The 121,896-nt window shown below is 39.2% G+C and overlaps 4 protein-coding genes across 6 annotated transcripts in view; 3 read left to right on the forward strand and 1 right to left on the reverse strand.

The window, feature by feature from the left end:
• The window catches only part of rp1l1b (rp1 like 1b), a 19,295-nt gene extending 7,076 nt beyond the window's left edge, over nucleotides 1–12,219 (forward strand). The window contains exon 4 of the mRNA XM_084953901.1: nucleotides 1–12,219. This exon is cut by the window's left edge and continues 1,087 nt beyond it. Coding sequence (XP_084810027.1) covers nucleotides 1–10,900 — 10,900 coding nt within the window. The 3' untranslated portion in view covers nucleotides 10,901–12,219.
• Nucleotides 12,220–21,060: 8,841 nt separating this feature from the next.
• Nucleotides 21,061–32,598, forward strand: blk (BLK proto-oncogene, Src family tyrosine kinase). Of its 2 annotated transcripts, XM_084953480.1 has the most exons (14): nucleotides 21,061–21,146; nucleotides 22,104–22,190; nucleotides 22,364–22,460; nucleotides 22,587–22,617; nucleotides 22,977–23,070; nucleotides 23,168–23,266; nucleotides 23,398–23,501; nucleotides 23,616–23,765; nucleotides 24,263–24,415; nucleotides 24,508–24,687; nucleotides 26,394–26,470; nucleotides 27,229–27,379; nucleotides 28,871–29,002; nucleotides 29,133–32,598. In XM_084953480.1, exons 3-14 carry the CDS (start codon nucleotides 22,365–22,367, stop codon nucleotides 29,333–29,335), a joined length of 1,470 nt encoding a protein of 489 aa, XP_084809606.1. In that variant the 5' UTR covers nucleotides 21,061–21,146; nucleotides 22,104–22,190; nucleotide 22,364; the 3' UTR covers nucleotides 29,336–32,598. The 2 variants fall into 2 exon arrangements, with proteins under 2 accessions (XP_084809606.1, XP_084809604.1); XM_084953478.1 differs by lacking the exon at nucleotides 21,061–21,146 and having other exon boundaries at nucleotides 21,187–22,190.
• A 10,842-nt stretch (nucleotides 32,599–43,440) lies between these two features.
• On the forward strand, nucleotides 43,441–65,552 carry fndc4a (fibronectin type III domain containing 4a). Its single transcript, XM_084953513.1, has 6 exons — nucleotides 43,441–44,354; nucleotides 51,356–51,471; nucleotides 53,587–53,791; nucleotides 60,598–60,687; nucleotides 63,265–63,398; nucleotides 64,685–65,552. Exons 1-6 carry the CDS (start codon nucleotides 44,279–44,281, stop codon nucleotides 64,724–64,726), a joined length of 663 nt encoding a protein of 220 aa, XP_084809639.1. The 5' UTR covers nucleotides 43,441–44,278; the 3' UTR covers nucleotides 64,727–65,552.
• A 6,565-nt stretch (nucleotides 65,553–72,117) lies between these two features.
• Nucleotides 72,118–121,538, reverse strand: LOC146371618 (low density lipoprotein receptor adapter protein 1). 2 transcript variants are annotated; one of them, XM_084954341.1, is made up of 10 exons: nucleotides 120,985–121,524; nucleotides 97,865–98,007; nucleotides 94,334–94,446; nucleotides 85,220–85,334; nucleotides 84,805–84,877; nucleotides 84,565–84,651; nucleotides 82,329–82,456; nucleotides 81,166–81,200; nucleotides 77,457–77,485; nucleotides 72,118–76,338 (listed from the first exon to the last, which is right to left on the reverse strand). In XM_084954341.1, the coding sequence occupies exons 1-10, from the start codon at nucleotides 121,067–121,069 to the stop codon at nucleotides 76,292–76,294; spliced, it is 855 nt and encodes a 284-aa protein (XP_084810467.1). In that variant the 5' UTR covers nucleotides 121,070–121,524; the 3' UTR covers nucleotides 72,118–76,291. The 2 variants fall into 2 exon arrangements, with proteins under 2 accessions (XP_084810467.1, XP_084810468.1); XM_084954342.1 differs by lacking the exon at nucleotides 77,457–77,485 and having other exon boundaries at nucleotides 120,985–121,538.
• Between the last annotated feature and the right edge of the window lie 358 nt (nucleotides 121,539–121,896).

A 121,896-nucleotide genomic window follows, 5' to 3' on the forward strand; every position in this document is an offset into this window, starting at 1 on the left:
TGGAGGATCTCAAGCATGTGATGACAATGGAACACACAAAAGACCACTGAGCAGCATGTCTGTTAAATCCTCCAAATCTGAAAAATCTGTGAAGTCTGAACCTCAACAACATAAATCAGAGGAAGATGTTGAAGAAGAAAAACCAATAAGTCCCATCTCAGCAAAGTCAGAGATGTCTATTAAATCCAGAGGATCGAGGGCATCTTCTTTCCCAGGTGAAAAAGAAACAAAGGAGGAAACTCAGCCGAGGACACCTAGTGTCACATCAGCTGCTTCAGATTCTTCTGTAGAGTCACCTGAGGCATCTGCAGAAGAAAGCATTCAAAAGCCAGCTGAGAATGAAACTGAACTGAGAACACAAAGCACCATGTCTGGGAATTCAAACACTTCAGCAAAATCTACAAAGTCAGACGCATCTGAAGATCCACATACAGGAAATGCAGAGGAAACATCTGAAAGAACAGTAAGTGTAATGTCAGTTAGGTCTGTCAAGTCAAATGAATCTGCAACATCTAGAAAGTTAAACGTTGAGACAGAAGAGACAAGGGAGGCAACTAATGCCATGTCAGCTAACTCTAATTCATCAGCAAGATCTAAAGGATCCAAGAGGCCCGATCCTCCTGATGCAACTGAATGTGTTGGTTCATCAGATGATATAAATACTGAAGAGCAAAGCGGAGAGAGACCACAAAGCATACTGTCAGTCAAATCAGCAAAGTCTGTAAAGTCCAGTATTTCTGCAAAATCCAGCAGATCCAAACACGGAGAACAGGGAGAGGAGAGGGGACCAAGTTCTTTGTCAGTAAAATCAGTTCAGTCCAATGTGTCAGCCAAATCAAAAGGGTCAAACACTTCAGCCAAATCTAATATGTCCGTGCCCACCAATATTGAAGCTGAAGAACAGGCTGCAGTTAATGATGAATATGAAGAAAGACCTCCAAGCAATACATCAACCACATCTGCTAAATCTTTAAAATCAAATGCTTCTGCAGTTACTCCTGAAAGCTGTGGTGATGCTTCTGAAGAAACTAATATTGAAGGTGAGACTGAAGGAGAATCAGTGAGCTCATTGTCAATTACTTCAGATATTTCTGCAACATCGTTTAAATCAAAAGACGAAGGCACTGAGATGCTTCAAGAAGCAAATGATGAAGAGGAAACTGAACAAAGACCACCAAGCTGCTTATCAGCTAAATCACTTCAGTCACATGTTTCTGAAATATCTGCAGAGCGAGTACCAAGTGCTTTGTCAGCTAAATCAGCAAAGTCACATGCTTCTAACACATCTAATAAACCAAAAACCTGTGAAGTTTGTGCTTGCCAAGCCAATGAAAGATATGGCGAAGAGGAAACTCAGGAAAGAGCACAGAGTGAAGTATCAAACAGATCTGGAAAGTCAACTAATTCTGCAAAATCTCCCAAGTCAAAAGATCATGAAGAGGAAAATATATCTGTTCATATGGAAAATGAAGAGAGAGCTCCAAGCAATCTGTCAGTCAGATCAGGAAAATCAGGAAAGTCAAATGCTTCTGCAACATCTAAAAGATCAAAGGTTTCTGAAATTTGCTTGGAAGACTTTGCTGACCATCCCGAGGAAAGAATCGTTGAAGGTGAGAGTGAAGTGAGAGCAGTGAGTGCTATGTCTTCCAAGTCAGCTAAGTCAGACATTTCTGCCAGATCAAACAGAACAAATCATTCTGTTAATGCTCCAGGTAGCGAAAACTCAGAGAACTCTAATGAAGAAAATGACAAAGAGCAAACGGAACAAAGAGCACAAAGTAGCCTATCAGCCAAATCAGGTCAGTCACATATTTCCGACAGATCTAAAAAGTCTGCAGATAGATCACCCAGTGCTTTGTCATCTAAATCAGCAAAGTCACATACTTCAAACAAATCTGTGAAATCAAATATTTCTGAAGTTCTGTGTAGTGATACTGATAAAATAGATGGTGAAGATCAAACTCAAGAGAGACCACAGAGTGCAATTTCATCCAGAACTGAAAAATCAACAGTTTCTGCAAAATCTAGTAGATCAACGATATTGGAAGATAATATAGTTAGGGAACACACAGAGAGAGCTCCAAGCAATCTGTCGATCAGATCAGAAAGATCAGCAAAGTCAAATGTTTCTTCAGCATCAAAGAGATCAAATGTTTCTGTAGCTGTCTTAGAAGACAATGTTGACCCTTCTGACGAAAGAATTATTGAAGGGGAGAGTGAAGATGGCACAATGAGATCAGCATCTGCGCAGTCATATATTTCTGCCAGATCAAATAGGTCAAACCAGTCTGCTGATGCATCAACTAAAGAAAAGTCAGAGAGTGCTGATGAAGAAAACGACAAAGAGCAAACGGAACAAAGAGCACAAAGCAGCTTATCAGCCAAATCACTTAAGTCACATGTTTCTGGTAGATCTAAAAAGTCTGCAGATAGATCACCCAGTGCTTTATCAGCTAAATCAGCAAGGTCACATACTTCAAACAAATCTGTGAAATCAAATATTTCTGAAGTTCTGTGTAGTGGTACTGATGAAATAGATGGCAAAGATCAAACTCAAGAGAGATCACAGAGCGCAATTTCAGCGAGAACTGAAAAATCAACAGTTTCTGGAAAATCTAGTAGATCAACAAGAATGGAAGAAAATAAAGTTGATCATGAGGAACCCACAGAGCGAGCTCCAAGCAATCTGTCAGTTAGATCAAGAAAATCAAATGTCTCTGCAACATCTGGAACATCAGATATATCTGAAACTCTTTTAGGAGACTGCATTGACAATACAGAGGAAGTTAAGGGTGAAACTGAAGAGAGGGCAATGAGCTCATTGTCTGTCCAGTCAAATATTTCTGCAAGATCAAATAAGTCAAAACGATCTGTTGATGCTCCAATTAAAGAGGACAGAAAAATCCATGATGAAAGTGAAGAAAGAGCACAAAGCAGCTTATCAGTCAAGTCAGTTAAGTCACATGTTTCTGAGAGATCTAAAAATTCTGCAGAGAGATCACCCAGCGCTTTGTCAGTTAAATCCACTCAATCGCATGCTTCTGTAATATCGGTCAAATCAAATGCTTCTGAAGATCAGTCTGGCACAGTTGCGCATACTGCTGATGTAGGAGACCCCAAAGATGAAACTGAGGAAAGAGCACCGAGTGCATTGTCAACCAAAACTGAAAAGTCAGCTATTTCTGAAAAATCCTCAGTGTCAAAAGTATTTCATTGTCCAGCTGAAAACGATATTTGTGATCTGGAGGACCATGAAGATCGGTCTCCAAGCAATATGTCTGTCAGCTCAGCAAAATCAGCAAAGTCAAAGACTTCAGAAGTTTCAAAAAAATCAAAATCTTCTGCCATTCAATGTGATCGCATTGCAGAAAAGGAAAATAAAGAGGAGCACACTGAAAGCAGATCAGTGAGTTCAATGTCACTCCATTCGGCCGATTCAAATTTTTCTGAAATATCAGGTATATCAAAATGTTCAGCAGAGCCTCCAGCTGAAGAGAGAGTCACCACACCTAAATCCCATGTATCTACTATATCTCTAAAATCTAAAGCTTCAAAGGTTGCTACAGAGCATAAATCACCAGTGCAAGGAAATGATGAGGATGAACCTCAAAACAGAGCAGAAAGTGCAATGTCAGCAAAGTCCTTTATTTCTGCCAAATCCAATAAGTCAAAATTATTGGCTGCCCCAGTAGAAGAAATATCTCATGATTCTGATCATACTGAAAGACCTGTAAGCAGTAAATCACAGAAATCAGCAAAATCAACCAAGTCAAATGTTTCTGTGAAATCTAAGAAATCAAAAGCTACTACTATCCCTTCTGAACACAGCACTGAGATTGCTGATGCAGAGTCTGAGGGAAGAGCGAGCTCATTGTCAACACATACGATAAGGTCAAATATTTCTTCAAAATCCAAAAAGTCAAAATGTTCTCATGTACCAAACTGTGAGAACTCCAATGAAGATAATGACGAATCACAAACTGAAGAAAGATCACCAAGTGTAATGTCAGTCAAATCAAATATTTCCCATGTTACAGAAAGATCCGATAAGTCACATGCCTCTGATATTACTGAAGACGTTGATGAAGTCACTGATGTGTCTGCTGAAGAGCATGTGGCAGAAGATGTAGTGAGAGCAGCTAGTGTCATTTCAGCTGGATCTGCAAAGTCGCATGTCTCAACACGATCTACAAAATCAAAAGGCACATTTCCAGCTGAAGGAAGTGCTGACGAAGAAAGTGCAAAGACAACAACAAGTTGTACATCAGCTAACAAAGAAAATGTAGAGCGAGCACAAAGTTCTATGTCAGCAAAGTCATGTGGTTCAAAGAGATCTGCAAAAGGATCTCGAGCTTTTGCTGGAAATTCTGCTGAGGAACATGCTGAAGAAGAAACTGAGGAGAGGTCACCAAGCAGCATGTCAGCCAAATTAAACGAATCAAATGTTTCTGTGTCATCAAGGAGCTCGACAACATGTGAAATATCTTCAAAATACAACAATGCCAATGATTTGGATACTGTACAGAGATCTCTAAGCTCCTTGTCAGCAAAATCAGCCCGATCCACCAAATCACTGCAATCCAACATTTCTTCAAAAACTGCTAAGTCAAAACCCTCTGTAGGCAAAGAAAATCATGAAGCGAATGTGGAGAAAGAAACAACTGGTCCCTCCATTATATCTACTGAAAATTGTTTAAATGACACTGATGAAAATACAGCAGAAGACTCAGAGAACAGAGAAATGACCTCAATGTCTACCGAGTCAAATGCAACATCAGTATCTGCAAAAACAAGAACTTCTCAAAAATCAGGGAAATCAAAAGTGCTGGAGCAGGTAGCTGATAAGGCAGATCCAGCACAGAGGAGTCCAAGTGTTTTATCAGTGAAGTCAAACACCTCAGGAAGAACAAAAAAATCAAATATATCTGGAACAACCGCCACTGAAACGGTTGGACATGAAGAAGAAGCTGATGACAGTGCCATGTCAACCAAATCAGTTAGTTCATCAAAGTCAAATAAATTACAAGGTCCAGAAATCACTACTACAAACAGTTCTGGCCATCCTAATGAAGAGAATACTGAAGAGATATCTGAGAGAGCACAGAGTGCTGTGTCAGCAAAATCAAAAAGGTCAGTAAAATCAACAAAATCTGACATATTAAGCAAATCAGATGTCCCCATCGTGACCGTTGGGGAAAATGAAAACAGAGCGCCTACAGCCATGTCAACGAAGTCCAAGGCTTCATCATCTTCAAAAAAGTCCAAAACATCTGAGATCAGTGGAAAGAAAAGTGCCACAACTACAGATGTCTCTTCTGAGCGGACCAGTGTTTCTCCACTAAATTTAGAAGTAATGAAGCCAAAGGAAAAGAGCCGATCTACTGCCAAATCAAACTCTGGAAGACATTCAGCAATGTCAGAAACAAGTCAGAGAGCAAAGCAGCAGAAAGAAAATGAACAACATGTCATATCTCACACACAGTCAAATGAAAGTAACTTGTCACAAACTCTGTCTAGTTCAGATATCATCAAAGAGATGTGTGAGTCTCCAGCACACAGTCAATCAAAACGTAATGTTCCTCACAGGATAAACGGTGACCTGGATACTAAGGAAAGTGGTGGAAGTGTCACTGACAAGAAAACTGACAAAAGCAGCAAATATCTGCACAAGAGCACCGAAGTTGATGATTTTGACCTGGTCCCATCCAGCCTACCCAACGCATCCCCTACTGAGGTTGTAAACGAATGGCTGAAATCACTGCCAGCAGAGGGTGAATTAGAGGACGTAGAGGAATTTAATGAAAACTGTGATGGACCAAAAACTGTCCCCACAACAGAAGAAATTAACACAGCGGATACTGTTAACAACCCAACTGAGAATTCAAAAGGCCCAGTAGAAGGAGAGGCAAAGAAATGTCTTCCTAATAATGACTGCGAAACAAGCAAAGAAACACCAAAGGAAGATAACGCCTCTACTGATGCAGACAATGCCTCAAAAGTATTTAACTCTTCCATACAAGTGATGAAAGTCCTTTTAAATCCGAAGCTAGACAGATGCAACAGTTTACCAGAAATTTCTCCAGCTTATGGACGTAAGCTGAGCTCCTCAGCTAGAGGTTTTTTGGATTGCCTTGTGAAGCTGCAGCTAATAGACCATGATCCAAAAAATGCCAATGAAAAAAATGAAAGGTATCAAGAACTCATGGGTATTCTTCAGTCCCTTTGGCTTTGTGATCCTCCTGAAAATGAACATGCATTACGGAAAGATGATCACCATTTTGCAGATGATGATTTCAATCATACGTCATCATCTGGCGTGGATGTCAACAGTGGCTCCACAGGCTCCGGGAACAGCAGTGATGGTGTAAAGAGTGGCAATGACGTGAATGGTGATGTTTCTGAGCCTCACGCCACTGTGGATATGTTTAAGAAGGTAAAACAAGTGTGTGAAGTTGAAACAGATACAGATGTTCAGAGCACATCAGTAAGAAAGGCAGAAGCAATGTGTGAAGATGAGCAAAAGGAAGATTATCCAGCAAGCAGTGATAGTCCAAGAGAACAATCCGAAACACCACATTCCTCAAACGAGAGTGCAAGAAATTTCAGCGAGGGCCAAAAACTTCCAGAAGCTGAAACCGATTCTTCAGAGAACAGCAACTCTGAGAGCCTTATCCTCATAGAAAGAGAAGAGCTAGCTAAAATGATTTCACAAGATGATCCTGCTTGGGTCTTAACCTTATTAAATAAAATTGAAAAACAGTTCATGACTCATTATATCAAAGCGATGAATGAGTTCAAAGCTCGATGGAACCTGGGAGATAGTGAGCAGCTTGACAGTATGATTAATGAACTTAGAGCTGAGGTTCACAAAAGAATCCAAGCAAGTATTGACAGGGAACTGTGGAAAATTCAAGGCCAAAAAGGCCAACCGAGACCTCCAAGAGAGACAAAATCCCGTGTTTCAACGACACAAGCAGAAGAGAGAAGACGGAAACTGAAGGTCAACCTCAAACCATCGACTGATTCACATGCAGAAAAAAGTGATGATTCAGCAACAGGAACGTCTTACAGTGACCAGCGCAGTGAAAACGACGATGAATGCTGTCAATGCAAATCGTGCATTAAGAAAAAAATGACGTGTAGGGCACCTCTTCAGGGAGATTCGATGACAACTGTACCTGCTGCCACGGCAATCAAGTGTGCATCTCACCCTGGAAATATTCATGAAACTCAAGCGGCAGAAACCCTTGTGGAAAAAGTTATTGTTAAAGCTTTAAGGGAAGTGCGAGAAGTACATCCAGGCCCTGAAGATATCTCTGAATTTGCAGCAGATGAAAAGGAAGAAGATGATATGAGTCAAGATGCAGTTCGTGATGATGTTTCTGAAAAGAATGACGCAAAAGAACATGTTGCCAAAGAAATGCCTGAAAAAACTGTTGCTGAAGAAAATAAGGAGGAGAATGATGCCAATGACATAGGTGATGAACTGCAAAAACAAAAAGATGATAAAACAAGTGAAGATAAGACTCAGAAAGAAATGTCAGTGGAAGAGTCATTTTTGGCATCAACAGCTAAACAGGAATATGACAAAGGAGGAGCAAAGAATGAATGGTTGATAGCAAAGAACATAATGCTGCCATCAATGCAGCTGATCATGCAGAAGATGAGGGCTAATGAAAAGGATGCCACAGCTGATGAATTGTTACATGAACCAAAAGAATCAGGGAAAACTGTGCAAATTGTATCCACAAATGGAGAAGAATTTGCTGAAGCTATCAGGTCAAATGATGAACTCCCAAAACAAGAAGATGCTGTATATTATAATAAGAGTGCTCTAATAAAACATATTGTGGTTACGAGTGAAGATGACCCTAAGGAAGACACAGTAGAGACTTCAACAGAAGAGACTACTCTGACATCTGATCCTAAACATGCACCTGAGGAAGAAGCAGCAAAGAAGGAATGGTTAACGGTAAAGAATACATTGCTGCCATCAATGCAGATGATCATGCAAATGAGAATTCGGAAAGACCAGCTGATGAAAGCAAATGGAAGTGACTCAACAGCTGATGAACCGCTAAATGGACCAACAGAAGAAGCTGAAAGTGAAGACACTGAAGCCTCAAGTGAAGATAAGTCTGAGGAAGATGTTGCTGAAGGTACCATGGTTCAAGATGAAGACACACACGTTGCAGGAGCAACAGCTGAACAAAATCCGATGCCAGAAGAAAGTAAATCAGGGAGGTTTAAGGTAAAGAAGGGAGTGCATATGATGCAGGAGGAAGCAGTGAATGAAGACTTAGCTATAGTTGATGAATTTTTAAAAGAAGAAGAAGAAGCATGGTGTAAAGGTAAACTTACTGCAGAAAATGAGATTGCCAGTTTGAGTGAAGATGAGTCAGATGAGGAGTCTGCTGAAGATACTACTACTGAAGATGAAAATACAGCAGTAGAAGCCACCACAGAAGGAAAAGATGAGGTCTGGGAAGAAAAAATACTCCCTGAAGAAGAGAAAATGTCTACCGTTAGTGAAGACGAGTCTGCAGACGAAAGCACTGACACAGCTACAGGTGACGAATCTACAGAAGAACCAGGTGACCCGGCAACAACTGAGGATGAGACAGCTGCAGAAAAAGAGACTGGTCTCACAGGAAAAGCTGAATCAAAGCATGAAAATGCTGAAGATGAAACTGAAAACAAAGATACTGCTATGGTAACCTCAACTGATCATGAATCAGAGAGTGAGGAAGCTGTGGAATCACTGAAGGTTGATGATGGAGAAGAGACTGATGCTACCAGCGAAGATGACTCTGATGAAGATTTAAATGCCACCACAAATGAAGAAGAAGAGGAAAATGATGTCACAAGTAACGATCTGTCAAATGAACCATCTGAAATAGCAACAACTGAAGATGAGTTTCTTGTAGAAAGAGAGACCGCTGCTACAAGTGAGCATGAACTTACGGAAGGCACTTACGAAGCATCCACAGCTGAAGATGAAAATGTAGCTGTCGAGAGCAGCATGGTGGCCACAAGTGAGCGTGAATCTGAGGAAGATGAGGTTGTGGAAAAAGGAACAGTCACTGATGAAGAGAAGATCCCTGCTATCAGTGCAGAGGAGTCTGAGGGTGAAAACAATCACACGAACAAATTGTCAGAAGAACCAGATCGAGCAGCATCAGCTGAAGACAAGACAGCTGTAAGTGAAGAGATTTCTTCAGCAGGAAAAGGTGACTCAAAGGATGAAACTGCAGTGGAAGAAACTGACAATGAGGAAGCTGTTAAAGCAGAGGATGCTGACAATAGAGAAGAGATTGGTGCTGTCACTGAAAATGATTCAGGAGAGGACCTAGATGCCACCACAAATGAAGATGAGACAACAGAGGAGGATGACACCACAGAACCAGCTGAAGAAACAACCGAAGATGAGCGGGTGATCGAAACAGAGATTGCTGTTTCAACCGAGAATGAACCTAACAGAGGCGCCGCTGCTGATGAAAACGTGGAAGGAACCACAAGTGACAATGAAGCTGAAGATTATGGTGCAGCAGAAGAGGCTGACAGTGCTGCAACAACTGAACATGACTCAGACACAGCAGTGGCTGTGGACACCGCAGGTGCAAGTGAATCTGAGTCAGAAGATGAGGTTTCTGAAGCAAAAGAGAGTGCTGTCACAAGTGAAGATGAGCTGAAGAAAGCTGCTGTTGAGGTCGCTCAGGAAGAGGCAGCAGAAGATGTGACAGATGCCGAGCACGAATTTAACAAAGACACCAGTTCAGATGAGTCAGACGTGAAGGGAACGGATGAAAAACTAAGTGAGGGTGAGATTGCTGAGCAAAAGGAAATTGCTGCCACAAGCGAAGATGAAATGGCAGAGGAAGCAGATGAAACCAGTGATGAGTCAGACAAGACAGAGTCGTCTGAAAAAATCGGAGAAAGCAGTGCTAATGAAGAATGTAAAGAAGAAGAAAATGATGAAGATAACAGTAAGAAGCTAGTAGAAGGTGAAACAACTGGAGATGAATCGGAAGAACCTGGAAAGGAAGAGGTGGAATCTGGTGAAAATGAATTGACTTGTGAAGATTGCACAGAGGCTTTAACAACAGAGGGCGAGACTGAAAAGCATGAAACCACAGAGGAAGACTCAGGACAGCCTGAAGCGGGAGAGAATGAGACTGATGAAAGTGACAGCAAGGAAGAATCTGGAGCAGAAGGTACATCTGCAGGAGAGGAGGCTGAAGAAACTCAAACGGGAAAGGTGGAATCTACAGATGATACAGAAGATGAATCCGAGCAAGATGAAGGACAGAATGCTGTCAGTGCATCAGAGGATAATTCCAACAAACCAGAGAGTGGATGCCCAGAAAGTGATGTCACTTGTCAAGAAGATACTAATGATGTAGTGGAGCTTAAACCAGAAGACGATGAGGAGATGGAGGAAAAATCAGAAACCAAAGAAGAAATCAGAGAAAACAACCCAGAGGATGATGTTACACAATGTGAATGTATTAACATCCCAGATGGAAGTCATGATAATAATGAAGAGGATTCCAATGCTTCTGAAAAGGAGGATGAGGAAACCGAGACACCCAATGAAGACTGGAGTGAAAAACAGGGAGATTCAGCTGATGGAGAAGATGAAGCAGAGGAAGACTCAGATGAACCAGAGGAAGAAAGTGGTGACATACAGCTTCCTTTGGTTACCAGCAAGATAGACAATCAAGATGTAGCTAACATAGTACCTAAGGAAACGCTAAAGCCACTTGATACTTTGATCAAAAAGACCGCAGAATCTGAGGACGGCACTTACGCTGACATTGAAGATTCAGAGCCTGAAATAAACAGCCAAGATGACATTAAAAGCCTTGAGACAAAGAGTGTGAAAAAGAAGTTGTTTTGAATTGACCGGGACTCTGCCAAAGCTGAAGGTGACTGATAGAGAGTGAGACATGGGAGAAAAAAATGAGGGGTATTCTTAATATTTTAGGTTAGGTCTCCTAAATGAAAAAAAAGAAAAAAGGATTGATGTAGATTATCCTAAATCTTAAGTAGCACTGTTAGGCTCTACTTAACAAGTACTAAACATGACAAGCACACAAGATGAGATACTACAGCAAATTCTAGTATCTGCAGAACACAAACTGCTCATGCAACAATATGAAAAACTTGAATGTATATAATGCATATCTAAACTAAATCACAGAGTATTTTATTACATATCACCTGCAATTCTGAGCCTTAGACAGAACACGGCACTGTTTATGAACTATGCTTTCCAAAACTTGACAGTATGGTCCTGTTCCTGTGAACAACTTACAAATGTCACACATGCACACACATACTGCAATTTTTGTCAGAATTGCTGCAGTTCTTTTACATGTTTTGCTGCTTAACATTTTCTGCAGGACTGTGGGTGTTTTGAATCTATCTTATTTAATCAAATAGGTTTTGATTCTACTATAAGCATGCAAAAAAAAATGTAATTTTCCATAACCCCAAAACTGTTTGGGTGCTGTGTATAAAATGTTCTTTAAAAATCAATTGAGATCTTTATTTATTTATCAGATTTTTGAAATATATAATTCTCAGGTTCAATATATTTTGTCTTTGAACCTTTTCTAATCAATTATTATATATTCTACCTGTCTTATACAGCACCCACACTTTTTTGGAAAGAAAGCTTGTAAAATAAGTTTTCTCAGCAACCTGGAAAAAACGAATTATATTTATTTATGTGTTTGGTGTACTGCTGTGTATGTAATATACTCTTGTACTCTAGTGTTGCATATACAAAGCAAAACTTGAAGATGATCGCCATCAGTGTAAGCAGATGGTAATGAAAGCCAGAGCTGGGTTCTATGTATCACAACATCCTGCCCTTATGTATTTTAGATGATTCAGCTGTAATTATATGAAGAATCTATGTGATTTTCTGTGGTACAGGGAATTACCTTTGCTCAGTGTACTGCACATATTGATATTAAACATACTTGAAAGTAATTTTATTGTTCTTTTATAAGCTGAGATTTCACACAACAAACTAAGGCTTCCAAATAAAATGTTTAACTTAAAAAAAAATCTCCACTACATAATAAGCACACTACCTACAATAGATCGCAACTACTTTCAGTTACTCCCTTACCACAAGGGGTCACCACAGTGTGTGGGGCTGCATGTTTAATTTGTCAGAGTTTTATGGTGGATGTCACTCCTGACACATTCCAAAGGGGATTTGTGTCTGGCTGGAATGGAACCAGGAAATTTTCACTTGCCAAGTGATTGTGTTAACCACTATACTATGGAACTACCTATGATAGATTAAAAAATATTTTTTTTTTATATATCTATATACATTGTTTGCTATGACTATTTTTTATAAAGCATGGCACAGTTTGAAATACTTTATACTAATAATTCATCACAATTCACTGTGATTCAATTAAATAAAATTTTATTTACACAGCACAAAATCACAAAAACAGTCATCTCAAGGCACTTTATATTGTAAGGTTAAGACTATTTCTAATGCAGAACCACAACAATCCGATAACTCCCTATCAGCAAACATTTGGTGACAGTGGGAAGGAAAAACGCCCTTTTAACAGGTCCTGCTAGAGCCTGACCTCTAGCAGGACCAGGCTCAGGGAGGGGCAGCCATCTGCTGTGATTAGTTGAGGGGAAAAACAGGACAGAAAACACGCTGTAAAGGAGAGCCAGAGATTAATAATAACTAATGATTAAATGCAAAGTAGTGAGAGTGAAAAAGGTGAGTGAACAAGAAACACTCTGTGTATCATGGGAAGCCCCAGCAGTCTATGCCTACTGCTGAGTAACTAAGGGTTACATGGTCACTTGATCCAGCCCTATATAGTACATTTGCACAATGACTGAAACCAGCCCACTGAAGGAACAATGGGCTAGGAGGTCAGTTCCTTAATCATAATTATGCAAATTCTCATGACCATTCATCAACAACCACTAATCAAAGCCCACTGATCAATGGCCATGAGTACCATTCACAGAGAGTTGGGGAATGGCTCTATGTTAAGATTGGGGAAACTTGCAGCAGCTGAGATTGAAGAAGTCACTTGGATGAGTGACGAAACTTTTCTCCCACTGAAAACGCTACAGCCAGATGAACAGAATAAACTTTTGGTAACTGGCAATAGCTGATAAACAGAGCGGATGGATGTACCTCTCTCTGTGTTTCCATTTGCAGTCTCCTGCAGTCATGCGATGCACATCATTGCTGTCACTTGCAGCACTCTTTTCCGTCTAGCTAATTGAAATAAGAATATAGCTTGTACTCTCTTAAGTCATTCCAGGTGCACGTGCCATCTGTGTGCAAGAGTTCCTTGCTCTACAAAGCAACACTTTAACTCATAAGTGCAGTTATGTGGAGTGCAGTTTGTTTGCTTTTTTTCCCTCTATCTTTGCACAGACACGAGGGCTTCTGTGGTGTAGTGGTTAACACATTCATCTTGCATGCAAAAGATCTCAGATACTACCCCACTCAAGCTAACTACTACTAGTGCTGGTTGCAAGCCCAAATAAATGGGATGACTGCATCAGTAAGGACATTCAGTGTTGAATCTTTGCCAAGTCATGCATATCAATCAGCTATGGTGACCCTTTGGGAAATAACTCAGTATGCAAAAATTGAAAATGGAACTTCATTTTATGGATGTGTGGGTGCAACATACACTCATACAAAACCATGGATGCAACATAAAAGTCCCTCCATGACTAGCTTACACTCTTATAGATAAAACAGCAAGCTAGCTGCTATAAAAATATGCATATAAAATCTTAACAACTTTTTTAAAATTCTTCTGTGTTTGGATGTTTTCACATTCTGGTCTGGAATATGAATATGGACCAGCACAAGTAGTCTGGTTACTGCGTAGGGCTGTTATGAAAATGCATGTCTTACCACATCCTTAGTGAGACAGGCAAGTGTGCAGACAAGTGTGTAGCATGTCGCTAACAAGCTGGCACAGCTTTTGCCTATCCAGGACACTGCTGAGTCATTTAGTTAGTCTAGCAAATTTGACTGTGTCACTGAACCTAAAAGAAGGATTTCATTTTTTGATTGATTAATAAATGATTAATAAAGGATATTGCTTACCCGGTGGTTTACCAGTGTGCCAAATTTATTAAATAGCTAGCTGCTAGGGAGTTAAATATCTATTTAAGATTTTTCTCAGGAAAACTCCCCCTGTTTTAAAAACTCCAGTGGCATGGTAAAGTTGGTCTGTGGATGCATCATGCACAACTAAGCTAAAATTAAACAAGCTAAAACAAAGTCTCAACCTCTGGGGCTGAAAAATGAAGCTAATCTGGATCAGCCAAGAAGGTAACACCTTCAACCTCTGGGTAACCACAGTCAGTCGCAAACTGAAAGGTCAGTGTTTTATCACAATTAATCGCTGAGTATCACAAACAGCTTTCATGTAATTGACAACTTGACTCCATTCAAATGCAATCTGATGGCAGACTGATTGCACACTGATGGTCACTGTTGTATGGGGCGCTGTTTGCAAACTGAAACAAGCTGAAATTAACGGCAACATTTTTCCACATTTAGCTCAAAACCTTACAAAACCATATTTTTCAAGTCACTTTTTACAAAATTTACAAAAATATTTAGCTTTTTATATTTAAAAAACAATTTTGTGTTAAATCTAAATGTTAAATTTAAATCTAAATGTTATGGGAAAATAAATATTTAGCTAACATGCACATTTATTGTATATGTTGGAAATACCAAAATAAAAGCTTTACAAAAACCTCCAGGGCTAAAGTGTGCCGGTAGTGGTCAGGTTGTGTGACTGCTCTTCCCTGTTGGTCACTTCTCAACACCATGAGCTGCTTCACTTCTTGCATACCAGCATGTCCAGCAATTTAGCTGCACATATGCTGCGGCGATTGCGAAGTGGAGACTGCAGCTGCTGAGGGTGAACTACTGCTGAACCTTTGGAAACAGATCCTCCAATGTTTTCGGCTAAATTGTGGAAAAATGTTGCTGTTAATTTCAGCATGTTTCAATTTACAAACAGCGCCCCATACTGTTGGGTATGAAGTGCAACTATAATCACATTTTTATTTTTCAATAATGTGTGTACAGTTAAAATGATGTCACTACTTGGGTTGCAAAGGTTCTTCAGTTTATGGGGATAGAAAGAAAAAAAAACATCAAACGTGTATTCTCTTCTTGCGGGCTTGTTCAACAATCAGAAAATTTCAATTCATGTGTGGAGATGAGAACAATTGCTTAGGGGCCTAATTTTTTTATTTCTATTCAATAAAAGGACAAGAAAGGACAAGAGTGTGATGTTAAATTGCATCAAGGACAGACAGCATGCTAACGCAAAGCTAGCAAAGAACCTAGAGTGAAGTTAAAGCTCAGTGTATGCTGACCCCAGCCCAGCAGCCAGAGCCTCAACTTCAACAGCTAACAAAAGTTGTTGATGAGCAGTCAGGCTTGCAGCCTCAATTTTTAACTGTACATGTTACTACTGTAAAATCACTGTGGCGATCAACTTGATGTGTCTTTGGGGGTAGTTTTCAGCTTTGCTTTGTGTTGTCGACTCTATGTTAAAATTAGTGCTGTCAGCGTTAATCTCGTTAAAATGACGTTAACGCGCTAACCACGGTAGCGTGTTGACACCGTGTAGCCCCACGCACAGGGCGATCCGTGCTAACTCGCTAACAGAGATTTGCGGGGTTAATACGGTTATGGGCGTTAACGTCATTTTAACGAGATTAACGCTGACAGCACTAGTTAAAACTTAAAAACCCTCAAAGAAAGATTGTGCGTGCCCTCATTAGCATAGGGATTTGTGACCGCATGTTAGCTTAAGCTTTATTGTTCTTAATTGATAATTATGTGATAGTTCATTTAAGGTCATGTTACAGAATAACATGAAAGTAATCTAAGGAGTAATGTAACAAATTCGCTCTCCGAGCAATACTGCTTTTGGCAGACTGTTTCAGTCTTACTGACTTTTTCGCAATCTTGATGCACCAGAGATGCTTTGAAGGCGACAATTGTCTGCAAAGTCCCCTTTTCAAACCTTTTCAAAGATCGCACACTCACTTGAATACATCGAGAAAAATGTTTTGTTGTGCTGTGGTCTCTAGCTGTCATTTTCCCTAGCATCCCGAGACACTGTTCCAACGTGGGTGTGTATCAGAGAACATGGAGGTTTTTATTATATGTCAACCATTCAAGTTCAAGTTTCTGTTATTAGAGGTGTGGCCAATCGTGCTGACTAAGCAGCTAGCTATTTGCTAGGCTTCACCTGAGCTTATTTGACTTACTGTGTTTCAACACTTCATTTGTGTTGTTTGGGCCTTTTGGCTGTACCAAACAGCAGAAATAATGCCAACAGTACGAAGCGTGCGATGTCACCACACCAGTCAAAAAAATTAGTCTAGTCCAGCAACCAACAAGTTTTTTTTTGTCCATTTAGGGATGAGAATAGAGATCTTTTACATTATATGTCAATGTGCCCACTAAAAAACTATTTCCTAAAATATGTAGCAAAGTATATTCTTATATAAACGAGCTCATTTAAACCATAGTTATGTGTTTAAACATGCTCCAGATTACAGATGGAAGCTGTCTGCGATAAGGGCAGTCCCAGTTTGTTTACAGAGGAGGAAATGTGATCAACTGTTTTCCAAAATGAGTTTCACTGAAAGGAGAAGCTGCTTTTAATTCAAAATGTCATCAGTATTTAATTCTAATCCTATCGAATAAAAATATTTGTTACTGTCTGGCAAGAATGTTGCAGGAGTGTTTGATTTGCTGAGATGAACTGAATCCTCAAATCTTCTGGAAAAGCAAAGACCTTTTGAGGAAGCACCTGCCCGCTGGCACAGGATAATTTCCACAGTAAACACTGGAAGAGTGAGGAACGTCATCCGGAGCACAATAATAAGGGGTTTTCCCGCAGCCATGTTTACCTCAGAGCAACTTGCCCCTGGAACAGCTGCACAGATTTGCTCCCAAGTACATTAATGCAAAATCCTACTGCATGTGCTTTTTTGAAAGTTTCATAAGCAGCCTTTAATTAAGGGCAGTGCAGCTACTGGTAACTTAGAATCTTATAGTCATGCATTATTTTCACCTTAAATATGCAAAGGAAGAAATAACTGCTAGATAAACATGCTGAATTCAGCAAATTATAGCTGCTATCTTATATACAGTATACTGTCTGATTAAAAGTGCTATTACAGTGAATTTGACAAATGAAGCTACAATACAGCTGAACCAGTTGTGTGTTATGTCTGCAGTACAAAGAGCATAATATGGGAAAATCGTACAAGGAAAACTGAAGCTCAACTAAAACTCATGAACATCCTGGAGGTACAGCAAAAGGTTTTCAATACATCGGGGGAGCTCAATTGTTCCTTGTTTATTGACAATCACTTTGTCTTTTTATGGCAAATGTAGCAGCAAGACCTTCTCTCAGTCGATGTGTGACAGAGGATAAAAAAGGTTCCCACACTGAGAGGAAGTCAAAGAGGGGCCACTTCTGATGCGGAGGGGGATCAAAATTGAGGAAAGTGCGTGCGTGTGAATGTGCGTGATCTAGGTATTACTCATCTTGTGGGGACCACAATCAAAAAGGGACAAAAAGTATGCGTGTGAGTGGATGTGTGTCTGTCTGTGGATCTAAATAAATAAAACCTATGGTAAGATTTGAAACAACACTAGCTTGGTGCACAGAAATTATTGTAGAGCTTTTCTGAAACCCCCCCCCCACTAACACACAATTATAAAACACACACATTTGCAGTCACACGCAGTGCACACTCACATTAATAATGGGAGTTGAAAGTATCTATTGGCAGCATGTATACTTTTGGCACAGAGGTGGTCAGAAGTGCATTTACTAAAGGAGACCCACGCTCCCTTTCTTTCCCACTGTTGTTCAGGTTATCCTGTGGGGCCACTTATGACCCTTCTGCAGGCAGGATGCAATGTCTGGGGACCCCAACAGAGCTGTACACGAGCATCCGCCAAGCCCTGGGAAGAAAACAAGGGCTGATGGAAAACTAGAAGAAAAGAGTATAAAGAGAAACGGCAGTTAGTAACCAGGACGCACTCAATAACACTCACCATGCACCTGCAGCCTGTGTGTGTGTGTGGCTTTGTGTAAATGTGTGTACATGTGTGTACAGTGAAGCAAGGTTGTTCCTTCAGTGAACTACAGCATAGCACAATCCCCACACACAGCACAGGTGGTCCAAACAAAAACCTGTGAAGTGTTGCCCAGAGAGTAATATCCCCACGTTGTGTGTTGTATAAACCCCCCCATAGGAAACAAACACTTCCGGTGTTGCAAGATTTATTGTTCGGTGCACTTATAGGTTACAGTATACTGTGACTGATATCTTCCTTATACGGTTCTTTGATTTATTCTCAATATTTAATAGCAATTTAGCATGCACGGGAGACATGAAAGGGTCATAATTACTGCTAGATAACTCAAGGACATATTGTTTTGTGTTTATTGTCTCACTCTGAAGAAGAGGGGTGAATTCCCTTGGCAGTGCATTGTGTGGTGAAAAAAGGAAAGACCTGGTTAACTGTTTTGTATGGTGTGAAAAACCAAAGCATTGTTGTACTTTGATAGACTGACCGCACACTATCTTGCTAAATTTTTGCCCCAGATAAGTCACGATTTGCATTCGATTTCACATCTGCACACCTGCACCACATACAACACACAGAGGAATCCACAACGGTTCAACACTATGCTTCTATAGGTGATGTCATTGTAAAGGTCATATATACATAGAAACGCCAAGAATTAGTCACAAATGATTCCCCAACTTTGAACTGACCTACTGTAAGGACAACCTGGGATTAGAATAAGTCTGGTTACACCCTCTAGTGTCAACACTGGGGAACATCGGGAAGCAATAAATAAACAGACTTTATATGTATTTCAGAACTGCTTATTAATTCCTTGTATGCCCTTCTATTTGCAGGCAACATTAAAACAAAACCAAAGAAAATGTATACTGCCAAACCTCATTTTAGCTAGTGCTATAAACAACAATAGTATCAGTACCATTAAAAGCAAGGTAACTAACATAAGATTAAATTATGGCCACATTTTTTGCCCTGTAACCATTTTATATACCAGCAGAAAGAGGTCCTAACTTTTTGCTCGACTCACTAACCTAAAGTGTATCTTTATTAAGTATTTGGTGGTATTGGTATTGGTATTTATTAAGGCATTTGTGTATGCACAGCTCTCTTAATATCCTGTAACAGCATTTGAGGTCTGGACTTTGACTGGGTCACTAAAACATTTTGATTTTTTCAGACATACTCTTGTAGGTTTGCTGCTGTGCATTGTCCAGCGATTATTGTACAAGATCCAGTTTCAGCCAAACTTTAGCTGTTGGACAGATGACCTCACATTTGACTCTAAAATACTTTGGTTTAACGCTGAGTTCATGGTGGAGTCGATACCTGCAAGGTACCCTGTGGCTGCAAGCCCAAATTATCAACCTGTCAACCGCCATACTAGACATTGGTATGAGGCGTTTGTGATGACATGCTGTGTTTGGTTTTGGTTTGTTTGGCAAAAGCATCATGGCCAAACATGTTCATGCTGGTCGTGTTGGTTGAAAAGACAGTATTTAAGTAGTCTAGGTTTATTCAGATCCATCTTTGCAAGCCTAAAATGCTAATTTTAGAGAGAAGAGCGTTTCCCCTTTGTGACCTTTTCAAACCGGCCATACTTATTCAGTTGTTTTGTAAACATACTGCACTGAATGAGGCATTTAGAGTCTCAGATGTGGCTCTTGGGTTACCTTTACCTTCTTTATTGCTATGGAAGCCGTATGAGGAGGTTGTTTGTTTTTTACAGTACTGCACAGAGTGCTGGCATAACATTTTCATATGACTATATTTAACTATTTTGGGGTTTCCTGTGTAATAGAACTTATTGCATACAGCCTTAATAATGAAAAAGTATCAGTAAATCAGTAAATGGGAATTGTGAAATCTTGCTCTACTATTACATGGAAACAGACTGAAACTGGGTGCATTTTTTGGGATATACACATTCACACTTTACTGTTTTCTGTGGTCATCAGGCAATATAGGCAAAAGAAGAGCTGCAAGGCCCTCATTTGTTGCTATTGTTACTGCAATAAAAATATTAATTAACACAATAGTAATCAGTTATTGACATTAAAACTTGCATAAAATTTATAAAAGGGGTATATTACCAGGGTGGTTGCACATCCCACTAGTAGCTGAACACTCCCTCTTGTGGCTTGAATTGTGTATTGTTTTACAGTATTACTGTAAACATGTTTCTTGACACTGAAAGGTAAAGATATGAGTAGCAGAGGCCAGCAGAGGAACTGAAATGTGTGTCATGGAAACTATGCCCTGTTTCTTTATCTTGCATCTTATACACTTGAGCAGACAACACTCCACCACACCTACATTTAACACCAATCACCCAGGCACACAATACAACACAGTGCAGACACTTCTTTTTTCCATTGCATTGTTGATTTGATACCAAAGGTCATTTGCATTTTTTTAAAAAAGATCACAGGCACAAATTTTGCAAATCATTGACCGCATCTACACATTCTGAAGTACAACGAGCTCTACTGATAACTAACCTAAAGTCCTTCTTGACCAATAACTTTGAGGACCATACATTTGTGAGTTTAAATACTTAAAGATGAAATACAGTTATCAGTTGTGCTCACTGACTAATTGCAGGACTGGGGCGGAGTAACTACTGCAAGTGAAGTTTAATCAGAAGATTATTTTTGCACTCTGTAGGTAGATCATCTGCCTTAGAATCAAGGGAGAAATGTAAGAGACCAGATAAAAAAGCAAACTGCTGTCTGTTTCCAGTAAACTGAATGTAACCCCCAAGGGGAGGTCCTGGTCTTTACTGTTAGAGAGAGAGAGAGAGCGAGAGCAAGAGAGAGAGAGAGAAATTAGAGCAGAGCAAAAGAGAGAGAGAAACTTTCCAAACCAAAATGAGTGAGTGAGAGTGACACACTGACAAGCACTCAGTTTTCAATGAGGAAATTGAAGACATTTTGCATCTGGAGTACTTCTGAAGACACGAGCCAAAGACAAGCTAAAGGTATTTATCTGCTGAATGAAAATATGACATTATAGAACAGTGACAGGGACTGAGAATTTCTAGATATTGTAAGGTAGTGGTGAACATAATAGTGTAAGTATTATTTTATTTAAATAATGTTGTACAATGTTGGTAAAACACATCACAAATTAAACAAAACATAACGCATAACGTGGATGATAAAATATGTGGGATAGAAAATTGGCAAAAGTATCAAGACTAATTATTATTATTAATTTTCATTTCAATTATCACTTTTTTTTTTCGCGTGAAATCCATAAGTCAACGGTTTGTGTAAAGCCTCCCTACAGTCATGCATTTCTTGACATGACATCTTGTTATTACAACCCACTGAATATTAAAGCACTGCTCTTGCTGTTTTAGGTGTAATTTTCCATTTTAAGACGTAATTAAACCATCGATATTCATAATACGGTACTTACGCTTACAGTATAAAACACACACAGTCCAAATCTGCTACATCATTATTTTATCAGTGTTGTGTATTTGCATGTGCAGTCATTATCTTTAGCTTCTGTAATACACATTACATCAACTATATTTGACTTTGTGATCTAAAAAACACCTTTAACTTTTAACATTAACACCTCATACAACTTGCTTCAGACAAACAACAGTTCTTTTTTAACACCATCACTTAGTTTGGTGACATTTCTACACCAGTGTGTTTTTAGCTATTTTTAGCTGTTTTCTTTTCCTCTATTTTTAACTGGAACATGACAATGAAGCCCCACCGTAAACTGTACATGCTAATGCAATGGTAAAGAGCTGTAAACACATTTTCACTTCCTCTTTTGAGAGCCAGTTTTAGTTTTTTTGTTTTCTTGTTTCAATTTTATTATTTTTCTTGGGTCACCTGTTACCAAGCGATACACCTAAAGAGACGCTCACTAAATACATTTTAGCAATTTTGAGTCATTAGATGTCATTTTCCAGCACCGGGCATGAAGTCAAAGAGCAGGCCCTGCAGTGGGAGGAGTGGAGACTAAAAACAGCAGCAGTAAAGCTCATCTGTTTGATCAGGTAAAAGCAAAGTAATGAGCACATTGTAGCTATGTGAGTCTCTTTCCAGAAACTTATTGGATCATTGTTTACTGATACTACACTAAACAGTGCATTCTGTAATTAGATATGTGATTTTAGTAAATGTTAGCGTCATGTAACGTAGCTAAAAGAGGTTTCCACCAAACATGCAGGATGGGCTGCACTTGCAGTGGCGAGAAACAAGTAAAAGAAGAAGGATTCCGCAAAGGAAAACACAAATCACACGCCTCCCCGTCATCAAACCATATAGTAAGTAAAACACTAAACAGATTTACTCGGATGTGAAACTAATTTTACTCTAATTACCTCAAAAGGTTTACTTGACACACTGGACTTAATCAACGTCTTCTTTTTTTCCCTCCCAATTCTTTCAAGGGACGAAGTGGAAACGCCTATACAAATAATGGTAATCACAAACTTCCTTGCATATATCAACCATCATAGTAACAGGCCTGCATTCACGGACCCAACTGCTGCTGCGTTAAGAGACATTAGTCGCAGTAATAAGAGCTACAGTTTTGTGATCAAAATCTTGGTTGAATTTCCTCTGTTCTCTTCTGGGGATTTGATGAGATTGCAAACACATGAAAGTAATGTTAATGTCACAGATGTAAAATAACACAGCGGTTGCTCGGAGAATGAAAACAATATCGCCACAAAATGCGCATGTTAGAACACAGGATCACGTCAAAATAAAACGTCTAAAGGTAAAAATTTGATTAAAAATACACTTTTAAAGAAACTCTGTGCTCTTCTTTCCTTTAGATGACACTATATTTATTGCACAACACGACTTCAAAGCGACCAACGACAGTGATCTGCCTTTCAGAAAGGGAGACAAACTTAAAGTATTGCAAGAGTAAGTCTCGTTCTATGGTTCCCACAGTAGTGAAAGTGACAATAAAGAAAGCGCACAGAGAAATAAAATGAATTCGGCATGTTTGTCTGGTGTACAGAACCGGAGAATGGTGGCTGGCCCGACTGCTGACGACTGGACAAGAAGGCTTGATACCATCGAATTATGTAGCCAGAGCAGATACACTGGAAGTGGAAAAGTAAGCTTGAAATATTATGAAATGAAATGTAGCACACATCTATTGATTGATTAATGCTGTTATACGGGTTTTTTGTATTATTATATTCAGGAAGAGTGACTTCTGTGGTTTTGTGGTGCTCTCTCTTGCAGATGGTTTTTCAAGGATTTGGGCAGAAGAGAAACCGAGAGGCTACTTTTAGCACCCGGAAATAAACCAGGGTCCTTTCTAATTCGAGAGAGTGAGACCTGTAAAGGTGACCACCATCAGTATCTTTCCGAGATCATGCCACAAATCACATTTTTAGCAGCTACCTGTATTCATTTTCAGTGTGGTCAATAAACCCAAATGTCCTTTTTTCCCCTCTCAGGGTCATTCTCGCTGTCAGTCAAAGATTATGAAGGGGAAAGAGGAGATGTAGTAAAACATTACAAAATCCGTTGTTTGGACAAAGGTGGCTACTACATCTCCCCTTCCAACACGTTCCCGACCCTACAGGAATTGGTTCAATACTATACCCGTAAGTAAAGACTACAAATACAACATCTCCACCCACAAAAAGTTTGTATTTTCAGAGATGTATAATTTAAGAAACCATATCTATGCACAGGATTTTCTGTTTCCGTGTTTCCAATTCAGCATTTATAATTGTAAAACCTGCATCTTGCATTAATTGGACTCACATTAAGCTTGCTGCTTTGAATTCTAAAACATCTGCAGTGACTTTGAATTAAAGGGGGAAGTTCGACCCTTGTGATGTGTTGTGCATTTCCTGAGTGAGAGGAGTGATAGTCTTTCCACTCCTGCGTCTAAACCACAAGATAAGCAGGCCAGATCTTGAGAAAGGTTGTCTCAAAGATCAACTTATGAAAAAGAAATGCACGAACAAACATGCTTTTAGAATTATCTAATGAAAGATGAGATGTATAGTTTCTGTAACTATATTTATCACTTGTGCAAAGAAAGATGGAAAAAAATGTTGTTTGTTATATCTGAATGTATCGTATTTGGGTGCAGACACGGCAGATGGGTTATGTCAGCGACTGTATGCTCCCTGTAAGCCTATGGCCCCTCAGCAGCCATGGGCCCATGATGAATGGGAGATTCCTCGAGAGACATTGAAAATGTTGAAGAAGTTGGGGGCCGGACAGTTTGGGGAAGTGTGGATGGGTAAGGGAAAGCCACCAATCAAACTGTTTGAAGACACCTAATAAACCAAGACGGCAAAGTCAATAAAGCATTCTGTTTGAATTATTTGGCAGGTTACTACAAGAACACCCAGAAGGTTGCTATTAAGACCTTAAAGGAGGGGACAATGGCGCCTGAGGCCTTCCTTCAGGAGGCCAACCTGATGAAGCAGTTGAGGCATGACCGACTGGTACGACTTCATGCTGTTGTCACTAAGGAGCCCATTCTTATTGTCACCGAATTTATGATCAATGGTAAGTGAAACAAAGAAGAGTTTTAAGAGTTGCTGATAATTAAATATTAACTATAATATATATATATATAATGTAGTACAAATTGGCATTTCACCAATAAATTAAAACAGAAGTAATCTGGTACTGATTTTCATGATTTTTTTTTTTTTTTAAATTTACTTGAAAATATTAAAGAACATAGTCGCAGTGGCATTAAGGGCTGTCTTGATTGTCCGAACAACACAAGCGTTTCCAATAAGCAAAAATATATTTTTGGAAGCAGTTCGAAACTGTGGGTAAAGAGTAATTTTTTTGGTTAGTCTTAATTCTATAGGCCAACCAAATATAAGAATTTTAAGATTGATACAAACACCAACATTTGGTGATTTGTAAATCTGATATTCCGACATATCAGCCAATATTGTTTTTCTTCCAGAGACACGAAATACAAACAGATTTGCGTAACATTTGTTATTTGTTTAATCGTTTACACTCTTCACTCTGATTGGATCAGCTTATTGTTGTTTTTTGTCAACAGGGAAGTTGCAGAGTGCTCTCTGCTGAAGGGTGTTTCTCCGCTCTCTTCTTTACATTTTAAATTTTCAGTCGTCATTACAAATTCCAGTACTGATAAACTGGCAACTAACTTGCATCATTCAATAATACAGTAATACCTGACATTTCCCAATTAGTACTAACACAAAAGAGTGTTGATAAAATACAAAATTTAGCAAAAATGCAAACCTTCTGACGATGCAGCTGGTGGTGTACCACAGCGCCTGGAAGGTGGGAGGCGCCCAGTTGATATCACTGATAAAATAAACCATAGCACAAGTTACAGATGTTTGTCACCCAAAGCCTAACTTTACTCATGCAGAAAGCATTTAACTTATGAACTGAATTTTACCCAATTGCCACTGATTAAAAGTTGGTTTCTTTTCTGAAGCGTATCGCTGGTGGGAAACATGCTTTGAAATATATTACTTGCTCTTCCTGACTTTGCTTTTATCATTTGCGGAAATGTGTGCGAACCTGTTGACGTCAACTATGCAACCATTTTTTGGCAAATGTTATAGAGAAGTTCACAGTCATAGCCGCTACGGTAACAACAAGGTGGTAGGGGCGTAAAAAAATATCTGCGCCAGGGCCGATCGCAGAGTTGTTACGCCAAAATATATATAAAAATATATACACGTGGACATTAAGATAACATAAGATGACATGAGATATATGTTACACTTTTTCTTTTTTATATTCATCCCAAAGTTGAGGAATATAATGTATTATATCTAAACACATTAACAACAATATTTGTGACTCTTTTAATATTCGTTTTTTGCAACTGTTTGATTATATGGTTATTGCTTAAGGCCTTAATGTTCGGTGTGTGCTAAATGAGATTCTGTAGTAAAGGCAAGCTAATTTAAATATCATACCTACTGACTTCACCAGGAAATGAATATTAAAATCTTTGGTTTGGGTTTTGATTAGACTGGTGTTTGTTGTACTGACTCACTTTAGACTGAACAGACGGCTCTTATTATGGCTAACGGCTAGACAATTAAACACTCTGCCGTATCCTCATTTTTCAAAATGTGCACCAATCCAAAAGCCCCCAACAACAACTGGAACATTACAGAGCTTTTCTGTTATGAGATATGTAGGTAGAAGTTTCAATTAAACCACAGTAGTTTCAGATAATATGTGCTTCTTTTTTTTATTTGCAGGATGTCTTCTAGACTTTCTAAAAACAGACGAAGGGAAAAAGCTAAAGCTAAATAAGCTGATTGACATGTCAGCACAGGTAGGAAACTTCCAATAAAGAAATTCAGTTACATGATTTCAGTTAACTATCATGTGTGCATGACATTTTCAGTGATAACAGTCACTGATACTGTAATCTTATAAATGCCAAAACGTTTCTTTTTGCTCTGAGTGTTTCCATAATTCTTTCATTTGTGTCTCTTCTGCTGCTTCTAACTGTGGTAGTCAGTGTGACTTTAATCTTTAATTAAAAGATGAATGTATGCTTTGTTAAAAAACAAATACACTAGCCATCTGGCTGACCTCAATGTCTATTTTTACATTCTTGCTGCTCTACAGTAACATTTTGAAAGTACCATATACTATGCGCTTTGGCATCACACACACGGAAACTGTCAGCAGATGCTATGTGGTTTCTGTGGTGGTGCTTTTGCTTGTCTGATTTGAAAGCCTCACCCTACGTCAATTATTAACATCCGGACAGGAAATCATGCTATTTTTCCATCCACAGTGAGCTCCCCCAGAACTCTTTTGGCCCTCCAAAAAACTTTTGACTTCCTGAGAGTTGGCACATCCTGTTAAACCCACTTTACTGTCATTTTTTTTACAATGTGAACATAAGTATTAACACATACAGCTCGCTGTAGAGGCCTCATTGCATGTGCTCGGCTTTTATAAGACATTCAGATTCCTATCAAACTGATGTGCTGTTGTCTTGTGTGTTTTTACGATGGAAAACCAACATTTCTTGAATTGACATTTGATCTAACAAATCTGCTATTTCTTTGGTTATACCAGATAGCTGAAGGCATGGCGTACATTGAGAAGAAGAACTACATCCACCGTGATCTGCGTGCAGCTAACATACTGGTCAGCGAGACGCTGCATTGCAAGATAGCAGACTTTGGCCTGGCCAGAATCATCGAGTCAGAATACACGGCTCAAGAAGGTGCAGTAAGGAGTTTTGACGTAAACACGCCTCCGGTGCCACAAACAGGATTTTAGAAACACTCGCGTCACAAAGAAACGCTGACGTCTTGTCTGCAGACACATTTCCATCTCCTTTAGAAATTTATGACCCAAGTTTTTCTTCTTCTATTAGTAATATAGGTTGTTTTTATATAATGTATTTTTCTGTAGTTTTCAACATTAAGGATGACAATCAATAGTGTCTGATAAATGTCTCAAGAGGGCCTTTAATTAATATACAGCAGAATATAGAATTCAATTCTTAACTTTAAACCAAAGTGCTCAATAATTAACAGATAATTAAATCATATTAAGTAGTGGAAACTTTTAAAATAAAATGTCTGCACAGAAATTTTGACCTTTTTTTTGTTTCTGATACTGATTTTTTTTTTTAATAACTTGATTTGTTTCACAGATTAAGAAACCATCACTTAAAATTGGTAATTTCACATTACGTATTTTTATTGCATTCTTCTCCTAGCCTGCACTTGTGCATTAAGCGTTCGTTTCATTGTGTCGGGCAAGTTCTGGATTTGCAGCAGCATGCATGCTCTATTGCAATGAGTTGGTATGTGTTGATTTTTGGTGGGCAGGTTTCCGTAGCTTATAGTTGCTGAGATTTTGTTATATTTACTTTTGTTTCAAAAAAAGCAAAGCAGTAAAACCATGTTTGAACTGGGTTACAGGGTTTGTGACTATGACTGCGGTGGTACACACAGGAGTGTGCAGCACGGTGCGTCGTTCATTATAAGGAAGATTTTTGAAATTGTTTCAAAGCACTCTTGTTGATGCTCGTCGGGAGCGATATACTGCTTGGTGTGTGCACGTGTGAGGGCGAATGTGTAAAATAGAAAAAAAGTGATTTCATTTAATCATCTGAGCTTAACTTTAATTGAAAAAGGCACATATAGCACATATAGCATTCAATCACCACTTCACATGTAAGCGCAGCTGCCGAAATCCTTTTTTGAGCTGAAGGTCATTTCCTCTGGTAGCAGAAACTCACCCTCCTCCCCTACCAAAATTAGTAAAGAGTGATTGCTTCAATTATTTTTAAAACAGCATATTGTGTTTTTAAAGTATGTTATAAAAGTGTGAGTACAATACCCATAATTTTCAATCAGGTGTATACAAGTGTATATTCTAATATCAATATATATTTGAAATTGTATTTACATTTTGTCTAACTCTGTGAATTAAAAACGTATAAATCTGTCACAGAGATTGAAAATCTTGTAAAAAACAAGAAAATAGAACCCACAGATTTATCAGAGCGACAGAATGATCTGTAAATTCTCTAATGGAAAGCTTTCTTATTATTTCAGAGTATTTCCTGCCCATTAATCATCCCACATTAAAAGGAAAATAAACATTTACACAAATGCGAACACACCTACATATCCTTCACAGTGAACAACAAGTAACACAACTTCCTTCCCTTTTTTTCCTTTTATTTTTGTCTAATAATCAGGTGCTAAGTTTCCCATTAAATGGACGGCTCCAGAGGCCATCAACTTTGGGACGTTCAGCATCAAATCGGATGTCTGGTCCTTTGGGATCCTCCTGACAGAAATAGTCACCTACGGAAGAATACCATACCCAGGTATGGGTTTTTTGAAATAACTTCATATTTACAGAAAACAGCTCAAATATTGCTTTGCTATTTTATGAAAAAAAAAAAAAAAGTTACAAAATATCTGTCAAAGTGCATGCTTTTTTTCTCTCTTCATCAGGTATGACGAACCCAGAGGTGATCAGGAGTCTAGACAGGTCATACAGGATGCCATGTCCAGACGGCTGTCCAGAGGAACTGTATGATATCATGATGGTGTGCTGGAAGCAGAAGCCTGACGACCGACCGACTTTTGAATATCTTCAGAACACTCTCAACGACTTTTTTATTGCCACGGAAGGACAATATGAGATGCAGCCGTGATGACAGAAAAAGAGAATGTTTTTCGTTGTGGACAATGAAATCTCTTAAAAAACCATGACTTGAATGGATAAAGGACCACATAGCTTTCTGATGATACTTTTTTTTTTAAAAATAGAGTGATGGATACGTTTTCACACCTGCCTTCTAAGTGAATGTTAAAGATATTCATGGCTTCTTCTGTCTGTAGTGGATATCAGTCAGATATGCAACGCGGCTTCATGTCAGCGCCTTTTCTCGATGGAGTATAAGGTTGCATTCTTAGAACTGATGTATGATGCGTAATAGGACGATGGATATACAAATACAGTTCACTCATGTTGTAAAGCAACATCTGGACCCAGAGAAATCAGCACAGGTAAAGTTGCAGATTAAACATTTGCATGGTACAGAAACTAGAACCCTGAGATTACATGCACAATACTTTGCACTTTTTTTTCTTTTAAAAAAAATTAGGTAATTCAGCAGATTTTTTTAAGTGCTTAGCAAAGAGACGTTATTCTTGCATTTATGTCTTTTGTAAATAAAAATGAAGAACTCTGGTATTTCTTGTATTTAAATCAAAAATTTGAAATTACAATGCTGTAAAAGCATTTCTCAAGTAGGGCTTTAGTGGTGACTATCACTTTTTACAGTTTGGTGTTTGAGACGAGGATGTGTCTCAGTTCACCGATCATTAGAGAAAATAGCAGTGTTTTGGGTTTTTTTTAAAAAAAAAGATGTTTGACATCTTAAGTGTGAAAGTAAAGCTAACACTCTGGATGAAACAAAAATAAAAACAACTTTAAAGTACATCACCTCCCACGTGAAAACAAATGGCAGCAATGTGTAGACTGAGTTACTAACTCTAGTTTCGATCATGTTAAAATGATGAAAGGGGTGACTGACCCGAACATACCCCCCATTTTGAACGGCAACCCATAGGAAGCCTTTAAAAGCAGCTAACTACTAAATTACAGCAGTCTTCAACTGAGCCTTCCCAGGGGGAGCACAGACAGTTAGTGATAAGAGACTGGAATGGCTGTGTTAGCCAAGGGGTGAAACTCTGCCATTTCCTGAATGGACAGGAAACAGGAAGTGTGCGTCAGCATTCCTAAAATGCCACAAAGCTAGAACAGCCTCGCATACCAAGTTAGTAGTTGTCTTCACATTTTTCCTCCTGAAATACATCCGTTTGAAATTTACTTTTTGTTGTTATTGCTGATTGAGCGCCTCTGAATTGTGAGGGAGAGGGAAATTGTCATTTAACATAATAGTGATGGTAAATAAAAACTAAAACAACTTCAAGTATTCTTAAAATATATAAAATATTATTATTAATCTTATTCAATAGGAGCACATGAGAATAAACATGCATTATATCTAAAAATGTCTGCCATGTCTGTTTAAAAAAAATATGGCAGGTGATTTTATGTTGATATTTGTAATATAAAACTGAATATGTTTTAAAATAGCCTGTAAATCCAGCTGAAATGTTTTTAATATGCCTGACCACTGGGCTTTTTCCTTATAAATATAAATTAATCTTTAACCTCGCAGAAGACCCAAAGACGTTTCAACATTTTTAATCTCTCATATGATCCATGAATTCTGTCCCATGCATACTAATATCAGATATGGCAGGTGCTATGTCAGCATCAGCAACAGTGTATCAGTGTTTTGGATTTTCTTGCTGTTGTTTTTTTTAATGATTGCAAGCATGAATGTGTTAATAGTAGTTTAATTTCAATTCATACTGGTTAATACCAGCAGTGTCTTGGAAATCAATTATATAGATTATTTATTCTCTGTAATTAGATTACTCTTTTCACCTTGTGGACAATGCAAATCAAATATGAAAATGCAAATACATGTGTATTTTTAAAAAATTAAAGTGGGAAGTGAAAAACTGAAAGGCCACAGGGCACAGTGCTGCAGTTTTTTTTATACTCCTATCATCCTGCAGATGTCAGTGTTACACAGTATAGCATTCTGTAATGTATCTACAGTATAATGCATGATAGCTTTGAAAATTCTGGAAATTTTTCATAGAGGTATTTGAGAATAGTCCTGGTGAACTCACCGGAAACAGTACTGTATATCAAAGTACTTAATAACAAAATGTCAACACTGAGTCTTAAGTTGCATTTAAAGTAAAAAGGGTTTATTTGTATACTGCTAGTTTCTCCCAACTTCCCCTAAACTGTTTTCATAAAATAAAAAGAAGGCAACATGCTGCTCTGCCTATGGCCAAAAAATAATATACTCGCAAATGCTGTATGTTCTCCACCTTGTTCACAGCTGTGCTCACAAATTCTTCATAAATCACATATCAGTCTGAGCAATTACACAGAAATCCACACAGCTAACCATTCTGTCACGCACTGATCCTATCACAGTCATCTGTATGTATTTAGTCTCTGTCGCTCTAATTGGCTTTCTTTGCATCTGAAGGCCGTGTTGAAAGACATTTAAACACGGCAACACACACACACATTTATTTAGGCTGTTTTTTATGTTAATTTCGCTCTTTACCGTGAATGAATTATCTATTCAACATCCAAATAAACTCATCAACTGAGGATGAGCGTATTAAGTTATGAGGCACAGCCAAACATAGACACAGCAGTCTGTCAGCCGACCAACTGAAAGGATCGCCATTAATAAAATCTCACACTGGAGAATGATTGATAAGAAACATCGCCCTGAAAAGAGCTTCATGTTAACGCAAGATGACAAGACGCGAGGGGTAGAGGTTTAAAGGCCAAATCATCCTCGCTCCTCCTCCTGTGCATGACTGCTGGCTTAGAGTAATAATGAAGGGAAACAGTGGCTCGCACACAGATTAATGAGTGATCCCCCCAGAAGGCAACACATCATTAGCATTTGATAGTGATAACCCTGCACGGCCCTCTGGGACAAAAACAAAAAAAAAACAAGCACATCACCACAGATGAAAAGAGATGTGCTTTCATCTTCCAATAATGACTTCAGTGGTGTTTAGTTGGCCTTATGCTCCTCATAAACATGTTTTCTCTTGGTCTCTCTCTTGGGCTTTGATGTCATTAAAATAATGGAGTCCATCAATCAAATGTGTTCGCTCTAATAGAATTGAGGGCTCTTGAAACCGTGACAGACGATGTTTCCAGAACATTTTACCAGAATAGATAAGAAAGTGCAGATAAGAAAAGAGGTGAACGGATGTAGTCATGATATTTCACTGAAATTGCTCTCTCACAATAGCAGCTATTTTGTGTTCTCTGATTAAACCTATGAAAAAATAATGACTTGCGTCTCTCTCCTGAAACATTACCTAATTTTATGGGCTGTTTAACAACTAATGTGTAATACTTTGAAAAAGAAGCCCAGCTCTTTTCATGCGTGCGGCACGAAATGAATCTGTAAAAACTTGTTGTGCACGAGGTCAAGAAGTGAGACAAACGGGCCATTTTCTTGTGTACGCAGAAGAAAAATATGTCTAATGTTATACCATATCTCTGCGATGCCATTTACAACACTCAGAAGCTCAATTTCAAGAGCTTATTCACGTAACATCACTCAATGGTGAAGATGCTCGGATTTGTGTTTTCTCACAAATCCAGCTAATTTTTAAATGTTAAATCCATCAAATCGCTGCATGTACAGCAAACACAGTTGCTCGAAGAGCTGTTAACTTAAAAGCCTCTCAGTTCTGGAGAGCACTGTTTGCTTTCACATTAATTTTGCTTTCAGACCCAAAGCAAGAAGATGACCGACTACAACTGCAGCAAACGAGAAGCTTATAAAAGAACTCAACTGTCAGCACAGAGGCAGAAAGACAAAGCCTGGGACTAGCTGTTGAACATAAAGGAACCAGGGTCAGACATTTTCCCTCACAAGTAGGTGAAAATCAGACTAAAGCTTTAAAGGGATTGCAACATTATACAGCAAGACACCCCAGCCAAAAAAGGTTCAAATACAGACAATGTTTCCCCAGTAAAAACTGGGGGTGTTATGACAGCAGACGAGCGCACAGGCCTACAAAGGTTGATGCTGTTTCCATGTACATTGTGATATCGTCGCATTATTACAATAAACAAAACAAATTGTTCAATTCCAACTACTTTGGTAAACTGTTGTAACTAACAGTCATTTAAACATAAGGCAACACATTTGTGCCAGTCATGTATATGTATATGTAAATAATATCGAAGGTGTCTGGGCTGTAACAGCATTTGCTTCTCTGCCCTGATGTTACATTGATAAGTCTGTTTTGCGACCTACGTAGTGTCTATCAGGTATATGTGTGGAAACGTATGATAGTCTATGCTACAGTAACACCACCACCGCTTTAAAAGGAAGTGATGTGTTACACGCTTGCTTCTCTTTCTCCTAATTAAGTTGTGTCTTATGTGCTGTAGAGATATCACCCTAAATTTTCATGTAATCCCAAGTGTTGTGTTAAGACTTTTCTAATTTCTTCCCCCAAATTATTAAATCAATACTTAATCAAAACACTCAAACACTCACCAGCCATTTTGTTAGGACTGGACTGGACTGTTCGACTGGTACCTAATGAGTCAATCATGTGGCAGGAAGTTAAATAATTTAGTCGCTCTAAAGATGACCTGCTGAAGTTCAAAATGATTAAAATCACCTTTCTTCTTCATTCTGTTGGAGAAGAAAGGTGATTTAAATGACTTTGAATGTGGCATGGTTGTTGGTGCTATACGGACAGGTATTTCAGAAACTGCTGACCTACAGGGATTTTCCCATTGCCATGAGTCTACATGGTCTGAGAGTCTTATCTTTTATCATCAGAAAGAAATAACCAGCTCCTAGAGGACAGGTGGAAGAGGACGGGCAGATGATTCCTGGAGCCAACAATTCCTAGCTGTATTTCTCCATCCTGCTCCAGCCATGACAGGTTGTATAAGCAGCTGAAGAGAGCAGGTCACCAGGAAGAAGGTCGATGGTGCTGTCATAGGGGACAAAGATGACACTTTGTCTTTGCTGAATACCTCCTGTAGGTCATGATACTCCACCGGTGTGATGGAGAGATGACAGGTAAGATTCAGGCAGGCAGCAAGTTGGAGTGAATGAGCACTGTCAGAACAAAACCAGGGTTCCTCACTGACCACTTACAGTACTCTGTTTATAGTAACCATTGTCCTTAATATAAATATGTAAGAAAAATTGTGCATGTTCCTGTTCTGTGTCCTGTGTACTGTTTGTTTGTATATGTGTCTTTCTGGCTGCTGTTACAACCAAATTTCCCCTTGTGGGACAATTAAAGGATTATTCTGACCCTGGTCCCACATCTTGGTGGATTTTGTCACCAGTTTACCAGCCTCGAATGCTAAGCAGTCATCTTATTAATCATCAACAGATTCTGTAAAGTAGCACATTTCATTGCTCTCTACTCTTTTTCAGCTTAACAGCAGCAGTAAATCAGCCTCTGTGTTTTTTTGCTTCAGGTGTTTCCCTGCTTAATCTTGTGCTCTTTGTGTCTCCAGTTTCCTTCTATGGTGTGGTTTTCTTCTGACACTGCTCCTTCAAAACTCACTGCCTGCCTGAATCTTACCTTTCCATTATACCTGTGCAGTATCATGACCTACAGGAGGTATTCAGCAAAGACAAAGTGCTATCTTTGACCCCGCATAGGCCCCATGACTGCACCATCGACCTTCGTCCTGGTGACCTGCTCTCTCCAGCTGCTTATACAAACCTGTGATGGCTGGAGCAGGATGGAGAAATACAGCTAGAAATCGTTGGCTGCAGGAATCGTCCACCTGTCCTCTTCTTCCCATCCTCTTCCCCAGTAGGAGCTGTTTTTTTCTTTGTGGTGATAAACAATAAGACTCTCAGACCATGTAGACTTTTGCGGGATCAATGACATCACAGTAAAAAATAAATATCCACTCTAATTAGCTTCACTTTTGAACCCCTCCATGGAGCATTTGGTCCTCATCCAAGAGGGTGATGAATGGAAAACGGTTTTTAATACACCTCTCTGACACTTTGAGTACCTGGTCATGCCTTTTGGACTTACAGATGCTCTTGCGGTATTTCAGGCACTGGTAAATCATTTGTTAAGTCGTCGTATATCTTGACAACATTGTGATTTTTTTCTAAGACCTTGCACCAAGTTCACAACTGCAGTGTACTACAGCAGCTTCTGGAGAATTGACTCTGTGTTAAAGATGAAAAGTGCAAGTTTCACTCACCATCCATCACATTTTCGCTCTATATCTTAGCAGGGGGGCAGATGAAGACAGACACGCAGTCACAGAATGGCTCATGCTGACTTCACAAAAAAAGCTACAATGCTTCCTTGGATTCACCAATTTCTGCTGCTGCATCTGGAACTACAGTCAGGTAGTTTAGTCCCCAGATTCCGAAGCGGCCTTTTACAAATTGAAGGAGCCGTTCACCTCAGCAGGCTTGCTGGTCTCTGTTTTTTCTTCTTTAAAATCTCCTATCGCCCAGGTTCAATATATATCAAGCCAGATGCTCTCTCATGCCAGTTCTCAGAAAATGCAGTCAACTGGATCAGCCTGACAAATCCTGCCGGCATCCTGTACTGTTGGAGCTCTAACCTGGGATTTGGAGGAGACCATCCAGCGTGCCCTGTCAGACAACCCTGACTGACACCCCACCGCTATGTTCCTACCACAGCCTGTTCCACTGTTATCCACTGGGGGCACACTGCTACTTTGCCAGTCACCCTGGGGTAAGTAGAATGTGTTTTCTGGTGAGACACACTCAAGAAAGATGTCGAGAAAGATGTCTCAGGTAGCAGCCTGCACAGTCTGCACCTGAAACGCCAGGAAGAGCAGCACGCAACTGCTTCAGCCTCTAGCAGTTCCTCACTGGCTCTGGTCCCACATCTTGGTGGATTTTGTCACCAGTTTACCAGCCTAAAATGGCAAGCAGTCATCTTATCAATCATGGACAGATTCTATAAAGTAGCACACCTCATTGCTCTCCAAAATCTAGCCACTGAATTTGGTATAAACAAGATGAAACTATGGGTCAATCTTGCCTCTAGTGGTGTAATAGTGTGGTGGATATGACACACTTTGGGCCCTTTAGTACCAACTGGTGATCATTTAAATGCCACAGCCCACTGATGCCTATTGATCCTGTTTATCTCTTTATGCCTTCAGTGCAGACATCTTCAGATGGCTGCTCCATTACGATAAGGCACCATATCATAAAGCTCAAATCATCTCAAAGTGGTAAACATGTCATTACACTCTAATAGCCTCCACAGTCACCAGATCTCAATCCACCAGAGCACCTTTGTGTTGTGTTGTGATGGGATATTCACATCATGAATGCATAGCCAACAAAACTGCAGCACCTGTGCGATTCTCTCATATCAACATGGACCAAAGTCTCTGAGGAATGCTTCTAGCACCTTGTGGAACTGCCATGAAGGATAAAGGCAGTTCTAAATGATTCCTGTTTCATCAGAAACAAGAAAAACTGTCAGAAACTATTATCACAAATAGCTTCTATATCCTGTATCTTTTTTTGGAGCTGTACTTTTCAAAAGAAGATACAGGAAATGTTTGTGGTGTTTACCAAGAAAGCACCTACTTACCAAGAGTGGTGTCAGTTAATATAATTCACAGCTGTTATCTCGTGACAGTGTTCTAAATATAAATATAACTAAATGTATAAATATAACTAGCTTATTAATATAAGCTGAAACTGGATGACTTGCCTGTGTAAATGAAACAGTGATGTATCGCTTCTTGAACTGCACCCACAAAAGAATCTCTTGTATTGACTTTATTGATAAAGTATTATTATCATAAAAGAATTGTCTTCTTAGAATCCAATTTTATATTATTTTCATAGAAAAAATGTTTTTAAAAACAATGATAAGGTTGTATGCTAAAGTAAGAACCATAGCAGTGGCAACTGTGAAACTGCCAAGGAACAGGAAACTCTATGTATTGCAACATCGACATAAATGACTTCTATGCAAGTGATCTAAGTCTTCCACTCATAAATGCACATTATTTCCATTACATTTCAGTCACTCGAGCAGTCTTCTGCACTGTTCATGACCTAGACAATCGATATATTATGTAACAGCTCTGATGAACTCTGCTGAAAGTCCATTTGGCCAGTATAGTTTTTAAAAGTGTCACATTTTTCAGAGTGTCTGAGTGAGTGAGATTGCTTTCATGCACAGTAAAACCATGTGGCATATACGGCTGTTACTGCTGATGTCAGTGTCCTTGAGAAGGACTCTATTCATATTTTCAATGATCTGGAGAAGAAAAATCCACCTTTTCTGTCTAAATTGGAAGCTAGTATCGGGCACCAAAAAACATTTTTATAAAGGGGTTGGGAGAAGAAAAGAGAGCAGCTTGTGCTTTAAAGATCTACACAACAAGCTGACTCAAATAAAGGCTTATGCACAGACCACTGCTGTTAATGGAATTTTCTTTGATGAAGCCAAAAACAAAAGAAATGGGCACACAGGGGGTAAAATTTATGACTGTCTGCTTCCTTTCTTTGGATTGACTGGGACGGATTTAGGAAACTATCTGCTAGATTTATTATTTTTCCTGATATATGAGTCTGTGTCAATTAATTTACTGTAGGAAACAGTAAAACCATGACGCAAAAATATTTCCCCACCCACACAAATGTACAGACGTATTTGGTAACTGTGCGCTGAGGACGTGTTCAAGGGCACCAGTAACTACAGGGAAATGTAATTATATGTGCACTGGTGCAATAAAAAGTAGTAAAGGATCATGTTGGATAATGTTGGCCTGAAATGTAACCACTGAATGTTCTCACAGACTTTCTGCCTATACAGGAGCATTATTCTAGAGACCGATCACCTCTGAAGGTATGACTGGGAGCATCGATAGAATAATTAACTCCATATAAGCACATACACATTTTACTGGAACGTAAAACACTCACATTGCTGTCAACTTACAGTATGTAATGTGATGCATGGCATCTTAATTTATTCAAAATACAGTGCAATGCCAGTGTTCATCTTTAAACCCCTGCTGTCACCATATCTGTTCTCTTTAAGGATTGTATGGTTTTTATTTATGTATATACACAGCTCAAAAAATAAAATGAAACAAAGAAACGTCTTGATGCATTCTCAATCATCCAGGAAAGTAAATCTCCAAAAAGTTGATTCTGTTCATCTGGACGTAGCGTTTTCTCCCACAAAACGCTACGTCCAGATGAACAGAACCAACTTTTTGGAGAAATAAAGAAACACTTAGAAAGTGTTGGATGGACTGAAACATAATGTCCTTCTATTAGACTTAGGTCAGGTGAGCATTGGGGCCAATCAGTGGTATCAGTTCCATCCTCCAGGAACTGCCTGCATAATCTCGTCACATGATGCCAGGTATTGTCACTCACCAGGAGGAACCCAGGACCCACTGCACTAGTGCACTAGGGTCTGACAATGAGTCAGCCCAAGGATTTCCCCAACCTAATGGCAGTTGGGGTGCCATTGCCTGTGGAGGTCAGTGTGTCCCTCCGTGGACATGCCTACCCACACCATCACTGACCCACTACCAAAAAGGTCATGTTAAATGATGTTGCAGACATCTTCTTCCAGACCCTTTCATGTCTGTCACATGTGCTCAGGGTGAACCTGCTGTCATCATGTCGTCTGTGAAAAGCATATGGTGCCAGTGGAGGACCTGCCAAGTCTGGTATTCTAGGGCCAATTGGGCTCCACAGTCCCTACAAGGCCGACGAGAGGTTGTTGGGTCCTCAGGCCATCATTATGAAGTCTGTTTCTGATTGTTTTGTCTGAGACATTCAAATCTGTGGCCTGCTGGAAGCCATTCTGTAGAACTCTGGCAGGACTCATCCTGTTCCTCCTTGCACAAAGAAGCAGGTACCAGTCCTCTTGATTGGTTAGGGACCTTCCACTGCCCCGTGCAGCTTTCCTACAGAAACTGATGTCCCATCCTGGAGGAGTTGAACTACCTGTGCAACCTCTGTAGGGTTCAGGTATCGGCTCATGCTACCACTAGCCACACTGACACTAGCCAAATGCAAAACTAATGACAAAACAGAAAAGATGCAGAGGGAAAAAATGTCAGCAGCCTCCACCTGTAAAACCATTCGTGTTTTGGAGGTTGTCTCATTGTTGCCACTCTAGTCCTTGTGTTCATTTCATAAACACTAAAACAGCTGAAACTGATCAACCCATAGGTTTAACAGACATGCTATACTCTGATTATAGTGTTCCTTTGGTTTATTTTATTTTATTTTAGCGGCGTAATTGGTTTTGACTGGCGTCCCAAAGAGCATACTCTAATAATGTGAAGAAAAAAAACAACAAGAAGGAAATTGCATGCAATATTTATGGGTTGTGTTACTATTAAGTATTATTAATAGCATTCAGCAATTTACTAACACAGCTACATAGAGTGTTTTATAATGTCCTTTTACTAAATAACCATTAACTTTAGAACTGCTTCATACCCAAGCCAAAAAACTTTTAATGCATAGCAATATTTCTAATATTACACTTCAAGTATCTGAAAATAACCTGGCGGAGCAATAAAGAGTCTATGTCTGCTGTCATTTGTTAAGTCCCTGACATCTCATTACTCATAAAGTCCTTTTACTGGCCACTGAACACCAAGCAATTAACACTTTAAGTCTTCCTCGTGTCAAGTGATGCTTTCCTTTAGGGACTTTAAACCCCGGGATGCTAAAGAGATGCTGCCTGAAAGTTTTATTCAACTAAATGTAGACCTAGTAGCACAGAGAAGAATTCAAAGTAAAGAGGAGGAGAGAGAGATAAATAGGTTTCAAAAGGGAGCCAAGGTGTGAAGTGACCTTCTACCTTTAAAAGGTTCTCTGCATTTCATGCATTTATTAAAATGAGCCTTTTAAGATACCACCTGCATAAAAAGATGTTTTGGTTACGTGAAGGTACAAAAATACTGCCAGAGGTTTGTAAAAGCCATTTTTTTCTTTCTTCAGAGTATAAGGAATGAATCTCAGTGAGTTTACCACAAGTTCGGAGAGTAGACAGAAAACAGTCAACAGTTCATAATGAGTTTGAAAATATACACTAAGAAGCAGTCAGTGTGAATGACGATTAACAAGACAAATGAACTGTGAAGTTAGTTATTAAAGCTCAAATAGTATTAAAATGGTTGCCTGGGTCTGATTTTGTAGGGTTTTTTTTAATCTTCATTGTAACCTATAAGCAAAAGAATCATCACTACAAAGTACGGTTTCATTGTACAGCACATACATTCCACCAACTGAGTTGCCAAAACTGATCTTCACCTCATAATGTAATCATTCACAGTATACTGTAAATTCTAATTTACATTGGAAATGTGTACAATGCACTCACAGTGAATTTTTCAAGTTTAAGCAAGAAGATAAAAACAGTTTAGAGCATTTAATATATTAAGTCCAACATTAGTGAAGCCTAGTCAGAAGTGCAATTTTAAACAACTAATTTGAAAGTTATTTTTAAAAATATATATGATTTTGTGGTTGTATTTACTTAACAAGAGTCTCATTTACTTGTTAAACCATGACGACTGACTGCCTGGAAAATGGCAAGTCAAACTCATACTTGCGCATTTCAGAAATCCACAGAGATTAATGAAAACAGTTTCATTTTCACCTTTCTGACTGATGCTGCTCATCTGAAAAATGAATTTACACCAGTGGAGGTATCAGTGAAAGGATAGTATGACAGTGAAGTGTGAACATTTTTGGTGGCATAATTTGTAGATGGGGCCCAAGTCACACAAAAACAGGCTTAGTTTGCACAAGTTGGCACTGGTTACATAAAACAAGTCACAAAGCGTGATTTAATTTCACCTGTGATGGGTTAAAGTCACGACAGGAGACAGTAACATTTTTTAAAGGCAGGAAGCTACTGCCATAGATTAAATAAAATCCAAATCACCAAGTATTAAACATTCAACCGTTTGGGATCTAATTCCTTTTATTCATTGTCTCCTATTTTCAGATGGGGTTTTTTTTGTTTTGTTTTGTTTTTTGCCTGTCCCATTTGGATCTTTAGCCATCAGAATTGTTGTCTGAAGGCCAAGAAAGATGCCAAGCGGCTATTTTTAGATGTTTAAAAGTGAATCTAAGTGAAGCTTGTGCTGGAATGTCACTCTGGATTTTATAATTTTATTTGAGATCCATTTTAGTGGACTCGAGCAGTGGCTCGAGATTGATCTTGGGATAATCTTTGATCAATCTCTGTCTTTTGACTCTCATATTAAATCTGTGACCCGCTCCTGCTTCTTTCATTTAAGAAATATTGCCAAATTTAGGACTATTGTCTCCAAAGCTGAACTGGAGATGTTTGTCCACGCCTTCATCTCCCCCTGGTTAGACTATTGTAACACACTCTTTTCCTGTCTGTCTAAGGCTTCCTTAAATCGCCTCCAAGCGGTCCAAAATGCTGCAGCAAGGCTTTTAACCCACATTAATAAATTCTCCCATATCACTCCCATGTTAAAATCCTTGCACTGGCTTCCGGTCGGGTACAGATATAAGTTTAAAATCCTCACTTTTGCATTTATGTCTTTACAAGGTGAGGCCCCCACCTATATCACTGCTTCTCCAACACTCTCCAAAGTGGATTCTTTGATCCACTAATAGTGGTCTTCTATCTTTTCCACAGACCCATTTGAAAACGAAGGGGGATCGCGCTTTTCAAACCCTAGCTCCAATACTGTGGAACAGTTTACTTCCCCCGCTATGCACCATCAACTCTGTGGCTTCTTTTTTTAAAAAAAAAGCTTAAAACACATCTGATTAGACAGGCATTTGGGTAATGTTCGTGTGTAATATGTAGTTTTATTTGATATGCTTTAATACTTCCTTTATATTGTTATATTGTGTGTTTGATATGATTTTACATTCTCATGTGAAGCACTTTGTAATAGCTTCTTGTCTTAAAAAGTGCTATATAAGTAAACCTCCTTACTTACTTACTAGATAAAGGCTGCAGGGGGGATTTTGGGGGATAAAGAATAGAAATTCCCAGCATAGCACAGTAAGACACAGCTTGGTGTGAGGCAGCATCTCTGTCTTCTCTGAAAATTATGTAAAAGACTCTAAAGGAGGTTTAGTACATTGTTTACAAATCACTGCAAAACTATCCTGACTTCCAGTCTTACACTGAAGCTGTAACGTGGATAGAACTGGTCTGAATAAACTAATCTTTACATCTATAAAAAAAATCTTTTTTATTACACTATAGAGAAAGGAAGTTAAGCTTGATGCAGAAGCTGAAAAAGAAAAACAACAGCACACGTCTGCCTCATCACAGAGTCCTAAATTTTACCATCAAACATCTGTATTTATATTGACTTTCATGCTGAGGGAACATTCACAAAAAAATACAGTCAATACAGTGAGTGCTAACCACAATAGACCCACTTTTCTGAGCTCTCATGAAGATAAATGCCATAGAAATGTCGGCCACAAATAGACAGCTGTCATGGCAACTCCAATATCTAATATCTAAAACGTCGCATCCGTCTGCTCAGACTCACAGAAAACTGGACACTAAAAGGTTAGGAGTGCTAATTTAGTTGGCAGAGTTATGAAAAAGAATTAAACGCACGATTAAGTTTCGAGAGGGTACGTGAGTAAGTGTTATTTTACTTCTTTATTGAAAGATTTGCCACCCGTCCCCTGCTTTACAGTAACAAGAACCCAAATATTTGATGACTTCTTTCCTCTTGTCTGAATAAAGACCGCAGTAGCCCTGCGTGCGGCTGGCAGATTCCCCGTAGATAAGCAATCTGGCTTGAAACGCTCGTCCCATGAGGCAATGCACTCAGCTTATCAACGTGATTCATCTTCCTGATTGTTTGGCGTGTCTTAGGGCGCTGTGCAGTGTGCGGTGGGTGAGAGGCACATCGACCTTCTGCAGCTGGATGGTGGAACGACTGTCTGTCCCATTGTACTGCCATTCACTCACTCCCCTGTTGCTTCCCTCACAGCGCAGGCCAGCCTATTGCGGTAAACATTAGCCCCTGGCACTGCTGCTGAAATATTAAAGCATCTGGAGGAGGGTGTGCGCGCACAGGTAGGCGTGCAGCTGCTGCTCTCCTCTGATGACACGTGGAGGATTAATCAGTGCAATGCGCGCGCTTCGGCAGAAGAACTAAGTGTTAGGAACATCGCTGGTCTCATTGGCTACTTGGAGAGAGCGAGAGGTGGGGGGAGGGCTATTTAAAAAAATAAATAAATAAAAAATAAAAAAAAGGTCCGCAGGATGACCAGCCCCGCGTGCCGTGCGTGAATAAACACATACAGGTCCGAAGCTGTAAACAGTTAAACAAAAAAAGAAGAAGAAGAAGAAGAAGAAAGAAAAGAAAAAGAAAAGAAAAGAAAGGAAAAAAGAAAAAGAAGAAAAGGGGAAAAAAACCTTAGAGCGTGAGGGCTCGGCGGAAACTGGAAAACTTAGGCGCTGTCCATGGTGCTGAATTTGAATAGCCCCTCGCCGTCCCCTTGGGCCGTGGGGGGACCGGCGACCCCGCTGTGAAGCATCACATTGTTCGGCAACCTGCTCGTACCTGAGCTCACCGGATGATCGATGATCCGGAGGTCGGTGGTGATGGTGTACGATTTCAACCGGCAGGTTTAGAAGGACAGCAGACTCGGTCTCGGTTCGCACGGGAACATGGATGAAGGACTTGTGGGATTAAAAGCCCGAATGAAGACAACATGTCTCTGAGGAGGCGGCTCGCTACGTACTTTCACAGGTTATCTGTTTACTGACCAGATCGAGCCCGATTCAGCCAGAAGCAGCAGGAGGAGCAGGAGCTCATTCACTCATCCCTCCATTCATGAGAGGAATTCCAACACGTTGCAAAAAAGATGAACTGCTGTAATTTAGTAACCCTTCAATAATAGGAGATTTGCATTAAAAAATATTAACATTAATCTAAGAAGAGCAAATACATCCACCAAGGCATGGCTCGTCTTCTTGTTTTTGTCAACTCCGTGGTCCTGTTGCTTTTTGGCAGCGATGTGTTCTTGGTCGGAGCAAGTAAGTATGAGCCTCTCAAGCAGACTCAAATTAATTATTGTGCCTTTTTGTAGCCTTGTAAAATGCGCCATTACTCAAACTATTACAGCCCTTTGGAAGGGTTTACGCACCTCAATCCCACAACTCATTCATATACATCAAATACGTGCTAAAATACGATTATGCCGTTGCATCCAGCTTATAACACCTGTTTAACCTGCTGTGTGATCTGGGCCTTACATTATCACTATTCTTACCTTATTTACTATCTCTAAATCACTAATAAAACCAGATGTAGTGTTTGCAGTGTTTTAAATATACCTTTGGTGTTTTGAATAGCCTGATTACAGATGAACAAAAATCAAACCAAAAACTATTTTAACAAGTCTGTCAAAAGAGCACATTCTTGTTTCCCCTCTACTCAATTTAAAGGTAATATTATGTGCAATTCTACTGAAGACAATTCAGTTTAAGCCTGTTTTAGTTAGACATCCAAATCCATACATTTAATTTCACTACAACAACACTAGTTGCAGAGCCAATGGCGCCTTAAGTTCAATGCAGCAAAGAGACAGATCACCAGTGCATAAACTGTGGTTTGTTTGCATTCTTTCCATTGCGAGGTCTGCTTCAGGCTTAAAATGTATGAATCCTTGCTATTTCTGCCATAGAAGTCTCCTGAGCCTCTGTGTGCATGCATCTACAGTATCTCTGTCTCTTTATCTGTCTACCTCTATCACTTTCCCCCTTGCCTCTCAAGGGAACTGAGTCCTACATGTGATAGCGCCTTGAGAGAATCAGATTGGCACTTCACGGTTTCTGTGGGTGGGTGGGTGTGCTCTGTCTGCCTCAGACACCTATTCAGAGCTTTTTTTTTTTTTTCCGAATGTTTTGTGGCTGACATGTGACGCAAAAAGGCATCTCTGATCTCTGTGGAGTTTGCCCAGAGCTGAAGCTTGTCACTGCTGAACACATAAATGTTACACTCACAGATACAAATGTGGCGGCTGCTCTGAGGTTTAAAGTAAATTGAAATAAATGCTGGATTCATTGCTGCCAGTCCAGACTAAGCTAGGAGAGTGCTGGATTCAAAGTCATTTAGAAGAAGGTGTGACTTAATTTTATGATAATTCGGTGCATGGTGAGGGTATGGAAAAGGATCATTTTAAGTCATTTGGAAGTGCAAATGAAAATGTGTATTTATGGCAAATGTTAGTGTAATACAAAGGTTCTGAAATTAATTTTTCCTTTATTTTCATGTCTTATTTCATCTGGGCCAAAAGCTTTTTCTGCAGCTTGTTAAAAACCGGTCTTGAAAGTAACGCATTAAACTCATCACTGCTCTTCCAATTTTTGAGAAAATTCCAGCACTTTCCAGACAAAACCAAAAGTGAGATGCAGTTCTTCCTTAAATCAATCAGTACAAGCATCCACACTCAATTTCTGTCATTCTAGGTGATATAAAAGACTTGAATACTAGTACCTACGTTAACATTCACACACAAGCTAAAAGCAAGCACATTAGGAAATAGATCCCACATGAGGCCGGAGCATCAGACACTAAACAAATGTAAATGAAAACTTATTGGATTTACTGGCTTGCCGGGCTCATATCATCCTTCAAATTGGCAATATGCTGTTCATAAACCTGGTGACATATTCATGACAAATAGATGTTCTCAGTTACAGATGAATTCATTAGTATGAAAGCCAATATTTGCCCATCTTGTCATAATTATCTGCCGTGACACGGTATTTATTTTAAACAGACACACACACATAACGAGGGGGAAACGCAAGGTAGATTTTCAGCGGGTTTTTGTGTGTCACTCTTGTCTTGTTCAGATGTCTGCAGAAACCAGTAAACAACCACTGTTGGTGCACATTACACTTTGAGGCGGATAAAGTGATGTCAGCTTGAAACTGAAAAGGCTCAAGGTTGGGCCAGTGATTATATTAACCTTAGAGCGGTGCCGTGTCCCATCTGGTCTCACTGCCATTTCACAGCCTCTGGATCTGCGAGTAATAACACAGAGGGTACCTACAGTAAGGAAAGGGGCGCTAAGTGGTCCTACAGTCAAGGGGATCTGAATTGTGGAGGAAAAGGCGCAGGAGCTAGCCAGGCCCGTTTACACACATAACCACTTCACACTGCTGTTGCAAAACTAGATGGAGAAGTGGATTGAAGCGAGAGACTTAAGATCACATCAAATCACTGCTCCTGCATGACATCATGTATGAAAGAAGAGAGTCTCAGAAAGGAGAGGATTGAGAGTGAAACAAGGGGGGAAAAGGCATTCGCAGGTAATACAGGGACGCACGGTGCTGCAGCAGAAATAAAAGCAGCACAGCACTGCTTAAAAGCTCGATAGCAGGCAATTTACAAGCAGATGTGTGACAACCTCCTGTTGTGCAGAGGAGAACATTTAGACTTCCCATGACTGACTCTGAAATATGTCCTGATGAAGCCATTTGAAGATTGACTGGGCAACACGTCAAAATCTCAGGCTCAGTTCTTCCCTTTATTTATGTCAGCAAGAGTTTAATTTTACGAGGGAGGTTGACATTATAAGTATTAGATAAGGATTAAACTATAAGTAGTCCTTCAAACTGTCACTATCTTAGAGGTAATTGAAATGTGACTAATAATAAAGGAACATTAAAAAAAAAAGCCATTGTTCTGCCTTTAAATGTATTTTTACCAGTAAACACATCAGTCCCCCTGGACCGTTTATGCCCTCTTAACTAAACACAAATTCATGTTAGGCAGCTTTTAAAGTAGCAGCAGCATCAGTGTAGACGTTTACATAGAAAGACTGCAGAAAACATCAATTCAGTTCAATTGAATTCATTAAAAAAATGTGGGAAGAATGGAAAACCACCATAAAATAGGTCAGATATTGTGATATCCAGCTGTAGCAGATTTTTTTTTATATATGGTCATTTCATGAACCTTTTACGAAATAACATTAATAGATTTAGAAAATCTCTACACATGGGGAACAAAGCTGAATATCTACAATGAGCGGCAGTGATCTTCAGGCACTCAGACAGTGTGTTGAAAGCAGTTATAACTCTGTAGTGGACATCACTGCATGGGCACAGAAACACTTCCAACAACACACACGATCACTACCCAATTCATCTATTCATCAAAAAGTGGAAGTTAAAACTCTTGTGTGTGAAGAAAATCAGATATAAAAAAAGATCAGAAAAATGGTCCAGTGTAGGAGCTCATTTACATTTAGGTGAAATTAGGTTTGAATTTGTTTAAATTCTTTTTCGAGCAGGACCACGCCTTCAAACACGCCCCCTCTGGGTCTTTTCTTTTATATATGCCCCCCCCCCCAAGCTGTTTGTTCTCATTTTTGTGCCCCACCCTCTCTCCTGGTTTTCCACTCCCTTCACTTCTTCACTTCTCATTAGTACATGGGGATCTGCCAGGTCCGGGAGATTCCTCCAGTCCCCATCGAGGTCTTCCCCAAATGGCAGCTCAATTCTTCATTAAGCCATTCACCTTTATCTACTAAAAAATGCTGCCCAACCTAAAATAAGGCCCAGCTAGTGAAAGTATGTAAGATAGCATCCATGACTGTGTTGATGGCATAGATAACTTAACTGAAGCTCAAGTTATCAATGAAGGAACCATTAATGTTGAGTGGCACAAAAAGATTTTGAAGCAACACAACACAAAGCAACACAACCAGACAACTCTTTTTTTCCCCAGGGAAAGCGTTGCTTATTTCAGCAAAACAACAACAAATCTCATTTTGCACACATTCAATCACAGCGCTGTGATAAGACAGTTTGGGGTCTGACCGGGGACAGACCTACAAAATGCTGTTGAGGAGATGAAGGCATAATAGGATAATGTCTTATTCCCAGCCTTAAAAATTCCCGTATTCCAAATATTGTCTTGTGTTGACAGACTCAAATCTTAAGATTTGAACTATAAAATGTTTTAATTTCAACATTTAATATTTTGTCTTTGTACTAATTTCACATAAAGATGCAGTTTAAAATACTTCAAAATCACTGAATTCTGTTTTTATTTTCATTTTTCACAGCGATCAAACTTGCTGGGATAAAAAGCATCATAAGCTGTCTTCTTACAGTAAATCTGAACTTTTATTTTCTGACCATAAAACATCTCCAATCAGTCTTATGGTGTAAAGCATGAGCAGCCAATAAGAAAACAGGCAGTTCTGCTTCGCAAGCAAACATAGAGGTCAAAATAAGAGATGCCGCCCCTTTATCTGGCTCCGATAAACTCAACCTGGGCTCATTTCCACACGGCTCATCAGCCATTCAAAGATCCACCAGCCTTTTCTCCATGTCTGTGTGTGCACTCTGGTTAGATGGGGCACTAGCTAATGTGCTCTGCTTTGGCTATAAGCTATGATTCATCCTGGCAGTGCTCCCACATCCCGAGAGGGATGTACCTATTGCCTTTTTATTTCAGATCTTACATAATGCATTCCGTTGAGTGGGGCTTACCCCAGCCACATGGCAGATAACAAGTACTGAAGTCTCTGCCATGACAATCATTACTGCAGTGGAGAACATCAAAGAAGCTAGAGGGGATCATTTGAACTTCTGGGTTCCACATTAAACACAATGCTGTCTAATAAGCCAGCTGTGATTCAGTTTTATAAATGTAAACACCTATTTTGTTTATTTAGTCCTTCATATGATTGAATAGCAGTTTTAAATGTAAGCATTTCAGCAAATCCTGCATTTATAATGCCTCATGCTTCAGGTTTAAATATGCACGTCCCAGTCAAATTTGCAAGTAATGGATACAGCACCATATAGGAAGCGGGCTTTCACGTAGTGCATTACATTAGCAATGATTCAAGGCCTGATTGCCCTTTACTATCACGTGCTCCATCATCACCAAATGATCCGCAGACAGAACATCATGGATACGAGCTGTTTCTTTACCCATGCGCGACTTCGTGTGACCCTCATTACCTAAAGGACAATGAGCTAAAGAGAAATGAACACGTCCCATCTGGGATGAATGCTGCCCCCTGCTTCTGGAGAAGGCTCACTTTAGGGCACGTGCTGATGGCAATCAAGCCTTAATGGTCTGTCACTCTGTTGACAGCAGAGTCAAGTGTGACCTCGCTAAACAACGAGCACGGGTAACTCTGCTGCAACAACAACTGAAGCTTCTGTGGAGCTTTTTAAAAAGGCGCCATTACTGTCAGTCAGACCCAGGATGTTGGGATTTAATTTGAGTGATGAAAGATTTGAGCATAAATATGACATATTCGCAGTCAGAAGATAATTAAACACTGTCACAACAGAAGGTCGTTTGACCCATGATTGTACAACGTCCTAAAGGATTTCCAAAGTTCAAAGAAAATGAAAAACTATACAAGACTTTCTGTCAGTCTCTGTCAGTCTTAACACTGCATAGTGCCTTCTTACATAAAGTTGTTCTCATTACATGGACACAATGAGGCAGATATAACCTCCAAACCTCTTAATGCCTGTGCAACCCCCCCCCCCACCACCACCACCTCCCCCGTCCTCCCCCCGACTATCTCCACAGAACATTAATTTCCTCTCGCGCTTTCCATCACAGGGTAAGAATTAGCCCGGTCCCTTGTTCAGCTCATTCACTCCCTTCCACAAACCAATCCGAGCGTGTCATGAGCCAGAGAAACCGAGCATCATGCTCGTGATTGACCCTGACCCCCATGTGCCACGTAGTGCTATGGGAGCTAGGGCAGGGAGACTGATAACCTTGTCTGACCCGGGCTCCATGGATCCACCTCAGTGTCACCTTTTGCACAGAACAGAGCGGCTGTTGCTGATTCTCTCAAAGATAAAATAGGAGGCAGGAGTACCAGAGATAAAAAATAAAAAAAAAAAGAAGAGAGACAGACGTATGTAGATAAGCGCGACTGAGCCAGGAAACCGCACATCATCTGAAAAACCTCTCAATTTCATCATTTCGGCTTTCATCTTTCTTTTTCAAGCAAAATCTTTTATGGTCCATGCACAGCACATGCTGTGATCTCAAGACAGCTGTGTTATGTATTATTAAATCCATGCTGCATGACTTTACAAAAGTGACTGAAGTACAAATTTACTTCATAGCTGTCAATTAATGCTCACTTTGAGGTGAATCGTTAGAGCAAGCTTTACTTAAAGGGGCCAGTTGTATATGTTTTACATGGTCTTCATTGATGCTATCCAGTATTTTGTCTTTTGTCATGTCATTGCAGAAAATTTCCACTCATGTGACATTTTCCACATATCACCAGCTACCAAGAGGCCATTAGAAATAATGGTAGCAACAAAAGGCTCACAGATAGTGTCCAGGTTCCAAACTGTCGAGCCTGTCCCATCTTACCTATTCATCTGACCTGAGTGATTGCTTATCGCTGTTCAGGCCTCCCCCCGTCACTCTGTGATTCTCCTGCTCTTCGCTTGCCCCCGCTTTTGTTCCCATTTTGCAATCAGCATGTGTACTGGCAACCAAATCATGATAGATGGCTGCAAAGTGACAGGCTGAAGAAGCATAACCCTGTCTAGAGAGGTGAACATGATATAGACCACTATAAGGCTAGTCAGTCAGGCTGACCCAGAAGCTTGTCAGGACTCGTGCAAATATATTTGCAGGTTCATTTAAAATGCAAGTACACAGGTTATTTAAATGGATTTATTTGTCATTTACTGTAACTTTTGGGTTAAAATACTGGTCCCTTCAAAAACAAACATTACAAATAATTAAAATAAGTCCAGAGTGTACTAACGGTTTGTGGATGCCTGTAGAAATAGATCTATTCCTGACCTTATGCAGCACATACTGTTTTATGAGTACAGTACATTACATTTTACAAGTAAGACTGAAAGAAGTGAGTACGTGGGTTCTCTGAATCTAAGACTTCAGAGTACCAGCACGATTTTAGAGACCCTTCATGAACACAGATGGCGTGGGTCTACTCAAATATCTGGAAAAGCTGCTGGATTAACAGATCTCTCTCTTGCTGTTTACTCTCCTCCAGACCGGCCACCAGCTCCTGTCAATGTGTCTGTCATGCACCTGCGAGCCGACTCGGCAACTATATCATGGGAAGTTCCAGAGGGGGACATAATAATTGGTTTCTCCATCTCACAGCAGGTAATTCTTAAAACTTCAAATGCAAAAAAAGGAAAGAAAATTAAATTCAAAGTTTCCTTCTTTCTTTCTTTTTTGTTGTTTTAACCCTTTTGATTTGTAAATAAGCTTTCATCATTTCCTGTTTTTTGGTGCCAACATGCCAGCAGGTAGACTGGTGAAGTGGTGCATAATAATAATTACCTGCATAAAATTGGTACTGGCTGAATGGAGCATGGCTCTTAGCGTGAAGCTAGAATAAAACCTGGTATGCCCAATTTGCAGAGAGAAAACATGAATGCACAGAAGTATGTGACGCTGCCAAAAGTGCATTTTTTTTTTCATAATGAAAAAATTTCAGGCTTAAAATAGGAAAGCCAGTAAATGCTAACAACGAATGACAGAATGCAATATGCTGCTGTAATCATGTTTACGCTTTACGCAGCTGAAAACATTATGCACCCATTTACTTTGTTTTTCATTCAGTGTGACTGATGGGCTGAACACGACACCCACTCTCCTTCTTCCTCCTGTATAGCAGCTGCATTTGAACACCATCAGCATTCGCCTTCAGTGTCTATGGCAGTTTAATCACAAGATTATTCATTGTTTACAGACAGCTACATGACTTTTTTTTCTCCCCCCAACAATAAAATCTCTCTGTCAAGCGCAGCCATAGAAATAAATAAGAAGACATTTGGCCTGACGTCATTCTAAGTGCAGATTGTTTGTGAGCGCTGACATCCCTGCATGTTACTGGAGGAGTAATTCTTTTTTGCTTTAGGTCCTGATTGCTCCAATAGCGTTCGGAGAAGTCAAAGATAAAGTTTGAGATTGTGAAAACTTGTCTCCCGGCACTTGTGGTCTAACTTAATCAGACATCAATTCCTAGTCGAGACCCCATATGGTGAAAATAAAGTGCCAACTGCTAATATAATAAAATACTCAGCATGACTTTCACCAGAACCTGGAATATTTTCTGGTTGGTCACCTCTACCTCACATTGGCCTCCCTGATTGTTTTTTTAATGACACTGGAGAGAAATACATTGTTGACTACAGCACTAGCATAAAGAAAAAACCTCATGAGGTGAAACAAAGACTGTCTTACCTTTAAGGCCATTTTGAGGTTGTATTTATGCTTTGTCCCTTTGATAACGATGTCGCTCAAACTGGTAATCACTGAATCTACTCTGCTCTTTCTGTTGAACCCTGCGATTTCACGCATTAACAATATTGCTAAATATCCAAATCATTTTTAAATGTTTCTGTAATGGTTATTCTACCAATATGTGCAAGATCCTTAATCCAAATTCTATTTTTAACGCTTTAATATGATTATTGTGTTTATCCATGAATTTTTCTTATTTTTTGTTTTACCAAAAAAGCTGAAAAAATAGTAAAGCGCATTATTATTCATTATGTGTTGATTAAGATGCTAATTACATTTATATACCTGCAATCCTGAACAGAAAAATGAGTTTTAGTGGTTAAATGTTAAACTTGATTAGTTTCTAACTTGTCGGAGAAGTTACATTTGGTTATGTGCCTGGTAAATAAAAGATGTTTAGTTTTTGGCAGATTTCTAAAACATTTGTGGTATCTTATTTTTATGACTGGTATTTAAAAAAAGATTTTACTTTTTTTTTGGTCCGAATCTCGAGGTCTTGTTCAAAGAGAATTACTGTGTTTCGCTCTAGAATATATGTATGGTGGGTCTTTACCACAGAGTGTATATTAAGCAGTGACATAATCTGTCAGTGCAAAACGACCTAAAATCTGCATTCTTTCTAACCATCAGCAAATGGGTTGCTGGTCTTATTTTGCACAACATGATGTTTGGTTTGTAAGTGATAGTGCAAGGAAAACAGATCATAGAGCAGGTTATGCTTTAGGGTGGACCTAACTTTTGATAAATTGTTAAAGTGTGAGTGGGCAGCAGAGACACCCCTCATTTGTAATGTCTGGTTTAAAAGAACCAAGAAGGTGCCAGCCTAAATGCTTAGCTCAAGACTTCATTCTATAGTGTTTGCGTTACAATGCAAACACTATGCAAACATTTGTTGTGAATTCATGCCAAATAATAGAGAACTGGATTCAATTCACTGTCGTTTTGTTTTTCTTCTATTCAAATATTCAGAGGCAGGATGGACACATGCAGCGATTCATCCGGGAGGTCAACACAACCAGCCGTTCTTGCGTTCTTTGGGACCTGGAGGAGGATACAAACTATATCATTCAGGTCCAGTCTATTGGCCTCTATGGCGAGAGTCAAGCCAGCAAGAAGGTCCATTTTCATACCCTTAAGAAGTCAGACCGCTTCCCTTCCAACAGCTCCAACCAAGGTATGGTACTCTGAGACCTTGAGCAAAATTCCTCTAAAAAAAAAGGGGGGGGGGGGGGTCTCACAACATGCTATGAGTCATTGAAGCTGTAGACAGACATGATCAAGATTACTGCTACGCTTACAAATCATTGAGACCTGCTGTGGAAAGAAAAACAAAATGTGGCAAGAGCAGAATTCTTGCCAGTCCTGCAAAGAGAACAAAATGATTCTCAAAATGAGATAAATATGTGGATTGCTATTGTGTTTCAAACTGAATACGCTCTTCATTTAGTGTCCGAGGAGCCTTCAATCTTATAATCAGTCATTAAACTAATTAAACAGAGAAGTACGCGACTAGGTGTTTGGTATTATTGTGTGCTCCACACAGAACAGCGAAAAGGAAAAACAAAAGCAGCAAGTTGTCTGAGGAGATAAGAAAGAAAGGATGCCAAGGCATGATGAAGGTGAAGACTACAATACATCTCCAAGCAGCTTGAATCCTGTAACCAGAGATGAAATCTAATTAATAAGTTTGAGGGCCACAGGACTGCAGCCAACCTATCTGGAGATGGATGCAGAGAAAAACTGACACAAGACTGAATAGAAGTTTAGAATGTGTAGAAGGGAAGACAACCAAACTTTGAAACAGTACAATAAGTCCTTTGGAGATTACAAAATCTGTCAAAAACTTGTTTAAAGCTAAAAATTATATTTCTCATTTATTAGGAAAATAACAAACTGAATTCATGTTTTTACACCCAAATGTGAGGCGGCACACTCAACCGGACTCTGAGAAGTCGCAACTTAATCAAGCACAACATTCAACATTCACTAAAACTCATTTTACTGTTCAGAAATTCCAATGAATAACTGTAATTTAGCATCTTAATTTAAAAAATAATATATATATTTTAAATGTTTTCTTACTTTTTTTGTAAAACTGAAAAATTGAACGTTTACAGATGAGAAACAATAATTATTTTTTGGCATTAAAAACATAATTCAGATTAAAGACTCCGTACATACTGCTGGATTAACCATTCCTAAACATAAAATATGATTTTTGTAATTACCAAAATTTTGGGTAGCTATGGCATAAACCTTACACTGGGTGATTGTGTCAGAATTGTCGATGCAACACCTACTGTGCATTATCATTTTTTAATCGATTTATTTATTTATTTATGGGGTTTTTTTGCAATTCGTGACACATGGTGGCATAAATGTGTACAGAGTACAATAAAACAAAAAAAATCATCAAAGTGTCAGAGAGATCTACTGTGTCACAGCTGCTCTAACAGACCTCTAACATCTTAAAGCACCCATATTGACACGATTCAGAAGTGAGCTCTGAGTCCCAATCTTAACTCAGCCATAAGAAATCACACATTCAACCTGACAAAATACATTCAGGAAGAGTGAACAATCTACCAATCTACCAGATAAGACATGTGGAAGTCTAATTAAGTGCCAGATTCCTGCGATTGGCTTAAACAATCGTTATAAACGATTGGGTTAGGGTGGGCAAGATGCTGTCAAATTTGTCTAAGTGCAGTAGAATTGATAAGTTCACAAGAAGCCACAGCACCAGTTTTGTGCATTATGTAACACATTTGCTTTTAATTTTACACAGTCTGCCACGTGCCTTTTTCCCGAGGCACAGGCAGAAGCAACCCATTACAGGCACTCTTCCCGCTGTTGCGCTAAAGCCTCTTCTTACTCCTGAATGCTTTTAAGCACCCTAACACTGAGAATGAGATGCAGTAAAGGTTAGACAAGAGCAAGTAACCAGAAGCTTCCTCTCAGAGCAGCTCTCTTGCAGGTGGGGGGGAGGGGGTAGTGGGTTTCAAGGTGAGGGGTTTTATTTCTCCTAGAAACCAACATATTATTGACAGAAGCTTCAAGCAGGTCTGCTGCCAAACTGCTCTGAATTTATGCAGCTCTATATCACTCTGGGTGTTCCTGTTCAAACTCTAGAACACTTCATATTCCATGTGTCGGATCAGCTCGCGGGCAGGAGAAAAAATGAAGACCGTGACCTACAGAGAATAAGTTTAGTATCTCTCAATTTCATACAGCTCAGATGTGGAAAAGGCTATTTGCTTGTTATATACTTCAGAGCAAAGTCCTCTGCTAATCTTCTCCGCAGTACTTCAGCCACGATTGTGGGATGAGCCAAACGCATTAACTCATAGAATAACGGCAACATTGCTCTAGAAACACGCCTGACGCTTCAAAAACTGTTTTGTGATTTTTATAGTCTTGTCAAAGTCGTGAATATACAGAAGTGCTGATGCAAGGGAATCATAAATGTTTCTGTTCGGCTGACTCAGGTTGCGTATCATTAGTTAAGCTGGCAAGCCTGGCGAAAGCAAAGAGAAAGAAACTAATTCCCGCTCAGCACACGAGTCTGCTTTCGTGCAGGAACTGACATTGCATTCCTTTCCTGTTGCTTTACATTAAGTGTTCAGGAAATTATTTTTTTGGCACTTGTGTTTTTAACTTAAGTTTTCTTTAAGTAAAAAAATTGACCTCGGAAAGCTAAATAACCATCAATATATCTCAATAAATTGCTGAGCAAGAGCAAAGACACGGCCGGTGCAGACGCTTGGAAAAGATTTATTATGCAACATTAATCAGGATTTGTAGCCTCTCGAGTCATCCAACTGGGTCAGAGAAACAGCCCATTCAGTGATGCTCCTCATTTGTAGGATTTTGTTTTGGTGCGTAAAAGACATCAATGTCAGCTTTCCATAAATCTAATGCCGACACTGCTGACTCCTCACGCCCAAGCTTTAAAGTCCAATCACATCAAGTTTCTAGGTGCAACTTTTGTGAACCGCATTACTCAACTTCTCTTTTCTTGTTTGACCCTGTATCAGTATTTATGATTTCAATTTTCTTGTCAAACCTAATTCAGACTGAAAAGCGCTATACAAATACAGGCCATTTACCATTTTACCATGAATTACGTTCACACGTGGTGTGACTCACACAAACCATCATACACCAATTGAGGGTGTAGAGTATTGTGATTCTCCAATCAATGACAGCATCCATTCTTACATTTCACCCATGAAAACCTGTCCCAGTTTAACTCTTATAATAAGATCTGCAGGTTGAGCTACAGGAATCCAATGTGACCCATTTTTCACTAAGCATTCACCCACATGTTAAAAACAGAACTAGGCTGTCTGGTGGTCACAGCCCACAACTGGGTTATAAAAATAAGTTTTCCACATTCAGGAGTGAATGTCTTAATGTTAAAATACGCATATAAAAATATCTGAACACTACAAGGGATCAAGCAGATGAAAAGACAGCAGACTCAGCTAGCTTATTATTTATCACAATATCAATAACAAAAAAAAGACTCCCCTAAATTTCTGCATATTAACAACAAACAAACAAACAGAAAACGCAGTGTCTGTTATGTTTGTAATTTATAATTTTTTGAAATCTTAATGCGCACTGAGTTCATGTGATATTTTTTGTTGGAGATCTTCCTGCTGACTGTTGTTCCATAAAAGTCATTTTATCCTAGCTGGCTCCAGCACCACAGAGCCATTTCAGAGGTCTTTTGTCACAGCCAAGTGCCTTCTATTGAAACTAAATTGATTTGTGGTATACACCAGACAACCCAGAGTCAGAGCTATGATACATATGAATCAATAGGAGGGTTTTTTCTCTCTCTTTTTTGTGAACAAAGCAATTTTATTAATAATGTGATTACATATTGGTGTATATTATTTAACTGGGCTGGTCAGACTCTGCATCCTCCCATTTTCTATGAAGTATTTCCTGGCAAGATTCAATAAATACATTGGAATAGACTGCAGCACTCCTTTTATAGCATCAACATCACTTTCCAAAGTCTATTTCAGCTTCATTAGTTTCACAGAAAGCTTTTAATGTGAGTGTATGTTTATGTGTGTCACCTGTCCTTCAAGAGAAGTAAGCTGTAGTTCTGGCTTTCACTTGATTCCCCTTTCAGTCAAATTTCAACTATACCAAGAAGATTTATATATATATATATATATAGAAGAAAATAAGAAGAAATAAGAAGAAATGAGGAATGACTCAAATTTTTACACAGTACTATACATGCATATGCAATTGCAAATTTAAAAAAATTACTTGCACTTGAATGGAATTAATTTTAGTTAGATAAGCTTAGTTTAAATTCCAGTCACATGAATTTGGTTCGCAAAAGATTCAAACTTTCAGACAAAGTTTGGTAAACTAACACGTTTTGATTCAAACACAAAAATCATTCCCCAGCAACTGAGAAGAAACCGCTGACACCAAGTAACTTCCAATCCACTTCACACGGTGTAACAAAAAGGAAGAGTATTTTCAAAGGATGAAGACTTTGAGCAGTCTAACCTAACTAGGCAGGTGGTCCCCTTAGACACAATTACTGCATGATGCTTCAAAGCAGAGCTTAGCTGTCTCTACTGAGTCAGAAGCTACACCTATAGGGTCTCCTATTAACAGCAGTGAGACAAAGGCATGCCACACACTGTCTAATAGCTTCATTATGATTCATACTTGGGCTTATCTCTATCTGCATTCAGTGATTTATATAAGGTTAAAGGCTATTACTCTAGAATATTATGCAACCAAAATAGCTGCAAAGAAATACTCTTATTATTATTAATAATACTATGTAAGTATAAGCATTATAAGTATATGCTTATTATGACTTTCATGGGGGCAACATGCATGACAAAAGCTGGGGCACAAGCTTGTTTATCACTGTGTTACATTTGTTATTGCGAACTGAAGAGGCTGTTTTCTATAACTCAGCTGCTCAACGGCATGGGGCATCCTTCGTCACATTTGCTATATTTTTGTGTTACAATGTTCATGTCTTTGGGCAACACGTCCAAACTACAAGCGGGACAATTCAACTTTTGAACTTTTTGGGAAACATGGCTGCAACAAAAATTGTATTTACTTTCATTGTGATAATCAGTTAATAAGTCCGATTGTGAAGCAAACTTTTTCAGTGGAAAAACTTTTAAAGGAGCAATGCAGCCTAAAATAAAATTGCTCATTCTAAAGTAAACATCATGAAAGACTTCAATGATGCACCATTGTGGTATCAGCACAGAATCCCTGGTGTGTTGTCGCAGTTCACAGCCACAGCCAACATCTCGGGATTAGGGGGTGAGCAGAAGCAGGGTCGACTAATTATCTCTGCACAAATTATTTGTTGTGCAGGAGGCAGCGAAATCTACTCATTCCTCTGTAGCACAAATTCACACAGCATATATGAGTCTGCCACCAACATAAAAAATTAATGAAACAACACATGGAAATGTTATTCAGATCTTAGTGTTATTACAGCATCATGTTTCTGCATATATAAGCCAATGATCCAAAGGGTAATGACCACTCACATCGAACAAATAAACAAGTCTTATTTTACAACACTTAAAAGATCTGGTGCCAATATCTTGGTGTCAGATACATTAGAAACCTGAGTTGTTTTGGTGGCAGAAGAAGGAGACATACAAGGTTATAATGGTTAGGTTTATCAGTGTAGTATATGCACACTATACAGCCTGTACCAGTGTGCTCTTGCAAGTGAAGTTTGATCATTAGATCAACTAAAAAACTTCTAAAAGGAACGAGAAGTTCAGTGGGGAAGTAAGAAGTCTCACAGATTGCATTCATCTCTGAAGCCGGTCTTTGATGTGCCGTCATCAACCCAACGCTTCCACCAGAAGTCTCTCTACGCACAGACCCGGCTACGTTTTCAGAAGTATCTTGCAGTGTAGACACCAAGCCTTCCTACATATAAATGTTGAGTCCAAAATAAGGTTCAGAACTTTTTCATCAGATTGGGATATCAGATGCAACTCCTATCTCTCTCACATAGCACACAGCAAAAGACCATCACACTCACGAGGTTGCTGATTGGGTAGTCTTGAGGAGGCGTAACACAGGCCTCAGTACTGGACATACACTCGATATTTCACTCATACTAGAGTTTGGATAAAGCTGAATGAGTGTTTTTGTTTTTTGTGGCATAGGTTTACAACCACAGCTGGCAGCAATCCTAGGTGCTATCACAGTTTTTCCACCACAACTTAACAAGATATTGGTATCCATGGGAACAAAATGATGGAAGTTGATGCTAAGAAAAAAAAGAAGCTTTAATCCCTTCAAATATCCAGTCATCTGTGATTTTACATGTGGTTCCAAGTCTTTTTGGCAAATTAGCATCCTGCTTTTCTCTTTAATTTGTGGTTGATTTTGACGATGTACTCCTACTCCTGCCCTCTCGCCGCTGACATCCTCACACTATCAAGATGGGGAAAAATGTGACACTCCAATTGACCCAACTATCTAACTGTTTTTATGCAAAGAGAGCTGAGTGTCTGGCATTTGAAGCCAGTTTCTTGACAACTTGATTCCATAAAAGAGGCAATTGGGAAGAGTGGGGCTCTGGAAGAGTTCCATCCATGCGAGCTGAGAGGCAGTTTGGAAAGTGGAAAGTTTCTAGTCAATCCACTTAAAGGAGGATTAATTTTACAAGATTGATGTGTGGGAATGCCCACCAAAACTACTGTAGTTCTGTTAAATGGCATAACTGTCATGAAGGGTAGAGAAAGTATAAATTTTTGTCAATCCATGCAGACACAAAGTGAGTTTGATTCATATTATAAAGCAGACAGACTCTCTCAGACTGTGCCAGACTGTTATTTCTACTCCATAAAATGTCCCTGTGGATTGTATTTAAATGCGCAGTGCCTCTTAGATTTTATATTTAGTGTTCTGATGTGCTCTGTCTTTACTGTCTGTCCTCTCTCCAAGATGACCCCACTGTGCAGGGACTGGACAAGTCTCGACATCTACAAACTGGAGAGATGATCATAATTGTCGTGGTCTTGGTCATGTGGGCAGGTAAGTTTGTAGATTTCATTAAATTAAAAAAAAGAAAGAACGAAGAAAAGAAAGAAGGACCAACAAGCAGGAAGAGGGGGGAATTAATATTCAGTGTGAAGCTCACTCAGGATCACTTTAGTCACAATAATAATTCTAATGTGTGCTTTGTACAATGACAGCAACATCACTCCTCCTTGCACCCACCATACACAACAGAGCATCAGTAAAAACAGGCGTGACACTGATGAAGTAAGAAAAAACATAAAACAAAGAATCCTGAATCTGATTCAGGATCAGCTGATTTAGTATGAGACTACTTCTTATATTCAGGTATCATTAGTCTGACAGGAGATTGAGTACTGTCTAAAATGCAAATGTTACAGCAGTTGTTTTAAGTTAAATGAAAGCTCTGCAAAAAAAAAAGTCAGAACTATAATGGGACAGTTTTTTCACAGTAGGTAAAACCTGCGGCACAGCAATCAAGTTTAAGCTAAAGTACAAAAAAATGCGAGTGGGTCTGTCTGTAAACTAAATCTGACGACTGCGCAGCAGTGTCAAACCAACATCACACTTTTCTGAGCATTCTCGTCTTCTGGGGTTCTCCTTTGAAGTAGTGCGATGATTAATGAAGTGTTGAGGCACAATGAGAAGTGGCGTATCTGTCAGGCAGCTAGGAGCAGGGCTTCCCACCCACGAGGACCGGAGTGAGATGTTAAATAATACTAATGAGAGAAACCAAGGTAACGCAGAAGCTGTGAAGAGTGGGAGTGAAAGACAAGAAGCAACCCGTGTGGCATATTCATAATGGACTCCACATTTGTTATCAGTCAAGCTTAATGTCGGATTTACCTGATCCTCTTTGAATTTATTCATTTAGAGTTAAAACTTAAGACACTGCTCAAAGAAATCAAATCAAATAATAGGGAACAATTGATTCTGTCAGTGTAACACAAAGTCAGTTACACTTTAGGAATATCAATCAGTGCAGTTTGGGGCGTGAACCATCGTGAATCCAACCTAACCGAAGAACCTTCTCGGATGAGAGCTGAAACGTCTTCAAGCAACTTAAAGAAGTCCAGACGCTTTTCTTTCTAAGCTCCTTAGACTACGATGACCTGGATGACTGAGAACCTTCACAGATATATAACCTGACCAATCTTTCTCTAGCTTTGCTTTTTGCTCGTGGAGTGAGCTGGGTTCTAGTGGCAGTTATGCCAGTTGAGCTGGATGGTGCTGGTCGGTGAGCACAGGTCACTAAAGGACACTGGGCCCTTTAGTGGGAGTCTATTCATGACAGTTTGGTCAAATTTCTGCACATGAGATCATTTTGAAGCACTCTGGCAGTGCTCCTCCAGCTCCTCCTTGCACAGAGGAGCAGATACAAGTCCCACTGTTGGGTTGATGCCCTTCCACAGCACTGTAACTGCAGAAGGGCATCAATCTTTATGTAACTACCCATGTTTTGATAACTCATTCACACTCTTTTGAGACTGCTGGGAGGCACAGCAAAGCTTCTTGTGACAGCATGTGTAGCTGCGTGATCCTAGAGATTCTGGACTACCTGTGCAACCCTGAATGGGCTTCTGGGATTGTCTCATGCTACCAGAAGTGACAAGCACACTAACAAAAAGAAAAACTAGAGAAAAATCAGTCAAGAAGGAGAAGGAGAGAGCAATGGTCTGTGACCACCACCTGCAAAACCTTTTTAGGGGCTGTCTTGCGGTTTCCTCTCCAGTGCACCTGTTGTCACTTTCATTTGCACCGAAGCAGCTGAGATGGATTCATAACAGTTTAAACTTACTAACGAGAAATTAATGTTCTAACATTTAACTGTCTGTCTTATATTGTGATGATCAAGTGCTTCTTTAATTTTTGGAGCAGTGTGGTATAACTAAGTGATTTTTAATATAGTGCTATCTTTTCTGCTATTCTGTTTAAGATTTCAATGTACTAACTTAGTCCTGACTAAACCATGCTTAAAGTGTAAAGAAAAACAGCAATCAGACATACAAAGCTGTGTAGCTGAAGTTTTTGCGGATACTCTCATTCTCCACTTCCACAAGTGCCTTTGTAATTCTACGACAAAACAATGAGGGTAGATGCAGAAGTACCCACTCGTACCTTTCTGCTGCAGAGGGAATGACGTGGCTACAATGCAGGAGACGACTTACATGATGCATGAATAATAATTTAATGAATGCGTCTCGGAACAGCTCTGTAACTCTCATTACCAGAACTGTATATCACTTTCTGAATATTTAATAAAAGCGCCCCCATAAAAATTCATGACCTCAGTGAAGCAAGGAAGATAATTGAGAATATACAGTACTTATCCAAATTGGAGGCAAATCTGCATCTGGCAGATTTAGCAGTGAAAGAAAGCAAAGAGTATAGTGAATGACTCTCCTCCAAGCTTTGAGATAAAGGCGCAGCCGTCACCCTCCCGTGGGACAAAATTCCATTATCCACATGGCATTTCAGCATGTGCTGTTAGAGGAATTGGTGACATGACAGTGATTGACAGCTGCCTCACGACTGAATTCCTATCCTCTTTTGTGTGTGTTGCAAATGTGCCCCTGTCTCACCTCCTGGCAGCTGTTATTGCCCTATTCTGCCGGCAGTATGACATCATTAAGGACAACGACTCCAGCAACAATAAGGAGAAGGCCAAGCCGTCGTCAGAAAGAAGCACGCCAGAGCACCACAGTGGAGGACTGCTAAGGAGCAAGGTGAAGTCTCAGGACTGAGGCCACACAGAGACGGAAATATTTGAATTCGGTTCTTGTTAAGCTTCACACCAGCCTCAAACAGCTGTATATATACATCAAAGTAAAGTCTCTCTATACACACCATATGTATTGCTATTTCATATTCCACTGCTATGACAAAAGTTTATTTTCTCTCACTCTCTTGACATACTAGTTGTACACTTTGCAGTGTTGAGCTGAAACTTTCCCTGAGTTGATGGCTGAAGTAATACACTGTACGCTATCACAAATCTGACCTGAGTCACACCAATCTAATAAATTTCCACTGGAGGAACAAAATCATCCATTTCTCAGTAGGCAACTGTCCAATATTTGCACATATAAAAATGTACAAACCTGAGACTATGCTGGTCGTTAAAAGTGCAGATTAAGTCCCTTGTCTTGAACAATGCGTAGATAAAGCACCGGCAGAGCCTTAAAGAAGCATCAGACTGGAGTGGATAGATTAATGCAGAGCCCACGACCAATCAATTATCAAGGTCAATTACACTGAGAATTTTGACCTCAAGCAAAAATGTAACATTGCTAGACACTGAGTTCTCTCATCCTTATTAGGTAGTTGTCAGACACCTTGGATCAGTTTTCTCTTCTTAGATTTGGTGACTAACACACTTGGTTTACCTTGAACCCAATAAATGTCTTAAATCATTTATTATTGAGACAGTGACAGCATACAGTTTGCTCCTTAAAGACAGAGTGGGGCCACATTTTGTCATATCTTTGAAAAAGCAGAAAATTAACAATTCATCAACTGATGTAACTTGGAAATACATGTTTAAAGTATTTTACATGCAAAATAAATTTTGACATTTCTTGATATTGATCAATCATCGGAGCTATATCTATATATTATTAAAATTAGTTGTTTTGTATAAGACGGTGCAACTTGAGTAAGCTAGCAGTGGCTTGCAACATATGAGCCAACACTGTCCAAACAAAATACAAAAGTATCAAAAGTATCAAGTTCAACAAAAGATAGAGCTGAATAAAAAGTTTGTTTAGCCTCATGGCTGCTACTTTATTTCCTAAGGTGTTGCTATAGCTGATGGCAAATGTATTAACCACTACACCTAAAGCACAGTAAGGCTTTCACACTCCTAAGGTAAAGAGACTCCTATCCTATCCTTTTATAGAAGATACAACTGAAAACACACATTTAATACCACGTTTAATGGCTCTGTTAAATTCTGAGATCAAGGCATCCATGTGAGCAGTGACTAATACTTATTTGTATTTTGTTTTTGCAGTTTCACCCTTCTGTGCCATCAATCAACATCATTGAAGTTTGAGAAGAAGAAAGCCAAACTTAAAATCCCATCTCTTCTACCATCAAAGCGTTTCGACCTTTCTCCCTGACGGGGGGGATGAAAGTAGAGAAAAGGAGAGAAATATACGAGGCTTCTGTTGGTCATCAGCAGAGAAAAAAAAAGTGTTGACAAAATACCTGCATGCACCCAGTATTTGTAGGAAAATGCAACACAAACCGACAGACACACTCCGAATGCCATCCAGTAATCCTATAGAAATCCACAAATGCCTACACACAGAAACACCACAGAGTAAGTACAACAGAATTCTACTCCTGCGGGTTTATTGTACATAGATTAATGTTAACCCATGGTGCAGTTAACATTGATGTCTTTTTGCCAGGTGCTTGGTATATTATTGCAATACAATACACACAATACGACGTATAATCTCTGGGAAGCCTGTCTTAGTGACTTTAAATACGCAGTGTATTTTTGATATTGGCATGTGCAATTAGACACCACGTTCACACGTTATAGACAAGTGCAAATAGTATTAAAAACTGCCTGGTCACTATTATTTTCTGAATACAGTCAGTAGACTAATAAGGCGAGAAAGCAAATACATTAATCTAAAATGAATTTGCTACATTTCTTAGTTGTTTTTTTTAACCTAATATTAAAATTGAACTGCCCTGGTCTGGATGTTTTTCTTCATACCTCATGTAAAACAGATATCTCTGTACATACTTCATCCATTTCCTAATAAAGTTGCATGCAAGTTATTTGCGTGCAGAATAGCCTTCAATGTGCATTCTAAGCTAGATTCCCCAAAATAGGGAAATAAACATGATTGCAGTACAATTAAGCTCTTAATGTTTTTATTCTTCTATTTTATCTGCTTTTAGAAAAAGGCACTGTCATTTATCATCCAGTGTTTTATTTCACATCTTGTACATCTTCTGCAAATTGTATTTTCTAAAGTGTAAAATAAAGCTTCTTTTGAAACTCCCATTACTAAATTGCAGCTAATGTAATAAATTTTCTCTCACCGAAAGGCATAAATCACTTTAACGTTGCACAAATTGCACTCTGACATATAAAAAGAACGTCAAATGTTACAAAGATGCATGGTGTACATTAAGCGGGAGTGAGACTTACACCAGGAAAGTGCATTTCATGCACAAATTCCTTGGCAAGCCCCCTCACAAAAACGTGTTTTAATCCAAGTAATACTCTCCAAGAGCTACAAATTAGCCTGTTAATGATGTGGTGGCCAAAATCTAAACTAGGTTTCCTCACTTCCAGGTAGAAAATGTGCACAACACTTAAAAATTGACAGATTAATTTCTATCTTGCCACAGCAGTTTTTCTGATACAACATAAAAGCTCTTTGTGGCTGGTTTCTTACCAAAACACAACATAAATACATTTTACTTACTTAATTTTACTTACTAACTTTTGGAATATGCTGGAGAAGTAAAAAAAAAAAAAAAAAAAATCAATAAATAAAAATCTCATCAGTAAAAACTTACTATTTTACAGGTTCTAAACCTTTGCCAAACCTTTGTCACTTAACTTTCTATTTGAGTTTGTGGTTATGTGTTTTGTTTTGGGTTTTTTTCCCAATAGGTTTAAGGACCAGAGAAAAGATCACGATACAGCTGGGACAGTGATATCATGTACTGTTATGGGTACTCACAGGGACTTGGTGGAGATAAAGTCATGTCTTGTTAAAGCTCTCCAAATCAGCATGAGAAATGGCTGTGTTTAAGCTCTTCTTTGAAGTAATAAGACAAACACTCTATAAAAATCTCTAGACTAATGTCATACAAACCGTATATGACATTCATATAGCAAACAAAGCATTACCACTCAGGGATGTTTTTATTCGCTGATCAAAGTGGAAAAAAAAGAGCCAACACTGACTGAGAAAACTGAAGTTCTTTTAATGGCCACTTGAATTTGGCTTCAAAGCAAAAATGTCTGTTACTCAACACATGTAAACACGTTTAAAGATATAAAAATTGAATTTTTTGACTCATTTAAAATGTACTAAGCTATGCATTGTTAGCACTGTAACCACTTTCACTGACACGTTGATGCTAACACATGCAACTGTTTCTGCTAGGCTAGCTTCTGCTAGACTTAAATTTTTCTTGAACTCTGGTGGTGTTGGTGGATTTCAGAGTAAGTTTATTAGCAAATATTTGATAAACAACATGGTATTTTTCACTTATAACTTTTTCAGCAAGCACCTGTGCCATGCGTCCATGTAGTCTATGCAGCTTTCTTACCAAGCTAGCCAGAATTAGCTGATATCAAAATATGGTCACTTCATAGGACTAAAGCTGAGGCTTCAAAATTCAGGCTTCTAAACCAATGAATGAGTGATTGCCCTGTTCAATCTATGGTACAAACATCTGAATGCACATAAATACCTATATTTGCTGCTAATAATAAACAATCTACTTACAATATTTACACGTTAAAATAGCTCAGAACAGTTGGTTAGCGCACCAGCGGCTGCTGCATTTATTTATAATGAGCCTTTAGTTATGAGACTGTCTGCTGCGGTGCTTTAGAGAACAATGAGCCATTTGATCTAGCCTTTAAACTAGAATGTTCCTAATCAAAAATGTAATTACACTAAAGTATCTAAGAATACAGCACATCTTAAAATAGAAAGAGATTACAGTGTCCTGGGGATTAATAGGTAATATTGTATTCCCTCTTAACTCACTGCCCGTGCAGCACAGCAGACAATTTTTATTAGTTGTCCAGGTGATTTATGGGCTGTTAGGGCCAAGTGGTTAGATTTTAGATGTGATTCAGAGATCCAGGGATATAGTGAGGCTATAAATAAATAAAATCTATAAAAAAAATGGGTTTGCATTGGAGTCTACCTTCATTATTGTATTGCTTGGCCCCATCTTTCCAATATTAGCTTTCTCCTGTCTGTCAGTACTGGAGCCAAAATAGATGGGCAATGAAGATATATAGAAAGACATTTATTGCAACCTCACTGCAAGTTATTACAGTTTATATTGTGAGTTCTAAAATTCCAGTTTTATAAATATATTCATATTGGCCCCACATGCATATACATGAATATGAAAAGAGAAATTCAACACTGATGGTTCACAGGCACTGAAAAGCCATATATATATAACTACATCAGTAAATGTGCTAAAAATGAAATGCAGGTTATGGCCCTCCCTATGATAACAATCTCAACTGCAGTGAAGTGTCAGCCTATCTGACCTCCACAAGCTGGTCTCTCCGGAGTCTCAGTATCAAATGGTACAACTATTACATACACAGTATTAAGCCATTAGAGCAGGGCAGAGCACCTTATCAGTCACTAATTAGCCATCACAAAATTGTGTTAAATAGGCTATTAGCAATCAATTACACACTTATGAATACTAAATGAGCTGTTCATTGCCATATCCCGGGACACAAAGGACAAATATGACATTGGTAATCAACATATCCCTCGAAAGTTAAACAGTAATTTCAAATTTAGAATGACTGTTTAACTACGTCAAGTGTAATATTTTGTCCCGCGGAGCTAAATGAAAATAAGCCTTTTTCTTTCCCCATCATATGTGACCTTAATTTAATGTCTATGTCCAGAGGTGATTTGGATTACCGCTCGTGAAGCAAAACAATGACAAAGCTATTTATTGCTGCTATAAAAAAATAACTGGTGATGATACTGAATATTCTTACTCTTGCGATTTCTTTTCATGCACTAGGGTTTAATTGACTGCTGCAGACTTTGCTGACATGACATGCAGGTGAGCTCTGCTTCGTCACGCAGTGAGCTGAGAGCAGTTTAAGTGGAAAGATTTATGCACTCCAGTATAATCAACAAAACAAGGCCTGTGCTGCATCAACCCCAGTTTACACATATGTAATGGAAGCAGAAGCAGCACACTAACAATGCTGTTGTTGTCAGTGTGACAATACAATGAAATAACACAGTGTGCCTTTTTAGTCTCTAGTGAGTTCTCTGAAAACATCAAAGTGGAGATTTTCTGCCACTTTTCTTTGTTACTCGTGACAAGCTGATCTTCTTTCTGAGGGTGGGCCGGGTACTCCACACTCTTTGTTCACAGAGTCAGTGATTTCTGACACACAACAGGTCTGTCATACAGCATTTTCATCATAGTGAAGTTTTCTCTGAAATGTTTAACTCTTCTGATCTAAAGTAGAAGACAGGCCTTCTTTGATCTCATGAATTTGATTAGTCAGTTCTCTATACACTGATTAAACATAACATTCTGACCACTGACAGGGGAAGTGAATAATACTGATTCGCTCTTCATCATTGCACTTGTTAGTGGGTGGGATATATTAGGGATCAATTGAACATTTTGTCCCCAAAGCTAATTTGTTAGAAGCAGGAAAAATGGGATTTTCCCATCTTCCTGATCTGCAGTGGTCAGCATCTATTAAAAGTGGTCCAAGGAAGTAACAGTGGTGAACCTACGACGGGGTCATGGGTGGCCAAGGCTCACTGATGTACTGTACTTGAGGAACGAAGGTAGGCTCGCCTGCTGCTTCCAGATCCAGCAGGCGAGCTACTGAAGCTGAAATTCACAATTGACAATTCCCGACCCCTGTCCATAACTGAAAATGCCAATAATGAGCACATGAGCAACAGAACTGCACCACGGACCAATGGAAGGAAGTGGTGTGGTCGGATGAATCATGTCTTCTCTTGCATTACATGCATGGCCAGATGCATGTAGGTCACTTACCTGCGAAACACCTGGCACCACACATTACTTTGACACATACCATCTACTGGAGGATTGCTGCAGACCATGTAAACCCTTTCGTGGAAATGGTATTTCCTGATAGCTGTGGCCTCTTTCAGCAGGATAATGAGCCCTGACACGAAGCAAAATGGTTCAGGAATGGTTTTAGGAGCAAAACGGTGAGTTTGAGGTGTTGATTTGACCTCCAAATTCCCCAGATTACAATACAATTGAACATCTGTGGGATGTGCTGGACAAACAAGTACAATCCATGGGAGGCCCACCTTGCAACTTTCAGGACTTAAAGGATCTGTTGCTAACATCTTGGTACCACAGCACAGCTTCAGGGGTTTAGCAGAGTCCATGCCTAGATGAGTCAGGGCTGAGTCAGAGCTTCTGCCATGAATCTCTAATATTTTAATCCCGAGGCGTGATTGATTATTATCTTAAACACATTTTTTTTTTTAAACCACTTTGTGTCAGAGCTGATTCTCATTCCCACTTCTGCACACAGTCTGATAATGAGATTGGAGGCACCCTACTGCGATGCATCCTTGGAAATGAAAATATTTGCCAACCATAATTAATTGGTCTAAACAAACACTCAGATAGCTGACAGAAACACAAGCCCACAGAGCTGATCAGATTGGGTTTTTTAAACGTGTGGTAAAAGCCCTTGACACTTCAGTGAACTGTTCAGATGAGCTTGTACAGAAATATTCATTCTTTAAAGCCTTTCTCAGAAGTGTGATCATTCTTCATTCAATTAAAATAAATCAATTGTTAAAAATCTGCAGTAATGTGCAAAAGCCTTGAGCCACCTCCTCATTTCTATATATTTTGATAGGAAAATATTTATTGAAATACGCAAACACAAAGGGAAATAATCCATAAAGTATTTGAACAATTCTAATAAACTTGAAAGTCAGTATTTGGCATGACTACCCTTATTCATCAACACAGCCTGAGCTCTTTTAGACAAACTTTCTTGTAATTTCTTTAAGTAGTCTTCAGGAATAGTTCTCCAGACTTCTCAAGGACATTCCATTCTCCATCCATTCATCCATTTTCCAACAAATTTCCCACGTGTTGGACTAATAAAGTTTATCTTATCTTATCCAGACAATCCCACATTGCTTCAATAACATTGAGGTCCACCTCTGGGGGGGTTCCATCCATGACTGATAGTGTTCCACTGACAGTGTGATTTCTATCAGCTGTGTTTTTACTGCATTGGAAGTGTGTTTGGAATCATTGTCACACTGAAAAATGAAGCTGCTCCTAATCAGATGTTTTCCAGATGACGTTTTGACATTATTTCAAACACTCATTGTTATACCTCTCTGAGGATCTCCTCATTACATACTGATGACGATTTGAACCAAAAGTCAAATTTGGATTAATCACTCCCGAAGAACTCTTACCACTGATTTTCAGTCCAGTTCTTGTGCAATATGGCATACTTCTGTATTTTCTTCCTGTTTCCCTTCCTTAAGAATTTCTCCTTGACAGCCACTGTTCCAATGAAAGCATTTATGCTGAGACAAAAGAGCAGAAGGATCAACTGAAGGGTCAGACGCATCTCTTGGGTCCTGTGTCAAGTCTTTGCTGGATTTTCCCCCCTGTTTTTTAAGGACATAACTCTTTGTTATTCACCTTTCTGGTGCAAATAAATGAGGGGTGTATATTATTGTTTACACTTACATTTATAAAATCTACCCCAGGTACTCAGATACTTTTATTAACTTTTCACAGCATTTGTGCTCCAGTTCACCTGATTTTGTTTATAATGCTGTATATTGCGTTATCATTACTGACAATCAAACATAGGTGGCACCGTATTTGTGTTATGTTTGGCATAGCACAATATTTTAAATGACTTTCATGTCAATTTTGGCGCGTATAATCTATAAATCCAACACAACTTAAGGTGAAAGAGCTCTGAGGTCTGTGAACACAGTATCAAAACCAGTAACATCAATAGAAGGTGAGGTTTTACAGTTATATGCTAGACTGAAGAGTTTCCAGCCAGAGGAGGATTAGAAGTCAGATACATATACATGTACTTTCCTTAAAGTCCATCTTTGAATATTATCAGGGGTCACAAATCATTCTATCCATGCATGTAGTACTTAAAATAATTTCCACCTGAGTTTGTACTTTAAATGGCCGTGTAAATGACACTACACAGGCATTTTTATTGATAGCCAAGAAGAATCACCAGACATTACAAATGGTGTGCATTTTTTTAAACCTTTAATCAGGCAACAGCGGTCGACAGAATTTAGAGACATATTGATCAGACAGCCAAAGTGCACGTCCTTGGTTGTGATTGACCAGTAAACTGGGAAATGTTTGAGAAAAGTACAGATTGAATAAAATGCTGTGGACAGTTTAGCAGAAAGAGCAAAATCAATAAAGACAAAACAAACTGAAATGTTTGATTTTGATCTGTTTATCTGCAAACTGAACAGCTATTTTAAAGCTTCTTTTCTGAAGATTTTTTAAAACTTCAAGTTCAGAATCATTTTGATATTCTGGTAGTGTCCAAACAGGATCGTAAGAAATTAAACAGCACGACAGAAGGCTTCTAGTTTAATAAAACACAGGCTTCTGCAGACTGGTTTCTTAATCCTGTAATTAAAATGACATTTCAGCAAAATGCAGTGTTTGTACAAAGTCCTTTATTATGCATAAATATGTAACAAACCATAACAGCCTCAAAATTCTGTACACAATTTTACACAGAATCGGACACCTGCTTGTGAATCATACACAAACTGCTATTAACATAATATCACAACACTGCTGGAAACCCACTATTTGCATAGATAGAAAATAAGCACCTTGGTAAAGTAAATTCATACTGTAAACGTCAGTGTTTATTTGGGGTTAAGAAGTACAGTAGGTTTTCTGAGAGTACTTGGCTTCCCCAGTCGAAACTCTTTCTCATTTTTTAAAAACCTAACAGCCTAAAATGCTTTCTGGGCTCAGAACCTCACAGGGTGATTTGTATTCGGTGCACATAAGACTCAGTTTGGCATGCTGTACCTCCAAATGCTGGTCTCTCTCTCTCTTCACTCCCAAAGACAAAAGTCTCAGCTGTGCCAAAGAACCGCATCCAGTCAAGATTTGCTGGGAATCTGCCACATCGATGGCTTGCTGTTTCCAGTATACTAGCTACATGAAACAATACTCTGAGGAGCCTGATGGAATTATCTGCGTCATAATGTTATTAATCCAGGACTTTCTTCTTCTTACATTAGATTACTTTTTATGTTTTATTAATTTACAAATAATAATTTAGCTTTAAGCCTATACAGTACCACAATTTCACCTGGACGTTTTTTGGGACTTTAACACCATCACCATAGTGAAACTGTACAACAAAACCTGCCCATGCACTCTCATGTCTTTGGCCACTCGTGGATTAATTGTGCTGTGCAGGCAGTAACAGAGCTTTGAAAGCCTGTTATTTCCTGCGTGCCAAAAGTCACTAGCTTCTCACTTTAACAACATTACAGTGCAAATAAAACTTAAAGTGTTTCTATAATGAGTGTACATGATGTGCTCTGTCCTTATTACAACGCCCAGGACAACATTTACATTTCGTATTTAAACTGAGCTCACTACTACATTAATGATTATTGCAGAGTGGTACATTAAAGATCATGGCAGGTTATCATGGTTAATGTGCCATTTTTTTTAAACTATGCAACCTGTTCTTGCTATAACTGCTGCAGCATAAAGTAAAATAAAGGTTTAAAACCATAAAAAAAAATTGTTTCCAATATCTTTAATAGTATGTTTTAGTAGTACGTCTATTTCTAAATTACCTGAGGTGTAAATGTAATACATTATCATAATTTAATATTATTATTATTATCGGGCTTCACAGGTTGAAACTATTGGGGTTTTTTTTGAAAACGGCAGATTTCACAGATTTTGCAGCTCTTGGACAGCAGCCAATCTTAAAATATCTAACGGCACTGAATCAGCAGACACATCCACACAGGAATCCATCAGTCAATCAATGACGGGTCTGAAAAAGGTGAGTACAGATCATTTGTGCATTACAGCATCGCACTGGCAGCGCACTCTGCTGACCTCCAAATTCACAGTCAATACTAAAGTGAACACATCGCTTCCTAGACCATCCTTGACATGACACAGGGCATTTCTGTTATCCATACTAAATAGTTTTGCTTTAAAATTTGTAATAGAGTTGGTATTTCAGACAGTCAGGAATGAAACGGTGTAATTAAGCCTCATGTCGTAACCTGATAAGCCATCCAATTATTCTGCAGCGGGTGTCATGACAACAATACGGAGCTCCCTGCTACCTCCCACCGCCACAATTATTTTCAGTCGTGATGCCGTGAATACAGAGAAGACCACTTCAACCAGACTGTGGCACAATATAACATGCTCTTGACAACAAACAGCATTTGAGTGGTGGATATAAATAAACCGCACAGTCTAATAAAAAAACAAAAAAACAAGAAAACAATTGGAATCTATCATTTCCATTTATGAAAAGAGATGTTTAAGAGAAAAGGAAAAGCATCCTTTAAAGAGGACAGTGTGAACTATGTAACTGAATATAACAAGTAAAAAAATGAGCGACTCCTGCAGTAGTAAAACCCAGTCATTTAAATCTGTACAATCGTCTAACTTAACGCAAAAGCACACAAGCATCTACACATTCACGTCCCAATTAGAGTGATAAAAAAAGCCCTCCTGTGAAAAGCCCTGATTCTAATCATCCTACTTCATTTATAATGATACAATATGTATACATACAGTAAATAGGTACAACTTTGACACTGAAAAAATACAGCATATGGAAATAGGTTTCTTTAGTCTGATTTTGGGCTTGAAACACAGTTTCCATAACCTAACAGCATTAACAGTAACATTGTCTTTATGTACAGTGACAGCTGAATGAATGAGGAGATGCTAAACTGGCCGTTATCCAGTCGGACCGTGATGATCGTTACAGAAATCTCAGCCTGTTACTTCGAGAGTAAATTCGCAGTTATATTTAGCATTTAAGACAGAAAGAAAAACAACTATGTAAACTTTTATGTATGCAGTGCAAACCATAGGCAGATCACTCATTCACCCATAAAAGGCTGCATATGATTAAAATTTGCTTATCTTTTTTTTTCTTATTTTGCACAACTACAGATCTCCGCATAAAGCCTGGGGTGCAAATTGGTAGTGTGGTGAACTTTCAGACTCTAGCTGCTGCATTGTAGAAAACGGAAGGCAGGATTTTGGAATTAGTAGTCACAACAACATCTCACCCTCTGTTAGTTCAATTTTGATCACTGTTAGCATACATTTTTCTATTTATTACAGTTGTAAATTGCCAGAGTAACCGTTTTAACATAAAAACAGCTGGTTGTTGTGTGCATCCCTAATGGTCTTGAAGCTTTAGTTACTTAGTGAATACATAATTTTAAACCTGATAATGACACTAAATGCAAAAGGGATACCAAAATACTTTACCTATAAGGAAAAATAAAACATAGATAAAAGGTTCTTTCTTGACCTTGAAAATAACAATCTGGTAACTTTCCCAACACAAGGGCAAGTTCAAGGACTCCTGAAGCTTTCTGCCTCATGTTTCCCAGCAGAAAGATGCACTCGGATTTAACAATTTCTGAGTCCTGCAACAAAAGACGGATGAATAAATTGGTAGTTAAATTCCCTCTTCTCATACATTATCTCTATTATAAATACGATGGATGCCAAACCCCCCCACCCGCTGCAATAACACCCGATATATAACAAACTGAACCATTCCCATGACAACCTGGCACATCTATCTGCTGGGAAAGGTCACAATAAGTGAATGAAGTGAATACCCCTCAAGCAGTGAGAATTTGGGACCAAAAAACTACGATCATATACAGTTAGCTGGAGATTAAATTTAAGTACTCCACTTTACTTTGTAAATGTTACAAGTATTCTTCTTAAAGAAACATTTCCTTATTGACTGTGTTGCCAGGGAAAAAAAACCTGACACACACTTTTATATGTCTCTGCGTCTAATGGGGCCTTCATCCCCCAAAAGAAATGGTTTGTTCGATACAACAAACTGGATGATTCGTGTAAAACCGATTCAGCATCATGACAGAGTGTTCACTCCAGTGTCTGATGATGACTCCTAACACTGGACTTCCTCCAGCAAGTGCTGTGACTGGCAGCTGTTACTGCACCAAAACAAACAGCAAGATTAGAGAGCGCTCACATTTTCAGAAAGCGATAGCAGGCATATATACAGTGCACGCATCTTTGGACTGTGACGTTTGTGCAGTCTTTACTGTAATTTACAAGTGGAATCCACATGCGGAAATGTTTCACAAATTATGACTAAAAGGAGGAGACTCCAAACTTCATCCTGTGTGAATTGCATTGTGTACAAATTTGTGGTCCTTGCTCTCTTCGCTGTGGTGTATTGCACACTGTGTGCACCAAATTTTAAGATGGCAGGAGATGGCTGTTTACACTGAGAGAAGTGGGTTTTGACAGGCAGGCATTCACAGAAATAACATTTCATGATATCAGGGTATTCACTCTGGCTTCTCTGCAGCAGTGACTGAATATCAAATACAGGCTTTCTCATTCAGTTTGTGCACCGGGGAGGGTGATATGTTTTTTTCTTTCTGATCGAGTAAAGCATGCTGTTTTTGTCAGCCTGGGTACTGAAGCGTATGCTTTTTGTCTAATTTCTGTGGTGCTGTACGTCGGGCAGCTATTGCCGGTATGTGTTATTTAAACTCATTGTTGCAGACAGGCAACAGATTCTCAGTGGAGACCTCCGGGAGACTCAAAGCTGCATTGTCAGAGACGGGTTCGGAGCGGGACTCGGCCAGTCTGACAGAGACAGAGAAAAGCAGAGCATTGCTAGAACATTTTTTTCAGAAGAAAAAGGGGTTTACAGTCTATACAAAGGTTAAAAAAAACTGACAGAAGAAGGGAGCATATAATGTAGCAAGGTCACAGACACAAACACACAACGGCAGAGGATGTTGATTTGACTCAAAATGACAAAGAACAAATGGGAAAAGGGAGTGCTAGTGGATAAAGTGCAGCGTGTGAGGTCGTGAGTGGCAGACAACAAGAAAATTCAGTGTTTTTGATGTTGTTCGGAAAAACACTGGCAACACTGAAAACAAAAGCCAACTCCAAAATTGAACAGAAGCGCTACCCTCATTTATTTGGTATATTATATTTTAACAATAAACATTTTTCAGCACTCCAATGGCTTTGATGTGCAACTTAATGATTAAAATTATATCATTCACTCAGTCACTGTGCTTTTGCTTTTTCTTTTTTTTGCACTGGTGATGGACAGGATGACAGATGAGGTCAGGCAGGCGTCTCCGTGGGCTATGACGTTTGCAGATGACACTGTGATCTGCAGTGAGAGTAAAAAGCAGGTGGGAGAGAGTCTGGAGAGGTGGGGGTGTGCACTGGAGAGAAGAGGAATGAAAGCCAGTAAAAGCAAGATGGAATACGTGTGTGAATGAGAGGAGACAGGTGACAGAAGGATAGCAGCAAGAGTGAAAGGGACGGTTTACAAAGTGAAAACCTGTTGAGGTATGGTTTGGTAATGGTGGCACCAACAAAAAGACAGGAGGTTGAGCTGAAGATGTTAAGATTTACATTGGGCTGGACCACTAACCAAGGAAATGTAATATTAAAATTAATATTGAAAAACAGATTTTAAGTAATAGTTTAATCCTAATTGAAATCAAAATAATCTTTTCAGGTAAAAGCAAACAAACAAACAAAATCTTTAATGTGGCTCTGAGCGTAATATCATTTTCTTATCAGTGGAGTCACATACGTCCAGAGGCCAGTGCTTTCCCCTTGAAGAGAGCAGATTAGACTGGGATAATAATAGTTAGGATTTTTCACATTAGGCCTGAAATAAGGAGGCAGAGCAAGCATGTACTGTCCTAAAACAATACATTTATCACACCACTTACCAGTGTCTGTCTCCTCTGTTTCCATGTTGCTGCGTGCCAGATACAAGACAGAAGAAATCAAGATAAAGTGAATCAGTGCTAAAGGTTAGGATAAGTGAAGAAAAGGTGATAGGAACTGTCCCGGTAAAGGGCATCAGGAGTGTACATGCACACATTGTGAAGTGAGCTGCCCCACTTTCACCATGCGGTTAGCAAAGTGACACACAATGAAGCCTAAACTAAACTAAAAAGAACCCTTCAGATTTCAATAGGGAGAAGTACTTCAGTGCTAAATCGGCTGTTACACAGGGTCGCCGTTCATTTATGAAATTTTAAATACCATAAATGAATCATGTTAATTAAACCAGTTTGAACTGAAGCTGAAGTCAATAGTTGTGAGCACTTTTGGCTCTGCTAAAAATAGATTTTTTAATGAGGTCTAAATCCTGACCTGTGCAGCCAAGTGTTAATTAAAATTATTCTACTGAAGTTGGTTTAACGGTATCAGCTGCAGCTCAACTCGCAAAACTACAAAGTGCTACCAGTGACCCCTAGAGGTCATGCTGCTGCTTACACCAAAGTGGATTAAAGAGATTTAAAATGAATCGCCAAACCGCAGACCAATAACGTGACCCCGATGCTATATTTAAACAAGCGCACGCATAGAAATACCAGGAAGCTGAAGAGGCACTGGTGATGGAAACTTACTGCAGTGTGTGCAAGAGATTCAGACAACCACCCAACCCCAAACCAAACAGGCAATTCCTATACAAACACCTAATGTTATGAGCTATACAAAGTTAGAGCAAGAGTAAAGCAAGAGTAAAATACTTGACCAAAAACTTTTTTTAATGGGTACTAGCAAAATTCTTTGCCCCTTAAAGACGACCCTGACGGCTTCCCCAGTACCCTTAATGACGAGTTTTGACACCTCATAATATATAAAGACATGGTTTAATGACCACTAGAATAGTTTCTGGGTTTTTTAAAGGGTAGCTGTAAAGGCAGAGACTACCTTCTCTAACATCTGAGGCAAACCCAGTCATTCTGTTGTATAAGCAGGCCTGAAATATAACAGAAACCACTCAGTTCACAAAAGAGCTTTTTCTATTTAACAGTAAATCTTTGGCAGTTAAACATACTTACATTTTGGGAACCAAAGGGCTAGAGAGTAGATAAACAGCAGAGACGTTTTAAAACAGAGTTCTCCTTGAACATACGAAGAGCCACAAATAAAACCCTCCTCTGTTGTATCTAAAGGCATTCCCGAAGTCACATACAACATTAAATAGGTGTGACAGCCATGACAACTCAATGTCACCCAGATTCTTCAGAGTTTCAGACCGCGTCTCATTCACCAGTGCTGTACCACAACTGCAGCGCTTGACATCCTTGCTGACCCCTGCAGAGCACGTTCACTCTAAACACTTCAAACTCCTTTAGTGCGACTCCCAGGACGTCAGATTTAGTAGAGTTTATCTAGAGTTTCACCTACCCACTATTTGACAACTGTCCCCATCCCTGCTGAGAAGTGCCTGAGTGATGACCTGCTTTCCTTTTCTGCTCTCCACGCATGTGAAAGCAGCTTCCACAGAAACACACATGCAGAAAATCCCTTCGTCGAATTTCCTCGTTTGCTTTCCCCAAAACTTCCGTTAGCCACAGGCAGCACAGCTTAACGAGTGCCATGTCTTTAATGTGTGCAGCACCATCTTTCTGTAGCTCTTCTCTGTCTTTGTAGACAGATTTTACAGAGCTGTAGGAGTATACACAGTCTCAGAGACTGAAAGCTGGCTACACAACGAAATTAAGAGCCATGCAGACAATCATACATTTTGTGAGCTGTGAGTTTTCAGAGTGATCAAGTGCATTAAGTAGTAACAGGTGAAATATACTATGTTTATATATTTAATTTAAAAGATACCCAATTTAAAAAATAGTGTATCTGCATGCAAGGATTTGTACCAATCAGGCAGAATTGGGGGTATTCCTTCACATCAGTTGTCACATTGACGTGTGACTTTTTCATATCCCTCATGTCTCACATTTCACCTGAGACTCACATTCCTGTCTCTGCAGGTATCCTACACCTATAAAAAGTCAATTTTACAAGCTGTCACACATCGTGGTATAAGCGCTGTATCGTAATCCTAGTTCAGTGACAAGGTGTTGATGCATTGTGGAGCTCCCGCACTGGTTTGAGCTGGTGTGCTCCTGAAACCTCTGTCTGGGAAAGTGGTGATCTTGTAGCAATCAAAGGAGGTTGCTTGTTCCACATGATCTCTATGAGTCAATTATGCTTGATGTTTAGAACAAGCTTACAGCTTTAAGGGTGCATGTTGTACAGTGATGGCCTATGAAACAAATAATGTATATTTATGGAATCCTATGAATAAAAATTCAGTCAAATTCACCTTTTCAAAAAAGGTTGGCCATTGCGTATAGAGCTAAATAAAAATACAGATTTTCAAAACAAAATTAAACGCCATATTTCATTAAAAAATAAACACAAATAAATAAGGAAATAAATTCCTCCTTTTAATGTGTCAACAACACATTTCACAGAAGCTGGACGAGGGGTGATGAAAGACTGGAAAGTTTTTTTTAATGCATGGGTGTGTACAGCAGTAACAGCATATAAATGTTTTTGGAGCAACACATGCTGTGGTGTATACATTTTTCAGGAAAAGCCTGGAATATTTCATCAAAAATGCTGATAACAGCATTCTGCATGTACTTCAAAAGAGCGGCTCAACAGGAAGAGAATCAGGGTGTCCAGCCTGGAGTCCAGAGCTATCACCCCTTTAAAACATTTCATAAATTATGAAACGAAAAATACGGCAAAAGAGTATCCGAACACCTTGGAGAAGCTGAGATTCTACAAGAAGCAAGAAAGGGAACATATTTTCTTTTCAAGACAACAGAATCTGGTCTCCTCAAGTTCACAGAGTTAAAAGAACAGTTAAATGATAATTACTATACAGTAGTAGCACTATTTTCTTTTTTCTTTTTTTAAAAATTGAAACAGGTTTCTCTTGTAAATGAGACACTAAGTCTCAGTGGGATTACCTGTAAAAATAAAGGTTGAATAAAATAAAAGACAAATTTGCAGAATTTTGACACTAAATTTGGTGGAAAGGTTTTCTCCTGTTGCCTCTCACACAACGGTCATATTAGTGGAGGATTCACTACAAAGTGAAACAGCGTGGCATAACTCCAGAGTGTGTAACTTCTTGCAGAAGGTCTTTTGCATGAGTCAGATCATTTCTAAAGTTTTGAATTTTTCACACAACTCTTTGGAGATCAGATAATCCCACTCAACTATTCACAGCAATTTTGATTATGCCCACCCAAACCTTTGCATGCCACTGTGAAAATATCTTAAGACAGCTGCTTTGAACATCAAGTTATTTCACCAGTTTCAATGCCATCTTTTAAACAAAGGTACCTTGGAAAATCACGTTTATCACATTCACCTGCTTATTTCAGTTTCTATGTGACTTTCAATATCTGTTTTCAAAGGAAAAGATATTTCATCCAAAGACTCAAAGGCCCTCAGTGTAACTCAGGAGCTATTCAACTGTAATCAAAAGGCAATATTCATTGTCACAATGTGTTGAATACATTTGTTTCTTATGGTAATATTTAAATATTAATGTGCACAAAACAAGAAAATCTGATTTTATTCTCATTAGCGCTCTGCAGAATTACAGTCACGAACAAAGCTCACCTTGAGAATGCATCCTCAAGTCCATCTTCCACATCCTGTTGAGACACAACAATAGGACTCAGTCCATGTTCAAAGTGCTTCAAGTTATAATCCTGCTCCTTCTGTACTTTCAAGCATTTGTGCATCTGCACTGAGCCAGCTGCTTGCCTGTTTGCTTATTCACATAAATGAACTGCTACTGAGGAATCAATCTGTGAAAATAGATTCTCTTAATCCAGTCACAGATGCAACTCAATTAACAGTCACAGTAATAGATATTTAGTACAATATGAGGAAGTACACTGGAAAAATACCCCACATAATAAGCACGGACAGATGATAAACTGCACAACTGCAGCAATAAAATGAACTTGAACCAGGTCTCGTTCAGCCACAGGATCATTTCTCACTGAGAGGAAAGGCACATCAGGGAAAATGTACATCAGCGGGATTTCTGTGTATGAGATCAGTGTATATGGGAGACATTCGTATGGGTATGGTGTCACCTAGTGTTGAAAATCTGCAACTGAACACCAGATTATATACAGATGTGCAGTGCAATAAATGTATAAAATTAGCTCCCATTATTTTATACTTTGCACATATTTATTACGTTTTATAGAGGATAAATGGCAGGATATGATCAATAATCATGCTATACTATTCCTTGCCACTTTTACATTTTAATCTTTTTTTCCACTGAAATTTAAAGTTTCAATTTTTTCCATTTAAATTTGGCTCATGTAAAGAAGAGGTCCATGGATATATGACCATATTCATCAAGTTTAAAGCACATTTAATAGAAAGACAACATCAAACTAAGTTGAAATAATAAATTTTACATGAAATAAACATGGTTTAAAAAACTAAAAACAAATATTATGTATGAACATTTAACAGTGGGATTATTTGATTGTGAAAGGAAGGCTATTGCAAAGCCTTGGAGCAGCAACCACAACAGCGCAATGTCACTAACCACTAACCCCAGTATTTAAAAGCAGCTGGTTTGAGGATTTAAGAGACATAGTGATATATTAGGAGTGGAGAACTTCTGAAATGTGCAGTACCCAAATGCTGAAGCAGGCATGGATTTATAGGCAAAAGGAGCAGACATTAATTCTGTATTTGACAGGTAGCAAGAGCACGCAAGCTAGCAATGATGTAATACTTTAAAGCTGACCTACCCAAGAGTCATGTTTGATTGGTCGCCTTCGAGTAGGGTTACTACGAGGTGAGGGCGAGCTGAGCGAAGCAGAGAATAAGGGCCTCCGGAGCTTTTCCTCCATCCCACTGGGCTTATGTGCCTCTGGATCTATGAGAGATGGCAGGTGCTTATGAGAGGCTGCCAAACAATAAAGCAAAAGAGCAGGAAGAAGGAAACATAGAGGGCAGAGTAGAGACAGGCAGATGAGAGGTAAAGGACAGACACATCCGGACGCAAAAGAAAGGAAGAGCTGTCAGATTTCAAAGAGGTGAAACAACATCTCCAGCCCGTGGCACTCAAAAACTTCTCCATGACAGGCACAATTTAAATCATCTCTGTAAAACTTTAATGCATCTGTCTGTGTAGTTATTCCAAAGGTCCTTGAGGCTTTCACACCAGCCTTTCTCTATGTCCTCAGGCCACTACCACTGGGAGCAGAGCAAATTTTAATTGAAAGAATCTGGGAAAACCAGGCCGCGACTAACAATGGATGATTAAGTCTCATTTTGTAAGTCTGCTGACCCTCTGAGGTCAGGAAAACATTTTGACCTATAAAGAATAACCTATAAATGTCACAGTCATTAGAAGGCGCTTAAAATTCACTGTTTCCCTGAAGGGTGATTTGCCCTGAGCGTGTATGACAAGTGACAGATGACTGATACATTTGTGAGAGAGCAGTGTCAATCAAAAAATTAAAAGCCAAAATTGTGATAGACTTAGTATAACTGAAAAGGTCATTTAAGATCATCATAGGACTGACTTGCAGTGACTTCCACTTAGTCACGATGAGTTGAAACGGATGGGTTTGTGCGGATGAAACAAATCAGCATCTTATTATCACTTCACTTCAATAACACAGCATATTATTTTCCCAGCATTAATCAGATCCCCGTGTGTAGACTGATTTCAAACGCGGATCTTGAGAATTGATTACAAAAGCAACAAAACTGAAAAAAGGGTTTAAGAGAAAAGACACTCTTTGGCGTTCTTGCTGAGAGATAGATGAGAAGATTGACGCCACTTTCTCGTCTCGACAGTAAATATTGTGCGACTCAAAAAGACAGCTGCCAGTTAGCAGAGCGTAAAAAGTGGAAACTGCAGGAAACTGTCAGCCGTGACGCATGATGAATTCTAATTTTCTGACATGAAGGCCCCAAACAGCTTGAGCAGCGTAGATCAAAACTTTCAGCTGTTTTAATGTGTCGTCTGCACCCAAACACAGAGTGGTTTAAAAAAGAAAACGTAATGCTGCACATCCCTAAAAATGCTTTTATCTTCTGAAACATGTTGCCTGCCTCAAATTCATTAAAAATCAATTTTTTTTCAACATTTAAAAAGTTGTATTTGTACTATTTTCAATAAAATTAGAGCAATAATAAAGATTTTCAAGTCATGATCTTATTTTGGAAAGCAGATCGTGTAATCAGCCTCTGTCATATCTTAAAGACTTCATAGTACCTCAGTATCCCAGGACAGAACTTCTCTCTCAGACTGCAGGCTTATTTGTAGTAAGTGTTTCAAAAGTTTTCAACAGGAGAAAGAAAAAGTCGAATCCTGATAAATCTTGGAGTTAGGGCTGGATCAGATTACCCTGAAGCATCTCATTGTTATCCCGCCGCAGGCTTGCAGTCTATCCCATCATCCACTGAGTGTTTCTTCTTCACTCACCTCTTTTAACTCTCTGTGTGTTTATACATCACTACTATTTAATCATTAGCAACTATTAAACCCTGGTTCTCTCTGCTCTCTTCTCCCCTCACCCCCAACTACTCATGGCAGATGGCTGTCCCTCTCTTAGCCTGATTCTATTGGAGGTTTCTTCCTGTTAAAATGGGGTTTTTCCTTCCCACTGTCACCAAGTGCTTGCTTATCGGCGGTTGTCTGGTTGTTGGGGTTTCTTTTTAATACTGTAGGGTCTTTATGTTGTAATATAATTAATATAACACACCTTGGCACAATATTGATTGTGAATTCCCCCCCCCCGGTTTTATGGTGATGTGTCAGACTTGTTAAAAAGCAAAGAAAATGAATTTAATTTGGATTTGTTGCTATTTCTAATATTGAGAACTAGATAATTTGTTAAATCACATTAAAACAACTTCACAGTTAACACAGTATTTAACATTCTGCTGTCTTTTACCTTTCACTAATATAGTTATTTCTTGTTCGATATGCGGGGACACAATATGGATGAGGACACAATAAAATGCAGTTACCTGCTGGGACACACTGAGCGTCCGCTGCCTCCGTCTGCCCATTGCTTGCTGCGCACGTACAGCAGGTCCTGGCCTTCTTGCTTTTGTCTGTGAACCAAGAAGCTGTTTCAAACTCTTAGAAAATAACAGACTCCAACTATACTTGAATCTTTCATTTATGCACAGACAATTTAATGTCCACAAAATGCTGAGTATAAACTTAAGTTCCAGAGTCATTTCCTCTTTGTTCAGGGAACTTACCTTCCTGAGCAATCTCCCAAAGATCTAAGGCCACTTTAAAGGCCTGGGCTACTGTTAATGTTACAGCCTGAGCCTGGAAAGAGAATAACACAGAGAAACTAGATGAAAATAAATTTTTAATAATGGGTATTTGATTTTGTGATAAAGAAGATATTTTAACTTTTTCTTTGCATAAGAATGTATCTATTGTGATAGATTTGTCAGAAAGCAGTATTATTTTAATACTAACCACAAAAGTAAATCTCAAGTATCACTAAGGAAACAGCCACAAGATGGAGCCACACGCCACCCATTGTTATGCTACACTTACAGTTCATAATTATTGGTCCTGAAACAAACTGAGCATCCTCCTAAAGTCTATCCAACACATCTAAATCCAGGTATATACAAGAAACCCACGGCACTGCAGACTTACAATTTTCTTCTTTTGGCAGAGAAAGGCATGGCACTCTAGAGTCTCGTTGAACTGACTCTGTGAAACATATGCAAAGACCTTATCCTGAGTTTTATCTGCTGTGCAGTATGAGATTCTGTTTTAAAGGAAAGAGAGAGAAATGAGAGAGAACAGAATTTTAATGCAGTGTAGCAGTTCCATCAATTCACATGATATACAGTCAGTTACAAAGGCTCTACATATTTCAGCCAAGCACATAAATAAAGCAATATCTAGTCCTTACCAGGTTTTAAAAATAGGTAAATAAAACTAAGATCATTAACAACACATGACATAAAACACCATGTCATTTTTATTTGACAAAAATGGAGCCAAAATGCAGAAGGAACGCAGGAAAAACGAAGATGATTTAGTAGTTTAGTAGAACCACATTTGATAACGATAACTTAAAGCAATAATTTTCTGTCTCTCACATTGCTGTGGAAGAATTTTGACCATCCTTTACAATGTTTTCTCAGTTCATTAGGTTTTGTTTATACACAGCAAACCTAAGGACTTGCCAAAGCATTCCAATGAGGTTGCAGTCTGGACTTTAATTGGGCTACTGCAATGACTTGATTTGTTTGTTTTTTTTTAGCCATTTCTGTTATAAATTTGTCCCTTTGCTTTGAATCATCATCCTGTTGTATGGCCATATGTAAGCCACGTTTTAGCCATTAGACAGATAGCCTCACATTTGACTTATTATTGACACATTTGACTTTGGTATGCAGAGGACTTCATGATCAGTAATAACTAAAAGGTGCCCAAAGACCAAATCATCACCCCTCCACCACCGTGCTTGACAGTTGGTGCTGATATGCTCTGTTCGGTTTTCACCAAACATAGTGCTGTGCAAACATCTCATCTATCCAGAAGTCTTCTGTTTTTTTTCCCAATGCAGCTGTCTTGAATGTTTTCCACTTGGGAATATTCCTTCTCGCTGCAGAATGATGGCCTGTTTTTATAATTGGCCTTAAAACACTTCCCAGATTGATGATCACCAACAGTTCATTCATTGCTGAAGTCTTCCCTCCTTGGCATTGTATTAACACATAGCTGAATGTTCTAAACCATACAACTACCAAAATTTCTGATTTCATGGGAGATGCTAACATTTACTGATAACCAGTTAACATTTGATCAGCAGCACGCAGCTGCTACTTACAGTCTTAATTGCTATGGAAGCAGTAAGGGTGTAATATCTCATGTGTTTCTGTTCATCTACGGTTGTATTTAGTTAATTTTCAGACCCAGTGCGGACCATATAATGTTTTTTAATTATGTTCCAATATGTAAAACCTTAAGAGTTAGAATTTTGCCATGAGTGTACATCCATTTATAATGAATGATACACGAAAAAGTACAAATAGGAAGGCTTTAGTGTCACGCATGCGACACAAAGTACACAACATTACCTACTAGTCCGCACTGTTAATGAAACCTCGTAGATCAAGGTAAGCTGCACTGCCTACATGTCAATTAAGGCTGTAACTTTGCGGTTTACATTTTGCATATGCATGAGGACACCAGTCACAGCACCAGAGCAATGGATATGAATAATATGCTGATTGAGTCCCATAGCTGGGTAAAGACAAATGAGCAGCAATGACATCCATAAGTGAGTTGTGCTTGAAGCTGTAGGCACTTCAGAGTTTGGATGGAGAAAAAGTGTTTCATGCCGAACTCGAATGTTAATAAAATGTTACCTTTAAAGACTGAGCTTGACGATTAACCCTGAATTTTCAGCAAAGGAGCATTATTTACACTTTTGTGATGAAAATGATAAAATTATTCAAAGGTAAAGGACTTTTTTAAAAAATATTATATTCAGATAAACTGTTTGCTGTTCCTCATTTTTTATCTGAGAGCATCAACCACTGCAGGAAGGCATTTGAAACTGCAGGAAATCTGCTGAAAATTTTCTGAAATAACCTCCCTGACAGTTACATAATATACTGATACTTCTTATCAACCACAGAAAAATGTCCCCATCAAGTGGGTATATATATATTTTTCCCTCTGAAACATTTAAATTTCTACCATCAGTGGAACATAGAAAGTCTAAGATTACAAATTGATCTCCACTGTGATTGTATTGCATTTTAGTCCTCATTCCCAGCAGTCACACTGAATCCACTATCTGGTTTTCAAGAAATCCAATTGTCTGCAAATCCAGCCACAGCCTCGGCCATGTGATTTTCAATAGTTATCTAAAACCAATCCAGACGAAGTCCACCAAGCCATTTTGTTCTCCCACAGCAGCTTGTTTGGGGCTCACTGAGGCAACAAAAGCAGTGAATTTCCTTTGTCAGATTTTACACAGGCTATTAGAAGCTGTATTGATCTTCAGTCACTCTGTGTATATGCGATGGTTACCTGAATCGGCAGCGTGCGTCATTTGTTTGTTGCCTTAAATAGATATGCAAATTAGCCACGGTAAACGTTGCACTTGACCTTTTTCACTATAATTAAAAACAGCACAACAAGGACAATTAGGGGCTCCTTCCATAGAGCCGATAGTAGAACTCTTCGACACGAGCTATGTTGCTATTTTTTATATTCATGCTGTCATCATCATCACTGGAGAAAAGAGAAAGCTCTGGGTTGATGACTGTATAATCTGCCATCATTAGAGCAAATTGTAAACTACATGCAAAGGGGATTTGTGGATGTCTGACCCTCATTTGCTACCCCAATTCAGAGGTGGGGTTTGGGTGGGTGGTGGTGCTAAAAATGAAGTTATGTATTAGATCAAACAACAACCATGAAATCAACAGCGCTCACTACTCCATCTCAGATTGTTTGCTGGCTTGCACCACTGATGCATGACCCACATAGTAATGCCCAGGATACCCAGCTTTGCGTATTACCCCCTCTCCCGAAGCGCGAACTTATATTTGGGGCCGTAATTGCATAAAAATGAGCAGGGAAAAGTTGAAAGGGTTGACCTATTTAAAATTAGAAAACAAGAATGACGAAACTCAAGTACTACTCAATACAACTCAATTATCATCCTATTGAGATAGTATGTGCTTTTAATTAACTTCATATATTTTGCACAAGATGAATTTCACTTATTTTAAATATTTAAGCGTCCACATGTCTTCATAATTATTTGTGTTCTCAGAATTTTATTTACTAAATAATATACTCCCTTCAAGGCATCTCCTTGTGCACATCTGGATCGCTTCTACCATACATAGATTTCCATTCTTACCGCTACACTGCATCTGCTATTTCACAATCGACTTGCAAGTACAGAAAACACTACTGATGAGAAATTATCCTGACCTGTGTCTAAAGGTAGCACAAACGGAGCACAACCAAGAGCATAGCAATCTTTATTTTGGATTATGCAAGTTAAGCCTGTCAGTGACCCAAAAATTGTCTCGTACCATGCTTTCATCATGTTGCAACTATTCACACCACACTCAAAAACAGTTGTTTGGCCACACCAACACAATCCCTACTAAGCTACTGCCCTACTTGCCAGATTTGGCTCCCGCAAAATGAGATTTATTTTGAAGAATCATTATTTTGATCTAGTGGCGGACATCCAGCGCACATGCAACTGATCAGAAGGGGTGATCTAAAAATAACTGGGGCTTAAAGGAAGCAGACCCTGAAGGCGATAGCAGCTAAAAATTACATCAGGCATGTTGTGTTTTTTGCATTTTTCTTGTTTCTTTCTTTTTCTTTTTAAGGACTGATTTGCTAACCTCAGAAAAAGTTCAATGAATAGAATTTAAATCAGTAACTGCAGCATTTGACATTTTATTTTTATTTAATGGCAGTATCTAAGCTTTAGCTGTTCTTGACATATTTTTAAAACCTTTTTTAGCCTTATTAAGAAAAAAATAAAACATTTTCACAGTCAGTCTTTAGCTTTCCCAGAACAATGTGCTGTAAGCAAAATATTAAAATAGGTCAGTGCACACGCAGTGCATGTCTTGCAAGTCAGTGCCCCCAAAACTGTTTGTGCATCAGTTATGATTCACATTACTAATATTATTATTTTGCACTGAACTGTCCAAAATCCCAATATCACAATAATCATATTAAGCAGCACATGCCACATTGACTTCTACTGTCAACAGCATAAAAGTCAGACTTATACATATAGTTACATGTATTCATCAACAAAGAGGCCTCTGTCCAGTGAATGTACATGTAAGATTTAATCCATGTGCCAAAGACACGTTTCTTCTATTTATAAAAACTCTTAAGAAAACTTTTTAGTCATTGCAGGATAATAAGTGTCAGACGTGCGGCACAGTAGATCTTATTTTCAATACAGGCCTTCAGGTTTAAACAACAACAGGAAAAAAACAACCTGACAGTATCGCATAGTTCCCGCTAAGCTTGAACAACAGAAGCTGAGCTGTCAGTCGCCATCATATCTCCAAAGGGGCTGTCTGGACTGCAAGCCTTTGATCTTCTTACTGTGTACCGCACCGGTATTTGTGAGGCAGCGAGAGAACGTCATTGGATATTATTTAAATATTTACAGTACAAAGCCTGAATAGATCTTCACACATCAAAGCCTCAAACGTTTCATACGCTGAATGAAACAGGTCTGCTGCTTAATTCGACAGTGATAACTTCTGTTCAATTTTCAACTTAGCAATAGCGTAATACTATAAAAAAGAAAGAAAAAGCAGTGGGTTTTTTCATCTTTAAATAAAATGATGAAAGAAGCCATGTCTCCATGAATGTTTAGGATCACTGTTACACCCAATATCCTCAGCTTAGAGATCGTACAGACACATGTCAGAACCACGTGTATCATTACAAGGTGCGTTGTCAGTCTGCATTTCAGCTCTGCTTTTCTGACCCGTATGCTCTGCTGATTGATATGCTGGCTGTTCCCTGAGAGCTCTTGTCAGAATATGAATCAGCAACGCTAGCCCAGATGGAGTCTGAACACCCTCACAATGTTCTCTGCTGGGAGCATCTTCTGTCTGCGTGTTTTAAAAAAAGCATGTTTTTAAACGGATGACAAACATCGATTACTGTATTGGCGTTGAATATCTGGATTTTTCTACACCGGCACACATAAAGGCCTCTCCAGTGTGTCAGTACTCAAAAACAAACCAGCCACTTGTCTACTGATCCAGTAAGTGGCTGCATTAATCAAACTCCCACGTCTTCTCCTACACCTGCAGATCTGCAAATCTGTGCATGACCCAGTAACACAAAACACACAGATTACTTATATTTTGAACTATACACAGGAAGATTTCTTCAGCACTGATTACGGTTCAAACATCTATAGGAATCCTTTGTTAGAGACTGATCTAAGAACAAGAAGCTGTAACTTTAGCCTAGCATAAAGACTGGAGGTAAACAGCTAACCTGGCTCTTCTTGACAGAAAGCTGTCACACCAAATAGGTTCTGACATTTAATTTGGATTAACTGGATCTGGTGAATCTTTGGACCCCACCTAATGTGCACTTTTGAAAATTGTGTTTTGTTAGAAGCAGAAAATTTGACTTCTCCCTAATAGGAACTCTGCTTCATTATCATATCAATGGATGTTTTCCACTTCCTTCCTTATATATAAGCTCCATCACTGATCTGTAAACTACTGACAGGTATTATCATTACAATCCAGGGTTATGCCTGAGGTAGAAAATCATCTATTCACCTCCTGTGTGGTGTAATCCTTCACCGCTGTTAGCAGTTAGACAACAGTAGCTCTGCAAATCCTGGAACATCAAGCTTATGACAATAAGCTTTAACCCTTTAACATCAAAGTATACAGGCTACCTGGACTTATTTTTTCATTTTGGCTTTAAAATTGCAAAATAATTATCATCTTTCAGGAACCACTTAAATTTTCTCTATAGCGAAAACATTTCAGCAGTTATGATAATGTGAAGCGCACATGGTAACATCTAGACTGAGATTAATTTTCTGTGTTCAGACAGAGGACCTTGTGAAAGCTTTGTGCTACCATGACATGCCGAATATCCCCATAAAGCTTGTCTTCTCTCATTTCAGAAACCCTTTTAATTCTGTCTCTGGCACAAATGGTAACAGAGTTATGATCATTTAAAAAGTGCCAATGAGGCGACGGCGGTGGGGGGGTTAAAAGCTATTGGATATTTTGAAACTGTAAAAAGTGAAATTCCACCCATACAGGTTAGTACTGCATTGTTTTGGGTGTGGATGGGTGCAGTGGGAGGGTTATGGGTGCTGGGATCCTATTTTCTATGCCATGCACAATGCCCTCCTGTTTGTTTTCTAACCCCCACTAAGCTTCCCCTGAGGGGAAACAGGCTGGCTTTAACCCAGTGTGAATCCAAAATTAATTCTACAAACACACAAATTTACATACACACTCACTGTGCAAGTTACATCCACAAAGTCTACCCAATGTGTGGACATATGTGCACATAACTTGTGTATCTAACTCGGTTCCCCCTGTGGATGCTACGCACTCTAAACACAGTCTTGATTTGCTTGATTTGAATTCTTTCACACTCTGCTTGCTTTCTTGGCCAACAAATGGATTATGTGCAGCAAAAAAAAAAAAGATACGAGGGGGTGGGGTGGCTACAAGGAAGTGGAGGTGGGGGTGGGGTTCCATAAAATCTTCAGTCAACCCGAGCACAGCATGTGGTCCTTCACCGAGTCCTGTATCATATCTCGGCAAACAATCGAAGCTCGAGTTTCAGTCTAAGAACTCTGTTGTCCTGTGTTCAAAGCTCAGTTTAAGATAATGAGCATAAATAGGAGCTTTTTTTTTCCTTAGACAGTATAAAGGAAAAGAGGAGAGAAAAGAAGGAGATCAAAGACGAGGCAGGTTTCACTAGCCTGTGGTCTGTTACTGCTGATAAGGTGGATCAAGGAGATCCAGACCTACACCTGCACACACATAGATTCACCTTCACACACATCCGTCTTTTATCAAAGCTTGTTCTGTAATCACAGTCCAGCCATATGATATTTAGACTGTAATCCCCAACAACAAGAGGCCAAGGCTGTATTACAGAATGCTACCCAGAGAGGAGAAGCCAGCCAAACATATCATATCCACACACACACACACACACACACACACACACACACACACACACACACACTGATTTGTTAGAGTAAAACCTAGCTTCTGTTCACATGAGGGATGCACTTATTGTGAAATTATGGGCTGATTTAGCCACTTTCTGTTATGTTTTTGTTGTAATTGGTTTCCTTTACCCTTTGGTGCCGGGCAAAAAAATATATTTCATTACCCTATTGTTCAACATTTAGTCCAAAGTTGATGTGATACATAGGGCTGCCACGAGTAGTCGACTAGTCACGATTACGTCGACTATCAAAATCATCGACGACTGATTTAATAGTCGACGCGTCGTTTGAAGCTTTGTAAGATCCCAAAAGACGCAGGAATAAGTAGTAGGATTTAAGAGTGTAATAACGGACTGAAACAGAAGATGGCAGCACTGCATGTACAGGGATGCCAGCTGCCGTTAAACCCCGAAGAAGAAGAAGCTCTGTCCCAGAATTCATAGGGCAGCCCAGCTCAGTTTCCAGCAACGGCGGCAGCTAGTTAGTTTTAATATTACTCTTATTATTCTTTCTGGGTCACAAAATAAACGTTTAACATATTTTCAGGCGAGAATGTAGCTGTGTAAACCTCAAATATCTGCTCAGTTTATCAAGACACCACATATTTTCAAAAGCGCTCCGACGTTTTCGGAGACGTCTGTTACCCACTAGCTCGATAGCTAGCCGGTGGCAATGCTCACTAGAGCCGTGAGAACACCGGACTCCCGGCAAATCGTTTTCAAACCCACCGCCGTCTTTCGCTACTCAGGTTAAACATGATATATAAGTCCTTTAGATAACTTAAAATTTTTATTGTTTGGCTTTTTTAATATTTTATTTGTTCCTGAGTAAATCGGTTTGGCTGAGATTAAAGTTATAGTTTTTACACAGCTGAATAAACGTCAAGCAGACAGCTGATCATCAGAAGTGTGAGATGCTGGAGAATATACTCCGGTGTCCTGTTATATTTTAGATAGCAAGGAGTTTATTAAACTTCACCGAAACAATCTGCAAATTTCATGAAAATTTAACAAACTATCATCTTGTCTTTATTTTTAGTTAGCACAGACCTGAAACACTTAAAGCTGTAAGCTAATGATAGTTATATAAGAGCAGATGCTGCTGGTGCAATAAGCTGTACGTTTTACGTCCAATGGATGATGATCTGATTAGTCGACTAATCGCAAAATTAATCGGTGACTAGTCGACTATCAAAATAATCGTTTGTGGCAGCCCTAGTGATACAACAGATAATCATCTTGTGATGTACCCCTAATTGACCCACTCACCACAGCTCTGAGCAGAAAACTGCTTAGTTTAATGCTGCAAAAGAAGCACGGCAATGGACAGAAGGGAAAATGACCTACATAGAAGGTCAAAAAATGAAGCCATATCATAACAACAACAGCAACAAGACTTATATTAAGAGCATTATATCAAAGAATGGCTGAACAAAGAATAAAATAAAGGATAAATAAAATAGCAGCAAATTATTATAGAAAAGAGGGGATAAGACAAACCAATGACCTCTTGTAAAATGAATTAAAAAATAATAATTTTAGTGAATTTGAATTTAAATTGAGTTTGGTACAAATGAGTTCTCTGCTGGAGTGTTTGTCTCATTCAGTTCCAAATCCCTGCAGGTGTATCTGCTAACTCTGATAGCAAACTAGTATATTACATGCACACGCTGCTTGGGAAGTTTGAACCAATGCTGGTACCTCTGCAAGGTTGTAGTCCACTATAATGTTTTCCACTTTAATCAGTTTATATCTAGAGCACAGACAGACAGAGAGTACATTATAGCAGTACGGTAGAGCCTGAGAGGAACTGTTTCTGATAATGAATGTCAATTTTCATGAACCATGCTGATTGTTCAGTTTTTGGGATTTTTTGTTTTTAAGAAAAGGGCAAAAAATTGAAGTACAGGAAAATGGGGTAAGGGAAGTTCTCTGGGGAACATGAGTATTAAAAAAAATCTTAGTAATCAATCACTCTTGTGGACCAACAGGTTCAGGATAGAAATGCGATGGCCGTACCTGTAAATGGAGACATTCTCTATGAGGTCTGTGGTTTCTGTGTCTGTGATAACGATGCCTTTCGGTGAGACCGTCAGTGTTACTTTCCGAAACTTCTTTGCACCGGCTCTGGCCTGTGGATATTGAACACAAAACATATACAGTAATGTGCAAAAGTCTTGAGCCACCCCTCATTTCGTCCAGTGAACCAGACTTTATTGACATTTGTAATGTGGTCTTGAACAACAGTTCTCCAGGCTTTCTGAAGGTCTTTCAAAGTTTTGGAATGTTTGTTGCTTTTTCACTCATTTTCAGTCCAGTCCTTGTACCTGACCATTTTCAGAGGATTTTTTTTTCTTTTTGTTAAGATGCTTAACTCTCAAATATATATTTTTCAAGCATAAAGAGGTACCCAACTCAAGGGATGAACCTGTATCGTATGTACAAAAATAGACAACATAGCAAAGAAGAAACTTCAAGCACTCTTTTTAAAGTGTATCTTTAAGCACTTCGTTACTAGTAGTCTGTGCCATTTCTTTAGTTGACATGAAATAGTCATTTTGTACAACCAATCAAGAGCAGGTGAAGAGTATATGAAGGTCATGTCTTTAAGAAATAGAAAGCAATCCATCAAAGACCTGACACAGGATCTAAGAGATGCATATAGCCCTTCAGTTGATCCGACTACTGTTTTCTCTCAAGCCTCATCAAAGATGGTTGAAATGGAAGTGTGGCTATATTTATGCCAAATTAAATCAGTGGCAAAAGTCCTATTGGGTGATGAATTCAAAGTGACATTTTTGGTTCAAATTTCTGTCAACGTGTACGGATGAGGTCAGGAGAGAGGTACAGCAGTGAGTATCTACAGCCATCTGTAAAACACCTTGGAGGCTCTGTCATGGTTGCATTTTAGCCAGTGATGTTGGAGATCTTGTCAAAATGAATGCAATTATGAACGCAGAAAAATATAGTCAGATTTAGATCCAACATGTAATATCATCTGGAACGTATCTCAATGGCAGTATTTTTGCACGACAATAATCTCAAACTCGCTTCAATAAAAGTATACCAGGATAAAAAAAACAGACAATGAAACACTACCTTAATATTGTTGAGGCAGTGTGGGATCATCTTGATAAAGAATGGAAAAAAAGGCAGCCAAAATCCAAAAAAGAGCTTTGAATGTCCTTCAGTAACTTAGAGAAGTATTCCTGAATACTAGTTAAACATTTTTTCTTAAAAAAGAGAGCCTGGCTATGTTGAGGATAAAGGAGGCCATTGCTGCACCCGTTTCTCATTTTCCTATCAAAAAGTAGGAAAAAGGAAGGGTGGCTCAAGACTTCTGCACAGCAGACGCACACTGTGTACACAAACATAGATGAAAGAAGATGAAGAAACTGGAGGAAATGTTGCCTCATAGAAGAAAATGCAGGCCTTCTATGTCACTCTGACATTAATACGAAATGACCTTCTGATCAAACACTAAAAGCCCTCAACTTGTAAACAGTATGCTGTTAAGCAAAACCAAGCAGCCTGCTTTATAAAAAGCGACAGAATGAGGGGAGAAAAGCTGCAACATGCAGCCCAGAATGAGCACTCCAGGTCGGGCCGGCAGCCACTGACTCTCCCTGAAACTTTACACCATCTGGACTTCCAGAAAATGCGGCCATAGTGCTGAGCTTTTGCCCTACGAGAGTGACTGTTGACAGTGACAATAACCTCCAGACAATGCAATTAAATAGCAAATGACAGCAGTTTTTTGCGACACTCAACAGATATCAGGCTAAGCATCAGTAGAGTGACCACCAATGAACAGATTAAATACATATAAATACAAATACATTTAAAGAACTACATAATTTAGTATTTCCCTATGTTGAATTGTGTAAGAACTCTTTTATTCATAAAAGAATGATGGTGAGAAGCTAAAGATCAGTAGGAGTGAGATCTTTGCTTAAACAAAACTAGGACTTCTCAAGGACAATGGGAATGGTGCCATGGCTTTCTGTAGGAATTGTAATACCCTGGAGATGAATGAACAATAGTCTCTGCTTAGAACCACAACTCTTAAAATAAGGGAAAATTACATTATAAGGGTGGGGAGAGCGTGCTGTAGCTGATTGTGGTAGCTCTTTCATGCAGGAAGCGCTAACGGCTACAGTTGCCGGCGTCATGTTTCGAGTGCCATGCCACAAGGCAAAAACCAATCTGTCAGCTTGAGATACGCCAAGTTCAGCCTTTCTCTATGTTTGCTTCCCCGTCTTGTCTAATCATGTCTGACTGAAGCATGTAGTGAATGGAAAAGTCACGTATTTATTCAATATACCCATTCAGTTCAGTCAATTATAATGGTTACCGAGGGAACAGACTTTTTGTCTTGGTGTAAATCAACTGAATCTTAATCCCACCATTAGGTTTGGTTCAGTCTCTAATTGAGAGGCGGGGGATTTATTATTGTACTGCTGCCTGTGCCAGACTGTTTATTCTGCAAAGAAACATCAGACATTTGCATTGTTGAGAAAGTGCCAAGTGAATACGTGTGCAAGTGTGAGCGTTAGTAGAAACAGAAACATGAGTAACAATTTGCATGAATAAAAACAGTCCAGGAATTGGCTTCTTGGTATGTTTCCAAGTTAACTGGTTTAAATGCAATGGTTTTCTTGTAGTTTCAAGAGAAAACTGCCAGCCGGCTGAACTAATGTAGAAAACCGTACCCAGAAATCCCCAGTATGCTGTTGGTAAGCACAAACATGAAAACAGAGATTGGCCTTCTGCATGTGTGCAACCCCTGATAATCCTGGATTAGCTGCTCTATTTCCATGCATATACGTGCAAACCTTGACACAGAGATAAACTTTGTAAACAACTTGGCAAGCGTATTACAGAAATTTCACTGTGAATGACGCTGATTACTTGGTTTAAGAGTAATCGCAGTAAGCTGTTAAATATTTCGCAGAACGTCTCAATCAAAAGATTTCCTTTGATTGAGCTGTTTGTCCTAATACTCATATAAGACCATAATCAAAGGTTATAGTTTAAATGATTCTGACAGTGTCCACAGATGATTTTGCTCCTGTTATGATGACAATCAAACTCACTGACCCTTTGATTGCTTATCTATAAAACAATGTCCTGAGCCATTAAGATGACATGGATGAAATCTAAATTTAGCAATCAGTCATCTTAGAGTCATCTTAGAGTCACTCAGATAATGTGCACTGGAATTTGAAAGTACATTGTCACAGTAATCCTCTAAATAAATATCACTGCAGTTGAAATGTTCACAGTTTCCCTCTTGAAACTTTAGAAATATGATTGTGACCTTTGTGGTCTGGCTAACTAATTTCACTGTATAAGCAACTGTACATCGACAATAAAAACGTTCTAAGTTCTAAGTTCTAAGTTCATGATCTTGATGACAGATTTTTGCTAATAGGGTATAATTTATACACTACTTAGTTTAGTAAAATCAAGTAATACCAGCACAGCTCATATAGTGACATGCATTATAATGCATTAGGTTTAAGCTTCTAATGGGGGATAGAGACTCACCGTGGCAACAATTCTGCGAATGGCAGCAGAGGCCATGTCCTCTCCTTTAGGCTGGCCCACCAGAGTCATACCCAGGTACTTCACGTTGAACACCATCCCCTCCAACAGAGTCTCCTTCGTGTCTGTCCAGTTCTCTGGCAGCTCTGGAAAAACAAGTTCATCACAAAATAAGGTGTTAAGTTACTTTTGTGGAAACCGACACACTTTCAAAGTAGTACATTTGCAGGCTCATGCATATCACCTCAATTCCCAAAAAAGTTGTGACACTGTGGAAAATGGAAAACCAAAAGCAGAATGCAATAATTTGCAAATGTCACACATTCTGGAATTATTTTTTTCCACTCTTTCAGGATCAGTTTCTAGGTCAGCGTGGTCATTCTAAAGATTGCTGAGCAAACAGTTTACGGTACTCAGCCCCAGCAACATGTGAGCTGGCAAAGTGACATCACCGCTCAGCAGGTACTGGTATAAATATCAGAGTCAGATTTTGTGTAACATTATAAATGTAAAACATGAACAGCTCTAAATATTTAAAATATCTCTGTGATATTTTAAATGTGACTAATTTGAACTTCACTTTTAAATCTAAATTAATTTTGAATGAAATGTAACCACTTTTGAATGATTGCATCATTACAGTAGAAAATAGTATGAATTTTAGTAAAAAAAAAAAACAAAATAAAACAAAACATCCACTGGCAAGCAAATCCAGTATCAGGGCTCTGATAATGCCATAACTAATGCCTGCAATATCCTGTTGTCTCTGCGATTCCCAACAGGTAGTACCAGCTGTCCTCGAGCTGACTATTGCAGGCAGTGTCAGTGACTGCACCCATGCAGAGAGCTGAAAATATCTTTCAGAGACACCTGGACACCCTACAGATGAGCAGCAGGAGAACAACAACTTACAAAACTGCTACAGGCCACATTCTGTGATAAAAACCAACAGTTGAACAAGGGAAACATCTGAGCTACAGATTTTCAAATGACTCTTCCAACACCAAAGTGTGATTAAACTACAATAAATATAAAACTATGAAATAATCAACATTAAGCTCTAGCGCTTTTCCCCCTCTGTCTTTCTTCAATGCTGCTTACACAATTGAATGAAATGAGAGAGTGAGATTGACAAAAGGAATGAGCAAGAAGAGCAGGGTGAGGGAAAAGAGACATGCACACACAGTGTCCAACACTCTATTGGGATATACTGGCACTAAATTCTCCACATGGGCTGAGCCATCTGTCACTGGCAGACCCCATGCAGCTGTGAAGCGAACAGCAAACACCACCATCCCCGTCCCACTGCTTCCAACGACTCTGAATTATTAACTAATCTTCAATCACACTGTGGGGGCTGTTTCAGAACCAGAAAGCACATTCGGTGTTATGAAATGCAAATTCTAAGGTACGCAGTGGCCAGCTTACTGCAAATCATTTGACAGCTCTGGATGAGAGGTGGCTGCTGATAAGGAGTCCCATAATTTGTCCTCCATGAAAGTTCTGCCTTTAAATGTAATATATTTACAGTCCCGTGTGACCTAGCTCACTACTGCCTAGGAATGGTACTTGAATTATTTCCTGACCCCTTCTCACAGTGGTGTCCCTTCTCACAGAAGGTCAAAGGGCAGGTTTGGCTACATGACAGGAAAAATGGGTTTCAGGCTTTTAAAGAAGAATACATGAAGGGAGAAATTAGATAAGGGACTCTATCCCTGGAAGGATTACTCACAAACAAATTCCATTGACTTTCACCGGCAAAGGGAGCAGGATTCTATATAATTACATTTTTGTTCTATTATGAATGGGTCGATGAGATTTTACTGAACTAATGCATTTAGGTTGTTCAAAATGTTACTGACCAAAGATGCAGATGTTGAAGGGACATTTTTAAAAAAAAAAAAAAAAAAGAGCACACACACATTTTTTAAAACACTAAAAACTGATATCAGTTTTTGACTGTTTGCTGTACCCCTCAATAATCTCTTCCTTCCACTGCCCATACTTATCATTGTGGTGTGCTTCAGGCTATAGCATAGACAAGAGACATGCGCATAAATGTAAAGTATGGTTTAAAAGCTGTGCCTCTGCCCTGACAGAAGCTGCACACCCTTCCTAGCTTTCATAGTTAAATATAGCTTCAGAGAGCCACAGTATAAAATTATTTTTTACTTATGGTCTTAGGAAGGTTACACGAATAACTACATCTAACAAGTGTTATTAAAATTCTATTCAATTACATTCTCAGTTTAGTTTTATTTATATATTACCAAATCACAACAACAGTCGCCTCAAGTTAAAGAAAGTATTAGAAAGAAGCCCCATCAGATGAGCCACTATGAGCAAGTACATGGTGACAGTGGGAAGGAAAAACTCCCTATTAACAGGAAGAAACATCAAGCAAGACCAGCCTCAGGGAGGGGTAGCAATCTGCCGCCACCAAATGAGAGTGACACGAGGGAGAAATCAGTTTATGTTTTGTGTGTCTTAAAGAAAAAAATACCAGCTGAGATTGGCTTTTTTTAACTATCAAATATCGGTATTAGTCTAAAAACCCAATATTAACCTAAATACATACAAATTTTTTTTTGTTTGTTTGGTTGGTTGGTTGGTTGGTTTTTACACAAACTGGTCAACAGATTACTCTCATGGGTGAAGTTGTCAAAAAAATATAGTCAATACTAATCGATAAAAATTACTATCAGATAAGAGAGCGGTCCCCAACCCCCGGGCCGAGTTGTTTGGTACCGTGCCGCGAGAGCTGAGGCTAGGGTGTGAAATGTATGGTTTTCAGGTTTTTTATCGTTAACTCAGTTTCCCTGGGTCTTTTCCCGTGTTGTAGTTGTGTGTCTTATTTTGAAAGAAATAGTTACACGTTACCATAGCGACCAGAGAGCATTAAGGGGCAGAGAGGAGGATGTTACTCTCAATGTTGTTGGTGCATTTCAGGAGGACGCTGCTAATAAAGTTACACAATTACACAGTGAATTCGTGTTTATTATTATATTTACAAAATACCGCAGTTTTTCTCTTGGCCGTATCAGACACCTTAAAGGCCGGTCCATGAAAATATTGTCTGACATTAAACCGGCCCGTGGCGCAAAAAAGGTTGGGAACCTTAAACCTAACCGAAAAAATAGGTTTTACGCTCTTTTTGCACACTGTTTTTCATACATGTCTTACAGTTGCGTTACTCTATTTTTTTACGCTATGTGAGAAATTAATGACATTAGTAAACTAGTATTATAATCCTATTCACAGTTAACTCATTTGTTACACGGCAGGTGTGCTCAGGCAAAGCCCTAATGTTTACTACTGCTCATGGGCTAATCTGTTTTAAAATATTAATAAAATATCTCACAAATAACAGGGGGGAAAAAACACATTTTTGTAGTACACATGAGTCAAATTTTTAACATTTCCTGTTTAGTTTTCATAATTTCAGTTAAGGGATAGCTGACTTTACCTGGGACTTTTCTCAGTCTTTACCATCATATACCTATTTAAGACCCTTTAACATCACAAACGTTTTACACAAAAAAGTTAGATTTAATTAACAAGTTAAGCTCAGCTCATAAAATCTGCTTCTGAAACAACAACTATGTTTTATTTATTTGTTTTTTTCCCAGGCAATAAAATCTACACTTATCACCTAAAAATAAGACGTCTGTTTTTGTTTCCTCCTGTGCGAAATCAGGGGACCATTGTTTAAAAGGGGACCATTGGGGCGATCGTGGCTCAAGAGTTGGACGTTCGTCTTGTAATCGGAAGGTTGCCAGTTCAAGCCCCGGTTCCGACAGTCTCAGTCGTTGTGTCCTTGGGCAAGACACTTCACCCGTTGCCTACTGGTGGTGGTCAGAGGGCCCGGTGGCGCCAGTGTCCGGCAGCCTCGCCTCGTCCCAGGGCGGCTGTGGCTACACTGTAGCTTGCCATCACCAGTGTGTGAATGTGTGTGTGAATGGGTGGATGATTGTGTATAATGTAAAGCGCTTTGGGGTCCTTAGGACCAAGTAAAGCGCTATACAAATACAGACCATTTACCATTTAAAAGGATTTTTGAGCCCGTCTGTCACAGCTGTCACTACAAACTGCATGCACGGTGTTAAAATAGAAATCCTGTCACACGGCGCTTCTGCAAGAGTGGCAGGGCTTAGAGATTGGTCAATCCAAAACAATTAAATACACTTCACCCTGTCAACTTTATTACCAATCTTTCAGTATCCATATGACTTTATGTCATTCAAAGCTGCAATGCGTCAGCTTCTGGTCGAAAGATTTATTGCACAGTTTGGCTCTGTAAAAATGCCACAGCAATACAAAGCTGAAGTGCCACAGTCCATATTGTGTCTTCCCCAAGCTACACAAATGAATTATTAAACAGCTTTATGTTGATGCTGCAGGGTTTCCAATATATTATCTGCCTAAAAGAGGAGGTCTTAAATTTTTAATAAATCCTATGTGAGTCTACAGAAGGACTGGGACTGATAAGAGTGGCAGGAACAAGCAGAGGGTGGCTAATTGGATTTAACACGTTGAAGAAAATCCTCAGGACAACTAAAAATGCGAAATTTGAACTTTAAAGTAGGCGTGCGCGCATACATTCGCGTTGTGTTTGCGAGATAGTTCTCATCAAGGCCGATCAAATTTGGATGAGGACAAAACAAGATTAGGGTATGAGCGCGGCCTTGGCGGTGCACTGGTGACATTTGCATCTCTAACAAATTGATGCCTGGCAACACTTTCACACCGAGTACACTGCAGCAAGAGCACTGATTTCACGGTGTTCGCACAAAGGCTTCACAGTGGAGACACACTCTAAAGGAATCAGTGCATTACAACAAAGGCACAGAACAATTTAATAACATTTTGCTCCACAGGGCTTTAAGTGTATTCGTATAAAGTTACTTTATAATATTACTGCCTTGAGATGTTGAGCACTGTAAAATATTTCAGACTGTGTTAAACCAGCAAATGACAAGAGCAGCATTTCACAGTAGCTGATCTGACTCTGGGAAGTGCTTCTGTAGTATAATAGACGCCATGTGCTCTGCACGCCTTCAGCTACATGCCGTGATCACCAGCTGTCTTTCTGAGCTACACACTCGGTAATTTAATTTGCTCTGAGAAGTCAAAATCATACCCAGGTGAATTCTGCCGTGGCTGAACACCTCGACTGATGGCTAATTAATAACATAAACAAGAGTAAGCAGAGACGTAGAGGGCATATGGATAAACAGAGGGCCGATACGCTATTTTCCTCTAGACGCTTAATCTCAGTTACTATCTAAAACTGCAGAAACAAGCGTGACACCCAAATGAATTGTCTATTTTTTGCCTCCATCTCTTTACAGGAAAACTGGATATTCTCTCCTAGAATGTTTTTCACAGCAACTTGACTAGAGACCAATGGATTGAATACACCATCATCATATGAGTAGAGATACATTCAGCTTGCTTTAAGACCCCCGCTGACACCCCCATCCTCCACATCCTTCTAGATGTAATCTTTTTGCCTTAGTGTTTTACTCATCTGATGGAACTTTGAATCTAGGACACCACCTTGACAGAGAAAATAGGCCGCACATTCAGGGAAGATGGTTGGCTGGGATGATGTGGGTGTATTGGGGGGGGGGTGTAACTGGTTTCCTGATTCTGCCTTGAGGGGAAACCAAGTAAAGCTAAGTCTTTTCATTCAAGCTCTCACTCTTCAAACTGCTTTTTTTAAATCCGTCCCCTAACTCACCTTATGCATCTTCAGTTCCTCTGGCACTAACTGAATGCACAGAATAAACTCCAGTTGTTGCTAATGAGAGCAGCTTGGGCTCCTCACAGCCAGGAGTGCAGTACAAGCTATTTCTCAAAGCCTGACAGCATCAAAAAGAAAGATACGAAAATGCAATCATGGGATCAAACAGATGATGTCTGAAGCAGCGAGGTGGTACTTGCAAATAGCATTACTAAACACATTGGCTAAGCATCAAAAGAAGTGCATCAACTACAGTGGAATAGTAGACCCTGCACACTCAGCTTGAGTAGTACATAAAAAACCCACACATTCACCAACCCAGAGTACAAAACATCATGTCATTCTATTTTAAACCCTCACAATCACAGCTTTTGATTTCCTTCACTGTACTGCCCTTACACTGATAGATAAACCTGAATAGAAACTCACTCGAAAAAGGATTAAGGTTATTAACAGAGCGCCTGATTCAATAGGAAGGAGAAGGAAATAAGCTTTACTAATAAAAACAACAGCCACATTACTTCAAAGTGTTTATGCAAAAGTACTCTAGATGGAAATAATATGATTGTATCCAGGTAGTCCTCTGAAAATTTGAGCTTGGAAGACTAGATAAAAACCCTGTTTGTACCATATGCCCATTAGTCATGCACTTTTCTAATGGAATCACAACTTGTGGTCAGCTGATCGGAGAAGCTAAAATCTATTAGAGCTGCACCGATTGGCCAGGTAGGGTCTGCAATCACTCGGTTTACAGCGTTCTCAGACTGGACTGGTCAGCCCTGTCATGCCTGTGCAACACTGGCACAGCAGCACAGGTAAATAGTTGCTCGCATAGTCACAGCTACACTATGAGCATGGCTATAGCTGTTAGCGAGTTCTTCACTATGAGTGAGGTTTGCTAAATTAAGCCATGGGGAAACATGACAACTGTCATAACAAAATACCTAATTAAACACTTAAATACCCTTCATCCAGCTGAACACAGCTAACAAGGGGGAAGTAGCTAGCTTTAGCTTTAGCCACTACCCCTCTTGTCTAGTTTAAAATGCATAAGAATATAGCTTCTCGGAAAAGAAGCTGAAACCCAACAGAAAAAAGAAGACAACGGATTTGGGTTGACACTGGTTCAGGTTTCTATTATTACCTTCATTATAACAACTTAAACAAAGCTACTGTTCTATTTGCTTCTAAGCTACTGTTTAATTTAAAATTTCTTGAGAGCTTGAAAAACCTTTTTATTCAACTGATGACTTTTGACATTCACACTTAAGTGTGATGCTTTTAATTTTCCCTGCCAGAAAAAGAAAACTTTTGGTAGATTATTAAATCAGAAGACTATAGAGTGATTTATAGTGGATACAAGCCAACAAGATTCAGTTTGTACTTTGTAAAACATATATATTTTATAATAGTTGCATCAAGCTCCTGAATTTAGAAAATTTCATTTACACCAACTATAAGAATTCTCTAGCGTAAAATAATTTAGGTTAATAAACCACCAATTTTCCCCAAAGGTTTGTCCGTGAATCCGTGCTAGTGCCTCCCTTTCAGCATAATGTCTCTTTCAGCACACCACCCCTTGCTTTTACTTAAAACACTGTATCTGCTGTTAATGCTGATTGAATTATCTAGCATGGCTGAGCAAATAGAGCAGAAGCAAAGTGGGAGCTGTTCTGTTGAGTGACTGACATGGGCTGAGCCTCTGTAATAAAAGACAGATAAGAAAGTAAATATTAGCAAAGAAAGATACCACCTAATACCACTCTTCATTAATGTGTTAAGCACTTTGTTTCAGCAAAAAGGGGAAAAAAAATCATGACTGTATTCAAAGCTTAAAACAACAATCTGCAGGGCCTTTAAACCACTCGAACTAAGACATAATATCTTGCTTGTGTAATACATACAAATTTTGCCAAGTTAGGCTTTTGTGGTCTTAAAGGAATGTTGGGACTGTTATTGATGTTCCCATCTAGATCTTGATTATGAAAAGCCAATTATGTCCTGAATGTTAATTGCCATAACTGTATGTCATGTCATTTAGACTTTGTTTTATTTTATTTATTTTCTTTTTTTTGTTTTATCTGAGCACATACGTGTGTGTATTTACATATATATTCGTATTTGTAAATGCAAGTATGTGTACTTGTGTATATATTGTTTTTTTCTGTATATGTCTGAAATAAAGATACAATAGAGTGAATAGAGTATTTATTATGCAAAACATAGACCTCAGCTCTCCCATCACAAAGCCTTCCAAAGGTTCCATGAATCCTTAATAAGAAAGCAGTGAAACACTCTTATCTTTTCCTCAAAAACTAGGATGCTTTCTCCTCAGAAGTGTCCAGAGAATAAAATGGGATTAACATTAAGGTTATTTTGTGGACATGCGTCATTACACGGTCAAATTAAAAGCCAACACAGACGTTTAGGGTTTGTTCCTGGATGATTTCCTGCACTCTATTTATAGCTGGCATCCCAGTGTGAAAATTGTGCTAATATTTACTCTGCAGACAGTGACAGTTGGTGTGTGGCTGGTATGATACTGTGCAGGAGGACTGAGCCAGATAAGCAGACAATGATTAAAAAAAGAGAGAGAGAGAAAGTAAGAGCCACATGGATTCATGCCATCATACAGAATTCAGTGTGTAATGGCACCAGAAAAACTGAAAACAGCATTCATTTTAATCTAGTAACTGTTGTCTCTTCTGGAAGAAGACGTAAAATGTTGCAACATGCTGTATCTATTTGGAACAAATGGTACTGGAAAGAGGTTGGGATTGTTTGCTGATCAGAAATCACAAAATCATTATATGTGTGCATTTTATCTTTATATTTACATGTTTTTACATGTTAATACATTAACTATAACTTGTTTTGGGGCAGCGTAATGACAAGCTGCCATTACCATAAAATATTGCTACTGATAATGTAAGTAACCACTGCACAAACTACACTGACACTCAGGACTGCTGTATTGATACACATCGTTAACACGTTGCCATGTTGGGAATAAATGAACACACAATGTTTTTGCAGTTTATCCTTCATGTTGGAGTGCAGTGAGTCATTTGAGTGTCATAGGAGGGACACAGCTGTATTATTGTATTACATGTATGTATGTTTAGCTTAATGTCAGCTAGACATTTGCTAACTACAGACTCACGCTAACCTGAAGAAACAAACAAACTTACCTCTGCCTCCTCACAGGGAGGGTAACATAAGTGGGGTATAGATACAGGTGTGTTTGGTTCTACTGTTCTAAGTGTATTTACTTATTTATATACACTTCCAAGTGAATGGCTTGTAGCTGGCTGTGAACTCTGGATAGCTTTAGCCACTTTGTCTTTGTTAGCCTCTTTAAATTGCTCATGTTTGATAAACAGTGGTGCAATGGTTAGCATTGGCCCATCACAGCAGGGATGTCCTGGGTTCAAATCCAGTCTTTATGTGCAAATTTGCATGTTCTCCTCAAATCAGTGTGGGTACTCCAGCTTCCTCTCACAGTCTAATAACATGCATGGAGTTATGCCAATTGGTGATTCCAATTTTATCAAGCGTGACTGGTTGTCTGTGTCAGTGTTAGCCCTGTGACAGATTGATGACCTGTCCAGTGTGTACCTTGCCTCTCACCCTGTGAAAGCTGGAATAGGCTCCAGCACAACCCTGAACTGAATAAGTGAAGGAAAATAGATGATTAGGTTTGTTGAAGCAAGAGTTTTCATAGTGGTTCCCCTGTAGTTTACTTCGGCAAACTATGTGCCTTCCCCATTCACAGCAAAGAACTTCTTAACAGCAAAGTCTCACTATTTTTTTGCTACGAGAAGATTTGCCTGTGCAGCTGTGCATGTGTTGCACATTCGTATGAAAACCATCCGATCCTGGTCCCCGGCTGGTTGATTGCGTTGTTTGGTGGAAAATAAATGTGCTTCAACATTTCAAACTCCTGCTGGATTTTCGTCCCGTTTCGCTTCGGCCAAGCTCACAGGCAGCTTGTTTTATATAATCACTAGAGCCAGCTTTCTAAGAACCCCTCTCACTCATTTTACTGAGAATATGATACTTAGGTCTAGGAAGATGGAAGGAAGACGGGATACACTTGTGTCTAGAATGTAACTCATGCCCTACACTTTTGTTTTTAACAACATGTCCATGATTGTTTCCGAACATTCATGAAGTAGCTTTAATTTTGCATATTTAATCAGACCTTAAACATACACCTGTTAGGTCAGAAAAGCACCATTTAAAATGTTCAATTAGTTGTCTTACTATGCAACACAGAGCAGCCCTCGTTTGTCAAACAGGGTGTTTACAGATTCTTGAGTTGTGGTCTAACATTGACTGAAGGGTACTAAATATGGAGGTGACTTGCACTTTAAGTGTCCATTAGAAACACCCTGAATCATCTGAGTGACTCAGCATCCACCCTTGTTTATACATGTAGAGCGCTGTGTCTGTTAAATTATGTGATTTCCATACACTATGGTCAATACCCAAGGATCTAAAATAACACTGCATCCTAGATTTATTACTTTGCAACTTTTTAGATTGTAGCAATTGCTTGTGAAAGCACTAAACTCAGCCACAAAGGACAGACTGAAAACTACTAACTGTATAATTATGTATGGAGAGAACAATGGTTGTCATCACCTATAAAATGATTTTACATCAATGTTCACTAGAGGGAAAGTAAACATTTCCAAAGTCATGGCAAGTTAACACAGCCACAGAAGAGACACTTTAATATCGGAGCTATTTCCTCGCGGCCATTTATTCATAAAGTATAATCGCTCTGCACCATACAAGGATTGTTTTCATTAGCAATTCAAACAGGGCGTGATTTTCTCTGCGCTGATACGAATCTGTTCCCCCAGGAGTCCTCGAGCTCCCATTTCAACATCTTCGTCAACTATAAATAGCCTCCCAAAAAGAAAATCTATTCAGGAAATAATAGGTTTATATTTAATATTTTGTTTTCAACTCAAGACTAAGGCTGTGACTCAAATGAAAAGAGGAAAACTAGAATCCCCACATTCCCCAGTGCTAATCTCAAGCTGAGTTCAAGGGACAAACAAAGCAGTCATTACTTTTCCCATCCATTATCACACCAAAGCAAAACAAGTCACCTTTGAGAGCTGCTGATCTAATTTAAGACAGTGTATCTCTGCACCCCTTTAATAGATGAGGGCATCTCACAGGAATCCCTTCTAATGCAGTGGAGCACTTCAGACCCTTCCATCTGACTGATGGATGTTAGTCCGGCAAGTACCAAATACATCAGCTTCTAGGGTGTTACGCCTTTGGAATAACAAGATAAAGGGATAATCGATGTGAGTGCTTCAGCTGTGCATTTGGAAACGACTGATTTCAACTGTATACATTTTCCTGGCGTTTTTGCCTTTCCTTTATATCAACTTGTGAGTTTGAAGATCCTTGGCTAGATTTCCAGAATGCTGCAGGCACTCCACAGGCAAGGTCATATTTTTTTAATGTGTTTGCCTGTTTGTTTGTGTGCCTGTAACTGTGTAGTGGTTAGTGCACTCGCTTGGCAAGCAAAAGGTCGCTGGTTTGATTCCAGCATGAGATACAAATCCCCTTTGGGGTTGCATCAGGGAGAGCATCCGGGGTAAAAACTCTGCCAAAGCAAACATGCAGTGCGACCCCTTCTGGCAAGGGAGAAGCTGAAAGTCTGATATTATCCAGCCACAAAAACTGACGGCCAGTTCCTGCATTTAGGAGCTTATTTTGCTTTCAAAAGAGCCATAGTGCTGTCATATGGTTACAGTAAATATAAAGCTAGAGCCAGCAGCTGTAAAGCTAAGCTTAGCACAAAGATGAAAAACAAGTGGAAATAACCTTCTGGATATAGCAGATCTTAGTAAGTCTCAAGCAGCAATCTTGAAGGTGGTAAAAGCTGCAAAATCCACTGTGAGTTTGCCAAAAAAATAAAGAAATAAACATGTTTAAAGACTGGTACAAAAAAAGGTTTAGTCACTGCAGCCAATTTCCCCCCTTTGTGGCAAATGTAGATGGGTTGATTCTTCTTCCAACTATTTTGTTTAGATTTCATTGAGGCTTAAAGGTATATATTATTAGTCGCATGGCCACTTTGAGTAGTGATTCGGCGCTGAATCAAAATATCAACATCACAGCGAACAGGGACGCACCTTGCTACACATGCTAGGTAGCACGCACTGCTATTAGCTGACTTCCCATGTTTTGATCCATCTAAACATGGTTATCTTACCTTAATTATACAGGATTATAACTGCAAAGATGCTGAACCTGAGCCTTCAAAATGGAAACTCTAAAACCACAGATTGCATAAAAGTATAGCTGTAGCTAGCATAACAGGAGCCACTGGTTTCTAAGTTGCATTTTGAGATGCCATCTTCTAAGACCCCACCCCCCAAAAAAACATTTAAATAATTTTGGATGTACAACAGATCTCAATAATTTAAACCCTAAAAAATATTATGTAAAATAATTCAGAATTCATCAAACAGCAATTTTCAGAAGCTTTTAAAGCCAATATTCATCAGATAGCCCCATAATTAATACAAGTATGATCAGAGGAATCCACTGAAGTATAACTAACTTATCTGAGCTGGGTTAAACACTTCCAGCTCATCTTAATAAACTGCAAAATCAAGATAACATGTCTTATGATAAAACTTCTACTGGGATTTTGGATGCTTTGTTTCATTAACAACAAACAGAATGGGTTTCTGTACAGCGCTGACGACAGGCGTTTTCCCCTTTTAGTGTGATAGGGTTATTTTTAGGAGTGGGCTCCTCAGCTCTCAGTGCTGAGCTCAGGCAGGGACATGACGTGTCAGAAATGGTAAGGGGAGTTGAATTTTTTAGAGGTACAGAGCAGATATGGGATTTGGCTCTCCAGTGGAGGGACAGGTTCAGCAAAATATGCATGCGTGCACACGCACACACACAAGATGCATCTGCAATACTTAATCTCTCTCCCACACATACAAACACACACACAGAATAACAATCGACAACATGCTCATAAAGACTCTTACACTGGAGTGACAGCATATCCTATTTCATAGACACCTGTCACAGGCATCAAACAAGACAGAGCACTCAAATGTTTGGACTTCACACAGTAAACAGGAAGCTGTATTTGTGTGAGTGCGTGTGCACATTATAGCGGCTGTGTGAACAAGGACCTCTCCCGAGATAGGGGCTCTCAGTTTCTCTCTGTTGCATAATTCTCTTCACTTCAGGCCAGGGAACCTTGTTGGTGCTAAAAACACTCCAGAGAGAATGCACCGAATAACAGAATAACATTCAGCTCTCTTTAAGCCACTAAAACAGTAGTTTGGCTGCACATGTTACTGTTTATAAAGGGGAACGGCGACACGTGGGAGCGAATCATGTCCTCTTGGCCGTTACTGATGTACTGGATGAAACTGTTAATAACCCCAAGGCTTTAAAAAATGAATTACCAAACATAAACATTTATAGCAAAAATTCTACTGTGGACCACGAGAAAACATTACGCTTGCCACAACACAACACAAACCCTCGTGGGGGGGGGTTCACAAAGAAAATCAATATAGAATATGATATGCTGCAGTTTTTAATAACACGAGGCTGAGGTTTTAAAAATCAATATTTGTGGAGTGAACCAGTGAAGAAAATAAACCTGCTTGCTTCAAATGTAACAGGTGCAAGACAACATGTGGAAGATCGAACAAACAACGTCGTGAAAAATCTGATTTACTTTCTGAATGTTGGCTGAAATAGATACAACATATAGAAATGTACATAAAGGTAACATCTGCACTACGCTTTCCCGAAAAATTAATAATACAATATGTAAAAATCAAACCTTAAAGTATTAATACAGAAATTATTACGCTGTGGAATACTACAACTCATCTTTGAATGAGGCTTCCTTCAGTTTCAAAATATCCACCGCAAACAGGGGGTTATCACACGTGACATGTGACAACATCCCAAATCCATTTAATACTGCATATTCTCTTGGCTGTGGAAAAATGAAGACCAAAACTTCACCTTTGCAGCCTGAACTGGGTTTACAAGAAGATGAAGCAAAGTGGCAAAAAATATGGAGGATATGCTAGTTTATAAATGTACTTCCCCTACCTAATACTACCAGACAGAAATAAAAAACGCACACTAACAAAACAAAAGAGTATATTACACAGTCAGTTCTATGTCTCTGAGCTAAATTTGTGCTAAAGGCAAAGCAATGCTTTGAATGAAATGCAAACAATGAGCGTGCCGATATCCTCCCAGCGGCAATGCCTGCAGGCTGGTGTTAAGTGGACAAAACATTTTTACAAAGATCATGCCCATATTTGCTAGTTTGTACAAAATTAGCACGCCACTTACCAACCCCATTTATTAGCTGTACCATGCTAGTATAAAAATGAGATTTAACAAGATCCTGAAAACATTCCTAAGAGATTTTGATCAATATTGACATGACAGCATCACACATCAAAGCTCCTGTTCCACCACATCACAAAGGTGCTCTGTTGGATTGAGATCTGGAGACTGTGTTGAGTACAGTGAACTAATTTGTCTTTTAAGCCATTTAAATGATGCTCAGGTGGCAATGAGGGACCCAAAATGTGCCCAAATATATCTTGCACACCAATACACCACCAGCAGCAGCAGCCAGGATGCATACCTGATTTTATGTTATTTATGCATATTCTGACCCATTCATCCATCTTCTCCCACTTATACAGGGCCAGGTCGCATGGGCAGCAGCCTAAGCAGAGAAGTCCAGACCTCCCTCTCCCCAGCCACCTCCTCCAGTTTGTCTGGGGGAACACCAAAGCATTTCCAGGCCAGCCAAGAGATATAGTCTCTCCAGCGTGTCCTGGGTCTGCCCCAGAGCCTCCTCCTGGTGGGACATGCCCGAAACACCTCACCTAGGAGGTGCCCAGGGGGCATCCTTATCAGATGCCTGAACTGCCTCAACTGGCTCCTTTCGATGTGGAGGAGCAGAGACTCTACTCTGAGCCCCTCTCGGTACTTCTCACCCTATCTCTAAGGGAGAGGGCTTCGAAGGAAGCTCATTTCTGCCGCTTGTATCCGCGATCTCGTTCTTTTAGTCACTACCCACAGTGACCATAGGTGAGGGTAGGAATGTAGATCGACAGCTAAAGTAAGAGCTTCGCTTTTACACTCAGCTCTCTCTTTACTACGACGGGAAGGTACAGGTTCCGCATCACTGCAGCCGCCTTGTGAGAAAGTCCCAGTAGATCAGCAGTTTCTGAGATACTCAAACTAGTCTGCCTGGCACCAACAAGCATGTCCCATTCAAAGTGACTTTAATCAGCTTCCCTCTCCATTCTGATTATCACTTTCAACTTCAGCAGGTCGTCTTAACCATGTCTACATGTCTGATTGAATAGAGTTGCTCCCAAGTGATTGGCTGATTAGATATTTGTTTTAGCAAACAGCTAAACACAGTACAATGGAAAATTTTGACGTGCCATGGCCTGGTATAACACAGAAAGGCTTTGGATCAGCAAAGTGATTCATCCTCATGTGGGTGCCAAGAACAATAACATTTCATCCATAAAGTAGTTATTGAGATATTTTAGCCAGAACAAAAATAGTGGACTGATACTTTCATTTTTCACCATCTAGAACATAATGACAGCCGGTTGCTAGTCAACAACTCTTCAGATTACTCAATTATTTTGCCTCAGAGTTGAGGAGTTTTATTTAGAGACCAGCCGCTTCATGACGCTGACATTTTTTTTCTCCCATTGTCGCTACAAGTCACTGAATTTCAGTGACATTCTGTGGTCTCTGGTTGCCACATGCCTGCCAGTCTCTTCCTGTGTAGGCGTCCCTTTAGACTCTCACTGCAAGCATGGCTAAAAAGGTCACACGCCAAGCACCGGGGTATTTGCTACTAGAAGCCTAAAATAAAATTTCTAACACAACATGGCATTTATATATATATATTTTTTGTCAGTTTCCTCATAAAACAATGCAGGAAAAAAATAATCAAACAAACTGTAGTGGAAAAAGGCTATGCAGAACTGTGAGATAGGTCTCTGTGCTTTTGACAGTAATCCCACTAATCAGACTGCTGGGGCGATAGAGCTCGTGCATTTCCCTTCTGAAGTGGAATGCTTGAAAAGACACTCAGACAAAAACATCTCTGCTGTTATCTATGCAACCAAACAGCACTGATTTGTGTTTGAAACATGGTTGTAGATGAAAAAAAATTTCAAAAAGAAAAAATCAAAGACTTTATAAAGACGTTAGCTGAAATTACAAGAAACACAATGAGATCCTGTTTTCAGTCACAGTGTGGGTTCAGTTAGACACACAGTGGGTTAAATAATTTAAAATCTTTACTGCAAATAATAGCTCACAACTTAGATAGTACTAATTTTTGAAATAAAAAATCCATTAGACAGGTTTCTTGCCTTAAAGCACGCCCTGTAAAAACTCATTAGCAGCTTTTTATCATCTAATCTATCATCAGCATGCGACTGGTGGGACTGATGAGTAGTGAACATGAATTATGCAGACTATAGGTGGGAAATCTGCTCACTCAAATCATCATCTGATGTACTGAAGCTCAGCTAATGGCATATACTGGCTTAACTGATCCTCTAAATCACTGTGTGCTTATACATGAACCCTAGTAAGTGCAAAGACAAATAAGAGTGCCTCTACGTTTAGCAGAAGAAATCCAAAAGCACAGCAACATCTGGCTGTATATAAGACTAAATATATGCACTATTCTTGCTCCATTTGCCTCTTTCTGGGTGGATGATGTTTTTTAGTGCAACAGTAAATGGGACAGTGCTGGTTGTGTACTTTATGCTAATACAACCTTTCCTAAAGATGTCATGTTAAATGAATCAGGTCTCTACACTGAAGTAGCCAGTGCATTGAATCCATGCAGTCTACAGACATATTTGTACTGGTTTACAGCCAGGACTGCATTATCTAAAGCCAAGTACACTGACTTTTTCCAAAAACATGTTGCTGTTGACTATTTAATTTATAAATAGTTTTAGCACTGCCAATGTTGTGCTGTATCAGGGTCAAGAGTCATGTTTAAAGCCTGATCACACACAAGGATAGCCACATGGCTACATCTGGTATTAAAATATAACTAGTTTAGTTTAGTTTTGTTACAGTGCAATGAAAACGTATTTTAGGCATGAACAAAGTCTAGAATTTTATTAGGCCAATCATAATTTTGGTTTTGTTGTTTTGTTGATGTTGTGTGTTTTGCATCATCGTCCTGCAGCATAACTTCCTAAAAAGCTCCACTTGAGCTTCACGCCATGAACTGATGGCCAGACATTCTCCTTCAGGATTTTCTGGTAGAGAGCAGAATTCATGGACTGTCTAGGTTCTGAAACAACAAAGCAGCCCTGGACCATCACACTACCGCCACCATGTTTGACTGGTACTATGATGGTCTTTTTATAAAATGCTGTGTTAGTTCTATGCAGATGTAACCATACTCAAACCTTGTAAAAAGTTTAGTTTTGATCTTATCGGTTCACAGAATATTTTTCCAGAAGTTTTAGGAATCATCAAGGTGCTTTTGAGCTCCTCCTGGCTGAGCTCTTGGAGTGTCGTTGCTGGCATTTTATGCTTTTATAGACTGAGAGATGTCAATGACTTAGTTTCTCAGATGTTCTTGGGTTTCTTTAGTTGTGCTGATTTTTGAGATCTTTTAGCCAACTTCACTTTGTCAAACAGGTTCTTTTTAAGTAAATTCTTGATTTAGCAAGTCTGGCAGTAATCAGGCCAGGCCAAAACATGCAGTTAATCACAGTTGATTCATGATTTAACAAGAGGGCAGTTCAATTTTCACATAGGGTGAGATACATTTTGATAGCTTTTTGCTCATTAATAAATAAAATCTACTCAGGTTATATTTGATCTGAAACATAACACAAATTAAACACCCACTCACATCGTGCTTTAGTTCATCCGTTTAATTTAAACAACGTGTTTGTTTTTTTTTATCTGGGACTCCAATATTTTCCAATATATTCCAGGATTTTAGTCTTGAAACTAAAGAAGTCTTTTCAGTTGTCTTTAAGAAACTTAAAAAAGTCCAGTCGCTTTTCTATGCAAGCTCCTTAGATAACACCATATAATGTAATTAGTACCTAATAAAGCTATATTACTAGTACTTATTTCTGGATCCTAACACAGCTCTGACTGCTCAATCAGTCACTAATTCATCATCTTATTTATCACATTCAGATCCTGGGAACCCTCTGTAAATTGATCTTTACTAATTCTGGTCTTCAGCCCTTTATTGACACTCAATTCTTCCTTAATGGTGGAGGGGGGCTATGTTTCCTCTTCCTCCTCACTGCTATCTCTCTGGGTCACGGGTTCCTGAGTCTTAATGAGCCACTGAGAGATAATTGCTCCTTCAGGACAGTGTTAACTGACACCAGTGTCTCCTGGATGACATTCAGTCAAGCCCCTGTCAGGTTCAATATAACCAAGGGCTATATTCACAGCCAGAGATTGAACCTAATGACTCCTGAGTCCACCAACTTCAGATCGAGCTATGATCCAAACTGCAAAGCACAGGAAACAAATTGTATATTCTGACAGTTTCTTCAAAGCCACAGGGCTTGAGAACACAACAGAGAGACACCAGAGATTTTGTTAAGGATGCTTATTGTCTTCTGTTTTCTTCTTCTCACATTGATCACACAGCTACGCAGCAAAAAAGAAGATATGCTCCATTACAAAAAGCACTTATAAAATGCAATACTAAAGGAAATTACACAATCTTGCTTGGCTTCAGCTCAGTCTCCTCCAGTCACAGCATTTTGAACTGATGCAGCAGGGACATCCTTTAGTGCCAAGGGCAAGTGTGTGTGACTTCTAAGACACAGGAAAGGTCTGTACTGCTACTGTGTGACGTGATGCAAAGGGACGGCCTGTACTCAGGGTACATGCTGTGTCCTCTTCCATGCTGCCAGTGGCTTTGACCTCAACAGATGACAATGGGCAGCCACAGTGGGCGACTAGAAAGTGCTGCACATGTCAGTTTTCCACTTGCTAAAGGACTAAAGACTGACTACATTTAAGGTGGAGCAAATAGATCACTTTATTTTAATAAGGTTTAATAAGGTGGCTGGTTAAAAATAAAATTGTTATTATGCATTGTTTTTGTCTTTTTGTTTTACTAATGGAAAGAGTGTTCACTCTTCATTTCATAGAAACCTATAAATATGTTATATATATATATATATAAAATTTTAAAGTGCTTTAATTCCACAGCTATTCACAGAGGGGGTTCGTGACTTTCACATGGTTGATGGTAGGTAGCAGTGGCCGCAGTGACTCCAGAAATGCTCGCAAAAGTGTGGGACGGGTTTGACTACCATATGGACATATATCCAGAGGGGGACATATTGACCACTTGTAATAAAATAAATAAATACATTTTTGTTATATAGGGTGTATCAAAAAAGAACCACACAATTTCAAAAGGGTAATTCAATTCAGTTTTTTTAATTCAATTTTATTTATATAGCGCCAATCATAACAACAGTTGCCTCAAGGTGCTTTATATTGTAAGGTAGATCCTACAATAATACATACAGAGAAAAATCCAACAATCAAATGACCCTCTATGAGCAAGCACTTTGGCGACAGTGGGAAGGAAAAACTCCCTTTTAGCAGGAAGAAACCTCCGGGAGAATCAGGCTCAGGGAGGGGCGGTAAGTTAAGTGTAACCTTACAGTGGTGGACAGTTAGAGGTCAGGAGGCAATTAAATTAATCAGTGTAACACTCCAGACACAAGTGATCATCCAATTAAATTCCTCTGTCTCATTCCACCTTCACACTGGAGTCTCATTTAACCTATTAAGCCCCAAGCTTAACTGATCTCCTGCCTTTGCCCCCCATATCAGGGGGCGTTGGGGCTTAAGGGGTTAAAACCAACTCTTACCTAAATTAACTAAATATTGTCCTTAAAAGTGATTATTTATCCACAGTGACTTACCATCCACGCTCCACATGCACTTTCAGTTGGCTGTCAGCACACAAATAATTCATCACTCTCTTTCAAACTTAACCACACCTAATGTGTGTGAAAGTGCCAACCGGCTGCGATGTTACCTTATTTAAATTCCGACAGGCAGCTCTGACGCATTGCCACATGCTGCCGTACAGACACTGTCCTCTCTCCACTTTGCCTGCTTAAGTAGCATCTGGACATCAACAGCCGCTCTTACTGCCTGCACCGTTTCCTCACTGCTGCGTTCACACGTTTTCCCAGCCTGATCTCTGCGGTGTTTCTGAGACACAAACTGCTTCTGTCATCAGGTGCCGAAATCCAGCTGGATCCTGCTCTGGCAGTGTCACTCTGCCTTTTCTTATCTCTCTCACTGGCAACAACAATAAGAGAAGAAAAGCACAATGCAGGGGCTTCTGCTAACAATGTGTCACAATCGATGTCTTTCAAAATGACATGCTGATGGTTTGTTTGTCATCAAAAGTCAGCGCGGTTGATGTGCAGAGTATTGTGATGTGGAAAATTATGATTTTTTTTTTTAAATCCCTCACTGTTTGTGCACAATCAAAAGTTTGAGCCCAGCAGTTATGAGAAGCTGGCAAACCCAAGCACTTATTTGAGACAAGCCGACACTTAAAACTATCATTTTGTGCTCGAGCTGAGAAACAAAATGCATTTAAAGCAACCAGAGACAATCATGAAAGCCCAAATCCAACAGATTTATGTTCGGGCATTCAATAATTTATGTAGAACATGTCCAACAGAGCAGAAGAAACTAAGAACATCTTGCTGGCTGTGAAATTAATCAGTCATGTTTAATGAAAGCTGGCACTAAGTAGGAATTTTGGATGAAGCATAACCAGCATGCTACCATTTATTGCAGTGGGAAGCTCACAGGCAAAGTAGCAGAGAGGAGGGAGCGTTCAAGACGGCGCTTGACACATTTGTGTTACAGCAGGGCTGCAGGCTGCAAGGCAGTCTGTCACTGATGGTGTGACAAGGTTTGCTGCTCTGACCCCTCACTCAGCACTCAAAACCTCCTGTACTTCACACTGTAGTTGTTCTTAAGCAACATTGCATATTGAATATGGTCAAAAAAACTTTTTGAAAAACCAATAACTGAGAATTATGATGTAAATTCAGCTCAATTATTAAAGATGTGTTTGTTGCATATTCATTTATCTTCGTCAAATGATAATTAGCCGACCTCTGTGGATGAAACTCGCTGAAAAATTCGTTTCATTTTTAGATTTTTTAAGTAGCTGTATAATCTTATTAGACAGCTGAAGTGTGTTCAACAGAAAAACTAACCTAGACCTTTAATTAGATCTTAGTAGGATTAGATCTTAGTATAGCTCTCAGTTCTACCTGCAACAAATGAATACCATGCTGCTTTTAACTAAGTCATAGCCAGAGGCAATTTGATTGCTGTTGCCAGTCTGCCCTTATCCCCAACCTATTTTCACTTTTTTGAACACCTTGATTGATTTTTTTTTTCCCATTAAGCACCAAAGGATGAACTTGGACCATAGGATGAGCACTGATTAGCATCTCAAGGTCACTGTGACCTCCCAAAACACATTGTGACTGTAACTCAAGAATTAATGTGCTACTTATGACAAGATGTCATGAAAATATCTAACAGGATACAACAATGAAGTGAGGAGGTTTTACAAGCAAAGGGTCAAAGGTCAACTTTCTGTGTTATTATAATGTCCCTACAAACACATGCATTATTCAGCTCCATAACTCAGGAACAGACTGGGAGTATGCTTAACTTTGATTAGGTGTTTCAGTAATCTGTATTGTAATCTCTATAAAATCCCTGCAGTTTTCACTACTGATTGATGGCTGAACGTTCATCCTGATTTTACAAAGTACAAAGTTGCAGTATTGATCTATCAGCGGATTTATTTGTTTAATATCTATAACTACATATATACAAGTGATGAGATCATAGTTTACGAACTGTGTAGGAACCTACTTTACAAATTAACAAATAGCTTACCTTATTTTTTTTATTTTTTTTGAATATTTTCCATTAAAATAAAGATTGCATTACAATTACAATTGCATTGTAGTATGTTACTAATAATACACTGTTATGAATATGCCTGTGATAGCAGAGAACATCTGATAGATATATATGAACCAAAATACCTCATCATTTGTTTTACCTTCTTAGTGCCAGGTTGGACTCTCTTTTGCCTTCAGAGCTACCTAAATTCCTCTGAGATTTTAGTCCATGTTGACATGATAGCATCACACAGTTCCTGCAGATTTAATTCAGCTGCACATCCACGATGTGAATCTCCTGTTTCACACCCTAAAAGTGCTTTACTGTTATAATAAAAGGTCATTTACGTTACCATTGCCATCCTAACAGCTCAAAGCAGTCTAGCTATTCTCCTCTGAAGCAAACTTCCCAGAGAACTGCAGCTCACTAGGTAGCTTCTCATTTTCACACCATTCTCTATAAAACCCAAGAGATATTTGCGTGGAAAAATCCCAACAGATCAGCAGTTTATAAAATACTCAGAGCAGCAGGTTTGGCACCAACCAAGTCGCTTAAATCACCCTTATTCTCCAATCAGATGCTCATTTTGAACTTCAGCAGGTTGTCTTGACTACATGCACTGAGATGCTGCCATGTGATTGGCTGATTACAGATTTGCATTTATGCAAAGTTAAGCAGGTGTACCTAATGAAGTGGTAGGTGAGTGTAGATGGCTGTAAAACGCAGCTAGGTGGAAAACTTGTAAAGCTCTTATGCTAGCGTTCTCAATTATTATTGTACATATTACTAGATTAAGCGAATCCAATGGGGAAAATGCCGAAAAGAAAGAGTCCTAAGATCCCAAAGTGAATGTTTCAGAGTTTCCAACAGTACAAAGCTTTAATATATTTAACTAAAAAACAAGAACAGCAGCTATTTAGATTTTAGTTTAACTTGTTTAAACTGGTAATGAAGAAATACTGGCTCTAAGTAGCCATTTATGTTGGTATGGGGCTTCTGGCAGCATTAGCTCCATATCACACAGTAAAAGTGACAGGACTGTGCTTGTGTTTCTTATTATGTGACAGCTCAGAGTCAACAGCATAATAAAACAGCTTGTAACTGTACAGCTATGGCGCTTAGATTTGGCAGAAGGACAAACAAAAGCGCCCGAGCAATAAAACAACAAGTCCATTAGCTTGCTGCGAGCAGCCAGAGGCACACACTGCCCTCCTTTCATACTCCCAATCTGACAGATGATGCTGCCGCTACGCCACATGAAAAAAAAAAAAAAAAGAATCTTTGCAAAACTGTAACCGTTTCCAAACATTTGTATCATCTCACTCACTTTCGTGTTTTGAAGTTCCCCATGTGTGCCGCGGAACTCCCGGGCTCTTGATAATCGCTCTGCCGGCAGATTTCAGGGCATCCATCACGAGGTGTGTCTGCTCTCCGGCAGGTGGATTCCCCAGTCACCGGACCACAGGGAGGAAAAGACGGAACAGCCTGCGCTCGATGGCGGATACGCCGGAAAGGAAAAAGGCGAAGGAGATAGGACACAGATTCAAGTTCCAGCCCCGAGCCTCTCTTCCTCGTTCTCTCTCTCTCTGTCTTTACCCCTCTCTCTCTTTCCCAAGTGATAATGTGAGCGGCTGAGGGCACACACGAGTCCACTGCACCGTTTCCAAAGTTGAGGGCGTGTCCTTCTAACCTTCACGAGCTTCCTTCAGTGAGAGAGAGTGACCTTAATGAAAAAAGTCATTACAGTCTAATGTGTGTACCAAGGACTTAAACACACTAATGAGTTTATGCCTAATGAGCTTACAACTGCACTTTCTGTCTCATAGGATTTCTTGTGGGTTATTGATCAGTGGTGGGCCCATTGTTACCATGGTTTCTTTTTCTTTTAGTTTTATTTTTTTAATTATCAAGTAATGTCATTTTAGCCCTTTACCATGTTTAATATTTTAACCTTGACTAGAAACAACCCTACAGTTTTATTTAAGGGTGGAGATAAAATCATTAGCTACTGCTGACCATTTTCTTCATGTTTTTTAATGTTTTTTCCACATGTCCGTCTATGTTTCTTGTTAATAATAAACAAAGTAACAAAAGTAGTCAAAAGTCGAAATAATAAATAATTTGTTGGTATTTTGGCGCCATCTTTCGATTCTAGCTCGAAATTGCAATTTTCTTGTAATAACTGCTGTGACATCTTCACCTACTCGACAACATTTAGTAAGATTGTAAACAGATTAAA

The sequence above is a fragment of the Perissodus microlepis genome, chromosome 15 (genome assembly GCF_051167445.1).
Source record: "Perissodus microlepis isolate ML-2025 ecotype Zambia chromosome 15, ASM5116744v1, whole genome shotgun sequence".
In the NCBI taxonomy this organism is placed as follows: domain Eukaryota; kingdom Metazoa; phylum Chordata; class Actinopteri; order Cichliformes; family Cichlidae; genus Perissodus; species Perissodus microlepis.

What these genes read in the sequence shown, in the direction of transcription:
- blk (XM_084953478.1), top strand. Translation starts at nt 22,090, where the DNA reads ATGTCATTTTCCAGCACCGGGCATGAAGTCAAAGAGCAGGCCCTGCAG. An exon ending in CCCCGTCATCAAACCATATA is followed by an intron (nt 22,461 to 22,586) that starts GTAAGTAAAACA and finishes AATTCTTTCAAG; the next exon opens with GGACGAAGTGGAAACGCCTA. An exon ending in AGAGAGTGAGACCTGTAAAG is followed by an intron (nt 23,502 to 23,615) that starts GTGACCACCATC and finishes TTCCCCTCTCAG; the next exon opens with GGTCATTCTCGCTGTCAGTC.
- fndc4a (XM_084953513.1), top strand. Translation starts at nt 44,279, where the DNA reads ATGGCTCGTCTTCTTGTTTTTGTCAACTCCGTGGTCCTGTTGCTTTTT. An exon ending in GTTTCTCCATCTCACAGCAG is followed by an intron (nt 51,472 to 53,586) that starts GTAATTCTTAAA and finishes TCAAATATTCAG; the next exon opens with AGGCAGGATGGACACATGCA. An exon ending in TTCCAACAGCTCCAACCAAG is followed by an intron (nt 53,792 to 60,597) that starts GTATGGTACTCT and finishes CCTCTCTCCAAG; the next exon opens with ATGACCCCACTGTGCAGGGA.
- LOC146371618 (XM_084954342.1), bottom strand. Translation starts at nt 121,069, where the DNA reads ATGGATGCCCTGAAATCTGCCGGCAGAGCGATTATCAAGAGCCCGGGA. An exon ending in GGGAACTTCAAAACACGAAA is followed by an intron (nt 98,008 to 120,984) that starts GTGAGTGAGATG and finishes TTGTTTTTCCAG; the next exon opens with AGCTGCCAGAGAACTGGACA. An exon ending in GAGAATGTCTCCATTTACAG is followed by an intron (nt 85,335 to 94,333) that starts GTACGGCCATCG and finishes CCTTTAAAACAG; the next exon opens with AATCTCATACTGCACAGCAG.